At 39.7% G+C, this 144,179-nt stretch overlaps 1 protein-coding gene and 1 long non-coding RNA gene across 2 annotated transcripts; both read left to right on the top strand.

Moving 5' to 3' along the window:
- The first annotated feature begins 26,440 nt into the window (after positions 1-26,440).
- LOC118994634 (uncharacterized) lies at positions 26,441-45,072 on the top strand. The gene is made up of 3 exons (XR_005068110.1): positions 26,441-26,510; positions 39,653-39,656; positions 45,060-45,072. It is a non-coding gene; the product is annotated as an uncharacterized LOC118994634 (long non-coding RNA).
- A 17,386-nt stretch (positions 45,073-62,458) lies between these two features.
- Positions 62,459-132,229, top strand: CREG2 (cellular repressor of E1A stimulated genes 2). Its single transcript, XM_037057264.1, is given in 8 exon segments — positions 62,459-62,567; positions 62,570-62,752; positions 62,755-62,842; positions 62,844-62,862; positions 65,577-65,751; positions 126,545-126,633; positions 126,635-126,654; positions 132,082-132,229. Coding segments are annotated over 8 exon segments (831 nt in total).
- Positions 132,230-144,179: the final 11,950 nt, after the last annotated feature.

Here is a 144,179-nt window from a genome sequence, read left to right as displayed (position 1 = left end):
TAAGTCTGAGGAAGGAGATGAGGTATTAATCTGAGTGTGATGGGAGCCACTAGAGAGTCTCAGGCTAGGAAGTGAAGCAGTCTGCTTTGCATTTTAAAATGGAGATCCTCCATGCAACTTTGCTGAGACTAGGCTAAGAGAGGAGGCAGAGTGATCAACCTTGGAAGAGATGGCCCAATGAGATTTCTCACTGACATAAAGGTAATGCTTTCAAAAAAGCAGCATAAAGTATGCAATACCACAAGTCAATAAGAATACAAATGCTGGAACAAACTGCCTAGCTCTACTACTAGTGTTACAGAACAGAGGTCCAAAGGGCGGGGGGGGGGGCAATATTTGGCCCACCCAGGGATGCCAAAAACTGTTACAGAACAGCTACACCTGCACCCAGACTCCAGAGGATGGTACACTAATACCATCTGGACCACCTATTGGGACCGATCATCTGTCGCCAATTGGAAAGACATCTCTCAATGCCAGAGATTTGTGGAAAGGAAAGAAAATGTTTATTTAATGCTATACAGACCTAACGTAGTAACCTAACGTCTTCATTAAAATATCAAAGTCCTTTAGGATATCCACCTAGGCACACAGCACTCACCCCACTACCCTAATTTAGGGTACTGTAACTCAGGAAAAGAACACACATCTGTTTTTTCAGGCCACTGACACTGTCACCTGTGTTGCTGTCCAGGCAGGATCTCCAATTAATCCAAAGTCATGTGGCACCTTCTCACAGTCCACTGGCAAGGGTTCTTTGTACCCATTTTTCTCTCCTGCTTCCCAGGCCACGTGGCCAGAGGGAGCACCCCAAAGCCACGTGGGCCTCTTCTACCAAAGCTGCAGGGGTCTGCACTCCACCAAAAGCGTGTGGTTTTCTTTTTCACCTGGCCACAGGGATCCCCACTCTGGCAAAGCCACGTGGTTCTCCTTCACCTGGCCAAGAGGGGGTCCTCACTCTGCTAAAACTGCGTGGCTCTCCCTGCTAAAGCTACATGGTGGTTCTCTCACATGGCTGCGGGAGTCCCCATTCTGGCTGAAAGTGCATGGTTCTCTTCACCTGGGCAAGAGGGGGTCCTCACTCGGCCCAAAACTGCATGGCTTACCCTCAATGGCTGCCATGTCTGGGTTTAAATCCCCTTGCCAATCTTCCTCTGTACCCCCATTTCCAACTCCTCCCACAATCAGTTACATCTGCCAATATTTCTGTATTATTCCAAGTTTACTGGCCTCTGCCATCGTGAGTCTGGGCAGGTATGGCCCCATGTCCTGGAGCCAATCTTCTCCAAGCTCCCATGCAGGTGCTGTAACTCAGGGGACCTGCCCCACAGTTACATCTTGGGGAGAAGTGACTTCATCCCTCTGGCTCCAAGCCTGGCCACAGCTATTTAACATATCCAAGTGACCCGCCAAAGGTCATATGTTAAATGACCATGCCATGGATTAGCTGCAAGGCTGTGGCTGTACAAAACAGCCCTGCATGTTCCTGCTCCATGTATCCCTTCCCCCAACTTGCACCTGTCGGGGAAGGGCTGAGGACATCTTATATGTCTCTCCAATAATTCCTATACACCTTGAGTTCTGGACCCCATTTCAAATCCTTTTTGGGGCCCCCCCTCTTGGTTGCACCCTGTATTACTAGTAAGCTATATGACTTATTGTGTTGAGCATAATGCCCTCAAGGTACATCCATGCTGTTGCAAATCACAATATTTCATTCTTTTTATGGATAACTAATATTCTATTGTATATAAGTGACACATCTTTTTTATCCATTCATCTGCTGATGTACACTTAGTTTTTTTCCATATCATGGCTATTGTAAATAATGCTGCAGTGAATACGGGAGTGCATATATCTTTTTGGGTAAGTCTTTGAATTTCCTTTGTATAAATGCCTAGCAGTGGAATTGTTGGATTGTGTGGTAGCTCTATTTTTAATTTTTAAGAACTTCCAGGCTGTTTTCCATGGAAGCTGCACCAGTTTATATTCCCACCAACAATACACGAGGGTTCTGTTTTCTCCACACCTTTGCCAGCATTAGTTTATCTCTCTCTTTTTTAAATAGCCATTCTAACAGTTGTGAAATGATATCTCATTGTGGTTTTGATTTGTACTTTCTTGATGATTACAGATATTGAGCATCTTTTCGTGTGCTTGTTGGTCATCTGTATATCTTCTTGGGAAAAATGTCTATTCAGAATTCTGGCCAAGATGGAGGTATAGGTAGAAACCCTTCACTTCCTCGCACAACCAAAAGGATAACAACCAATCTAAAATCAATAAACAACCAGAAATGCCAGAAAATCAAAATGTAATAAAAAAACCCTGAAAATCAAAAAGAAACGGTCAACCAGAACAACCAGATTGGTAAGAACCCATGGAGCAGCTGTATACTGTGCAGCGGGGCTGGCTGAATGGGAAACAGAGAATTAGAACTGACTGTGGACTATGGAGGTTGCTGCAGAGGGAGAAACTCCCAATCTCATATGAGAGTTCATTGGAAATTGGGCTAGAGACAAGCAGGCAAGCTGATTTGTTGACTCTCCAGCCCCTCTTTGACAAACAGTACTGCAGTGCAGCAAGGAAGGTTGGCCCGCCCTGGTGAATACGTAAGGCCCCTCCCCTAATAACTTAACAGGTGTGTGGAGACAGAGAAATGTGGCCCAAATGAAAGAACAGAGCAAAGCTTCAGAAAGAGAGCCGAGCAATGGGGAGATAGCCAACCTATCTGATAGAGAGTTTAAAGCCCTGGTAATCAGAATGCTCATAGAACTGACTGAACCTGGTTGAAAAATGAAAAAACAAATGAAAAATACCCAAAATGAAATAAAGCAAAATATTCAGGGAACCATCAGTGACAGGAAGGAAGCCAGGACTCAAAGTAACGATTTTGAACAAAAGGAAGAAATAGACATTCAACTGGAACAGAATGAAGAAAGAATTCAAAAAAATGAAGAGGCTGAAGAATCTCTGGGGCAACCTGAAACATTCCAATATCCAAATTATAGGGGTGCCAGAAGGAAAGGAACAACAACAAGAAATTGAAAATGTATTTGAACAAATAATGAAAGAAAATTTCCCCAATCTGGCAAAGGAAATAGACTTTCAGGAACCCCAGGAAGCCCAGAGAGTCCCAAAGAAGTTGGACCCAAAGAGGAACACACCAAGGCACATCATCATTAAATTACCCAAGATTAAAGATAGAGAGAGAATCTTAAAAACAGCAAGAGAAAAGGAGACAGTTAGTTACAAAGAAGTGCCCATCAGGCTATATCAGCTGATTTCTCCAAAGAAACTTTGCAGGCAAGAAGGGGCTGGAAAGAAGTATTTGAAGTCATGAAAGGCAAGGGCCTACCTACATCCAAGATTACTGTATCCAGAAAAGCTTTCATTTAAAATAGAAGGGCAGATAAAGTGCTTCCCTGATAAGGTCAAGATAAAGGAGTTCATTATCACTAAGCCATTATTATATGAGATGTTAAAGGGACTTATTTAAGAAAAAGAAGATAAAAAATGTGAACAGTAAAATGACAATAAACTCACAACTATCAACAAATGAACCTAAAAGAAAATACAAACAATGAAAACAAAAACTAAGCAAACAACTAGGACAGGAACAGAATCAGAGAAATAGACATTACCTGGAGGATTTTCAGTGGGGAGGGGGAAGGGAGGAATAGGGGGAAAAGGTATAGGGAAGAAGAAGCATAATTGGTAGGCATAAAATAGATGGGGAGAGATCAAAAATGGTATAGGAAATAGAGAACTGTAAGACCTTATATATACAACCTATGGACATGAAATAGTGGGATGAATGCTAGAGGGTGGGGGAGTGCAGGAGGGATAAGGGGGAAGTTGGGAAAACTGTAATAGCATAATCAATAAAATGTACTTCAAAAATGTCTGTTTGGATCCTCTGCCCAATTTTATTTATTTTCGGCTATTTATTTGCATGAGCTCTTTATATATTTTAGACATTTACCTCGTGCATATGAATTATAACTATTTTCTCCCAATCAGTATGTTACTTTTTCATTTCGTTGATGGTTTTGTTTTGTGTGCAGAAACTCTTCCATTTGATGTCATCTTACTTATTTATTTTTTAATTTTGTTAACTATGCTTTTTGTGTCAAATCTAAAAAGATATTGCCAAGACCAATGTCAAGGAGCTTACTGCATATGTTCTCTTCTAGGACTTTTATGGTTTCAGATCTTACATTCAAGACTTAAAACATTTTGAATTAATTTCTTTGTATGGTGTAAAATAGTAGTCCAGTATCCTTCTTTTTTTTTTTTTTACATTTTTGTATTGTTGTTCAAGTACAGTTGTCCATTCTCCCTACCATTACCACTTCCCCCAATTCCAGCCACTCCCACCCTCAATCCTATCCCACTTTGGTGTTGTCCATGTGTCCTTTATACTTGTTTCTGAAAACACCTCCCCCTATCCCACTATCCTCTACCACCTCCCCTCTGGTTACTGATTGTTTGTTCTTCATTTCACTGTCACTGGTTATATTTTGCTTGTTTGTTTTGTTGATTAGGTGCCACTTACAGGTGAGATTATATGGTATTTGACTTTCATGGCCCGGCTTATTTCACTTTGCGTATTGCTCTCCAGTTCCATACATGCTGTAGCAAAAGGTAGGAGCCCCTTTCTTTCTGCTGTGTAGTATTACCTTGTGTAAATGTACCATGATTTTTTGATACAGTCATTTACTGATGGACACTTAGGTTGCTTCCAGCACTTAGCTATTATAAATTTTGCTGCTATGAACATTGGGGTGCATAGGTTCTTTTGGATTGATGTTTCAGGGTTCTTAGGGTATAATCCCAGCAGTGGAATAGTTGGGTCAAAAGGCAGTTCCAGTTTTATTTTTCTGAGGAAATTCCATATTGTTTTCTACAGTGGCTGCACCAGAAGGCATTCCCACCAAAAGTGTACTAGGATTCCCCTTTCTCCACAACCTCTCCAATACTTGATCTTTGTTGATTTGTTTATGATGGCCATTCTCACCAGTGTGAAGTAGTATCTCATTGTGGTTTGAATTTGCATCTCTCTGATGGCAAGTGATGTTGAGCATCTTTTCATGTCTCTGGACCCTCTGTATGTCCTCTTTGAAGAAGTGTCTGCTCAAGTCCTTTGCCCATTTTTTAATTGGTTTTTCTTCCTGGAGTGGAGTCATGTGAATTCTTCATATATATGTTGGAGATCAAACTCTTGTCCAAGGTATGATTGGCAAATATGTTTTCCTGTGTGGTTGGTTCTCTTTTCATTTTAATTATATTCTGTTTAGCTATGCAGACACTTTATTTTGATGAGATTCCATTTGTTTATTTTTTCCTTTGTGTGCCTTGCACTAGAGGACATATCAGTGAAAATATTGCTGCATGGATTATCTGAGATTTTCCTGCCTATGTTCTCCTATAGAACTTTTATGGTATCATGACTTATATTTAAGTCTTTTACCCAACTTGAATTTATTTTTGTGTATGGTGTAAGTTGGTGATTGAGTTTCATTTTTTCCCCATGTAGCTGGCCAGATCTCCCAGTACTAACTGTTGAGGAGGCTATTTTTAATCCATTTTATGTTTCTGCCTCCTTTCTCAAATATTAATTTGCCATAGAAATTTGGGTTTATTTCTGGGCTCTCTATTCTGTTCCACTGGGCTATGTCTGTTCTTATGCCAGTACCAGGTTGTTTTGATTACAGTGGCCTTGTAATACAGTTTGATATCAGGGATTGTGATCCCTCTTACTTGGTTCTTCTTTGTTAAAATTGCTGCAGTTATAGGAGTCATTTATGGTTTCGTATAAATTTTTGAAGTGTTTGTTCTATATCTGTGAAACATGCCATTGGTACTTAAATGTGGATTGCATTGAATCTATAAATTGCTTTTGGCAGTATGGAAATTTTGGTTATGTTAATTCTTCCAATCCATGAACATGGTACCTGCTTCCATTTGTTTATGTCTTCCTTAATTTCTTCCTTCAGTGCTGTGTATTTTTCCGAGTACAAGTATTTTGCATCCTTGGGTACATTTGTCCCTAGGTACTTTATTTTTCTTGTTGCTATATCAGATGGGATTTTTTAACCTGATTTCTTTTTCTGATATTTCATGGTTGGTGTACAAAAATGTCTTTGATTTCTGAATATTGACTTTAAATCCCACTGTTTTGCCAAATACACTTATTAGGTCAAGTGGTTTTTTGTGGAGTCTATAGGATTTTCTATGTACACTATCAGGTCACCTGCAAACAGTGACAGTTTTGCTTCCTCCTTTCCAATTGGAATGCCTTTTATTTCTTTTTCTTGTCTGACTGCTGTGGCTATGACTTCCAATAGTATGTTGAATATAAGTCATGAAAGCATACATTCTTGACTTGTTCCTGATCTTAGTGGGAAAGCTTTTAGTTTTCATTCATTGAGCATGATGTTGGTTGTAGGACTCTAGTATGGGGTCTTTATTATGGTGAGGAATACTCCCTCTATTATCACTTTGCTCAGTGTTTTTATTGTAAATGGGTTCTCTACCTTATCAAATGCTTGTTCCTTCTCTACCAATATGGCCATGTGATTTTTATCTTTTGTTTTATTTATGTGCTGTATTGCATTTATTGATTTGTGAATATTACACTATCCTTGCATCCCTGGGATGAATCCCACTTGATCATTGTATATGATATTTTTAACATATTGCTAGATGCAGTTTGTCAATATGTTTTGAAGATTTTTGTGTCTGTGTTTGTCAGCAATATTGGCCTGAAGTTGTCTTGCTTTGTTGTCTTTATCTGGTGTGGGGATTAGAGTGAAAGAATTTCAGAATCTTCCATCTTCTTGCATTTTTTGGAATAATCTGTGAAGGAGAGGGGTTAGCTTAGCCTTAAATGCTTTGTAGAATTCTCCTGTGAAACAGTCCGGTCCAGGGCTTTCGTGTGTCAGCAGTTTTTTGATTACTGCTTCAATTTTGTCAGGTGTTTTTGGTCTGTTCAGGCTTTCTTCTTTTTCACTCAGTTTTGGAAGACTATATTTTTCTAGAAATTTTTCCTTTTCCCCTAGGTTTTCGAATTTCTTGGCATATACTTCTTCATAGTAATTTCATACAATCCTTTGTATTTCTGTGGTATCAGTTGTAATCTCTCCTCTTTCATTTCTAATGGTGTTTATTTGGGTCTTCTTTTTTTAATATTTTATTTATTTATCTTTAGAGAGGAAGGGATGGAGAGAAATATAAATGTATGGTTGCAACCTATGGTTACCTCTCATAGGTCCCCTGCTGGGAACTGGCCTGCAACCCAGGCATATGCCCTGACTGGGAATCGAACCCCAATCATCTGGTTCTCAGGCCTGGACTCAATCCACTGAGCTACACCAGCCAGGGCGGCCTTCTTTTTTTCTTGATGAGTCTGCTTAAAGGCTTGGCAATTGTTTATCTTTTCAAAGAAGCAGCTCCTTGATTTATTGATCCTTAGAATTGTGCTTTTAGTCTCTATGTTGTTTAATTATGTTGTGATCTTGGTTATTTCCTTCCTTCTACTTGCTTTGGGCTGCCTTTGTTGTTCCTCCAGATCTTGTAGATGTAGAGTTAGGTTGTTTATTTGAAATGTTTCCATCTTTTTTAAGTAGGCCTGTATTGCTATGAACTTTCCTCTCAGGGCTGCCTTTGCTGTGTCCTATAAGTTTTGTACTATTGGGAGTTAATTTTCATTTATTTACACAAACTTTTTTTCTTTTTTATCTCTTTCTTGACCCATTATTGTTTAATAACTTGCTACTCAATCTCCATGAATTTGAATGTTTTTTAGTTTTTTTTCTCTATATTGGTTTCCAGTTGCAATTCCTTGTGGTTGGAAAAAATGCTTGGTATGATTTCAAGTTTTTGTTTAATTTGTTGAGGCTTGTTTTGTGTCCTGTCATGTGTTCTATCTTTAAAAATATTCCATCTGTATTTTAAAAGAATGTGTATTTTTCTTCTTTGGGATGAAAGGCTCTATGCATATCAGCTAAATCTATTGGATCTAGGATATTGTTCAATGCTACAAAGTTTGTTGCTATTTTGTTTCAAAGATTTATCCATTTTTGACAGTGGCATGTTAAAATCTCCTACTATAATTGTGTTGCTGTCTATATCTTTCTTTAATCCTCCAAGATTTTCCTTAGGTATTTGGGTGCTCCTATGGGTCATAAATGTTTACAGTTTTTATATCTTCTTGATGGATTCTTCCCTTGAATATTTTACAGTGTCCTCCTGGGCCTCTTTTTATGGCCCCTATTGTGAAATCTGTTTTGTATGATATGAGTATTGGTACCCTGGCTTTTTAAAACTGTTTTCTTGGTTTTCCAACCCTTCACTTTCAGTCTGTGCAGGTCTTTTTTTTCTCAGGTGGGTCTCTTGTAGGTCGCATATGTGTGTGTCATATTTTCTTGTCCATTTAGCTACTTTATGTCTTTTGACTGGAGCATTAATTCATTAACATTTAACTTTATTAAGGATGGATATTAATGCATTTCCCCCCTTACTTGTGTTCCTCTCCTACTCTTTTCTTTCCTCTGCTTATTGTAGTCCTTTTAGCATATGTTGTAGTGATAGTTTCATGGAGATGTATTCTTTCAGCCTCCTTTTGTCTGGGAAACTCCTTATTTCACTTTTCATTTTAATTGAGAACTTCGGTGGGTAGAGTATACTTCGTTGCAGGCCTTTGTTTTTTGTTACTTGAAATATTTCTTGCCATTCTCTCCTGGATTGTAGTGTTTCTGTTAAGAAGTCAGCTGCTAGCCTTATAGGAGCCCCTTGTATGTTACTCCTTGTTTTCCCCTTGCTGCTTTTAAGATTCTCTCTTTGTCTTTAAAATTTGGCATGTTAATTATGCTATGTCTTGCAGTAGGCCTCTTTGTGTTCATTTTGATTGGGACTCTCTCTGCCTCCTGCACTTGCATGGTTTCTTTCCCTCTCCAATTTTGTAAAGTTTTCTGTGATTACTTTTTCAAATAGGGTTTCTCTCCTTTGTTCCTTTTCTTCTCCTTCTGGTATTCCTATGATTTGAATGTTGTTGTGTTTCATGTTATGTTAGAGTTCCCTTAAGCTCTCTTAATTATCTTTCAGTCTTTTTTTTTGTTTAGCTGATATTTTTTGTCTACCTGGATATTTCTTTCTACCTTGTCTTCCAGCTCAGTAGTTCGGTCCTCTGCTTCATCCAGCCTGCTTGTAATCACTTCTAGTGTGTTTCTTATTTCAGAAATTGTATTTTTCATTTCTTTCTGGTTTTTGTTTATAGTTTATATTTCTTTTTTCATACTGTTGTAGCTCTGACTCAGTTTCTTGTAGTTGTCTGTGACTTCCTTGAGCATCCTTATAGCCATTCTTTTGAATTCTGTAGCTAATGGTTTGCTTGCCTCCTTTCTTTTAGCTCTTTTAGTGGGGAGTCTTCCATTCCTTTTGATTGCAGGTTGTTTTTTTGTCTCCCTATTTAGGTGACTCTTTTGGTTTGTTTCTGAACTTCCTGATGTTCTCTCCTCGCTGTCTTTGCAGTGTGAACTTCTATGTAGGAATTCTATGGAATTCAGTGTAGTGGTCTCTTTGATTTCCTTGTCTGGATGCTCTAGGACTGCCTTTTTTTCCTGTTTGTGTGGGCTCTTTTGTTTTACTTGAGTTTTTACCTCTTGGTGGTTCCTTTGTTAGTGGGCACTCTCTGACAGGAGGTATATTGGTGGTCTCAGCTCCCACCTACTCTTGTATGCGATCCATTGCCTGGGGAAGACAAAATGGATTAAGAAAGCAGGAGAGTATTTTCTGGGAGTTAAAATACCAGCAAGTAGAGAAGGGAAATACTTGGATAAGTATAGCGTTAACTGTGATGTATCACCCAACTAGCCCCTTTTTATAAAAGGTAGAAAAGAGATAAGATTCTTGTTAGAGAGGGGAAGGATTGTGAGCTGAATCCAGAAAACAGAGCCCTTGTGCGAAGTCAGATGATGAAATATAGTGAGAATAAAAGATAGAAAGTAGGGGTACTGTGCAAGAGTATAGAGTTACCACAACAGTAATAAAGCTCTGGAAGATAGTGAAATGGACTAAGATCTGGACGGGTGCTATGTAGTATTTACAATTACATGGAAAAACAATTATTTACAATACTAGAACAACAATAATATGACAAGAAATATATGACCTAAAAAACAAGAATAGGAAATACACAATCACGAATAGTGTGATATTGGAACATGAGTGAAGTGAAAGGACAGTTAAAATACAATGTGAAAGAGAAAACAAGGAAAACCAGTCAAACAATGAAATTAAAGAAGAAAATAAAACAAGGAAAACTAAACAGAGAAAAGAAATGAAAAAATACTAATAAAATAGAAAGTAAAAATAGTGAATAATAATAATAACAAAAATAAGTAATAAAACGCAAGTTCTATAGGATAGCAAAGTGTAATTTGTCTCCATTTCTAATTTGTTGGGGTTAGCCTTATGTTCCCTCTTTGGGTCTGTCTCTGGACCTTTCACATTTCCAGGTTCTTTTGGCTCACTTGGGGGAAAAATATATAAAAGGCCTCCTGTAGACTTTAACCCCACCAAGGGAGTTCTGCTGGTCTTCCTGGATGCAAAAGGCTGAGGTGGGCTGGGTGTTGCTTTTCTCTCTTCTTATGGTTTTTCAAGAATGGGGGCCAGGTCTGGGCCACAGTCTTCACAGTTGCCTAGTCTCCAGCCAGGGTCCTCTGTGTGCTGCCCAAACCCCACTGTCCATCTGCACCAGGCTGGCACTTTTAATCCACCAGTTGTTCTATCTGTGAGTTGCACTAATTAGGGGCAACTCACACTATCTCCTCCGTTTTTGCTGGCCTAGGTGCTGAGCACTCTCAGAGCCTCTTCAAGGTAGTTCAGCTCCCCCACTGAGTTAAGTCTCTCTGGGTACTGCTAACTCCCTGATCCCTGCTGCCCTCCTCTGAACAGTTTGTGCAGGATGCCTCCTCCTTTCTCTTTGTGAACCAGCCTCTGGGAGAGCCAGCCTTGGTGACAACAGGCAGCTGCTGTGCGAGACTTCCTTAATCACTGGGTGAGAGCCTTTTTTTGAGTAAAACCCTGTTGTTTAAGCCCACTGTTCTTTTTCTTAATTTTAAGTATATTTTATTGATTATGCTGTTAGAGTTGTTCCATTTTTCTCTCCCTCTTTCTTTTAACCATTTATTTAACTTTTCGGTTAGTTTACTTTCAGTATCATATTGTTTTTTTTTAACATTTTTATTGTTCAAGTACAGTTTTTGCCTTCCCCCCCACCCCTCCCCCCAACTCCAGCCCTCCCCACCTCCCTCCCCTGTTTCCACCCTGCACCCCCTTGTTATTGTCCATATGTCCTTTATAATTATTCGTGTAAACCCTTCACCCTTTTCCCCCATTATCCTCTCTTCTCTTCCCTCTAGTCACTGTCAGCCTGTTCTCAGTTTCAGTGTCTTTGGCTGTACTTTGCTTGCTTATTCTTAATAAGTGCCTGGTTTTTCACACAGCCCAGCTTTCTAACTAGACTGGAGTCTATCTGAGTCAGGGTCTGTCACGATCCAACTCTTCTCCCTTCTGCAGGTGTTACCCAGCTCCCCATTTTCTCTGGTAATGACCTAGCTGGCATCCACAGTCCCAGGGGGTGATCATTGCCTCTGTGTGTCTCCCAATTCATCTTTATTCCCCCCCTCCCCCACCAGCAACTTCAAACATCCAGGTTTATCCTGGTACTCCTTTGTCTTCCGTGTTTGTAGGGGAGGGGGCTGTTGATTTGGCTCTTCTCCAAGGTTCCCACTGCAGGGACCAGGCTGGGAGCTGGAGTAGCCTTGGCCTCCAAGTAGGTCCCAGGGACCTTAATGTCCCAATGCAATCTCCTTACCTTTTGTTTTTCAATGTCTTGTATAGTTCTGGCCTCCAAACTTCATATAAGCTGGGATTCCATAGATTGTTCACTCTGTCCCTGAGAAGATTGGCTAGGTATTCCACCTCTGTGCAGGGGAAATTGGGCTCTGTTCCCATCTACCTCACTGCCATCTTCCACACCCTCCAGTTTCCTTCTTTTGCATGTGGTTAGCCAGTTTTTCCAACACCATTTATTGATTAGACTGCCTTTTCCCAATTATATATTCTTACCTTTTTATTAAAAATTAATTGAACCTGTATGCATGGGCCTATTTCTAGGCTCTGTATTCTGTTCCATTGTATCCTAGGCATTTGAGTTATGATGTTAGGATACTTTGATCCTCTTTAAATCACTTTTAGCAGGCAGTCAGCTTGTTTAGATTTAGCATATTATTTCCGGCTTACTTTTGTGGGCTGTACTTCCAAAGAAAATTTTGTTTTCTGAACCCTTGGATGCTATTCTTGAATGCTATCTGCTTCATTCTTCTGGCACTATTGAGACTTCTGATCAATTCCTTACTGGTACTAAATGGGATTGAACCATTTCCTGGGGCCACCTTCTGCAGAGAGTGGAGAGCCAGAGTAGCTGTGCCTGGTACCCTTATGCCACTTAGTGTGGGGCAGGAAGATTCCAGGTTTTGCTGGTATGGGTAGAATGCCTGCCTTTCATTGCAAGTATAGATTGGGTTTTAAATTGGTCAGTGGCTTCAATACTGTCCATGAGGAGGGACCTAGCCCACCTGTTAATGTGCATTGGAATAGGGGGTTGATCAGCTCATCAGGACTTTGAAGTTGCCACTGTGGGCAGATTTGGTTGCCAGTCCATGGCCTGGTTGTGGAAAAGGATTGTAGCCCCTCTAGGTCTCCATTGGCCTTACCTTTTCTGGCCCTTTGCCCACAGAGTACAGATTTTTCTTGGGACCTATGTCTATGGCTGTTGACAGTGAAAGATTTCTCTCCAGTGCCCAGTGCAGACATATATGAGAGAGAAAAAAGAAACCCAGGGAACTCACCGCAATGTCACTTCTTTAGTCCTGTGTTCCCTGGTTGGTCTACCTTCTTGTTTCCAGCTTTCAGAGTGCTTTATCATGGCCTATTGAATAATTTTCAGGGTATTTATTGTATTAGGAGGCAGGAGCAAGGGAGAATGAACTTACACAATCTTGTTCCCTGTCTTAATTCAAGCTACCTCACAAACATTTAAAAAAGCAGATCATATATACATTATAAATCAATGTTTCCAGTAAGTGGCTCACTTAATTATATGTTGGTGCCTAATAAATTAAAATATGAATTAAAATATGGTAGCAAATTTGGATGCAACAAAGTGGTATAGAACCATTTCTTTCTGCTCCTCTTTGCTACGCACAGTTATAAACTGTAGGAATGATGCAAGAGGAAACCAAAGGAAAACTCCAAAAGGTGGTGAGAGGAAATTGAGCTGATTAGGGCTCCCAGAACAGCACAGCCAGCACAATGGCATCCTTCAGTTGCCCCATCCAGACCCAGTGTTTCCCATCCCTGACCCAGTAGGAGGAGACATATCAGGTAAACTCAGTATCAAGTGAGAGGATGCAGTAGGAAATTTGTCAAAAATAAACAGCCAGGGGAACCTGGGTTTGAAATACTCCTTTCCCCACAGAGATACTAAGTGTCAGCTAATCTGCCAAGGGGGACCCAACTACAGCAAGTAGCTTGGTCCAAGGAGTCTCGTCTTCCACACCAGCCAAAGGCTGCTGAGGGGGCACCAGCAGAAGGACCCTTCCCGAACAGAGGAAAAAGTCTTCCAGCCCACTAGGCAGTACCAGCAGACAGCACTAGAGGCACCAGATAAACCAGGCAGACCAAAATTATATATTCATACCCACAACTAAAACTTCCTACAGAGATGTAGTAAGCATACACAGTCTATCATAAGGAGAAATATGCAGAGTCTAGGGGAATCCACGTGCAGGCTTCCCACACCCCTCCCTCCCATGATGGTCACACAGCATATCCTCCTCCAGCAGTGAAAATGAAGCAACATGATTGTGATGTTTCTGCCCAGGGAAGCCTAGTAGAGACTCCACTTTCATAGTTTTTATTGAGAGGTGGCCACATAAGTCCCTTCTCCTTGGCATGTGCTAAAACTATGGATCACCATCCCCCAGGATATTCAGCATAAACTACTATATTGTTTGCACAAACATTTTAGGCACAGTGAACCTCCCTTATCAGGTAACTGTTAACTGGGGACATCTCGGGAACCAAGTTCCCAGAGTCCAGCCAAAGACCAGTCTTGCAAGCAGGACTGTCTAGATACAGCAATCTCAGTGCTGCTCTGTTATCTTTTTTCTGCACAGCTACATGACCCTGTGAAAATAAAAAATAAAAAACTGAAAAAATAAATTGCACTCTTTACGTGGGTACTAAAAAACACTGAATTGCAGTTTTTAAGTGGGTAAATTGTATAGTATGTTGTGGGAGCGACTTCTCTTGCGAGTCTCCCCGGGGGGCCACGGAAAGAGAGTGAATAATGGCCAAGTCATGATGTGATCTGCTTGGGGAGGAGGAGTGGGCAGTGGCCAGTTTCTCAGAGGAGAAAAAGGCCCCGAGCGCCTTTCTCCATAGCCTTTTTTGGGGTTGTAATATACAGGAATACAGGGTGGCAAGGATCAAACAGTAGATAACATTTCAAAGAAATCTGAGGGCTTCAGAGTCTGAGTCAGTGTCTGTCAGGAAGAGAGTTGCAGTAACTTTGGAAGACATACTCATTTCCTCTCAGACCCTTATATGAATGAAAGCACTCTTAGCAGAGCAGATTTCACAGGTTTATCAGGAAGTCTTTGTGGTGCCAGATTTTCCCCAGGACACGCTCTAGCAAGGCAAGGAGCTGCACCTCTCTCCCCAACAGGTATTCAGGCTTAAGGGGATTAGAGTCAGGAAGTGCTTCTCCCAGAGAACATGGGGACTTGGGCTTTGTCAAAGCTGGGGGCAAGTGTCCGTTGCTCTTTGTTGCAGCTCCCCCCCAGTCCTTCCATGAAGGCCTTCCAAGTGATCAAGTCGGGCTTAGGTTGTCCCCCACTGTGAGGGGTCTTACCCGTCATTGACTTCCAACCAAGTTTTGGGGGCAGGAAGAGGAACTGAGGCAGCATTTGCTACCAGAGACAGGCTCTGTCTCCTGCGGCTGGCACTCCAAAGTCGTCCCTTGCCCTTAGCCACAAGGGGTAGATACAATTCCTAAAACCAGGCAGAGCGGTCTACAACAGTATGTGATTTATCTTTCAATGAAGTTTTAAAAAATCCCAGCAATGTTTTTTTGTAGGTATAGACAAGCTTATTATAAAAGTTATATGGAAAGACAAGGCCCTAAATAGATCATATAACCTTGACAAAGAAAGGACCAAGCTGTGCACCAAGCCTGGCTTTCTCCAACACCAAGTCCAGGGGCAGTTCAGCAAAAGGCTCATGGCACCCTGAGATGTGTTTCTGCATGCCAGAACCTCTACTCAAGTGCATGATGTAAGTTCTCAGTGAATCACCAGGTAGGGGTGAGTGGTGTTCACCAGATTGATACTGGTTCAAACTCAGTGCTTTGTGTAAGGCCACCCAGAAAAAGTCTCAGGATATACAAGTTTAGCTGCCACTTGCCATGTGCCTACATACATTTGTGGTGGAGTGGGGTCTCAGGGAGTTGTCAGGGTGAGGCCCAAACAGACCAAGATTTGGCCACATGAAGGGAGGGTTCTGCACCAGTCAGGCATGCAAGGGAAAAACGGCCCCTTTCCTGGAGCTGCCCAATCGATCTGACCCAGATTCTATCAGACCTCTTGCAGATCCTGAGCTAGGCATAATGGAGCCACCAGGAGTCTGGAGGATGGGACAAGTGGATCTCTTATGGGGGAAGGCACCAGTATGCTGGAAGGTGAGAGAAATGGCAACTCAGTCAGTGACATCCCTGGGTCTTCCTGGACCTCTACACCTTGGGCACAGACAGGTGACTCTTCTACAAAGCATAAGCATTGAAGGGTGGGATACAGGGAGTCCAGAGGGTCTAACAATTGCTTTCCCCCAAGCTGATGCTGTATGGAGGAGGGTGCTCCCCCAAAGAGAGTTGGTATCTAATGTGTGGAAGAGTGTCTCATCACAGGGATCCTGGGGGTTTTCCCTTCAGCTCTCTACCCACAGTCACAAACCCTATTCTCTCTTCACACTACTCTAGTCAGCTCTGCTCTCCCTTCACCAGAGCCCTAGGTGAGTGGCTGCAGATAAGATCTTGTGCACTGGCTCTTTTAGAGGATGTCTGAGTCTCTTGCAGACTCTGTCTCTCCCTGGAAGACAGAAACCCCACTGATTTTCACAGTCAAATGTTATGTGGGCACCTCTTCCCAGCTCTGGTGCTCCAGGCTGGGGACTCTGATGTGTGGTTGAGACCCCACGTTTTTCAGGGGATCATCTCTGCAGCTGAGATATCCCTCCAGATTCTCCATTGCCACCCATGGGAATACGTTTACTTTTTTCTTATTTTTGCCCTTCCCACTGGTCTCAATGTGGCTTCTGTAAATCCTTGGTTATAAGACTTCTGTTCAGCTAGTCTTCAGTTGATTATTTAAGTTGATTGTTCTATATTTTTGTTGTAATTCTCTTAGGTGCTGTGAGATGAATGTAACTCCCAACTACTCTGTTGCCATGTTGTTGTCTTTTTTTCCCCTTCTGGTCTTTGTTTTAAGGTAAGAAATAGAAATTCCACTAACAGCATAGAGAGACCTGGCCTGGAAACAAGACTGGTAGCAAAATGGTGGACTTGAGGACTTGGCTTCTTCATGCTCACCATTATCAGGCACTGCAAATGAGTATACTTTCTAATTAAAATAAATTTAGTCTCAAGCTAAGCCCCTATCTCTTTCCTATTTTCCTCTTTCATATTTCCCCTCCTAAGCCCCATTAGTACAGAATTTCTGCACCCACATCTCAAACACTATCTATCCCACCATTTTCCCTCATGCTAGCAGAAGCAGCATGCTGATGATCCCCTTAAACTGTACATCTGAATAAGTGGCCATAGAACAGCTGAATCCTGCTGTCAACAGCTTTAATTTTCATTGGGGGGGTGGGGGTTGTGGTAAATCTCACTAAAAACTGCTGATATAGCATCTGTCCTGAACCAAGGAGAAACCAAGGCTTGATTTTTAAAACAAATGAAAAGCTTGAGGCTACTTTTTTAAAGGAAAATTACTATAAATATACAGTGTGCACCATATGAAAGGGACCCCTTCACAAAATCCAGAACATTTTGCCTCCGTACTTCCCTCTCCAGGGTAACATCATTTCACAGGTAGTAGATCACCCCAGATTCCAATCTTGTTTAGTCGGCAGCCAGACTGAGACTTGGACCCTTGTATAATTGCTGGCCTAGAAATTTACTGAAGAATTGAGGCCAACGTAGAAAGTGCCTTATTGTCCATGGAGGAGGGAGGGGTGTGTGTGTGTGTGTGTGTGTGTGTGTGTGTATTTTTCTCACAACTAGAGAAATAATTCTGCTTAACTCACTTTTATTCTCTACCTTTTAGGCTAAATCCCTGGTTAACATATTTCAAAAAAATGTCATTTTCCAAATAGATGAGTCTCTGTTTTATCCAATGTAAAGTCTGAATTCCATGGTACTGCCTTATACTTTTCTCAGGATATATGGAAACTAACCCTTACCTTCATTCCTACCCCCCTCAGTCCATATACATACATGCACACATACAGCTTTTCCAAGTTGACATATTAAAGGTTTTTAAAAAGCTTCTAAAATTGTGCCTTCAATATTCTGTGCCTTTGTTCTTCTATTCCTTTGTTCTTTTGCCAGCTCATGAGCTCAGGGGGCTGCCTGGGCCTCAGCAGGTCCTGGGGAATCCAGAGCTGTGGGTTCACAGCTGGCTAGCTATGCTGACAAAGCAGAAGGCACAGGGTTTATCTTTCAGGCCATACCACACTGGAGGAAGGTCAGGTCACAGGGGTGTTATCCTGGCACTTGTAGCCACCACAGACCTACAGATGTCAGAAGAGCACAAGCCGTTCCTGTAGAGGTGTTCTTTGGCCCCAACAAGGGCTTCTTTTCCTTCTATTCACACAGCCAGGGCACCTAAGCTTTCTTGGGTCTAGGGCCCCCTGCAAGGGCTCTAATGAGCCAAGGGGACCCAAATCTTGGGTACTAATCAGATGTCCAAGTTGCAAACCACTTTTTGGCCCTGACTACCCTATGGTTTTCAAGGGTGGTTAGCACTTGTTGACATTTAAAAGAATGCATTACCCGATTGTTTTCTAGCAACTCAAAAAAAAAAAACCCCATATGCGTGGGGAATTACACTCTAGGCTGCACTCTTGCTTGGGAAAGGTTTGAAAAGCTGGTAATGCTCCTGAGCTTCCTAACATGGAGAAGTGTCTCATTTGTTCGAAGCATCCCTCCCTTGCCCAGCCCCAGCTCAGAGATGCCCATGGCAATGTAACATGCTCTCTGCTGTCTACCAGTGAGGCCTGAATTCAAGCTGCTAAATTTTGCCTGAAGAAGGTGAATATGAATGAGTTTGACTTTCAACACTTCCAACTGGGTTGTCATTTTGTAGTTAAGTTTTTCATAAGATTGAATGGGTTACGATACAGTTAAAGAGTATGAAAGTACCTATCCCCAGTGCAGAAAATGACTAATGCTCAATTCTTAGCAAACCAGATTTTAAAATAAGATTGTTATTTTCTCTTTTAAGATTCAAAACTTTGACTTCCTTTGCCTTTCTTGTATACATTACTTTTTATGATGCACACATATTTATCAAGACAGATTAGAGTGCATAATTGAGGTGAGGCTATAAAGTCAGAGCTGGGTTTCTAGATCTACAAATTCTGTTTTGCTTTCCCTATATATAAAATTGGGATAATAATGAATTACTATCTAACTACATAATGAATCATTGTGAGAATTAGGGTGATACAAGAAAAGCACTTAGCAATGAGTTAATGCTCAGTATATTTTAGTGATTAGTATTAGTATAATCAAAATGATATTAAATACAGTGTTTTGCGATCATAATGGCACATGCCTTTATATGAATACATGTTTACTATTTTAACTTTGGATATAAAAATACTCGTTAAATTAAGTGTATCTTATAATCAAAACCAAAATAATTAATTTGTGTGCTTTGAGTAAGACTTGAAATAAGATCTTTTAATGAATGTAAGACAAAGCATCTTTGTTCTCCAATCTGACACTAAATAAGCATGGTACATGAATTAGGTTTTATTACATTTTTACCCTCTTACCTTTATAATTGCTTCAAGTTGTTTTCATTGCTGTTAGAATGATTTGAGAGGGTAAATTGCAAAGCCAAAATGATGTAAATGGGAATCTGAATTAATGACAAATGATGTCAAAACCTGAGAATGTGAATGTAAATTGTAGTTAGACTAAAAGAAAGTTAAATGCCAGAAAGCATATCAAGCTAACATTATATTTGAAAGATTTTGTGGGGGTTAGGAGGAGATGAGTTGTGTGTCATATAATCATGTCTCAATCCTCTTTACCCTGTACCTTAAGCCAAACTGATCATGAAAAGTAATTAAAGTAAAATGTGGTTCCTTTGCTGTACCTGCACTGCACTGAGTGAAGTGGACAACCTGTGGGCTCCAGAGAGACCTCCCTGCACTCCCTGTGCAAGGCCTAGAAAGAATCTTTTAACCATCACAGAAACCATGTAGCGCTGAGGCCCCCAGTTCATAAGGTTTTGGACTTTGGAAGCTAGAAAAGGTCTTGTGAGTCCTTAAATTCCATTCCCTCCCTTTCTAGGGATAGAAAATTGAGGTCCTCAAAGTACAAAAAATGTGTGTAAGGCCACATAGCAAGTTAGTGATAGAGCTGGACAAGGAAGCCTGTTCTTTTCCAGACCTTCCTTCTGTGTCTCTGGTCTTAGTCTATCTCTTCTCTCTCTTCCACCATACCCCTGATCCTTTCTGGAACCTTCTGAGCACTTTCCTTTCCTCCCAGTAGTTGAATCTTAACAACTGGTCCTGCCTGGCTTGAGCCCTGCAGATGCTGAGGAGAGTGCTCTCAAGGAACCGAGTGACTTCACTGGGCCTCACTCCTGTGTCATGGGTCTTTTCCTCTGTCATCATGATTTGGGACCATTACAGCATCTCAGACTGCAGAACAATGGAGAAAGACTTTCTTTCACAGCAAGGCCAGCCCTGGATGTTTGCTGTGGTTTTATTAGAGCCATATTTTAGTAATGACTGCTTTTGATCATAATCTAATAAATGTCCCAAAGGACTTAATCAGAATCACACATGGGAAATTATCCAGAGGCAATAACCCCAGAACACGAGTCCACTCCAGCTGCATCCTGAGAGTTGAAGTGGTCACCTCCAATGCTGCTTCGGCCTTGTCATCCTCATTGCCCCTCCCTTTTGTGGTTAGAACCCAGTGTAGGAAGGGAGGTGCCACTGGCAAAGTGCCTATCTTCACAGTTTCACTTTCTAGCCCAGCCCGGCCTCGCCTGCAAGATTAAAGTACAGCCATTGTTTGCACTGTTCATTACATGCCATTTTCCAGATCCTTTAAGAGCTAATGCCCTTAAATTGGTCCTTTACAGTTACCGTCTTGCCTGAGGCTGATCTCCTACACTGATTCTATTCTCTGATCACCTGCTCTGTAGTGCCTGGCTCTAAAGTTGCCTCCCATTTATGCTGTAACCATGCATATCTTCTTTTTGAAAAAAAGTTTAAGGTTTTATTTATTGAGAATTTGGAAGATGGCGGCAAGGTAGATGGGAATGGAGCCCAGTTCTCCCTGTGCACAGCTGGAATATGTAGCCAGTCTTCTGAAGAGCAGAGTGAACAGCCAACAGAATCCCAGCTTATATGAAGTTTGAAGGCCTAAAATTTCAGAGGACATTGAAAAACAGATGGTGAGGAGTTTGTATTGAGATGGTAAGGTCCCTAGGATCTGCTCAGGGACCAAGGCTGCTCGGTGCCTGCCACAGAATATGGAGAGGGGAGTTAGATCATCAGCTCCCTCCCCTACCACAGCAGGGAAGGCAGCCTGGCACCAGGAGGGACCAGGATGCTGGAAGTCACTGAGGGGAATAGAGACAAAGTGCAAGACACACAGAAGCAGTACACATCTGCTGGGACTGTGGACACTGGCACTAGAGAAATTGAGGTGCTGGGAAACCCCTGGAGAAGGGAAGTGTTGGGCCAAGTTGGACACTGACTGGGATAGTCTCAGGACTGGTTGAAAAGTTAGGTTGTGTGAAAAGCCATTTGTTTGTTAAGAATGGTGGGCAGCTGCTTTGTAAGGAACTCTCAAGCAGCAGCTGACTCTTCCTGAGAGTGATTTCAGCTGTGCTCACCCAGAGACGGAGTGGCTGAGGGGAACCACGTGCCCATGCTGACTTATCTAATTCTGCCTGCCCAGAGGTTGAGTGCCTGAGTGAAAGAGTGGCTGAGATTGACACATGCTGTGAGCAGCTGAGTGGCTGATTTGAGGCTAGCAGCTCAAGGTGGACTTGGGCTGGAGGCCAGGAAACTGTGAATATTGCAACCTCAACCTGGTCCCCATCCTCAAAAATCCATAGGAACAGAGAAAAGGTGAAGCCCAGCCCCCTTCTTCCTGTGGCATCTAGTACAACCAGCAGAACTTGATGAATAGGTTTAAAGTCAGCAGGAGGCTTAATTTTTTATTGTTGTTTTGTTCTTTGCTCTTTTTTTCCCTTTTTTTCTCCCCCCAAGTGAGACAATAAGATGTGGAGTTACAAAGGACCCAGAGACAGATTGAAAGGGGGAGCACAAGTCCAACCCCCAAACTGAGAAACAGAATAGCAAATGTCACTTTGCTATCCCATACAGCTGGCATTTTATTGCTTATGTGTATTGTTATTTTTTTCGTTATTTTTACCACTTTTATTTTATTAGTATTTTTTTATTTCTCTTTCTTATGTTTAGTTTTCCTAGTTTTATTTTTCTGTTTAATTGCATTGTTTGACTGGTTTTCCTTATTATCTCTGTCTTATATTTTAATTTTCCTTCTTTCACTTCACTTGTGTACAGATAACTCACCACTCTTGATTTGGTACTTTCTATTCTGGTTATCCAAATCATATACTTATTGTCATATCATTGTTGTTCTAGTACTATTGTAAATAATTGTTGTTCCATACAATTGTACATACTACACAGCAACCCTCCCTGATCTTAGCCCACTTCATTTTATCCCTGACCATTATTATTGTTGTGGTTAACTCTATTCTCTCTCACACTAAGCCTACTTTCTATACTTTACTCTCACTATCTCTCATAATCAAAACTTGCACAAGTGCTCTGTTTTTTTAGATTCAGCTCACAGTACTCCTCCTTTCTAATAAGAGTCTTATATCTCTTTTACCTTGTTTTAAAAGATTTTATTTATTTATTTATCTTTAGAGAGGAAGGAGAGAGGGAGAGAAACATCAATGTATGGTTGCCTTTTGTGTGTCCCCTGCTGGTAGTTAGCCTGCAAGGAACCGACCTGCAACCCAGGCATGTGCCCTGACTGGGTCTTTTACCTTTTATAAGAAGTGGCTAGTTGGGTGAAATATCACAGTCAATGCTATACTTATCCAAAGAAATTCCTCTCTCTTCTCTATTTGATGGTACTTTAAATCCCATAAAACACTCTCCTGTTGCCTTAACCCATTTTACCTACCCCCTGCTACTTATCACATACAAGAATAAGTGGAAGTTTCAAACATAAGTAAACCTGCTACAGGAGAAAAAACACCAACAAAGGAACCAACAACAGGTAAAAACACAAGTATAACAAGAGAATCCACACAAACAGAAGAAAAGGCAAACCCAGAGCATCCAGACAAGGAGATCAAAGAGACCACACCACAGAACTCCATAGAATTCCTACCATAGAAGTTTACCCTACAAAGACAGCTAGGAAAGGGAAACATTGGGAAGTGCAGAAACAAACAAAAAAAGTCACCTAAAGTGGGGAGACAAAAAAGAATATGCAATAAAAAAATGGAGGACTCCCCACTAAAAGAGCTAGACAAAATGGAAGTAACCAAACTGTCACCTATAGAATTAAAAATAACGGTTATAAAATGCTCAAGAAGCTCACAGACAACTATGAGGAACTGAATGAGAACAATAGCAGCATGAAAAAGGAAATAGAAACTATAGACAAAAACTAGGAAGAAATGAACAACAAAATTTTGGAAATAGAAAACACATTACAAGGAGTTACAAGCAGGCCGGATGAAGCAGAGGATCAAATCGGTGAGCTGGAGGATAAGGGAGAAAAAACACCCAGAAAAATCAAGAAAAAGAAGAAAGATTCAGAGAGAATGAACAGGTGGTAAGGGAGCTGCAAGACAACACAAAACATAATAATATTTATATAATAGGGATACCAGAGGAGAAGAAGAGGAGCGAAGGATAGAAAACCTGTTTGAAAAAGTGCTAATGGAAAACTTCCCTAATTTGATGAGACAAAAACTCATACAAATCCAGGAAACACAGGGAGTCCCAATCAAGAGGAACACAAAGAGGCCCATTTCAAGGCATATCATAATAAAAATGGCAAAATTCCAAGAGAAAGAGAGAATCTTAAAGGCAGTAAGGAAGAAACAGGAAGTAACATTCAAGGGAGCCCCAATAATGGAAATGTTCCAAGTCAAAAAAATGACAAGAAATATTCCAAGTAATAAAAACCAGAGGCCTGAAACTAAGGCTACTTTACCCAGCAAGGCTCTCAATCAAGATAGAAGGCCAAATAAGGAGCTTCCCAGACAAAAAGAATAAAAGAATACACCTCCGCCAAACCAGCTCTACAGGAGATATTAAAGGGAATGCTTAAAGAAAAGGAAAGAAAAGAGTAAAAGAGAGAGGAACACAAGTATGAAAAAATGACAATGAGTAAGTACCTATCAATAATAACCTTAAATGTAAATGGATTAAATGTTCTAATAAAAGCCCTGGCTGGTATAGCTCAGTGGATTGAGCACGGGCCTGCGAACCACATGATTGCGGTTCGATTCCCAGTCAGGGCACATACCTGGGTCGCAGGCCAGTTCCCAGCAGGGGACTCATGAGAGGCAACCATGTATTGATATTTCTCTCCTTCTCTGTCCTTCCCTTCCCCTCTAGAGATAAATAAATAAAATCTTTTTAAAAATGTTCTAATAAAAGACATAGAATAACTGAATGGAAAAGAAAGCATGACCCACACATATGCTGCCTACAAGAGACCCACTCAGAACAAAGGACTACACAGACTGAAAGTGAAGGACTGGGAACAAATATTCCAAGCAAATAGACAGGAAAAAAAAGCTGGGGTACCATACTCATATCAGAAAAAATAGACTTCAAAAAAAGGGCCATAGAAAGAGATTCAGAAGGTCATTTCATAATACTCAAAGGAAGAATTCATGAAGAACACAAATACATTGTAAATATATATGCACCCAACATAGGAGCACCCAGATACATGAAGAAAATTTTGAAGGACTTTAAGAAAGATACTGACAGCAACATGTTTATACTAGATGATTTCAACACCCAATTATCAAAAATTGATAAATCTTCCAAACAAAACAGCAACAAAGATATTGTGCCATGGAACAATGATCTACATGAAATGGACTTAACTGATATATATAGGGCCTTCATGCCAAAGAAGCAAAATACACATTTTTCTCAAATGCACATGGAACTGTTTCAAAGATAGACCACATGATTGGACACAAAACAAGCCTCAATAAATTCAAGAAAAATGGAATCATATGAAGCATTTTCTCTGACCACAAGGACTGAAACTAGAAACCAAGTTCCAGGAAAAAACTCAAAAACACTTAAACTCAGGGAGATAGAATAGCATGGTATTAAAAAATGAATGGGTCAAGAATGAGATCAAGGAAGAAATCAAAAAGTTTCTAAAAACAAATGAAAATTAACTCACAACAACCCAAAACTTATGGGACATAGCAAAGGCAGTCCTCAGAGGGAAATTCATAGTGATAAAGCCTACCTAAACAAGATGGAAACATTTCAAATAAACAACCTAACCCTACACCTACAAGAATTGGAGAAACAACAACAAAGACAGCCCACAGGAAATAGAAGGAAGGAAATAACCAAGATCACAGCATAATTAAACAACATAGAAACTACAAGCACGATTCTAAAGATCACTAAATCGAACAGCTGCTTCTTTGAAAACATAAACAAAAGTGACAAGCCTTTAAGCAGGCTCATAAAGAAAAAAAGAGAGAAGACCCAAATAAACACCACCAGAAATGAAAGAGAAGAAAAAAACAACTGATACTCTAGCAGGAAACCTGCCTAGACAAGCCCATACAAGTCAGGACACATTGCATTTGCTGAGCCACTAAGATAAGGAAGGATGAGCAACTAAGTAACTAGGAAGTAAGAACAAAATAACATAGTATGAGCCTGTCAGCAGCCCTGCTTTCTTGCTTCTGTAAAACTTCTTCTGCCACATAGGCTTACTAAAATCGCTTCTACATGCCACACTACATAAACAAGCCCCTGCCTGAGCTCAGGGCCCAGAATTTGGAGACTGCCTCCTCTGGGTCTGCACACGTAAATAAAGTTACATTCTGTACACCTGAAAGAGGCTGAGTTGTTTTCTGTAACATTTTGGTTCCCTGACAAGGAACCACTCATGGGAGCAGGCATTTTTTTTGCCTCCAGTGAAGGCAGTGGGGGAGTGACTGATAGGGGGCCCGAGGGCTGAAGTGAACCATGCACCCCAGTGATTTTGGGTCCCGGACACCCTGGGCTTGGTGGAAGTCATTCTCCAGGCCACTCTTCAACCCAGGCAGGTGGGGTGCGGACTGGAACTATCCGGACCTGAGAAGGCACCAATTGGTAAGTGCACTGGGGACCAGAGCCCAAGACCAGGCCCACCTTTTGCGGTGGAAGGAGAGACTGATCACCTCTCAGGCAGGCAATTAGCCGTAAGTCCTCTGGAGGCCAATTGGCCACCTGGAAGGGGAAATGTATTCCCACTTGGTTAGGCAGTCCTACTCAGGCGGGACTGTATAAACTCTTGGATGTTTGTCTGTGTGTTTGTGTGTGAGTGACTGTGTTTGTGGCTCCACGGGTGAAAAACCTACGGAGCAAGAGTGGGCCCCAACCTGCTGTTCCTCGGTCTGTCATATGACATAACAGCTGGGAGTTTAACCCGGATTCTACGTGGGCAGCCTTAGCTACCACAGAAGCAAGTACCTCATGAGAGGAGAGGCCAGGCGGGCAAAACTGGAAACCCCATCCCTTTGTTTAGCCCTGGCTGGTGTAGCTCAGTGGATTGAGGGCAGGCCTGCGAACCAGACGATCGCGGTTTGATTCCCAGTCAGGGCACATGCCTGGGTTGCAGGCCAGTTCCCTGGAGGCCAACTCCCAGCAGGGGTCACAGGAAAGGCAACCATACATTGATGTTTCTCTCCCTCTCTCCTTCCCCTCTAAAGATAAATAAATAAATAAAATCCTAAAAATATATATATAGGCCTCATTTGAGGAGCCCATCTTCATCATCACCCCTCTGAGACTCAACGGTTTGATTGAACTAAGTAGTTGGGTTAGTGAAGGGCTGAGGCAGTCTGTGGGCTTCACTTTAGGACTGATTTTTTTCTTTTCTGTCTTGATAGCTTGGACAGAAAGGGCTCAGAAATCTAAAAGGAGGGAAATCCTAATGTATGCCCCTCAGCCCGAGTGAAGTATAGTGGGCCACAAGAGTCTTGGATAGATGTAGCATGCCCTGTACACCTCCTCCCAGATAAGCCATTCTTTACTGTAGACCCTGCCTTTGTCATTTAATAGTTATGATTTAACCGTGTTTCCAATTTCTTGCCTAATCTGTCACCTCCAGAATATGACCTGACCAGGAGGCCAATGGTCCAGTAATGCCAGCCTTTGCACACCACGCCTGCTTCTTCCTGGTGACAGCCAACTGACCAGGACCCTGTAAGGTCCTTCCCCTTGGAGGAAGGACTCCCTCCATGCTGCACTCCGCCTCCTCTTTCAGGGTACCCCTGACCCAAGGGTAGGTAGGACAACATCCATGTCCAGCTGGAAGTAGTGACAAGAAGATGAGACCTTTGTCCATTGTCCTTTATATGATTCCAGAAGGAGAAAGGAGTCTCAGAACCCCTCCCTAATAGTAAATCACAGGAGGAGAAAAATGATGAGGAAAGAAACCTCATTAATGCTCTGAATCCAGGGAAAAGAGGGACATGTATGTTCCTAGAAGAGGAATATTGCTACTATGTAAATCAGTCAGGGATCATAACAAAGAAAGTTAAAGAAATCAGAGAGAATGTAAACCACTGCACCAAAGAAACAGAAAGTTAGAATTAGAGAAATTAGGGACTAAATCCCCAGGCCTGGCTCCAGTAGATACTACCCTTCCTTGGGCCGCTAATCATACTTTTCTTAGGTTTAAGCTTTGGCCCCTGTATACTACGGACTATATATAGTCCAGAATCTAGAAGCTACAGTAACTCCCAGGACAACCACCAAGATCCTGTCCCTCCAGTGGCATCATTATCAGAAGATACCCCAAGATATATAGGCCAGCCCACTCACTTCCTGGTCAGGTCATTACCCTGACTTCTAAAAGGAAAGATTGTTTTATTTTTCAGAAATTTGAAAAAAACTTTATTCTGATCCTAAACAAAAAGAAATGGAAATGACAGTAAACTGTACAAGGTTTCACCCCTGAATATTGTGATGTGACTGTAGCAGTTTTGTATTTGAAACTCTGAGAAGCGTAGGATTAAGATAGCAGCAGAGTAACACAGAGGGAACCCAGGTGCCATGCACCTGGTAGAAAATCCAGGCAGATCTAGTGAAGAACAGCATAATCAACCAACAATTCCCCAACATTTATGAAAATAAGAGATTAGAGAGTGTGACAGAGGAATCAGACAGCTGCAGGTCGGTGAGGACTGCACAAGGCGAGTGAGAACAAAAGCAGCTGTGCCCGGGGGCCCCTCAGCAGTGGGCTGCACCCAGGGCGGGCATGCTCTGGCCGGTGTGGGAGTTCGGACGAGAAGCAGCGGGCGATCTGGGCCAACAGCATCAGTGGAAAATAGAGGCCACATCTGGGTCCAGTGCAGGGGAGCCTGTGGTGGAGGGAACTCTAGAAGCTGGGCACCTGGTGGGTCTGCAACAGACTCTGGGGGAGCCGTGGGCCTGCTACAGGGTCTGTGGGCCTGCTACAGGAACTGACTACCCACCTCCCCATCTAGGCAAGGCTGGGTAATACCGGGCAGAGACCTGTGGGCTTAAGTTTACGTAAAGGGTGGCAGGGGTGGAGGGCCCTGTTCAACTGCGGACTCTGTGGTTGCCAGACCACCAGCCCACCAGCCCGGGGTATTTGGAAAGGACACTCACTGCTGGTCTTTTTGGATTGGGCTGGGCTGAGAGGCAAGCTTTGTGGAGAAGTCTCTATTGGAAAGTGAACTGAGGTGTTTTGCGACAGCAACTTGCCTCAGGACCCAACCACCCAGCAGCCATCCAGGGGAGGGGCGGGAACACCTGAGTCCCAACACAGGACTGAGAAGGACAGTGCCAGATACTGCGGGACCCAGGCAGCCTGCCAGGGGTGCAGGTGCCCACATCCCAATCAAATAGCCTGGCTCGCGCACACCTGTGCGTCAGCACGCAACGGTGCACGCGGGAGGGTGCGGGCCTGCATACCAGCCCACAGAGAGGTCCTGTCACAACCAGAAAACCCAGTTTGGACAGTTTGAACCGACAAAAGAAGGTTTTTTTGTTCTGTTTTTTTTTTCTCTTTTTTTCCTCCACTTCTTTTCTAAGTAATCTTATATTTTTAAAACTGTATTGTTTCTCTATCTTTCAATACTTTGTTGCTCATTTTTTTTCTTTTTCTCCGGTTTTAGTTCTTCCTTTCTTCCCAAACTTTTCACTCACTTATTCCTCCTTTCCCCTGACATTTGTGTGTGTGTGGGGGGTGGGGGGTGGGGTGGGTGGGGGGGTGTTGGATTGTTTGTTTCTTTGTTAGTTAGTTTTCTTTTAGGTGCATTATTATTTTTTTGCATTATTCTTACTTCTATTTTTATTTTAATAATATCTTTGTATTCCTCCTCTTTCTGTACAGGTTTCTTAGTCCTGGCTGGTTATATTGTACAACCTGACAGGTTCCCACTGCTCTTTCCTCCACAGTGTATTGCTAATTTTCTATACTTCACGTGCTTTCCTTTGCTCTACTACCCAAGCTCTATAACCCCCATTTAGACAGATCACATAGAATCTATCACGTGAGTGTTGCTCTAATATTATTGTAAATAAGAGCTGTTCTATACAACGGGAAATACTTCATAACACATCTCTTGGACCATAGACCACCTTACAGGTTCCCGAATTCTATTACTCTATTTACTAACACGCTACACCCAGTTACTAACCTGTACTCTCACCTTACCTCAAAATCTGACCACCCGCAACCACACTGCTTTCTAGATACAACTCACAAGCACCCCCTTCCCAACAAGAGACTTAACTTATGTCCATCCTTTCCTAAAAGAGGCAAGCTGTGTCAAAGAGCATGGTTAACTCTATACATAGCCTAAAGATTGTCTATTTCTTCTCTGCCAACTGTGTCTGTAAATAACATAAAATAATCTTCTGCTATCATAAAACATTTTGCCCTCCCCCTCCAACTGATCGCACACGGACATTAAAGAAAGGAGTAGGTGGAAGGGGAGAACACCAAGATACCAACAGGAGACTGCACCACGGAATTTCACAGGTATCCTATGACATAAGATCACACCATAAACCCAGGGAACCAGAATAGATCAATTTAAGAAGCAGAGGACAACAAGAAGAGTATCACAAACAATGGGAAGACAAAGAAACAATCCCCAAATGAAAGAAAAGGAGGAGGCCTCAGAAAGAATATTAGATGAAATAGAGACAAGTCAACTATCAGATATTGAATTCAAAGCACGGGTTATCAGGAAATTCAAAGAGCTTACAACAAGCTACCAGAAATAACAGGGGAGCTACAAAGAACTGTCCACAAACTATATCAACATGAAAAAGGAAATAGAAACTATCAGCAAAGGCCAAGAGGAAATGAAGAATACAATTTCTGAACTGAAGAACACAGTAGAAGGTATGAAGAGTAGGATTGATGAGGCAGAAGACCACATACGGGAGCTAGAGGACAGGGTAGAAAGAATCTCCCATACGAAGCAAGTAATGGAAAAGAGAATCAGAAAGAATGAGAAGGGATTAAGGGAAATGCAAGACAATATGAAATGTAATCATACCCAAGTAATAGGAATACCAGAAGGAGAAGAAGAACAAGGGATAGAAAATCTACATGAAAGAGTAATAACAGAAAATTTCCTTATATGATGAGAGATAAAGTCACATGAATCCAGGAATCGCAGAGAGTCCCAATAAGGTGGAACCCAAAGAGGCCTACTGAAACACACATCATCATTAAAATGGCAAAACTCCAAGACAAAGAGAGAATCCTAAAGGCAGCAAGGGAGAGAAAGGGAGTAACATACAAGGGAGTCCCAATGAGGTTGGCTACTGACTTCTCAATGGAAACATTCCAAGCAAGGAAGGAATGGCAAGAAATATTCCAAATAATGAGAACCACAGGCCTACAACCAAAGCTACTTTACTCAGCAAGGCTCTCAATCAACATAGAAGGCCAAATAAAGAGCTTCCAAGACAAAAGAAGTCTAAAAGAATACGCCTCCACCAAACCAGCTCTACAAGAATTACTAAAAGGGCTGCCTTAAGGAAAGGAAGGAAAAGAGAGAGATGGAGAGGAACACAGGTACATAAATGGCAATGAATAAGTACCTTTCAATGGTAACCTTAAACGTAAATGGATTAAATGCACCAATTAAAAGACATAGAACACCTGACTGAATAAGAAAGCATGACTCACACATATGCTGCCTATGAGAGACCCAGGTCAGGTCAAAAGACCACCACAGACTTAAAGTGAAAGGATGGAAACAAATTTTCCAAGCAAATGGATAGCAAAAAAAGCCGGGGTAGCAATTCTCATATCAGACAAAATAGGCTTCAGAAAAAGGGCCATAAAGAGAGACCCAGAAGGTCACTTCATATTACTCAAGGGAAGAATCCACCAAGAAGACATTAACATCCTAAATATATATGCACCCAACATAGGAGAACACAAATATATAAAGAAAATCCCAGAGGACCTCAAGAAAGATATTGACAGTAACACAATTATAGTAGGGGATTTTAACACCCCACTATCGAAAATGGACAGATCATCCAAACAAAATATCAAGAAAGATATAGCAGCATTAAACGACACTCTAGATGAAATGGACCTAATTGATATATATAGAGCCCTTCATCCCAAAGGAGCTAAATACACATTCTTTTCAAATGCACATGGAACATTTTCCAAGATAGACCACACGATAGGACACAAAACGAGACTCAACAAATTTAGGAAAATAGAAATCATACCAAGCATTTTCTCTGATCACAAGGGACTGAAATTGGAAACTAATCCTACAGGAAAAAACCCAAAACACACAAAATCATGCAGACTGAATGGTATGCTATTAAACAATGAATGGGTCAAGACTGAAATTAGGGAAGAAATCAAAAAGTTTCTGGAAACAAATGAAAATGAACTCATAACAACCCAAAACTTATGGAACACAGTGAAGGCACTCCTGAGAGGGAAGTTCATAGCAATGCAAGCTTACCTAAAAGGATAGAAACATTTCAAACAAACAACCTAACCTGACACCTGTAAGAACTCAAGGAACAAAAACAAAGAAAGCCCAGAGTAAGTAGAAAGAAGGAAATAACCAAGATCAGAGCAGAATTAAATGACATAGAGACTAAAAGCACAATTCTAAGGATCAATGAATCCAAGAGTTGGTTTTTTGAAAAGATAGAATAGACAAGCCTTTAAGTAGGCTCATTAAGAAAAGAAGAGAGAGGAAAAAAATAAATACAATAAAAAAATGAAAGAGGAGAAATTACAACTGATACCACAGAAATAGAAGGGATTGTAAGGAATTACTATGCAGAACTGTATGCCAATAAATTTGAAAACCTAGGTGAAATGGACAAATTTCTAGAAAAATATAATCTTCCAAAACTCAATGAAAAAGAAGCAGAAAACCTGAACAGGCCAATAACAGCAGATGAAATTGAAGCAGTAATCAAAAAACTCCCATCACACAAAAGCTCTGGACCAGATGGTTTCACAGGAGAATTCTACAAAGCTTTTGAGGAAGAACTAACCCTGATTCTTCACAGACTATTCCAACAAATCCAAAAGCAGGGAATCCTCCCCAACTCTTTTTATGAAGCCAGCATCATCCTAATTCCAAAGCCAGATAGAGACACAACAAGGAAAGAAAACTACAGGCCAATATCGCTGATGAACATATACACTAAAATCTTCAATAAAATATTGGCAAGTTGCATCCAACAGTACATCAAAAAGATCATACACCACAACCAAGTTGGATTCAACCCAGTGGTGCAACGATGTTTCAATATTCTAAATCAGTAAATGTAATACATCACATAAACAAAAGCAAAGATAAAAACCATGTGATCATATCAATAGACACGGAAAAGCTTTTGATAAGGTACAATACCCATTTATGATAAAGGTACCCAGAAAAATGGGAATAAAGGGAGCATTCCTCAATACAATAATGGCCATATATGAAAGACCTAGCACCAACATCATACTCAATGGGCAAAAACTAAAAGCTTTTCCACTAAGATCAGGAACAAGACAAGGTTGCCCACTTTCACCACTTCTATTCAATATAGTATTGGAAGTTCTAGCCACAGTGATCAGACAAGAAAAGGAAATAAAAGGCATCCAAATCAGAAAGGAGGAAACAAAACTGTCATCTTTGCAGATGACATGAAAGTGTACATGGAAAATCCTATAGCCTCTACCAAAAAATGGCTTGAACTAATAAATGAATTTGGCAGAACAGCGGAATACAAAGTCAATATTCAGAATTCAAAGGCATTTTTATATATCAACAATGAAATAGCAGGAGCAGAAATCAAGAAAAAAAATCCCATTCGATATAGCAAAAACAAAAATAAAATATCTGGGAATAAACCTAATGAAGTAGGTAAAAGACCTGTATGCAGAAAACTACACAACACTGAAGAAAGAAATCAAGGAAGACACAAACAAATGGAAACATATACCATGTTCATGGATTGGAAGAATTAACATCATCAAAATGTCCATACTACCCAAAGCAATTAACAGATTCAATGCAATACCTATTAAAGTACCAATGGCATATTTCACAGACATAGAACAAACACTTCAAAACTTTATATGGAACCATAAAAGACCCCGAATAGCAGCTGCAATTTTGGAAAGAGGAAGAAAGTAGGATGGATCACAATACCTGATATCAAACTGTATTACAAGGCCATTGTAATCAAAACAACCTGGTACTGGCATAAAAACAGGCACATAGACCAATGGAAAAGAACAAAGATCCCAGAAATAAACCCAAATCTCTACCATCAATTAATATTCAACAAAGGGGCAGTAACATAAAATGGAGTAAAGATAGCTTCTTCAACAAATGGTGTTGGGAGAACTGGACAGCTATGTGCAAAAAAATGAAACCCTAGCACCAACTTACACCATACACCAAAATAAATTTGAGGTGGATAAAAGATTAAATAGAAGCTGTGACACCATTAAAGCCCTAGAGGAGAACATTGGCAGGAAAATCTCAGATATTCCACGCAGCAAGATTTTTACTGATATGTCCCCTAGAGCAAGGAACATAAAGGAAAGAATAAACAAATGGGATCTCATCAAAATTAAAAGCTTCTGCATGGCTAAAGAAAACAGTATCAAGATAAAAAGAGAAACAACAGCTTGGGAAAACATATTTGCCAGTGATACCTCAGACAAAGCTTTAATGTCCAAAATATACAAAGAACTCACTCGACTCCACTCAAAGAAGACGAGCAACCCAATTAAAAAAATGGGCAAAGGATTTGAACAGACATTTCTCCAAGGAGGACATACAGAGGATCTAGAGACACATGAAGAGATGCTCAATATCACTAGCTATCCCTGAGATGCAAATTAAAACCACAATGAGATACCACTTACACCAGTCAGAATGGCTATCATAAACAAAGAAACAAAGAACAAGTGCTGGAGAGGTTGTGGGGAAAAGGGGACCCTAGTTCACTGTTGGTGGGACTGTAGACTGGTACAACCACTATGGAAAGCAGTATGGAATTTTCTAAGAAAACTAAAAATGAATGTGCCTTTTCACCCAGCAATTCCACTGTTAGGGGTATATCCTAAGAACCCTGAAGCACCAATCTCAAAGAACCTATGCACCCCGATGTTCATAACAGGACAATTTATGATAGCCAAGAGTTGGAAGCAATCCAAATGCCCATCGGTAAATGACTGGATCAAAAAACTATGGTACATCTACCCAATAGAATTCTATGCTGCAGAAAGAAAGAAGGAGCTTGTACCTTTTGCAACATCATGGATGGAATTGGAAAGCATTATGCTGAGCGAAATAAGCCAGGCGGTGAAAGACAAATACCATATGATATCACTGTTAACAAGAATCTAAACAACAAACAAAACAAGCAAGGAAAATGTGTCCAAGGACACTGAAATACAGAATGGGCTGATAGGGTCCAGAGGGGAGGGGGGAGATAATCACAGGGAAAAAGGGAAGCACTCACATGAACAAGTATAAAGGACACATGGACAATAACTAAGGTGGGGGCAGAAATGGGAGGGAGGTGGGGAGTATGGGGAGGGGCAGGGATGGTAATATAAGACAGAAAACTGTACTTGAACAAGAATTAAATTAAAAAAAAAGATATATAGGCCAGCCTTGTACTGGTGCTACACCAGTTAACTGTACTGTCAAGCAACAAAAGGGGGGAGATGTAGCAGGAAACCCTCCTAGACAAGCCCAGACAAGTCAGAAGGACACGGTCCATTTGCTGAGCCACTAAAATAAGGAAGGGTGAACAACTAAGTAACTAGGAAGTAAGAAGAAGAGAACATTGTATGAGTCCATCAGCAGCCCTGCTTTCTTGCTTCTGTAAACCTGCTTCCTCCACATAGCCTTAGTAAAATTGCTTCCACATGCCACACTATATAAATAAGCCCCTTCCCAAGCTCGGAGCCCAGAATTTGGAGATTGCCTCCTCTGGGTCTGATTGCATAAATAAATTTTCACTCCATACACCCAGAGAGCGGCTGAGTTGTTTTCTGTAACAATCCCACAGAAATACAAAGGATTGTAAGAGATAACTATGAAGACATATATGCCAAGAAATTTGAAAACCTAGGTGAAATGGACAAATTTCTAGAAAAGTATAATCTTCAAAAACTGAGTTAAGAAGAAGCAGAAAGACTGAAAAGACCAATAATATCTGACAAAATCGAAGCAGTAATAAAAAACTCCTGATACACAAAAGCCCTAGACTGCAGTTTCACAGGAGTATTCTACAAAGCATTTAAGGAATAGATAACTCCCATCCTTCACAGATTATTCCAAAAAAATGCAAGAAGATGGAAGACTCACAAACTCTTTTTATGAAGCCAGTATCATCGTAATTTCAAAACCAGATAAAGACATAACAAAGAAAGAAAACTTCAGGCCAATGTCACTGATGAACATAGACAGTAAAATCCTCAACAAAATTTTGGCAAACTACATCCAGCAATACGTTCAAAAGATCATGTACCATGATCAAGTGGAATTCATCCCAGGGATGCATGGATAGTATAATATTCACAAATCAATAAATGTAATATGTCACATAAATAAAACAAAAGACAAAAGTCACCAGATCATATCAGTAGATGAGGAAAAAGCATTTGATAAGGTAGAGAACCCATTTATGATAAAAACGCTGAGCAAAGTGGTAATAGAGGGAGTATTCCTCAGCATAATAAAGGCCGCATACTAGAGTCCTACAACCAACATCATACTCAATGGATAAAAACTAAAAATTTTTCTACTAAGACCAGAAACAAGACAAGGTTGTCCACTTTCACCACTTCTATTCAACATAGTATTGGAAGTTTTAGCCACAGCAATCAGATAATAAAAGGAAATAAAAAGCATCCAAATTGGAAAGGAGAAAGCAAAACTGTCATTGTTTGCGGGTGACCTGATAGTGTACATAAGAAATCCTATACACTCCACCCAAGGTCTGCTCAACCTAATAAATGAATTTGGCAAAACAGTGAGATACAAAGTCAGAAATAAAAGGCATTTTTGTATACCAACAATGAAATATAAGAAGCAGAAATCAGGTAAAAAGATCTTATTTGATATAGCAACAAGAAAAATGAAATACTTGAAATAAACTTAACCAAGAGATAAAAGACCTTTACTCAGAAAACTATACAACACTGAAGAAAGAATTTATGGATGATACAAACAATGGAAATGCATACTGCATTCATGGGTCATACGAATTAACATCATCAAAACTTTTATACTACCCCAAGCACTTTATAGATCTAATGCCATACCTGTTATGGTACAATAGCATATTTCACAGATATAGAACAAACACTTTAAAAATTTATATGGAAACATAAACAACTGCAAATAGCTGCAGCAATTTTGAGAAAGAAGAGCAAAGTTGGAGTGATCACAATAGCTGGTATCGAACTGTTTTACAAGGCCACTGTAATCAAAACAGCCTGGTACTGGCATAAGAACAGACACATAGACCAATGAAACAGAACAGAGAACCCAGAAATAAACTCAGTTCTGTACAACAATTAATTTCTGCAAAGGGGGCAGCAGCATAAAATTTAGCAAAGGTAACCTCTTCAATAGATGGTGTTGGGAGATCTGGTGAGCTACACGCAAAAAAAAAAAAAAATGAAACCCAAGCACCATCTTACTCCATATACAAAAATAAATTCAAGGTGGATAAAGACTTAAATATAAGCCGGGACACCATTAAAGTCCTAGAGGAGAACACAGGCAGGAAAATCTCTGATATTTTATGCAGCAACATTTTTACTGACATGTCCCCTAGAGCAAGGGACATAAAGGAAAGAATAAACAAATGGGATCTCATCAAAATAAAAACGTTCTACACAGCTAAAGAAAACAGTATTAAAATAAAAAGAGAACCAACCATATGGAAAAACATATTTGCCAATGAAACTCAGACAAGGATTTAATCTCTAAAATATATAAAGAACTTACACAACTCCATGCTAAGAAAACAAGCAACCCAATTAAAAAATGGGCAAAGGACTTGAACAGACACTTCTCCAAGGAGGACATACAGTGGATCCAGAGACACAGGAAAAGACACTCAGTATCGCTGGCTATCGGGGAGATGAAAGTTAAAACCAAAATGATATACCACTTCACATCAGCTGGAATGGCCATCATAAACAAAGGAACAAACAAGTGTTGGAGAGTTTGTGGAGAAAAGGGGACCCTACTTCACTGTTGGTGTGATTTCAGACTGGTACAACATAATGGAAAACAGTATGGAATTTTCTAGGAAAACTAGAAATGGAACTGCTTTTTGACCCAGCAATTCCACTTTTAGGATTATATCCTAAGAACCCTGAAATACCAATCCAAAAGAACCTATGCACCCCAATGTTCATAGCAGCACAATTTACAATAGCCAAGTGCTGGAAGAAACCTAGGTGCCCATCAGTAAATGAATGGATCAAAAAACTATGGTACATTTACCCAACGGAATTCTATGCAGCAGAAAGAAAGAGGGAGCTCCTACCCTTTGCCACAGCATGTATGGAATTGGAAAGCATTATGCTGAGTGAAATAAGCCAGGCGGTGAAAGACAAATACCATATGATCTCACCTTTAATAGGAACCTAAACAACAAAACAAACAAACAAACAAGTGAAATATAACCAAAGACACTGAAATAAAGAATAGGCTGACAATGACTAGGAGGGAATTTCAGGGGAAAAGGGTAAGGGTTTACAGGAACAAATATAAAAGACACATGGACAAAAACTAGAGGGGGGCATGGAAATGGGAAGGAGGTGGAGAGGGCTGAGGGGGTGGGCTGGGATAGGAGTAAAAATAGAAAACTACTTGAACAACAATTTAAAAAGTAGGTGTCTTACTAAAATTATTACTCTGCTGTCTGTTCTGTCACAGTGGAGATATCATTGTCTTTGAAAATCTACTAATTATGACAGCAAGTCCAACAAATTTGAACAGTGAGTGCCGAATAAAATAGATTTACTACAACATACTCTGAAATATTCAGTAACTACTTAATTAGATGCAAGTATTTTTCTGTGTGTAATATTATTTGTGTGGCCTTAAACACTCACCCATTTCACCATTGTTGATTTTTGAATGTTCCCAGTGTGCCACACATTATGCTGGGAGAGACAAGGTCCCTGTGTTCAAGGAGTATACTGTGTGGCTGCCCTTCAGCTCTTTTATATGTTTTTTTTTGCTATAATTTAAAAGGATGCATAGGTTTTGAACAATAAATCTGTGTGAATGTTTCTTTATAGTACAGTTATAGCTCTTTGAATTAAGACACCAGAACTGTTAATAGCTATGACATCATGAGTTGAATTTTATTTTAGTTGGCCAAGACAGTATGCTAGCACTTTGATGCTGTCTTGTTGACAAGTGAACAGACATGTTTTAAAAGCCTGTTGTGTGCCTGTAATGGTGTAGCTCAGTGGATTGAGTGTGGGCCATGGTCCAAAGGGTCACCAGTTCAATTCCCAGTCAGGATACATGTCTGGGTTGCAGGCCAGTTCCTAGCAGAGAATGCACGAGAGGCAACCATACATTGATATTTCTCCCCCCGTCTCCTTCTCTTTCCCTCTAGAGATAAATAAACAAAATCTTTTTTAAAAAGTGTCAGGTTAAGAAACATCAACCCTGTTTTGTGACCAGCACTCTTGAAGGCTGAATAAGGTATGAAAAAGTACTAAAAACATAAAGAACAACAAAAAAACTATGGTCCCTTTACTTGAGTAGAGTACCATTTTATAGCTGGAGAACTCAGGTAGACATGAAAAAAATTGTTCTCTTCAATGCACATTGCAGGCTATCAGAAACTCTACCCAAGTTTTGTGGGTTTCCCCAGAAAACATTGCCTGTGTCCATTTCCTATTGCTGCTATAATAAATTAACACAAATGTAATGGCTTAAAGCAGCACAAACTTATTATCTTCCAGTTCTACATGTCACAAGTCCAAAAGATTTCTCACCAGGCTAAGAGCAAAGTGTTGGCAGAGCTGTGTTCTTTCTGGGAGACTTGAGAGAGAATCCACTCCTTGTCTTTCCTGTTTCTAGAGGCTGCCTTATTCTTTGTGGCTCTTGTTAGTTTTCAAAGATGTCAAAGGCTGGCTGAATCCTTTTCCATGCTACCTTCTCTGATTCCCTGCACCTGGGAAAGGTCCTTTGATTTTTAAGGACCTTTTTTATTATATTGGGGGTCAACTGGATGATTCAGCATCATCTCCCCATCTCAAGGTCCTTGTCCTTAATCACATCTGCAAAGTCCCTTTTGCCAGGAATTAGGATGTGGAAGTTTTGCAGCCATTATACTGCCTGCCACATTGTCCTTGAGCTAGCTCTGGAAGGGTCAAAAGGGTCCTTCTGCAGAAGACATTCATCTTTAGGATATTAGCTTGCGTTTGTGCTGAAAGGTATGTGGGCAGTGAGGAGTCAGAGGTGAGAATGTTGTGGAGCAAGAGACTCTGTCTGAGTGAGGCCCAGATAATAGACAACTTGTCAATACCAGGCTGAGGAATTTGGATTTCACCTAGAATATTGTAATAACCACTGAAGCATCTTTAGAGGAAAATTGACAGGATACATTTGCCTTGGGGTGGTAATTCTGGGAGTATTCTCTTTAAGTATACAGGAAAGACAAAAAGTATTGAGGAGAACTGGTGTAGTAACTCAGGGGAGGCAGATGGTACCAAAAGGGTTTGGCATGACAGGATCCCCCACTGTATCTCTAGGAGTTGCCACATGATATGTGCTCACTAAAGGTTGGTGGAATAAATGAATGACAATAATTCTGATGACATTTCTGGATCTGTTAAAAATCCCAAATGCATTTAATATACCTGGAAAAGCTAAATAGAATTTCTCGCCTTTTTCTTTGTTATTTTGATGAATGACTTTTCTAGTGTGGGAATCCCTCTAATTCATTACTGAGTGTGTTCTCCTGCAGAGATTCAAAATTGAGTGGAGTTCTTTCCCACACTTTTTTGTTTCTGATTGTTTATATCTTGAAGAGAATATTTCAGTTTATGATTTAATGTTTTTGTTTACTGAAAGACCAGTTCTGTTCCCAAGAAGAGGCCTGAAGGAATTAATTTCAGAGACACATGAATTTACTTTTTATTGTTTTAATATAAGCTTACTTATATTCCCCTTCTAATAATTTTTTAATTACTATGATAATGTATTTTCAGATGACTTCTTCTGAGCAGACGAAACTATGTTGCATTTGCTCTGTGGCAATATACAGATTCATGAAGAGTGGGACGAAGAAAAGTCTACCTAGAGCTGATGTTCTCAATTTGAGTGTACATATGGCTCATTTGAGAAGCTAGTTAAAATTAGATCTCTGGCCTCATCTGATTTATTAGAACTCTAAGGAGATGAACCCCAAGTATCCCCCTGGATTCTAATATTGATGATTTTAGGACCACACTCGAAAAATACTGGCTTTGATCATTAAGGGTTACCTTATTTCCTCCTTAATAGAAATGGTTTACCTTCTCATAAATTGTTTTGTAAAGGAAAGTCTGTACCTCTCATTTTCCTTGTTAGTTTGAACCTAAGATTTCTGATACAATTAGCCATTTACAGATGTAGCAACTCAAGGAGGGACAGACAATTAGGTGGACAGGAGTTGTGAAAATATATTTGTGGTATTAAATTATAGATAATATTTTCATTGCATATAACTATACAGCACTTGTAATACATGACCACAAGAGTGATACATATGGTTAACATATTAAGTCCTAACTCTTTCTTGCTTACCATAATTAATATAATTATACAGGAAGGTTAGTATCATTTGAAATTAAATAAGGGAGAAATTTGCTGGGATCAATAAAATGTGCAGAGGTCTAGATAAAATATTATATAGAACATTAACCTGTAGCAGTGATATGATTATTGCATGGTTTATATGTGAGAAAACACATTTTATTTAAAAAATAACCCATTGTGTAAGTTGTTTCTAGTGTGAAAATTATTTACTGATAACAGAGTCAGTAAGATTGCATTTGAATTCAGATGTCTGTTGTAGGAGCAAGAACTGGCAAAGAAGTACTCCTATAAAATAGCAGGCTTACACCATGGGAAGACTATCTTTTTATGTCTTTGATACCTCAGGCAGTCAGCATCTTTTTACTCACCTATTACAATTGCTGTACCAGATGAGTAATATGTGCCTTGACCCAGACCCGTGAAAACCAACCTTTTCCTGGGCTTGGTGGTGGTCAGGAAATTCAGGTTTCCTCTCTTGTTCTATAGAAAGGCTCCACCTGGGACCACTCTGTCATATTCTAGAGTGAGAGCATTCTGTAACAGAGAGGGGAACAGAATGTGGATTTTCTAGAAACTGGGACTTGGGTTATGAAGGAGGAAAATCGGGGTTTAAGGAGAAAGATGTCAATGATCGATGACCTTTACAAAGAGTGGTACAGACCCTGGAGTTATGATATTTAAATTGAAGGTACGTCATTTTTAGGCCAATACATTATTCATTACTTTACAGATACTCAACTACTGTCATATCAGGAGTGCAACAGCCTCCAAGGACTTCAGAATGGCCTTTGAGGAGCAAGTTCATTCGTGAAGTAGCCTGCAAACTGAAATCATTTTTCACCTCCTTCTTAAACACCTCTTCTTGCTGATGAATACTGCAACTCTTCTCAAGACATTTTACAGAATGTGAAGAACCAAGAACTTGAAAGGGTAGAATTTTATCTATAAAATACAAATGTTTATGACTCATTATTAACCTTTTTACTGAAAAAACCCTCAAGAGATGCCTAGAGGTAATTTGATGCACTGAATGGCTTAAAATTCAGCTATTGTATAGTTAATGAATTCTTGAGGGTGATATTTTTATTCAGTTTATCATTTGGCAATTTCAACAGGTGCTAATATATCTAATTTTAGTTTGAAATATAACTCAGCTATTTTTTAGATCCTAGTTATAGCTGATTTTGAAAGTATTGGTAATATTATTCACTCTGGGATTTTCAGTAATGCTAAAGAGTTATTTTATTGATGCATTATGGTTAACACTATATATAGCCTAAAATCTTCTATCTCTTCTCTACCAGCTGTGACTGTAAGTAAAATAAAATACTCTCCTGCTGTCATAAACCATTTTGCCTCCCTCTCCAACTGATCACAACTTTTTTTTAAAGTTGGTGGAAGCAGAGAACATCAAGACACCTGAAGGAGACTGCACCACTGAAGTTCACAGGTATTCTACCACAGAAGTTCACACCATAAAGCAAGGAAGTCAGAACAAATCAATTTAAGAAGCTGAGGCAAACAAGAAGAGTCTCACAAACAATGGGAAGTCAAAGAAACAATCCCCAAATAAAAGGAAAGGAGAAAGCCTCAAAAAGAATGTTAGATGACAGAGAGGCAAGTCAACTATCAGATATTGAATTCAAAGCACTGGTTATCAGGAAATTCAAAGAGCTCACAATGAGCTACCAGAAACTAGAGGAGAGCTACAATAAACTCACCGCAAACTATATCAACATGAAAAAAGAAATAGAAACTATCAGCAAAGGCCAAGAGGAAATGAAGAATACAATTTCTGAACTGAAGAACACAGTAGAAGGCATCAAAAGCAGAATCAATAAAGCAGAAGATCGGATCAACGAGTTGGAGGACAAAGTAGAAAAAATTCCCAGAAGAAGAAAGAAAAGGAAAAGAGGCTCAGAAAGAATGAAGAGGGATTAAGAGAAATGCAAGACAATATGAAAAGTAATAATATCTGAATAATAGGAATACCAGAAGGAGAAGAAGAAGAACAAAGGATAGAAAACCTATTTGAGAAAATAATGGCGGAAAACTTCTGAAATTTGATGAAATAAAAAAATCACCAAATCCAGGAACCACAGAGAGCCCCAATCAAGAGGAACATAAAGAGGCCCACTTCAAGACACATCATCATTAAAATGGCAAAATTCCAAGACAAAGACAGAATCTTCAAGGCAGAAAGAAAGAAAAAGGAAGTAACATACAAGGAAGCCCCAATAAGGTTAGCTACTGATTTTTCAATGGAAACACTCCAGGCAAAAAGAGAATGGCAAGAATATACTCCAAGTAACGAGAACCAAAGACCTACAACCAAGGCTACTTTACCCAGCAAGGTTCTCTATCAAAAGAGAAGGGCAAATAAAGAACTTCCAAGACAAAAGAAGTCTAAAAGAATATGCCTCCACCAAACCTTCTCTATAAGAAATACTAAAAGGGCTGCTTTAAGAAAGGAAAGAAAAGAGAGAGACGGAGAGGTACACAGGTACATATATGGCACAATGAATAAGTACCTTTCAATAATAACCTTATGCATAAATGGATTAAATACTCCAATCAAAAGACATAGAATAGCTGAATGGATAAGAAAGCATGACCCACACATATGCTGCCTACAGGAGACCTACCTCAGGACAAAAGACCATCACAGAATAAAAGTGAAGGGCTGGAAACAAATTTTCCAAGCAAACGGACAAGAAAAAAAGCCAGAGTAGCAATTCTCATATCAGACAAAATAGACTTCAAAAAAAAAAAAGCCATAAAGAGAGACCCAGAAGGTCACTGCATAATACTCAAGGAAAGAATCCACCAAGAAGACATTAACATCATAAATATATATGCACCCAACATAGGAGAACACAAATATATAAAGAAAATCTCAGAGAACTTCAAGAAAGATATTGACAGCAACACAATTATAGTAGGAGATTTTAACACCCCACTGTCAAAAAATAGACATATCTTCCAAACAAAATATCAACAAAGATATTGCGGCTTTGAACAACACCCTAGATGAAATGGACATAACTGATATATATAGAGCCCTTCATCCCAAAGAAGCTAAATACACATTTCTTTCAAATGCACATGGAACATTTTCAAAGATAGACCTCATGATAGGACACAAAACGAGCCTCAACAAGTTCAAGAACAATTGAAATCATACCAAACATTTTATGTGACCACAAGGGACTGAAACTGGAAACCAACCCCAAAGGAAAAAACCCCAAAAACCCAAAATCATGGAGATTGAATGGCATGCTATTAAACAATGAATGGGTCAAGAATGAAATTAGGGAAGAAATCAAAAAGTTTTTGGAAACAAATGAAAATGAACTCACAACAACCCAAAACTTGTGGGACACAGCAAAGGCAGTCCTGAAAGGGAAGTTCATAGAAATAAAAGCCTATCTAAAAAAGATAAAAACATTCCAAACAAACAGCCTAACCCTACGCCTTCAAGAACTCGAGAGACAACAACAAAGATAGCCCAGAGCAAGTAGAAGGAAGAAAATAACCAAGATCAGAGCAGAATTAAATGGCATAGAGACAAAAAGCACAATTTTGTTTACCTTTTCAAAAAACTAGCTCCTGGATTCATTGATCCAAAACCATGTGGCACCTTCTCATGGCTCACCAGCAAGAGTCTTTTCACCCCCTTTTTCCCCAGAAAGATCTCTCCTGCTTCCTAAGCCACGTGGCAAAAGGGAACACCCCAAAGCGGCATGATCCTGGCTCTCAGCAAAGCCACGTGGTGCCCTCCTGCATAGCTGCCACACCTAGGTTCAAATCCCAGGGCCAATCTTCCTCTGCAGCCCTATCTGACTCCTCCCATAATCAGCTACACCTGCCAGCATTTCCACATTTTCCCAGATTTTCTGGGCTGCCATAGTAAGTCCAGGCAGGCGTGGCCCTATGACATGGATCTGATCATCTCTTCACAAGGCCTTGCATGCCCTGTGAAGAATCATGAGTTATTGAGAAGAGAGTGTGGGAGCAGTGACACAGATTTCCATATTGGAGAAGAGAGGGTGGTCAGGAGGTTTTGTCATAGGCAGGGTAAGAAAAAGTGAAGTCTTTTAGAACAGGAGCAGTGACAATGAAATTAGAGAAAAATATTTCTGAAGTAGACGCAACGGGATTTGATCACCTGGACACAGGGAGTGAGGGAATCAGCAGAGATGAGCCCATGACTAATGTCTCATTCAAACCCATCAACCCCAAAATGTCATGCCCCAAACTTACCAACCTGAGAAGGAAAGGGTTAATACATTCCACTTGTCTCACTACTGCATTTTTTGTTGAATAACTATGAGTCTCTGTGGAGATGGCTTCTCTGAAATTCACACACCTAATAACAAGGTTTTAGATCAGGTAACCAAAGAGTTGGCCCCAACTTCCTCGAAAGCCTACACGAGGGGAGTGGTGCCTTGCCTGAAGTCCCTTGCCTGAGTCCTTGTGTCAGGGGTGCCATGCCATAGAGTACTAGAGCCTGCAGAAATCCCCAATAGTCAAGAGTCTTTATTAACTGGCAACTCAGTTTGGCCACCTGGTTCAATAATGGAATCTGGAAAGTCAACATGGGAGAAAATAAAGAAAAGGAAGCTGCTATTTGGTCTGTTAATGTAACAGACATTCGAACCTATCGAGAATTTTTGGTGAGTTTATTTGGACCAAACTGACAATTGTCAGGAAGCAAAATCTCAGTGAATTGAGAAATGCTCCTGAGAATGGCAGTTTAGCACCTTATTTTATATATTACAATCAAAGGAGGAGACATAAAGGGATTACCCGAAATCAATTTGTGATAGATTAGGGAGGTGGAAGAAAGCAAAGCAATTGGGGGATGGGGAACTCTGGGATTGGATAAGAAGTAAAATAAAATGCATATTTCTTCTTTTAGAATTAAAATAGAGCTTTTTTTAAATTAGAAAGATAATAGTACATATTAGCCCTTGCTAAAGGTATTCAATAAAGAAGTAGAGATATTTTTATTCCCAGGTAATTGTCACATGCAGTCTTTTTTTACTCTCTAAAATGCATATTTCTTTTATACAGGCGAGTACAGGATAGTTAACAGTCAACAATTAACATGATAGTAATAACAATGAGGGGATTCGTAGTCTCAGCTTGTGCCCAAGGGGTTTGGAAAAAGAAAAGTGACCTTGGCATTCCAAAGGTATGTTCATAGATGCAAAAAAAATAACAGACACAATGAGATACCACCTCACACTGGTCAGAATGGCCATCATAAGCAAATCAACAAACTAATGTAGGAGACGATGTGGAGAAAAGAGAACCCTAGTACACTGTTGGTAAGAATGCAGACTGGTGCAGCCATTGTGGAAAACAGTATGGAATTTCCTCAGAAAACTAAAAATGGAACTGCCTTTTGACCCAGCAATTCCACTGTTGGGATTATACCCTAAGGGCCCTAAAACACCAATCCAAAAGAACCCATGCACCTCAATGTTTACAGCAGCACAATTTACAACAGCCAAATGCTGGAAGCAACCTAAGTGCTCATCAGTAAATGAGTGGATCAAAAAACTGTGGCCCATTTACACAATGGAATTCTACACAGCAGAGAGAAAGAAGGAGCTCCTACACTTTGCTACAGCATGGATGGAACTGAAGAGCATTATGCTAAGTGAAATAAGACAGGCAGTAAGGGACAAATACCATATGATCTTACCTTTAATGGGAACATAATCAACAAAAGAAAAAAGCAAACAAAATATAACCAGAGTCATTGAAAATAAGAAAAATCTAACAATAGCTAGAGGAGAGTGGGAAGGGGACAGAGTCAAGAAGCGTTCTCAGGAACTACTATGAAGGACACATGGACAACACCAAGGGGGAGGGTGGAAGCAAGGGAGGGTGCTGGGTTTGGAGGGAGTGGCGGGGGCAGGGATGGGGAGAAAATACAGACAACTGTAACTGAATAACAATAAAATAATTTTAAAAACAGACAGGCTCAAGTAAGGTAAAGATTGACCTTTGTTAGGAAAAAATACCAGCCTAGGATACAAACTACTTTTAGTTAATGAGTTTTAGTTTCAGACCACCCTTTGTGGTTACTTTAGGTTTGTGAGTTTGTAAGGCTCCCTCAAAGGCCTTCCCTGAGCTTGTCAGGTTAATATGTGACCCCTTTTTGTCCACATGCTCCTAAATAAAAGTCATCCACAACAGTCTTTAAAGAAGGCCACTGTAAAGAATGACTCCAGGCTGCTTTTTCTTGTCTAATCCTTAAGCGAGTTCTAACTCAAGATCAAGGAGGAAGTCTCTTTGATTAAGTACTGTTACTCTCTTTCAGACCTGAAAAGTAATTGAGTGAAGATTCATTCTATACTCTGCTCTGGCCATTTCCTCATCTTATTATAATCAACAGAGGCCCCCTTGTGGTTAAAACTATTTCCCTTCCAGAAAATTCATGTAAATATGTTCCTCATTATCTCACCCAAATGGAAAAGCTGATAGGTTAAGTTTTACATTAATTAGAATGAAATTTATTCCATTATCAGTTGGGGGTGATTAAGTACATAAGGATGATCAGTCTCATCAAAATAAGTTTTTTAAAAATACATTTTATTTATTTATTTTTAGAGAGAGGGGAAGGGAAGGAGAAAGAGTGGAAGAGAAACATAAATGTGTGGTTGCCTCTCATGTGTCCCCTACTGGGGACTTGGCCTGCAACCCAGGCATGTGCCCTGACTGGGAATCAAATCAGCCACCCTTTGCTTTGCAGGCCCATGCTCAATCCACTGAGTGACACCAGCCAGGGCCCAAAATAAGTTTTTTGAGATAGCTTCCATTCCTTACTTCAGGTGGAAGACTTACTTCCTTCTGACTTACTGCTTCTAACTTTTTGAGAAGTTGTTGAAGTTGTCTTCAACAAATGTTGAAGACCAGGGTCTGGGTTCAACCGTTAAATTTTTTGGTTTGACCCACCTGTTTTAAAATTTTAAATTAGCCCTGGGTGTGTGACTCAGTTGGTTGGAGCATTATCCCATAACCACCAAAATGTTGTGGTTTCAATTCCTGGTCAGGGCACATACCTAGGCTTTGGGTTTGATCCCCAGTCGGGGCACTTGTGAGAGGCCACCAATCTCTTGATCTCTCTCTGATGGCCCCCCACTGGCTGTCTCTCTCTCTCTCTCTCTACTCCCCCTTCCTCAGTTGAAGAATTAAAATATATTTTTGAATCAATTATCAATATTTTAAGACCTTTGAAAAAGTTCAAATTCTGTTCCTACACAGTGAGCTGTGGCAATGGCTGCATGGTGTCTGCCCCCTCGGACTAGGTGGGGCCTTCCCTCTGAATTTGGCATATGTTACCTTTGGGCACTTGTAGTTAGAGGATACCTGCACTGGCTAGCAGTCATGATATCTCTTCACTTTCATTGTAGGGAATTGAAGATGTCCTCCTTAATGATTTTCTGTAATATGTTTCTATTCAGTACCTGAAATCTGTCTGGTTATTTAGTGAGAAACTTAAGCGATGGCTAGTTAATGCTTTGGATGGTTTTCCAACCCTCTTACAGATCTCCAAACTCAAAGGTAGGTTTCAATGAGAAAAGTAAATACTGTGAGAGTAGATTCAGAATTTGACTTTCAGACTGGGCAGGACTCTCAGCTGTATAATCCTTTCTCCCCCTCATGCACAAATACAATTCTGCTTCAGACCATGTGGCTTGTGTTTTAGTGCCAATGGTGTATTCCTGTACTGATCCATCCATATCCTTTTACTGATTCCCTCTTTTGAATAATGACATGGAATTTCAGTAGGTCCAAGGGGTTAGAGGTGTAGAAAAAGAGCCTGACTGTTATAAAGTCAGGGAGAATGTGGCTGGTGCTCCAGGCAATCCACTGCACAACTTTATTCTTCAACATGCTCCTTGGGGCAGTCCACAATCCTCATTACCCCTCCAGCAGGGCTGAGCAGGCTCTGCCACCAATATCCTTCCACCTCTCTGTGCTCTATGAAACCTCCAAGAGAGGCTTCAAAAATATAGATTTCTCCTTAGAAATTCATTTCATATCTTTACGTTTCTCACAGCCTATGGGGGCATCAGCATATCTGCTTCTCTGTAATCTTGTCTCCTCGCTGATTTTCCAGAACACTTTTTCTTTCCATCAGCTGCCAGATTATGGTCTCTGACACGACTTTCATCAGGCTGTCCATTCAAGGTAAACCATGGCTCTCATTAAATATTAGTACACTCTTGCTGTATGAGTACCATCTTCATGGGCCTGGAAAAAGCCTTTTTCTCCCTCCTGCCAGTGTAAAGTTTTTCCATCACTGTCTAGAGCTCTCTCCAATGTACCCTACCCATCAAGTCCCACTTTTCTTGGGTCAGCTTAGAGCCACTGTCATCACCAAACTTGCCACAGTTATCTCTCTACTCTTCTGTTAGTCTTTGCACATTTTTTGCTGGCTTCTCAGAGTGCCCACATAACAGGATCATACCTAATTTTTACCCGCCACCCCTGCACCCTGTTCAATACTCACATTGGGAAACTTGATCCCAGTTTGACCCATTCGGAAATTTTTACCTTGCCAGTGTAGGCTCATGGGCCATGTGGTTGCCAGCCAGGGAGGCAGTAAGGTGGGGACACTGCAGAGAGAAAATGAGATCTGAGACTTTCTGTGAAGGGGGAAAAGAAGCCTGCTGCAGTTTTCCTGGGATCACATTACCATCTGCCCTAACTCAAGCCCTCAGTTTCTCTCTGTCACTCCTATAGCTTACTTCAGTAGCTTCCTAGTTAGTTGAATGTCTTGCTTCCAACCTCAGTCATACTCCCTTCTAGACCCAGTGATTATTATATTTTATTTTTATTAATCTTTATTGTATTTTTCCATCACCATTTAGTTCCTTTATGCCCCCTCACTCCAGCAATCACCACACTTGAGTCCATGTCCTTGAGTCCTTTTTTTTTGCTCAATACCTCTCTCCCTTCACCTACCCTGTCCCCACTAGCTGTCATCCTGCTCTCCATCTACAAGTCTGTCCCCATTTTCCTTGTTAGTTTACTTTGTGCATTAGGTTAGTTTAGTGTGTTCATTAGTTTGTTCATATGTGAGTGAAATCATATGGTAGTTGACTTTCTCTGACTGACTTACTTCACTCAGCATAATGGTCTCAAGGTATATCATGCTGTTACAAAGGGTAAAATTTTTTTCTTTTTTATGGCTGAGTAGAACTACATTGTGAAAATGTCCCATACTTGTTTTATCCACTCATCTACTGATGGAGATTTAGGCTGCTTCCATATCTTGGCAATTGTAAATAACACTGCAATGAACATAGAGTTGTTTATGCTCTTTAGAATTAGTGTTTTGGGTTCCTTCAGATGTATTCCCAGAAGTGAGCTCGCTGGATCAAAAGAAAGATCCATTTTTTACTTTTTCGTGTATCTCCATACTGCTTTCCACAGTGGCTCCACTACCAACAGTGCAAAGGGGTTCCCCTTTCTTCACATTCTCCAGCACTTCTTGTTTGTTGATTTACTGATGATAGCCATTATGACAGGTGTAAGATGACATCTCATTTTGGTTTTAATTTGCATTTCTGTGATAATTAGTGATGTTAAGCATCTTTTCATATGTTTATTGGCCATATGTATGTCCTTCTCAAAGAAGTGTCTATTCAGGTCTTTTGCCCATTTTTTAACTGGATTGTTTGTTTGTTTGGTGTTGCATTTGATAAATTCTTTATAAATATTGGATGTTAACCCTTAACAGTTATATCATTGAACATGTTCTCCCATTCTGTGGGTTTTTAATTTTGTTGCTGCTTCCTTTGTGATGCAAAACTTTTTTAGTTTGAGGGAGTTCCATTTGCTTATTTTTTCTCTTTTATTTCTCTTGCTTGGGGAGAAATATCCAATAAAATATTGCTACAAGCAATGTCCAAGATTTTCCTGCTTATGTTTTCTTCTAGGGTTTATATGGTTTAGTCTAACATGTAAGTCTTTGATGAATTTTGAATTTATTGTTTTTTAATTATTTTATTGTTCTTCAATTACACTTGTCTGTATTTTTCCCCAACCATTCCCCTCCACTCCAGACAAACCCACTTCACTCCCTTGCTTCCATTCTACTCATTGTTTTTTGTCCATGTGTCCTCCATAGTAGGTAGTTCCTGAAAACCCTTCTCCCCACTGTTTCCTCTCCCTTCCTCTCTGGCTATTCTTAGGTTATTTTTTAAAGTAGCCAGACATTGAGAAGGTATAGGAGATCCTTTGGATAAGTATAGCATTAACTCTGATATTTCACCCAACTAGACACTTTTTATAAAAGGTGGAAAAGAGATAAGACTCTTGTTAAAGGGGGAAAGGATTTTGAGCTAAATTCAGAAAACAGAGTGCTTATTGGAGGTCAGATTCTGAGATATAGTGAGAATAAAGGACAGGAAATAGGCATAGTGTGCAAGACAATAGAGTTAACCACAATAGTAGTAAAGTTCCAGAAGATAGTGAAATGGACTAAGATCCAAGATGGGTGCTGTGTAGTATTTGCAATTATGTGGAAAAACAATTATTTACAATAATACTGGAACAACAATAATATGGCAAGGACTATGTGATCTGAATAACAAGAATAGGGAGTTCATGACCTAGAGTAGTGTGCTATTGAAATACAAGTGAAGTGAAATAAGGAAAATTAAAATACACTGTGAAAGAGAGAAGAAACCCAGTCAATGCAATTAAACAAATAAAATGAAGAAAACTAAACTGAAAGAAGAGAAATAAAAACTACTATAAAATAAAATAAGTAAAAATAATAAAATAATAATAATAACACAAATAAACAATAACATGCAAGTTCTCTGGAATAGCAAAGTAAAATTTGTCTTAGTTTCTCAATTGTTTGGGTTAGCCTTGTGTTCCCTTTTTAGATCTGTCTGTGGACCTTTCGCAGCTCCAGGTCTTATTGTCTCATTTGGGCAGGGGTGGGGTGGGGAAAGCTTCCTGCTGACTTGAAACCTGCCAAGCAAGTTCCTCTGGTCTTCCTGAATGGCACAGGCTAAGGGAGGTAGGACTTCGCTTTTCTCCCTTCCTTTAGTTTTGTGAGGATGGGGGCTAAGACCGGTCCACAACCTTCACAGTTGCCCAGCCTCTAGCACAGGCCCTCTGTGCACTGCCAGACCCCTACTGTCCATCTGTGCCAGGTTGGTGCCATAAATCCACCAGTTTTGCCCTTTGTAAAGTGCACTAATTAGTGGCAACTCACGCACCACCTTCTGCCTCTTGGCTCTCATAGGTGCTGGGCACCCTCAAAGTTTCTTCAGGGTAGTTCAGCTTTCCCACTGAGTTAAGTCTTTCTGGGGATTTCTAACTCTCAGCTCTGCTGCTCTCCTTTGTGGGGTGCCTCTTCCTTCCTGTTAACAAGCTAGCTGTGCTGTGGTGGTGAGGGGGGGGGGGTGGCGGAATCAGGTTTGCGGGTAGGGCCACTGTGCAGGATTTCTTTAAACAGCATCTGAGCCTTTAAAAAAAATCCTCCTGTTTAAGCCCACTGCTTTCAATAAGCTCACGGCTTCTCACACAGCCCAACTTTTTAACCTGACTGGAGACTATCGATGTCAGGATCTGTCATGGCACAACTCTTCACCCCTCTCTAGGCATCACCTGGCTCTCCATTTCCTGTGGTAATGGCCCAACCAGCATCCCCAGTCCCAGCAGGTGAACACTTCCCCTGTGTGTCTCCCACTTTCTTTTTATTCAACCCAGCGGCCTCAAGCATCCAGGTCCATTCGGGGCCGATCTGTCCTCCTAGTTTATCAGGGGATGGAGCTGTTGATTTGGCTCTTGTCCAGGGATCCTGTGGCAGTCATCAGGCTGGGAGCCTTAGCAGCTCTGGTCTATGCTGGTCCCAGGACCCATACTGTTCCAATGCAGTCATCCCTTACCATATATTTTTCAATGTCCTCTACCATTTTGGCCTCCAAGCTTCATACAAACTGGGATTCCATTGGCTGTTCAGTCTCTTCTTTGGAAGATTGGCTAGGTGTTCCACCTGTATGCAGGGGGAAGTGGGCTATGCTCCAACCTACCTCACTGCCTGTGGGGGAAACTTTGCACGCAAGTCCCTCCATCCACCATGGATGAAAATAATACTACCAAGACATGATCTGCTTGGGGAGGAAAGGTGCTCAATCTCTCAGAGGAGAAGGACCAAGAACCCCTTCCTCAACAGCTTTTATTAGCTTCATAATACACAGGAATACAGGTAAAGCTCATCAATCAATGTCAGGCATCAAGGGTCAAACAATAGATAACATTTCAAAGAAATCTGAGGGCTTAGTCTGAGTCAGTGTCTGTGAGGTAAGGGGGTTGCAGGAACTTTGGGAGACATACTCATTTTCTGCTTGGACCCTTATCATATGAATGAAAGCACTCTTAGCAAAGCAGGCTTCATAGGACTTTATGAATTCTTTCTTATGCCCAATCACTCCAGAACCTGCTCTAGCCAGCAGAGGACTGCACCACCCTCCCCATCATAGGTTTTTAGGGTCAAGTGGATTAGAGCCAGGAAGCGCTTGTCCCAGAATAGCTGGGGGGGGGGGGAGTGTGAGGGTCCACCACCCACTCTTTGCTGCAGCCCCCCAAGTCCTTTCTTGAGGGCCTCCCAAGTGAGTGTGTCCCCCTCTGAGGGATCTTACCTGTCATTGACTAACCGACCAAGCATTGGGAGCCAGAGATGGATGAAGCAGAAGCAGTGCTTCTGCCAGGGGCATAAGCTTTGTCTCCTTAATGGCTCACAGTCCAAAGGTTGCTCACTCTGCCTTACCCATGGAGGGCAGTTATAACTCCTGAAACCAGGCAGAGCAGTTCCCAACAGCTGCCATCTTCTCAGAGCCTTTAAACATTAATAAACTTTGGGGAAATGTAAATATTCAATTATGCCAGCTCCACAAATAACAAAAGAAGGATGAATTTCTTTTTTGTTTGTTTGTTGTTTTTAATTATATTTTATTGGTTTTTCTATTATAGTTTTCCCAATTTTTTGCCCCCTCCATCTGGCATCCCCACTCCCTCAGGCAATCCTTACACTCATGGGTCACGCATCTATGTTCTTCATCTACTCTATTCCCTATGCTGTATTTTATATCCCTGTGACTATTCTGTAAAAATCAATTTGTACTTCTTAGTCAGTTTACCTTTTTACCTATCTCCTTCACACCCCTCCCATATGGCAACCATCAAAACATCCTCTGTATCTATGAGTCTGTTTCTGTTCTGCTTGTTTTGTGTGTTTTTTTAGGTTCAATTGTTGATAGATATGTATTTATTGCCATTTTATTGTTCATACATTTTATCTTCTCCTTTGGTACTTAGAGAAGACCCTTTAACATTTCACATACCAGTTTGTTGGTGGGGAACTTCTTTAGTTTTTTCTTGTCTTGGATGTCTTTTATATGTCCTCCAATTCTAAATGATGTCATTAATCTTCTATACACTAATCTTGGTGGTAGGTCCTTGGTTTTCATCATTTAGAATATTTCTTACCAATCCCTTCTAAGCTTTAAAATTTCATTTTAGAAATCAGATGACAGTTCTATGAGGGCCCCCTCATAGGAAACTAACTGTTTTTCTTTTGCTGCTTTCAAGATTTTCTCATTGTCTTTAGCCTTTGATATTTTAATTATGATGTGTCTTTATATGAGCCTCTGGGTTCATCTCATTTGGACTCTCTGTGCTTCCTGGACTTGTATGTCTATTTTATTTACCAAGTTAGGGAAGTTTTCTGTCATTATTTTTTCAAACAGGTTTCCAATTTCTTTCTCTCTTACTTCACTTTCCAGGATCCCCTTGATGCAAATGTTGGTAGGCTTTAAGTTGTCCTAGAGGATCTTTACACTGTCTTCATTTTATGAATTCTTTTTTTTCATGTTGTTCTAATTGGTTGTTTTTTGAGTTCTTATATTCCAATTCACTGATTTGATTCTTAGTATTATCCACTCTACTGTTGATTCCCTGTTGAGTGTTCTTTATTTCAATTACTGTATCCTTTTTTTCTGACTAGATCTTTTTTTATGCTTTTGAGGTTCTGACTAAGTTCTTCAAGCATCCTTATAACCATTATTTTGAATTCTGCACCTAGTAGCTTACTTGTCTCCATTTTGTTTAGTTCTTTTCCTGGAGTTTTTTTCTGTTCTTTCATTTGGGCCATGTTTCTTTGTCCCATCATTTTGGCAGTCTCCCTGTGTTTTTCTGCATATTATGTAGAGCTTTTATGTCTCCCAGTTTTTGTAGAATGGCCTAATGTAGTAAGTGTCCAGTAGAGTCCAGTAGTTCAGCCTCCCCTATTACCCACTTTGGGTACTCAATGTGTGCCCTCCATGTGGGCTGTGTACAACCTCCTGTTGTAGTTGAACCTTTATTCTTGTTGGCACATGCAAGGTCACCCAACACCTGTGTTCTGTCTTGGGTCACCCAGCATAAGCTACAAAGTGATCAGCAGATGGCTGGTACTTGTGCTGAACTTGGAGTTGCCTTGCAAGGATGGCTGCTGCTAGTGTTGGCCCTGGGGCAACTTAATTAGAGGTATGGGACTCGTTGAAGCCAGATGTTGATTGTTTGAGGTAATTTAGGAAAATCTGAAGCATGGGTCTAAACAACCCATTCTTATGGAAAAACTACTGGAAACAGCTTGGGTAGGCAGAAAATTGGGTAGGGTAGGGTAATGCAGACTCCAGCCAGCAGTGTTGCAGTGTCGTGAATGTAATTAACAAAATCACATGGATTGTAGAAGTCCTATGGAGAAAGGGACAGCATGGCCATTCTCTGAGTGAGAGAGTGCCTGGACAGGCTTTTATTGCTTTCTGGGAGCATTATATCAAAGAAGGTCCTCATTCATTATGCTCAGGTTTGCTTTAAGTGATTGCTTCTTACAGATAACAAAGAAAATAATGTTACAAATGCAAGGAATGATAAAAGTGATCGATCTGGATACATTCTGTCCTTGGAACTGCTTAGCACAGACTTTAGGGAGTTACTTCAAAAATATACATTAAACATCTGCTGTCTTAACTCAGGGTGAGGGATTCTTAACAAAAGCAAGCCTCAAAGCAGCCTAGATATAATGCAGGCCTGGTCCCCCATGGAAAGCCAATGTGTGGTTCTTGCTCCTTGTGCCTGTTGGTTTTCTGAACCAGGGCTGAACCAACAGACATTGGTTTTCACCATTTTCAGGTGTTATATTCACTGTTGCCCTGAGGACTTATTCCCTATAGTAGGGCCTTGGAGAATCACCAGTTTGGGCAAACAGGTTGATGGAGTCTCAGATATGGTGCTCACCTGCTGGCTTTGTGTATTGTGGAGAGGAAGGCTCAGAAAAGGAACAATAACCTCTGCCAGCACTTCTCTCTGTGATAAACCTGTGCCGCATCTCTTGCTCCAATGCCAGACAATTCACTTCCTCTTCATATGTCCCTGATGACTTTCAATATGCTCTCCTTGTGCTGAAGTTAGAGGGCATGAGTCCAAGTAAGCCTGTGTGTGGGCCCTTTAAAAGGAACAGCCTGGGACTCCAGAAGTCTCTACCTTCCACAGTCTCAATCTCCACTCCTTTTCATAACCAGAAATTATAGAGACTTATCTTCCAGGCACTGGGACCTTGGACATGGGGGTGTGGTGTGGGGCTGGGACCCTTTACTTCTGAGATATTCCTCCCAACTTTTATATACCATGTGTTGAGGTAGGCCAGCCCACTTCATGTCTCTGCTCCTCCTATCTAGCTTGATGTTGTTTCTTCTTTAATTGCATAGGGGTAGGACTTCCACTCAGCTTGATTTTTGCAGTTCTGAATGATGGTTGTTTTATAGTTTAGATGTAACTTTGATGTAGTTGTGCAATGAGACAAGTTGTGTTTACATGAGCCAGCATTGTGACTAGATGTCTGGATGATTTTTATGAAAATAATTTTGACTGTCAAAAGTACAAAGACACAAAACATACATAAATGATTTTGTTTATATAAAGTTCAAAACAGATAAAACTAATATATACACAGGGGACAAGATAAGTTTAAAAAGCAGGGAACAGATTACAAAGGACCTATATGTTATTTAATGAGCTTGGACTTTATCCTTCTGGAAATTAGAAGACATTGAAAGATTTATAGCATTGCAATGGTGAGAAATCCAATGACAAAATATAAGGATTGGACCAAGTTTGTGAGAGAAAGCATAGAAAAAAGAGAATAGATATTGAGACATTTAAAATATTGAAGACATAAAATACCCAGGTCATGGTGGATGATTGGGTGAGTGAGGTTATGTCTATTTCAAACATGAGGTGACAACTAGGTTTCTTTGAGTGACGAGATCCTTAATGAATGCTGATGACACACACTAAGGTGATTGCTGTAGGAAGAGCAGTGACTCTGGAAAGAGGATATATATCTTGACGGATGTCCAAAGCTGAAAGGGCTGAGATTTACTCTATATACAAAGTAACCATTAGCCTCCCACATTTGTGTGTGTATGCATGTGTGTGTTTATAGAACTCAAGCCTCCTGAGTCAGAGAAATGGTCCATTTATTACTCAAAGAAAACAACAGAGCACTAGCATGAATCAGTTCCCCACATTCCTATTTTCATAGGATGTTGCAATGAAGGCTAACTGTTACCTATATGTCTACCTGTATGTGGAGAGGAACTCTGAAATTATGAGGTGCTGAGTTCTTCTCAGGGCAGCTGGTGATGACCTGCAATGTAAGCAAATCTCCAGGTGTCTCTAGGTTTACTGCCTTGAAATGTAGGCAAATGTGTCTGGGGAGAGGAAGGGAAGGGCTTTATCTTACTACCTGGAATGTCTTGGGGGAAATAGGTCTCTAAGTGTTTCCTAAAGCATACACTATCTTTAGCTTTTCAAGAGTATTAAAACAGGTTCAGATTCTGTAGGAATGCAAGAAATCCACAAAGAAGTGCCTCAAGTTGAGTATCAAGTTGAGAAATATCTCAAAGACCTGTTAGCTATTCAGGGTGAGGGGTGCAGTGGCAGAAGGCTAAATTACAATGACTATGGTTTATCGAGCATTTGCTATCTTTTAGTGTTATGTGATGGGATTTGAATGGATTACTCTTCACCTTCTTAAACAACCCCTGACTATGGATCTAATTGTGAAATACAGCACAAGAATCAAAGAGCTCAACATATTTGGGACATCCTGACTAACTAGGACTCCTATCTGGTTCTGCCATCAAACTTACTTTCTCAGTCACAGACAGAACAGAGCAGCCACAGCCCTCCTCCAAGGCAGGCATCCCAGGCCTCACAAAAGAGAGGGTAGACAGACTATTTGGGAAAGAAAAAAATATCCCTGCAGAGGCTGAGACAGCAGAGTGAGTTTCTTTTCCCAAACTCTGCCATCAGATGAGTTATTCCTCCTCTAGGATGGCCGTAATAAGAGGACAGCCAAAAACCTGCAGTCATCCTTCATATATGCTCTTCCCAAGGATTGAAATGGAATGTTCCATCTCCTTTGTGGAAGCATAAAGACAAGATGATCCCTGCCCACCATCAATAAGTATGTACTTCACATCTGATATCCCATTCTGTGATCATTTTCCCCAGTAGAGAAGTTTTATTGAAAAAAATTGTACAAATACATTCTTGCTTTGATAGTAACAAATGCTCATTTTTCCCTCCCTCCCTGTCTTTGAAAATCTATAAAAGAAAAAAATGTTCATGCCATAATGCCTGATGCAACAATCTACTAGACTTTGCCCAGTGCCCACCTGCAAAGTTTTTTCTTGTTGGTCATTCTTGTTTTGTTTTGCTTGTTTTTAATGGAACAAGATAATGAAGGAATACACACTTTATTTTAAACTTAGCACTTATAAAATATCTTTCACTGTAGCTGTGATTCCACATCAAACCTGAATGCTAAGAACTGGACATTTATTGTTCACATTATATACCAGGCTTGGCAGAGAGGACATCTACTGCCACCAAGGCCTCCAAGGAACAAATGGTTCCTAATGGCCAAGGTTCAAGAATGAGAGTCCTGGGGGGAAGCAGTCAGCCACAGGCTCCCCCTGTGCCTGCAGAGCACATGAAGGGATAGGGGCTGTCAGGAGCATTTCTGTTCCTCCTACGTCACTAGGGTACATGTGGCTGTCCTCTTTTACAGACATGGATCATAGGTGATAGAATAGGATTTAGACTCATTTGACTCAAGAGCCCATGTTTTTAATGACTTGCTACACTGCCTTTCCCAGACTGTAGGATGCTTTATTCTGGGGTATATGAGAAAGGAAGTGAAAGAGGGCACTAGGGAGAAAATGTAGTGGGCAAGTCAGAAGCATAAAAGGATGACAGAGCCATGGGGTAGATGAGAGAAGATAGAGAGGAGAAGGCAAGAGACAGAACACCCCTGTAGCCAGCCAGGGAAGAAAATACCTGAAGGGGTAGCAAAGTTAGCTTTGAGAAGCTATGAAAGCTATAGGGTGCTCCATTAAGAAAAGACTAGAAATAAGTCATCCTGACAAGGGCAATTGAGTGGAACAAAAGACCAGCTGGTAGTACATTGAGGAGTTTAAATAGACTTTCTTAAACAAAATGATTTTGAATAAAAGGGGACAGGAAGAGGTAGATGGATTGGAAGATAAGGCAGACAGTGGATCCTTTACTTACAGCAGAATGTAACATTTGCCAAAAGACCTTTTAAAAATTCTTCTGCAAGTTCAAGTTATTTTCATTCATAACAAATTAGAAGCAGCACTATTAGATTTTATGCTGGAAATTTAGAACAGAAAATGTCTTCTTATGGGCCCAATTTTAGATACCATAAGCAGAAGTTAAAAAGCATAAATAAATGGCCCAATGTTGGGAACTGCCCTACCTGATTTCAGAAGCTGTAACCCTCTCACGGCTAAGGCTGAGTGAGAGACCTTGGGACCCTAAACCACTAAGGAGACAAAGCTTTTCTCCCTGGCAGGGGCACCACCTTTCCCCCCTTTACTCACCCTGCCTGGCCCCAATGGATGACCCATTAGCCAATGACAGGTTAGATTCCTCAAAGGAGGGAAGACCTAAGACATACAGTCATGAAGGAGCCCTTAGAGAAGGATTTGGAGGGCTATAGAAAAAGGGTGTGGTGGACCCTTGCCCCTGGGCTCTGACATAGCCTGAGTCATCATTCTGTCTGCAAGAAGCTTTCTAATCTCTTGGCTGCCTTACTTCCCCTGCCTAAGTTAAGCCTGAAACAATGCCAGAGGTGGGTGTGGCCCATTGCTGGAAAGGGCGGGTTCCCCTGGGTGATCAGGGCTAAGAAAGCATGCATAAAATCCCGTGAAACCTGCTTTGCTAATACCCTCAATTTAAATTATAAGGGTTCAAGCATGAAATGAGTTTGTTTCCCCAAAGTTTTATGGCCCTTTAGCTATCTGACCCTGGCTCAAAATAAGCCCTCATAGTTCCTTGAATATTATCTATTGTTTGACCATTACTGCCTGACAATGATTAATGAGCTTTACATATATGCCCTGTATTCCTATGCAAATGAATCCAATAAAAGCCCATTGAGGAAAAGGCTCCTGGCCCTTCTTCTTTGAGAGATCGGCCACCTTTCCTCCCCAAGCAGATCAGGTGTTGGTAGACTTATTTTTATATGTGGGGATGGGGTCCTTTGTGGGTAGAATGCCCCCCCCCACAGCACAACTATTCCACTTTTGAGAATTTATTCAAAGAAATCCAAAACATTTAGTTGAAAATACATATGCATCTTTATGTTCATTACAGCATTATTTACAATAGCCAATTTGGAAGCAGCCCAAGTGTCCATCAGTTGGTAAGTGGATAAAAAAGCTGGGGTACATTTACACAATGGAATACTACTCAGCCATAACAAAGAAGAAGGAAATCTTACCCTTTGCTACAGCATGGATGGACCTGAAAAGCATTATGTTAAGTATAAAACAGTCATAGAAAGACAAATGCACCATATGATTTCACCTATATGTGGAATCTAATGAGCAAAATGAACTAACAAGCAAAATACAGACAGACTCATAGATAGAGAGCAGGGTGACAGCTTGGAGGGGTGCAGCTGAGGGGAGATCAAGGGATTGAGCAAATAAGAAAAGAAGCTCATGGACACCAGCGACAGAGTGGTGATTACAGAGGGAAGAGGGGTGGGGGAGGTAGGGGACAATGTAGTGGAGATGAATGGTGATGAAGGAGACTAGACTTGAGGTGGTGAGCACAGGACAGTGTGCAGATGATGTGTTGTTGAATTGTGCCCCCGAAACCTGTAGAATCTTCTTAATCAACAAATTCAATAAAAATGGAAAAAGCATACATAATTGAAAATTATTTTGATATCTATAATGCTTTACTATTGGAAACAGTCCAAATTTTTATTAACAAGAGAACGTTTTAAAATTGTGGTGCATTCATGCAATTCTGTTCCCACTCCATCCAGCCACATTCTCTCTGGGTGCTGGATTGGCTTTATTTCATATTATATGTAAAAAACTTGGTTCTACCATTATTTTTTCTTTATTTTATTTTGACGCTATTATAAATGTCCCAATCCCCTCCCCACTTTGTCCACCTCCATCCAGCCCCACCCTTTATTCCCTCTGGGCCATCACCACACTGTAGTCTGTGTCTATGGGTTATGCGTGTATGTTCTTTGGCTAATCCCTCCCCCTTCTTTCATTCACTCCCCTCTGGTACTTCCCCTCTGACAGCTGTCAGTCTCTTCCATGTATCCATGCACTTGGTTCTGCTTTTAGATGAACTGGCAGAAATGCCCTCCTATCCTAGCAAAGTGTAATATGGTCATTCTCCTTACAAAGCAACAAAGTAGGCTATCATAACAGAAGGTCTCAGTGCTAATTTTACACACCATTTACTCAATTTCCTCTTCTATAAAGCATGATAACAATCTCTACCTGTGTTTGTTATCAAAATATAATGCTTGTTCCATGCTATGTACTGTTCTAAGCCTCTCCAAATATTAACTCATTTAATCCTCCCATCCATCACCCTTATGAGTTAAATACTGTTTTTCTTCGTTTTCTAATGAGTAACTGGGGCACAGACAAATTAAGTAACTTGGCAGGGTCACAGTAGGAAAGCGAAGGATTGTATTAAGGGGGGATTTGAATGTCCATCATCTGCTGCAAAACATGAGCCATGCAGTGGGAACTGAGAGCATCCCAGACCTGGTACTCAATTGGGGACTCTGTGTGCTGCACCTGTTGACTGTTGTGCGCACAGCTTTGAAGCTCAATCTGGTTTTGCAAGAGCCTCAACTTCTATAGGTGATGAGCAGCCTCCAGGGCATCTCCCTGGTTGGTGGCTCCTGCTACAGGGGGGAAGGGAGTGCCAGCTCCCTGATTCAGCCACTGGGGAGCGCTGCTGACATCTCCAGCCATTTGAGATGGCCGAGCACTGCCTGCAAAATGTCAGTGTGCCTCCGACCACGGCAGGCGCTGCCCGGGACAAGCCTCTCCTGGTTTTTGTGCTGCAGCGCCCTGCTGTCCCCCGCCACAGGCTACATGATCGTGAGCTCAGTGTCACCATCCAGGTGGACGAGGAACTGGACAGCCGTTCCACAGAGGAGGCAATATTCACGCTGCTGGAGGACTCAGGCAGTATCTGGCAGTGGGGTTTCCCGACCTCAGTGCACAGGAAGGACCCACACCTGCCATCTCCCGCGAGCACCACCCCTGCTAGGCTGCCACCTGTGAGCCCTGGATGTTCTCCTACCCATGGGCGAGCAGCTCTATGCTGCACCAGGGCACCGCCTGTTTCCTGGTCCATGCCAGTGCCTGGGGCTGTCTGGCTGCTATCCACACATGAGAAGGTAAGCCACCCTGCAGGAAGCCAGTGGCAGATGAATGCCTTGCAGTGTCCTGGCACCCATGCGACACACCCAGGGATCAGGGAGATGCTAGCAACCACTTATGTACTTGGATCCAAGTCTAACAGATGTACCCAGTTATAGGAGACTATTCTGCGTGGCCTGGGCCCACACAGGACCCACTCCCCCTAAGTTCTCCCCTGGGGAATCAGGCCTGCATTGTACCTAGGCCACTTTGAGACTTGCTTTTGCTAAAACTCCCTCACCCTGAATTGAGGCAGTCACATTTACTGCATATCTTTAAAGTAACTTCCTAAAATCCATGTTAAACCTTCCAAGGACAAGTGTAACCAGTTCAAACCATTTTCCCTTTGCATTTGCAAATATCCTGCTTCTGTGATGTGATTAGCAGCATACTCTCCTTTGTTTTTTGTAAAAGGTAACTGCCTAAAGCAAACCTGTACATAGTAAATGAAGACCATCAAGTAGTGAGCCCAGAAAAGCAATAAAAGCTTGTCAAGGCAAGGGTCGGGGCACTCCTCTTGAGAGAGTGGCTAAGGTGCTACAAGGCTTTTTCTCCTCTTGAGAGAGAAGCCCTGCTGCCCCCAGTCCTCCACAGGACTCAGTAGTCTGTGTGAATTTGTCTCCTATCTCATCTATAATGTCGTGAACTCTGTAAGCCTGGATCCGCATCACCCAGTGGGCTGAGTTGGTCTGTAGACACTGTGTAAATAATGGAAGCAGATTTTGCTTCAATTGGCTTGGCAAAGTATGGGGGCAGGAGTGGGGAGGTGGGGGGCTGACAACCAAACTTCCTGCCAGATGAATGGGGACTGAAGCACAATCTTGAGATGCTCAATCATAGAGACATGTAAATAACCAGCTCATTACCAGCGACCTGAACAAAAGGAACCACTGGATGTCCTTTGGCATCACAAATTAGGTGTGATCAGCCCCTCCCAGCTCACAGCCCCCACTGATAGAGCTGAACTTCCCTGTCACTTACCAACAGAGAACCAAATTGGGGACTGAGAGAAAGACATCACGAGGGCCTTGATGAAAATTTATATTTTAAAAAATAGAGAAACAAAAAATGGAACTCAATAATTTTTCTGGAAAGGAGTCTTATTGTGCAAAGTGTGTAAATGCTGGAATGAGCTATTATCTCTGTTAGACTTGATTCCACCTGAACCTGAAATGACATTCATGAATAAATTATGAGGAGTAACATCCAAAATATACATCCTCCAGAAAGTGTTTACAGCTGTTAAGATAGATGTAAGGGGTTATCTACAGGGTAGTAATGCAAACTATTAACTGCATGCCAAAAAAGTTATTTTATGGAAGGTCTAGGTCATTGGTCATAGGTCAGGTTCTTTCCCCAACCAAGGGTCTCATCATCTCTGAGACTGGCCAGATCACTGGGTGCTCTGGCACCCAGAGGTTGACTAGGTTAGTCAAATGGTTGACTAGGTTAGCTTAAAAACATTATCTAGATGCAACCTTATTCTGATTAAGGCAACCATCTTACCCTCTTTCAAAGCATCCAAATGGTTTTTCACATTATATGTTATGCTTCTAAGACACACCTTTAAAGGGTATGAGGCTTAAATATGAAGCTGACCTTGGTTTAAAACACAGGTTGCTTTAAACAATTCAGTCTAATGTCATTGTTTTAAAGATATTTTGTACTTTTGATATCCCTTTTCTTAGCTTCATTGGCACTTCATCTTCCCAATATTGATATTTAATCCAAACTTAATGAATTCAGAAAACGTTTACTGAGTGCCTGCCATGTGTGCAAAACACGGCTCTAGGCAATTGGTAACTAACAGAAAAGCGGAGTCTGTGAATGAACTGATATTATGATTTTGAAGGACTCGTTAACATTGTTTTCTTAAAAGATTCAAGCTATCCTTATTACTATTCCACACATTGTTGTCACGTAGCACTTCAAAGACAAAGACAGCCCTGATTTCTGAGCTCATTGACAATGAGGAACACTGTAAAGGAAAAAGCTCATGGCGATGTTGCACCCAGCAGGGCTTGGGAAGACCCAAGAAATACTTTTTTATATGTCTGAGAATTTCACAAGCAAAAATTGGCATAACATAATTCTGTTACTTCATTTAAGCTAAAAGGATGTGAGATCAATTCCCCATACATTGCTGAATTATATAATGAAATATTATTGATTAAAATAAAATCATGACTAATATGTGACAAAGTAGTGCATCCCTAAAAGAAACAATAACAAAAAGTTCCTAGAGTCCACAGCCAAGGTAAAATGTCTAAATTAAGACTTAAATCCTATGCCCCAAAACTTGGAGGAGGCAGTGAAGCCAGTGGGGTTTCCAGGGACAAGTTGTGAAAAAGGTTTTAGTAGCCCTCCATAAATTTCACATCCCCTCCCCAAAATGACTTCAGATTCAATAAAGTGAGTATGTTTAATATGGATTGTACTTACAGCTTCAAGAACAACCTTCCTCTCAATCAGAATGTCATTACTAAGCTCCTCTATAGAAATTCTAGAGGCATCACTGTGTGTAAACTGGGCAGAATGAGAACCACTGTGCCTTAATTATTCCCTATCAGAACCATGGTAATACCATGCTCCTTTCACAGCCCTGGCACTATAATTCCTGGTCAGGGACACAAATTAAGCTTAGGTCAATCCACAACTCTGCATTGAAAAAGACTTTTTTGGTGTTTGTTAGATTCCAGGACTGCCATTTGGAAACTGTTTGTGCACCACTGATGGCCCTTTGAACAACAGCACTGGGATTCCTTTCTTCTATGTGACACCCAAGGACTTCATTGTGGCTGATCTGATGAAAAACCCAGTGGCCTCACTCCTGATGCCAGAATTGGAAGAAGAGTTCCGCAGATAGACGGGGGTTTGCCTCCACAACACAAATCTTCTGCATCAAGCAGGGAGGCTGTGGGGTGGGCCCTCTCTGGGTCGAATGACTTGAAAAGGTCCCTAAGATGCAAAGTGATTTCTTCACCAACTTAATATGGATAGTATAGGAATCAGAATCTGCCTTGGAATCAGATCAGCAGAATTCCATCAGTCACCAAACTGGGTGATTTGGGATCTTCTATTTCCTTATTGGTAAAATAATAATAATAATAATTTCTACCTTGTAGGGTTATTGGAAGTATTGACCTAAAAATAAAAGGGACTTTCAAAGTGAGAGGCAAGAAGCACTAATTGAGACCAGCACTGATTCAGCTCAAATAGTGTTCTGATTAGGAGACAAGGCAATGGGTATTTAACAAGAAAAAAAAGGGGTGGCAATTATATCAATTAGAAAGAAGACACCAACATTTCTATTGGTGCAAATAACATAACATAGTGATGTTAGTTCTAAGCAATGTCTTTAATTTTCAGTCCAATATTCATTAGTCCAGTAGTCATAACAAGTGCTTTCTTGTAACATTTATAGTGTTGATGGACACAAGGTTGCTGAGGTCTAGTCCAAGGGTGATTTTGCTCTGTTTTAACCTTTTAAGGTTTGAGACATAGGATGTGCAAGGCAGCTCCTCTGGCATGGCAACTCTGGCTCCATTTTAAAGTGGTTCCATCTATTATCATTTTTTTGACAAGAGGGTCAGAAATATTTACAAAGTGACCTGGATAATACCAGGTAGATAAATGGTAGCTCTTGTTATAAAAGGGTCGGGACAGAGGTGGGGAGGAGGTTTTGGAAGGAAGAGCCATAGTAGTTTTCTTCAAGAAACATTCAGCATAGAATTTATTTATTGTTTTTCAAATTAATTTATATCTCCCCAGAGAGACAAGTGCAATAAAGACTTGGACTCCTTTAATACACTTTCTCAAAAACTGTCTAAAAGAAAACACACTTAAGCTCAAATGGAACATTAATCCAACACCTTTTCCTGGATTTAAAATGTAGAGCTTGAAATCAAATCCTGCTAGGGAGATGTCTATACTGAGCTGGCATGGGGGCTGCAAATGTGCCCACCCTCAAAAGCAGCAAATGCAGCAAGTGCCCTCAGAAGAATCCCTTAATCCCCAGGGCCTCAGTTGCTCACTTGTACAATATAGTAACACTTTAGAAACTTGCATAAGATTCATCCCAGCTCCAAAATTCTATTTTTAAAAGCAAAACATGAAAAACATTAAGCAAAGAAATCTATTAGTTCTTTGGTAACAGAAGTGGTAATTAATAAAGGAACAACGCACTATAAAATGCAGTCTGGATAAGACACTGTCACTAACCCTTGGGATGCTGACAATGAGAGACTCCATTGGGCTGGAGATCGTTCAAATGACTGGGCATCCTATTAGAATGGCAAGTAGTCAGGAAAAGGAATGTTTCCTTTTTCATGGAATATTTTCTCTGTTCTTGACCACTCAAACTTGCTGTTATTAGAAGTATATTCCCAGGATAACTTTCTAAATATCTGATGTATTCCTAATTCAGGCATCCTAAAAGCAGTCATGCTGAAACTGGTTGATCCCAAATCCCATAGCACACCTGCTCCTGGAAATAGTCTATAGAACAGAGCAGTGAGCTAATCCACTGTAGCACTCATATCATGAAAGGAATTGTCTACTGAAAAGTCCAGTAGACAGCTGAAAGATATGGAAGCTAGGAATGGTGACAAATCCAGCTCATTGAGGTCCTCACCAGAGGGTTCCAGGTCCATAAGAACTTTGTATACTCATTTGCGTATCCTGAAGCTATGTGTGTAGACTGTGCTCGTGCCACACACAGAAAGTACGGACATCTGTGAAGCATGCTGGGGTAACCAGATGAGGCAGCTCATGGTCTGAAGTGACCACCAAGGGCTGAGGTCATTAATGTCTCAGCACACTTGTCACTCTGGCCTGGAAAAGAAGGGATGAGCCACAACCAATTGGAACCCTGATATCTAGGTCTTCCTGTGAAACTTTACTTCCCACAACTGCCACACCCTTGTACTGGTTAAGCTTCTAAAGCATTAAAATATGATGTAAATATCTACACAATTAAGTTTATCCTCAGTAAGCAACAAAGCAAAGGTTTCAAGACCATGGGGCTTGTGATCACCCCAGAGTCCACCAGTTCCCATGAGCTGCTTAAGCCCAGGTGGATTTACCTGTGTGAGGTTCATGTTCCAAATTTGCCATTACATGTTGGATTTCACCTTCATAATCTTGATAATGTTAAGCACAGAGACTTAACCAGTTAAAGATGGGCAGACACCATTGCCCTGAACAAGCCAAGTAGGAGGTGCTCTGGCCCAGAGCACGATGGCATCAGTTAGAAATGTCTATGTCTAAGAACTGCCCTGACAAGCACTTGCATGAAGACACAGCCTTTGAAAAGGAAGGCCCTCAATAAATGGGGCCAAACACAATTCAAGCCCAAGTGGGAGAGGAATACAAGTCTGGGATTACTGCAAGAGCAGACTGCACTGATCCTCTGCATTTTTAAAGCTTCATTTGTCATTTTAAAATTATGTATGTGTGTATATGTATCTATATATGTATATATATATATACACACATACACTATATATATATATATATATATATATATATATATATATATATATATATATAGTGTATGTGTTTAATAAGCAGATAAGTAGATGACAGAAAGACAGACAAATAGATATATTTGTGTATGTGTGTGTGTATTTTCACATATTCAACAATTACGTATCTGAGAATGTATACTTATAGTTGCCTTCAACTGATATTCCTACTCTTCATCACCTTGAATTTATCCTCAGTCCACTGACTAAAGTGATCTTTCAAAACACAAATCAGATTTTGAGATTCTCCAACTTAAACTCTTTCATTAGGGAAAATGACAAAACTATTTTTTAAGTTTTTAATTGTATTTTTCCATTACCATTTATCCCCCTTATACCCTCTTCCACCTCACCTACCCACCATCCTCTGCAGTCCCCACACAGTTGTCCATGTCCATGAGTTTTTTCTTTTTTCTTTTTCTTTTTTGCTTGACATCTCCACCCCAACAACCCCCACCCAAGAGCTACAGTTTGCTCTCTATCTATGAGTCTCTCCCTGTTTTGCTTGTTAGTTCACTTTGATCATTAGATTCCACATATAAGTGAAATTGTGTGGTAATTGCCTTTCTCTGACTGGATTATTTCTCTTACCATAATGGTCTCCAGGTCCATTTGTGCTGTTGCAAAGGGTAAAAATTTCTTACTTTTTAATGACTGAGTAGTATTCCATTGAGTAAATGTACCATAGCTGTTTTTATTCACTTGGACACTTGGGCTGCTTCCAAATCTTGGCTATTGTAAATAGTGGCAAATGATCATGAGGGAGCAGGTGTTCTTTCAAATTAGTGTTCTGGGTTTCTTTGGATAAATTCTCATGAGTGGAATTATTGGGCTATAAGAGAGTTTCATGTTTATTATTTTGAGGTAACTCCATACTACTTTCCACGATGGGTATGCCAAATATGCATTCCCACCAACAGTTCAAAGGATTCCTTTGTCTCAACATCCTTACCAAAACTTTTTTTGTTGACTCACTAATGACAACCATTCTGACAGATGTGAGCTTATGTCTCTGTGGTTTTAATTTGCACTGACAATTTGTGATGTTGAGCATCCTTTCATATATATATTGGCCACCTGTATGTCCTCTTTGGAGAAGTGTCTATTCAAAACCTTTGCTCATTTTTAATTGAATTTTGGGGGAGTTTTGGTATTGAGATTTATAACATTATTGGATATTAACATCTTATCAGATTTATTTTGGATATTAACACCTTATCAGATATATTGGGGAATATGTTCTCCCATTCAATTAGTTATCTTTTAATTTGTTGATAGTTTCCTCTGTCATGCAAAACTTTTTATTTTGTTTCTGTTGCCTAAGGAGGTATATTAAAAAAACATTGCTACAAGAAGTCTTCAAGATTTTACTGCCTATAAACGTAGGATATTTATAGTTTCAAGTCTAACATATAAGTTTCAGTTTATTCTCATGAGTATTATAAAAATGTGGTTTAGTTTTATCTTCCATGTATCTGTTTAATTTTCCCAATACCATTTACTGAATAAACTATCTTTAGTCAATTGCATGTTTCTGTCTCCTCTGTCAAATATTAATGGACTATAGAGGCATAGGTTTATTTCTGGGTTCTTTATTCTGTTCCATTGATCTATTGAATATGTCTGTTTTTATTCCAGGACCATGATGATTTGATTAGCCTTATAGTATACTTTGATTCTAGGTAGCATTGATTCCTACAAGTTTGTTCTTATTTCTCAAGATTGTTCTTGCTCTTTTGGGGCCCTTTGTTTCTGTGTGGGGCCAAATAAATGTTCTGTGAAATATATCATTGGCATCTTGATAGGAATTGTATCGAATCTATAAATTGCTTTGGGTAACATGGACATTTTAATGTTGTTAATCCTTCCTATCCATGAACATGGTACATGCTCCCACTTATTCTATATTCTTCAATTTCTTTCTTCGGTGTCTTATTATTTTCTAAGTACAGGTCTTTTACATTCTTGCTTAAATTTATTCCTAGGTATTTTTTTTTTGCAGAAATTGTAAATGGGATTGTTTTCTTAATTTCTCTTTCTGATAGTTCATTATTGGCATATAAGATGCAACTGATTTCTGGATATTAATTTGGTATCCTGTTACTTTACTGAATTTATTTATCAGTTCTAGTAGTTTTTTGATGCAGTCTTTAGGTTTCTCTGTATACAGTATGATGTCATCTGCAGGTAACAAGTTTTACCTCTTCCATTTCAAGTTGGATATCTTTTATTTCGTCTTTTTTAATCCGATTTCTATGACTAGGACTTCTAGAGTACGAAAAGCGGACGTCCCTGTCTTGTTCTAGATTTTAAGGGGAACACTTGTAGTTTTTGCCAATCGACTATGATGTTGGCTAAAGGTTTGTCAAAGGACCTTTATTATGTTGAGGTATGATTCCTCAATTCCCACTTTGCTGTGAAAAGCAAAGTGGGAATTTTTATCACACATGTGTGCTAAATTTTATCAAATGCTTTTTCAGCATCTATTGATAGGAGGTTTTTATCTTTAGTTTTATTTATGTAGTACATCACATTTGTTTATTTGTGGGTATTGTACCAGCCTTACATTGCTAGAATAAATCCCACTTGATCATGGTGTATGATTTTTCTGATATGTTGCTCTATTCAGTTTGCTAATATTTTTTCCTTTTTTAATTTAATTATTTTTCAAGTACAGTTTTCTGTCTATTACTCCCATCCCATCCGGCCCCCGTGCTCCCCCCTCCCTCCCATTTCCACCCTTCTCAGTTGTTGTCCATGTATCCTTTAGATATGTTCCTCTAAATCCCTCCATTATTTCCCCTGACATTCCCTCCCCTCTTCCCTCTGGACACTGTCAGATTGTTCTCTATTTCAGTGTCTTTGGTTATATTTTGCTTGCTTGTTTGTTTTGTTATTTAGCTTCCTGTTAAAGGTGAGATCATATGGTATTTCTCCTTCAACACCTGGCTTATTTCACTCAGCATAATGCTTTACAGTTCCATCCATGCTGTTGCAAAAGGTACGAGCTCCTTCTTTCTTTCTGCAGCATAGAATTCCATTGTGTATATGTACCATAGTTTTTTGATCCATTTATTTACTGACGGGCATCTAGATTGCTTCCAACTCTTGGCTATTGTAAATTGTGCTACTATGAACATTGGGATGCATATGTTCTTTGGGATTGGTGTTTTAGGGTTCTTAGCATAAAATCCTAGCAGTGGAATTACTAGTCAAAAGGCAGGTCCAATTTCAGTTTTCTGAGAAAATTCCATACTGTTTTCCATAATGGTTGTATGAGTCTACAATCCCACCAACAGTGGACCAGAGTCCCCCTTTCCCCACACCCTCTCCAACATTTGTTGTTTATTGCTTTGTTTATGATAGCCATTCTCACCGTTGTAAAGTGGTATCACATTGTGGTTTTAATTTGCATCTCTCTGATAGCTAGCAATAGTGAGCATCTTTTCATGTGTCTCTGGATCCTCTGTATGTCCTCCTTGGGGAAGTGTCTGTTCAAGTCCTTTCCCGATTTTTTAATTGGGTTAGTTGTCTTCTTAGAGTGAAGTCGTGTAAGTTCTTTGTATATTTTGGAGATTAAACCTTTGTCTGAGGTATCACTGGCAAATATGTTTTCCCATACAGTTGGTTGTCTTTTTATTTTAATGCTGTTTTCATTAGCCACACAGAAGCTTTTTATTTTGATGAGATCCCATTTGTTTATTCTTTCCTTTATATTTCTTGCTCTAGGGGACATATCAGTAAAAATGTTGCTGCGTGAAATATCTGAGATTTTCCTGCCAATGTTCTCCTCTAGGACTTTAATGGTTTCCTGACTTATATTTAAGTCTTTTATCCACCTTGAATTTATTTTGGTGTATGGTGTAAGCTGGTGCTTGAGTTTCATTTTTTGCATGTAGCTGACCAGTTCTCCCTACACCATTTGTTGAAAAGGCTGTCTTTACTCCATTTTATGTTATTGCCCCCTTTGTTGAATATTAATTGACTGTAGAGAGTTGGGTTTATTTCTGGGCTCTCTGTTCTATTCCATTGGTCTATGTGCCTGTTTTTATGCCAGTACCAGGCTGTTTTGACTACAGTGGCCTTGTAATACAGTTTGATATCAGGTATTGTGATCCCTCCTACTTTGTTCTTCTTTCTCAAAATTGCGGGTGCTATTCAGGGTCTTTTATGGTCCCATATAAAGTTTTGAAGTGTTTGTTCTATGTCTGTGAAATATGTCATTGGTACTTTAATAGGTATTGCATTGAATCTGCAAATTGCTTTGGGTAGTATGGACATTTTGATGATGTTAATTCTTTCAATCCATGAACACGGTATATCTTTCTATTTGTTTGTGTCTTCCTTGATTTCTTTCTTCAGTGTTGTGTAGTTTTCTACATACAGGTCTTTTACCTCCTTGGTTAGGTTTATTCCTAGGTATTTTATTTTTGTTTTTGCTATATCAAATGGGATTTTTTTCTTGATTTCTGCTTCTGCTGATTCATTGTTAGTATACTAAAATGCCCTTGATTTCTGGATATTGACTTTGTAACCCGCTGCTTTGCCAAATTCATTTATTAGTTCGAGCAATTTTTTAGTAGAGTCTATTGGTTACTCCATGTACACTATCATGTCATCTGCAAACAATGACAGTTTTGTTTGCTCCTTTCCAATTTGAATGCCTTTTATTTACTTTTCTTGCCTGATCGCTGAGGCTAAAACTTCCAATAATATATTAAATAGAAGTGGTGAAAGTGAGCAACCTTGTCTTGTTCCTGATCTTAGTGGAAAATATTTTAGTTTTTGCCCATTGAGTATGATGTTGGCTGTAGGCCTCTCATATACAGCCTTTATTATATTGAGGAATGATCCCTCAATTCCCACTTTGCTGAGTACCTTTATCATAAAGGGATGTTGTACCTTATCAAAAGCTTTTTCTGCATCTATTGATATGACTACCTGGTTTTTGTCTTTGCTTTTGTTTATGTAATGTATTACATTTACTGATTTGCGGATATTGAACCATCCTTTCATCCCTGGGATGAATGCCACTTGGTCATGGTGTATGATCTTTTTGATATATTGTTGGATGTGATTTGCCAATATTTTATTGAGGATTTTAGGATTTATGTTCAACAGCAATATTGGCCTATAATTTCCTTTCTTTGTTGTGTCTCTATCTGGTTTTGGAATTAGGATGATGCTGGCTTCATAAAAAGAGTTTGGGAGCTTCCCATCATTTTGGATTTTTTGGAATACTCTGCTAAGAATAGGGGTTAGTTCTTCCTTAAAAGTTTGTAGAATTCTCCTGTGAAACCATCTGGTCCAGGGCTTTTGTGTGATGGAAGTTTTTTGATTACTGCTTCAATTTCATCTGCTGTTATTAGTCTGTTCAGGCTTTCTACTTCTTTTTCATTGAGTTTTGGAAGACTATATTTTTCTAGAAATTTGTCCCTTTCACCTAGGTTTTTCAATTTTTTGGCATACAGTTTTTCATAGTAATTTCTTACAATCCCTTCTGATTCTCTGGTATCAGTTGTAATTTCCCCTCTTTCATTTCTGATTGTGTTTATTTGTGTCCTCTCTCTTCTTTTCTTAATGAGCCTACTTAAAGGCTTGTCTATTTTGTTTATCTTTTCAAAAAACCAACTCTTGGATTCATTGATCCTTAGAATTATGCTTTTAGTCTCTATGTCATTTAATTCTGCTCTGATCTTGGTTATTTCCTTCCTTGTACTTGCTCTGGGCTGTCTTTGTTGTTGTTCTTCGAGTTCTTGCAGGCATAGGGTTAGGTTGTTTGTTTGAAATGTTTCCATCTTCTGTAGGTAAGCCTGTATTGCTATGAACTTCCCTGTCAGGACTGCCTTGGCCATGTCCGATAAATTTGGGGTTGTTGTGAGTTCATCTTCATTTGTTGCCAGAAACTTTTTGATTTCTTCCCTAATTTCAATCTTGACCCATTCATTGTTTAATAGCATACCATTCAGTCTCCATGATTTTGGGTGTTTTGGGTTTTTTTCATGTGGGGTTGGTTTCTAATTTCTGTCCCTTGTGGTCAAAGAAATGCTTGATATGATTTCAATTTTCTTGAATTTGTTGATGCTCATTTTGTGTCCTATCATGTGGTCTATCTTTGAAAATGTTCCATGTGCATTTGAAAAGAATGTGTATTTAGCTTCTTTGGGATGAAGAGCTCTATATATATCAGTCAAGTCCATTTCATCTAGGGTGTTGTTTAGTGCAGCTATATCTTTGTTGACATTTGTTTTGAAGATCTGTCCTTTTTTGACAGTGGGGTGTTAAAGTCCCCTACTATAGTTGTGTTGCTGTCAATATTTTTCCCAAAGTCCTTTAGGATTTATCTTATATATTTGGGTGCTCCTATGTTGAGTGCATATACATTTACGATGTTAATGTCTTCTTGGTGGATTCTTCCCTTGAGTATTATGAAGTGACCTTCTGGGTCTCTCTTTGTGGCCCTGTTTTTGAAATCTATTTCATCTGATATTAGAATTGCTACCCTGGCTTTTTTTTCTTGACCATTTGCTTGGAAAATTTGTTTCCACCCTTTCACTTTTAGTCTGTGATGGTCTTTTGACCTGAGGTGGGTCTCTTGTGGGCAGCATATGTGTGGGTCATGCTTTCTTATCCATTCAGCTATTCTATGTATTTTGATGGAGCATTTAATCCATTTACATTTAAGGTTATTATTGATAGGTACTTATTCATTGCCATTTTTGTACCAGAGTTCCTCTCTGTCTCTCTTGTTTCCTTCCTTTCCTTAAAGCAGTCCTTTTAGTATTTCTTGTAGAGCTGGATTGGTGGAGGCATATTCTTTTAGACTTCTTTTGTCTTGGAAGCTCTTTATTTGGCCTTCTATCATAATTGAGAGCTTTGCTGGGTAAAATAGCCTTGGTTGTAGGCCTCTGGTTCTCATTACTTGGAATATTTCTTGCCATTCTCTTCTTGCTTGGAGTGCTTCCATTGAGAAGTCAGTAGCTAACCTTATTGGGGCTCCCTTGTATGTTACTTCCTTTTACTCCCTTGATGCCTTTAAGATTCTCTCCTTGTCTTGGAATTTTGCCTTTTAATGATGATATGTCTTGAAGTGGGCCTCTTTGGCTTCCTCTTGAATGGGACTCTCTGTGATTCCTGGATTCGCATAACTTTTTCTCTCCTCAAATTAGGAAAATTTTCCATCATTACTCTTTCAAATAGGTTTTCTATCCCTTTTTCTTCTTCTCCTTCTGGTATTCATATTATTTGGATATTACTACGTTTCATATTGTCTTCCATTTCTCTTAATCCCTCTTCATTCTTTTTGAGCCTCTTTTTCATTTCTTGCTTTCTGGGACATTCTCTCTACTGTGTCCTCCATCTCCCTGATCTGATCTTCTGCCTCATCAGTACTGGTTTTCATTCCTTCTACTATGTTCTTCAGTTTAGAAATTGTATTCTTCATTACGTCTTGTCCTTTGCTGATAGTTTCTATTTCCTTTTTCATGTTGACATAGTTTGCGGAGAGCTCATTGTAGCTCCCCTCTAGTTTCTGGTAGCTCATTTTCAGCTCTTTGAATTTCATGATAACTGGTGCTTTGAATTCAATATCTGATAGTTGACTTGCCTCTCTTTCATCTAATATTATTTTTCAGGTTTCCACCTTTTCTTTCATTTGGGCATTGTTTCTTTGTCTTCCCATTGATCATGAGACTCTTTTTCCTAGCCTCGGCTTCTTAAATTGATCTGTTCTGACTCCCTGGGTTCATAGTGTGAACTTCTGTGGTAGAATACCTGTGAAATTCAGTGGTGCAGTCTCCTGCAGGTATCTTGGTGTTCTCCACTTCCACCTACTCCTTACTTCATGTGTGTGTGATCAGCTGAGGGGGGAGGCAAAATGGTTTATGACAGCAGGAGAGTACTTTATTATATTTACAGTCACAGCCGAAAGAGAAGAGATAGAAGATCTTTAGGCTATATATAGTGTTAACTGTAATCTTCAACCCACTTTAAGAAAGGATAGACCAAAGATAAGTCTCTTGTTGGGGAGGGAAGACTTGTGAGTTGTATCCTGAAAGCAGTGAGGTTTCAGGTGGTCAGATTTTGAGGTAAGATGAGAGTAAAGGAGAGTAAATAGGAATAGCGTGTGAGCAAGTAGTGTTAATCACTACAGTAATAGAATTCAGGAACCTGTAAAGTGGGCTAAGACCCAAGAGACGTGTTGTGAAGTATTTACAGTGGTATAGAAAGCAATAAACAAACACACAAAAAAGGGCAGGAGAAGGGAGGAAAAAGTTTGGGGTGACAGGAAGAAGGACTAAAGTAGGAAAAAAGAAAGGAGAGGAACAAATTACTGAAAGATACAGCAACAATAAAATTTAAAAATATATGATTACTGAAAAAAAAGTTTTAAAAAAAGTACAAAAAATAGTTTAAAAAAAAAAACCACCTCTCTTGTTGGTTTCAAACTGTCCAATCCAGTTTTTCTGGTTTCGGGGGGACTTCTCTGTGGACTGGGTTGTAGGCCAGGCACACTCCCACGTGCCAGCCAGGCTACCAGACTGGGGTGTAGGCGCCCACCCACCCGACAGGCTGGCCTGGGTCCCACGGGATCTGGTATTGGTCCTTCCCAGTCCTGTGGCTGGGTGAGGAGCAAGTGAAGCTGCCTTCACAGAACACCTCAGTCTACTTTCCAATAAAAACTTCTCCAGAAAGCCTGCATCTCAGCCCAGCCCAATCCCAAACCCGACAGGTTAGGAGAATGCTCCTCTGAAATTTCCTGGGCTGGCGGGCTGGTGGGCTAGCGACCACAGAGATCGCAACTGAACAAGGCCCCCTGTCCTTGCCATCCTCCCTGCACACCTAGGCAGACAGGTCTCTGCCACTCAGCCCTGCCTAGATAGGGAGGGATGGAGCCAGCTCTCTTGCAAGGACCCCCCAGCCGGCCCAAGGCCTCATTGGGTGCTGGGCTCCCTATGAGTCCTCTGTGGCACTGGCCGCAAACGGAAGCCTCTACACCCCTAACACTGCGGCTCCGAGGTGTTAAGGGGTGGCTGAGGGCAGCCGGCCCTGCCGCTGCTGCTTTTGTCTTTATTCACAGGTGCTGGTCTCCCAATGAGTCCTCTGTGGCAGATGTCCCGATGCTGGCTGTAGATGGAAGCCTCTGGGCCCTGAAAGCTGTGGCAGCAGCAGCTCCAAGGCCGTTAGGTGCAGGCCGAGGGCTGCCGCAGGCCCGGCTGCCTCTGTCCTTACTCACGTCCCTGAGACTCCACCGACCTGTAGCTGTCTGGTCCATCACTATCTCTGGTCTCATTTTCATAAATGCTGGGGAATTGTTGGTTGGGGAATTGATTGAGCTGTTCCTCAGTAGATCTGCCAGGATTTTCTCCCAGGGGTACGAGAACTGGAGTCGCTCCATCCTACTCCACCACCATTTCCCCCTTTTTTCAGTTTGTTGATATTTTGTTGAGGATTTTAGCATCAGTGTTTATTAAAGATATTGACCTATAATTTTCTTTCTTTAGGTGTCTTTATCTGGTTTTAGAATTAGGCTAATGTTGGCCTGATAAAATAAGCTTGGGGGCATCTTCCCTTCTCTTGGATTTTTTGGAATAGTTTGAGATGAGGTATTAGTTCTTCTTTGAATGTTTGGTAAAATTTACCTGTGAAGCCATTCAGTCCAGGGCTTTTGTTTGTTGGGAGGTTTTTTCTTTTATTTCTGCTTCAATTTCACTAGATATAATCTATCTATTCAGATTTTCTGATTCTTCCTGGCATGGTTTTGGAAGATTTTATGTTTCTAGGAATTTGTCCATTTCATCCAGATTGTCCAATTTTTTTGTCATATAGTTGTTTATAATATTGTCTCACAGGTTTTTGTATTTCTTTGGTGTCAGTTGTTATTTCTCCTCTTTCATTTCTGATTGTATTTATTTGGGTCATCTTTCCATTTTCCTTGATGAGTCTGGTTAAAGGTTTGTCAACCTTATTTATCCATTTTAAGAATAGCTTTTGGATTCATTAATCTTTGTATTGTTTTTCAGACTCTATTTTATTTATTTTTGCTCTGATTTTTATTATTTTCTCCCTTCTACTCACTTTATGCTCTGTTAATACTTTTCCAAAATCCTTCAAGTGTAATTATGGATTGTATATATGAGCTTATTCTTGTTCCTTGAGACAGGCATGTAATGTTATGAATTTCCCTGTTAGTACCGCTTTTGCTATGTCCCATAAATTTTGGGTTGTTTGTTCTCATATTTATTTTTTCAAGTTATCTTTGTATTTCTTCCTTTATCTCATTGTCGAGCCATTCATTGTTTAGTAATATGTTATTTAGCTTCCATGTCTTTGTGTATTTTTCAGTTTTCTTCTTGTGAATGATTGCTAATTTCATAGCACTAAAGTCAGAGAAGTTGCTTGGTATGATTTCAGTTTTCTTAAATTTATTGATACATGTTTTGTGTCCTAACGTGATCTATTCTAGACAATGTTCTGTGTGCACTTGAAAAAATGTATATTCTGATGCTTTGTAGTGAAATGCTCTAAAGATAATAATTAAATCCTTTTGATCTAGTGTATCATTTAAGTCCATTATCTCCTTGTTGGTTTTCTGTCTAGGAGATATATACATCGCATCAATGGGGGGTGTGAAAAATTCCCTACTATGACTGTTTTTATCTCAGTTTGTCTCTTTATGTCTAGTACTATTTGCTTTACATATTTAGGTGTACCTATGTTGGGCGCATAAATGTTTACAGGTTGATAGCCTTGTGTTGGAGTGTTCCTTTTATCATTATGCACTGTTCTTTGTCTCTTACTATAGCATTTGTTTTTAAGTCTGTTTTGTCAGGTATAAGTATTGCTACCCCAGGACTTTTTTCTTTCCACTCAGATGGAACATATTTTTCCATCCCTCTGTTTTTAGCCTGTGTGTATCTTTCATTCTGAGGTGCTTCTCTTGAAGACAGCATATGTTTTTTATCCATTCAGCTACCCTATGTCTTTTGATTGGAGCATTTAAGCCATTTGCATTACAGTAAATATCGATACATATGTGTTTATTGCCATTTTATTCCTTTAACTATGTTTCCTTCTTCTTCTTCTCTTCCTCCTCCTTGTTTTCTTCTTCTTTCTTCTTCTTCTTTAAGCTAGCCCTTTAACATTTGTTGTAGGACTGGTTTGGTGGTAACAAACTCCTTTAGCTTTTTCTTGTCTGGGAAGCATTTTATTTCTCCTTCAATTTTAAATGATAACCTTGCTGAGTAAAGTAGTCTTGGATTTAGGTCCTTGCACTTCATTACTTTGAATATTTCATGTCAGTCCCTGTGGCCTGAAATGTTTCTGTTAAAACACATCATATGACAGTCTTATGGAAGCTCACTTGTAGGTAAATAACTGCCTTCTGTGTGTGACCTTTAAGAGTCTTTCTTTGTCTTTAGCTTTGCCTTTTAATTATGATTAATATTGGTCTGGGCCCTTTTGGGTTCATCTTGTTTGGGACTCTCCTCACTTCCTGAACTGGTGTTTCTTTTTCCTTCAACAGATTGGGGAAGTTTTCCATTATTATTTGTTCTAATGGGTTCTCAATCCCTTGCTCTTTCTTTTCTCCTTTTAGTATTCCTGTGATGTGGATGTTGTTATGCTTAGTGTCCCAAAGGTCTCTTAAACTATCCTAATTTTTAAAAATTTCTTTTTCTGGTCGATGCTCTGCTTGAGTGTTTTTTTTTCCTACCTTACCTTCCAAACTGCTGATTTGATCTGCTTCATCTAAACTACTGTGTGTACCTTACAGTATATTATTTATTTCAGACACTGCATTCTTGACTTCTGACTTTTCCTTTTTTATGGTTTCTATGTCCTTTTTTATGCTGTTGAACATATTTATAATCATTACTTTGAACTCTATATCCAGTAAATTTTTTACCTACATCCCATTAATTTCTTCTGGAGAATTCTCTTGCTCTTTTATTTGGGGTCTATTTCTTTAACTCCCCATGGTGGCAGCCTCTTTGTGATTGTTTCTAGGTATTAGGGAGATCTGCAAAGACTCTGGTGTAGATCTTTGCCAGACACTCCCTGTGACTGGCCTGGGCAACAAGCTAGATCAAAAGCCCACAGCTTGTGGTTCCCTGTGCTGGGCCTGGGTGCATGTGGAAAGGACCAAGCTGCACACCAAGTCTGGCTTTTACCAGCACTTGTACCAGTGTTAGTCAGCAAAAGTCTCAGAACACCCAGATATCTTCTTCTACCTGCAGGTTGCCTGTTAGGCTAAGTCATTGAAAGACACTCCAGCTGTACTTTTCAGCAGATCTTAAGCTCCACAGGGTGGGGCAAGAGGAGATTCTTGCAGGTGGAGTTTCCCTCCAGGCTAATGCTGCATGGAGGAAGTGCTCTGCCTGAAAAAGGTGGTTTCTGCAGTATGGAGGGATCACTGGGCACAGGGATCCTAGCAGCTGACCCTTTAGCTCTTTCCCTACAGCCACAAACCTCAGACTTTCCTCACACAGCTCTGGTCCACTCTACCCTACCACTGCTAGATCCCAGGGTAAGTGGCTGCAAATAAAATTTTGTGTGTTGTCCCATGAAGAGGGTGGTTGCATTCCTAGCAATCTCTCCCTAGCAGACATAAGTGCTGCTTCTTTTCACAGCTGGATGTTATGTAAGCACCTTTCCCTTTTCTGGTGCTCTAGGCTGGTAGCCTAGCTTGGAGTCTAGACTCCCTACTTCTCAATCAGAACCCCACCCTCCAGAGTTGAGATATCCCTCCAAAACGTCAGCTGTTGCCCTTTATGCCCTTACTACCAGTCTCAATGTGACTTCTTCTGCAAGTCCTTGGTTATAAGGCTACTCTCCAGTTAGTCTTCAGTTGGTTATTCAGGAAGATTTTTCCAACATTTAGTTGTAATTCCAGTTTGGTCCTGGGAGGAAGTTTGTGTAACTCCCATCCAATCTGCTGCCATCTTGGATCTAACAAAATTCTTAATATGGCCTTGGGGGCCTGCACTACAGGGTGCCTGTCTCTCTCTCAAAATAGATAATAGCGCTTGATCCTTTGTTAATGAACTTAATATTTGATTTATATCCCAGTTTTATTAAGTTGAGAGCTTAAACCAGAAAGCATGTTATAATCAAAGCTGATATATATCCTTGGCGTATAGCTAAGAAATGCTTTTGCTTTTACTGTGGATATAATTATTTACCTTATGTATGTTTTGCTTACCTTATGTATGTATGTATTGCTTTTACTGTGGATATAATTATTTACCTTATGTATGTTTATGTATGTATAAACTTTATGTATGTTTAAAGTATTGATTTAATACATTTGTAATTGCAATATGATCATCATGGTAGCATTAGCAAATACCTCTATTATATTACATAATTATATTTTTTCTGTGTGTGTGGCAAGAGCATTTCAAACCAAGTCTCTTAGCAACTTTGAAGTTTATAATATGGTCCCATTGGCTATGATCACTATGCTGTGCATTACATCTCTAGAACTTATTCAACTTCCAACTGCCAAGTTTGTACCCTTTGACCAGCATCATCTCATTTCCCCAAGTCCCAGCCCCTGGTAACTGCCATTCTACTCTCTGTTTGTGCAACTTCAGGCTTTTTTGAATTTCACATATAAATGGGATCATACTATACTTGTCTTTTTCTGACTAATTTCACCTAGCATAATGCACTTGCAGTCTATCCATATTGTCACAAATTACAGAATTTCTTTGCTTCTCATGGCAGAATAATATTCCATTGTATATAAAAGAAATGCTAACACATATGTATGTTGACACATATCATGTCTCCCCCAAATGATATTTAGGCTCATTAACCTGCCTGTGTACTAAAAGGAAAGTTATATCTAAACTGATATGGGTGAAAAACATGAGTATCCAAAAATCTCAGGTATTTAATGATGAAGAAAATACACAACGGATGTTGTTTTCTTAACTGATACTGGGAGAAGCCAATATCTTCAAAATAATGAAAGGAAGAAACATTTCTGCATATTTTATAGGTTTATAGTGACCTAAAAGAATTTTTAAATGAATCTTTAAAATTCAACCTGGGATAGTCTATTCCATCTAGTTATAGATTTTTCCAAAAAAATTTCATTACCTTGATCCTCTAGCTCCTGAACTCCCCCTAAAAATGTCATGATAGAGTAACTAGATTTAATTGAACACAGTTTTCCTGACTCCCAACCCCAGGGAGCATTGAATTGACTGCTATTATTCTTCCCCTCTTCCTGGAGGAGATAATTTAGAAAATGAATCTGGCTGGATAATAAGAAGAAGGTGCCTTTCAGTTCATTAAAGGACTAGTTTGGTGGTTTCCATGAGATAAAGTAACCATGAGAAGTTTCTGGAGTACAATGAACTGTCTCACCCATTCAGTACCTCCCTTTTGCCATTGGTGTACTGAAGAGGGAAAGGGATGCTACCTGAGGACCTTATGGCTCCATGGTTTATTGGAGACAGGATGTCCCAAGAATAAGACAGAGTAGGTGAAACAGCACATCTAGACTGCTACAGTGCTACAGGAATGCTATTAAATGGGACTTTTACAAATTTAGAGTGGTAGGGAGACTCCCAACTGCATGGAGACAGAATGAGAAGGCCAAATTATAATACCTGGACAATCTTGACCCTCCCCCAGCCCAAGGATCAGGACCTCCTAGGGGACCAGAATTCATAGTTTAAGGAGATCCTGGGGGACTCTGACACTGCTTTAAGATAATGAGGACATTGAGTCTGTTTCCAGTAAAGGCTTAATGAGAATTGGGATTTGGTTCACAGGAATGCTCATGTTATTTGTAAAATGAAGTCAATATTACAGTATGAGAAACATATGGAAATGGCTTTCCCATTTCCTCTGGCATTATACCATCCAAACAAGAACCTACAGGCATATCTTGCCTACTTTTTGTTACTTTATTTAAGGTCTGTTTAATTCCATTGTTCAGTTTACTCCTTGGTGCTTTTGTTTAAAGCACCAAGCTTGGTACTTTCATTTAAAGTAATTAAATTTCATTTAGTTACTTACATGAATTAAGGATGGGAATCTACTTCCTAGCTCAGGTTAGGAAACCAACTGAGAATAAGATTTCAGTTTAAAAGAGCAACCCCTCCTTTCTTCTTCTTCCTTCAACACACAGTAGCATGTACAAAATTCTTCTGTGACTAAATGAATTTATGTTCAGACCAAAGACCCAGTTGTATGGACATTCAATAAATATTAATTGACAAAAAACATAAGGTAGCAAAATGAATAACAAAACATGACAAAACATGGCCCATACATACATATACTTCCCCCAAGACACCAACCTCAGAACAAAAGACCTGTACAGACTGAAAGTGAAGGATTGGAAAAAATACTTCAAGAAAATGGACAGGAAAAAAACATGGGGTAGAAATACTGCTATCAGACAAAATAGACTTCAAAACAAAGGTGGTAAAAAGAGATACAAAAGGACACTTCATAATACTCAAGGGAAGAATCCATTATGAAGGCATAAACATTGTAAAGATGTGTGCACCCAATGTAGAAATACTCCAACATATAAGGAAAATCTTGAAGGACTTCAAGAAAGACATAGACAGCAATACACTTATAGTAGGGGGGTTTAACATCACACTGTCAACAATGGATAAATCTTCCAAACAAAATATCAGCAAGAATATTGTGGGACTGAAAACCACCCTAGATTAAATGGACTTAACTGATTTTATATATATATATATATATATATATATATATATATATATATATATATACACACACATATATATAAACTTTTATCCCAAAGAAGAAATATACACATTCTTTTCAAATGCACAAGAAACATTTTCAAAGATAGACCACATCATAGAACATAAAGCCAGCCTCAATAAATTCAAGAATATTGAAATCATATCAAGCATCTTCTTGGACCACAAGGGACTGAAACTGGAAACCAACCCAAAGAGAAAAGACCCAAAACATCCAAAATCATGGAGATTGCATAGCATGCTATTAAATGATGAATGGGTCAAGAATGAAATTAGGGAAGAAATAAAAAAGTTTCTGGAAACAAATGAAAATGAACTCACAACAGTCCAAAACTTATAGGACACAGCAAAGGCAGTCCTGAGAGGGAAGTTCATAGCAACAACAGGCCTACCTAAAAAAGATAGGAACATTTAAAATAAACAACCTAACTCTACATCTGAAAGAACTTCAGGAACAACAACAGATGAAGTCCAGAGTAAGTAGAAGGAAGGAAATAACCAAGATCAAAGCAGAATTAAAAGACATAGAGAGTAAAAGGATCAATAAATCCAGGAGCTGGTTCTTTGAAAAGATAAACAAAATCGACAAGCCTTTTAGCTAACTCATAAAAAAAAAAACAGAAAAAGGACCCAAATAAACAAAATCAGAAATGAAAGAGGAGAAATTGTAAGTGACACAGCAGAAGCACAAAGGATCGTAACAAATTACTATGAATAACATATGCCCAGATATTTGAAAACCATGTTGAAATGGGGAAATTTAACCTTCCAAAACTGAATGAAGAAGAAGCAGAAAGCCTGAACAGACCAATAACAGCTAGTGAAATTGAAGCAGTGATCAAAAAAATTCCAGCACACAAAAGCCCTGGATTGGACAGTTTCACAGAATTTGACAAAACAGTTAAAAAAGAGCAAACCCTTAACCTTCTCCAACTATTCCAAAAAAATCCAGGAAGAGGGAAGGCTCTCAAAGTCTTTTCATGAAGCTAGCATCATTCTAATCCCCAAAACAGATAAAGACACAATATAGGAAGAATACTACACAGCAACATTGCTGATGAACATAGACGCTAAAATCCTAAAAAAAATATTGGCAAACTGCATCACGATCAAGTGGGATTCATCCCATAGATGCAAAGATGGTACAATATTCACAAATCAACAAATGTAATACGTCACTTAAACAAAAGGAAAGACAAAAATCACATGATCATATCAATAGATGTGAAAAAAGCATTCAATAAGGTACTGCACCCATTTATGATAAAAACACTCAGTAAAGTGGGATACAGGAAGCATTCCTCAACATAATAAAGGCCATATACAGAAACCTACAGCCAACATCATGCTCAATGGGCAAAAACTAAAAGCTTTCCCACTAAAATCAGCAATAAGACAAGCATGTCCACTTTCACCACTTCTGTTCAATGTAGTATTGGGAGTCATAGCCACAGCGATCAGACAAGAAGTAAAAGCCATCCAAATTGGAAAGGAGGAAGCAAAACTATCACTGTTTGCTGATCACATGATAATATATATAGAAAATCCTATATATTCTATCAAAAACTATTTGACATAATAAGTGCATTTGGCAAAACATCAGGATACAAAGTCAATATTGAGAAATTGAAGGCATTTTTGTATACCAACAATGAAATATCAGAAACATAAATCAGAAAAAAATTCCATTTCATACATCAACAAAAAAAATAAAGTACCTAGGAAGAAACCTAACCAAGGAGTTGAAGACCTGTACTCAGAAAACTACACAATACTGAAGAAAGGAATGAAGGAACATACAAACAAATGAAAGCACATACCATGTTTATGGACTGGAAGAATTAACCTCATTAAAATGTCCATACTACCCACAGCAATTTATAGATTCAACACAATCACTGTAGAAATACTAATGACATTTCACAGATATAGAACAAATGTTTCAAAAATTTATATGAACCATAAATAACCCTAAATAGCCCCATAAATGAGCCCATGGCAATTTTGAGAAAGAAGAACAAAGTAGGGGGGACCACAATACCTCATATCAAACTATATTACAAGGCAACACTAATCAAAGCAGTTTGGTACTGGCATAAGAACAGACACATAGATTAATTGAACAGAATAGAAAACTGTGAAATATATCAAAGTCTCTATGGTCAATTAATCTTTGACCAAGGGGCATAAGTTGGAGTAAAAGTAGCCTCTTCAGCAAATAGTGTTGGGAGATTTGGACAGCTACATACAAAAAAATGAAACTCGATCACCAGCCTTCACCATACACAAAAATAAATTCAAGGTGGATAAAAAACTTAAATATAGGTCATGAAACCATAAAAGTCCTAGAGGGGAACATAGGCAGAAAAATCTCAGACATTTCAGGTAGCAATATTTTCACCAATATGTCCCTAGAGCAAGGACAAAAAGGAAAGAATAAACAAATGAGACTTCATCAAAATAAAAAGCTTTTGCATGGCTGAAGAATATACAAGTAAAATAAAAAGGGAACAAATCTTATTGGAAATATATATTTGCAAACGTACATTGGACAAGTGTTTGATCTACAAAATATACAAATAACTCACAGGACTCCAATGCAAGAAGAAAAACAACCTAATTTAAAATGTCTATTTTAAACACATTCTTATTTTAAACACACATTCTCCAAAAACAGACAGAAGGCTGGAGATATATGAAAGGATGCTCAGAATCACTAGCCATCAGACACATGCAAGTAAAACCACAATGAGATACCACTTCACACTGGTCACAATGACCATCATTAATAATTCAACAAACAACAAGTGTGAGCATTGTTGTGTAGGATAGGGACTCCTAGTGCACTATTGGTGGGAATGCATTGTGGTGCAGCCACTGTGGAAAACGGTATGGAATTTCCTCAAAATTCTAAAAATGGAACTGCTTTTTTGACCCAGCAATTCCATGGCTGCGATTATGCCCTAAGAATCCTGAAACACCAGTTCAAATGAACCTATGCACCACAGTGTTCATAGCAGGGTAATTTACAATATCCAAGTGCTAGAAACAACCTAAGTGCCCATGAGTAAATGAGTTGATCAAAAAACTATGGTATACTTACACACCGGAATATTATGCAGCACAAAGAAAGAAGGAGCTCCTACCCTTCTTGACAGCGTGGGTGGATCTGGACAGCATTATGGTAAGTGAAATAAGTCAGGCAGTGAAAGAAAAATACCATATGATCTCACTTATAAGTGGAACCTAATTAACCAAATAAAGAAGCAAGAGAAATATAACCAGAGACATTTAAATAAATAACAAACTCACAGCAACAACAGAGGTGGGGGTGGGGGGTTATGGGGGAGGAAGGGGAAGAGTCATCAAGGAACATGTATAAAAGATCCATGGACAAAGATGACAGGGGCAGATAGGACTGAGTGGGATTCAGGGAGGGCCTGGGGCTGGGGAGAGTGGTGGAGAGAAAATGGGGCCAATTGTAGTTGAACAATAAAAAAGACTTAAAGTCTCCTCCCTGCTTATTTGTTACCAGTAATTTCAAGTGAAACAACAAGATCTAAAACACTACCATGTAGGAAAAGGGTCCCTAATGGTTAAGATGATACATCTCCACAAGAAGAAAATGAGTAGAATTCCACACTGCAGCTATGATGACCACCACCTTAGCATCTTCACTTCTCAACTGTCTGCCCATCCACTTGTCCATCATTTCCATACCATCCCACTCAACCTGACTTGTCCTTCAAAATTAAGGCACTGACCTCCTAGAAGTTTCTCCTTTTTTTTTAAGGGTATGTTCAATTTTCTAGTCCTAGTAAATACCAATTTGTCCCCCAGGATGCATTTCCTTTTCTGCTTGACTTTCTTCTCACCCATGAGGAGTGTGGTGAACTCAGCCCCTAAGACCTCTCCATCCTAGGTCCCTCACTCCCAGAACAGGAGTGTTATAAAGTTAAATGAAGTCATTCAGGCTCTCTTACCTGAATATCTGAGCAACTAAGAGGAGCACTATTCCCACAACCTTGAGTCAGCCTGCATGCACAAAATCACTCTTTGTTATACAATATTTTGGCACCCTGCTGGCTTTGTGGCATTTAGTATACCAGGCAGTTGGGACTCCCTGACAGCATGACACACAGTGCAACACATGGCTTACAGTGTGTTTGGAACTCCCTGCCCTTGAATAAAGCCATGTCAGACATCCCAATAATTCCATGAATTTTCTTCTGTCTGCCTGAATCTCAAGTGAACCTGCCCAACCTTGATAGGTAGCAAGAAAGGGTGTTTGCATGCTTTCCCCTTGCTGATCCTGGTACTCTCACTACTTCTTTTCTGCCCTTTACTTCTGAGCTTTCCACAGATCAGGCACAGCTGAGGCCAACCAGGCTGCAGGCAGTTTGATTCACAAAGCAACAAAGCTTTCCCTGCGAAATGAGACGAGACTCTGTGTTTGGCAGTATATATTTACAGCCTGGAATAGCCCTGGCACCCACTCCCATCTTCCATTTTACAGGTTAGAAAACAGAAGGGCTGAGAACTGGAAGACAAAAAAATAGATAGTCCATTTGTTTAGTTGTCCAGTGTTTAGTTTCTATAACCATCCACTTTGTCCAGTGCATGGTCTCTGCAGACAGCTCTAACCCTGACTCAGCCCCCACTCCCTCTGTCTACTACTTTCATTTATCTCTCAAATGAATGAAGCATTTGTGTCTCAGGCAGGTTTCCTTTATTAGTACATGGTTTGTGGTATATATTTAAGTAATAAAACAGTAGGATTTTGGAAAGGACAATTGAATATGCCATACAAGATGTTATTTGGTAATGTATATATCATACTTTACACTAGAGAGATAGCTCCTGGATTCATATAGTGGAGGATAAGGGAGAAAGCAGAGCACATCTGAGGGTTCCTTCAGCCTATGCAGGCCTCTATAGGGAGCTATGTCCTATTTGTGACATACGCCATCAGGCTTGGACAGGGGAAGCCAGAGCTGAGCAGCAGAGTCCCAGCACTGGCTCTCAGCCATGTCGGTGGGAAGGAGCCTGGATGGAATTTGGAAGTGGCTTCAGGATATCACCTACTCAGAGACCAGCACTTCAGTGAGAGCCTGAGGCAGGTGAGGAGCTGCCAGGGCACCCCTTCCTCAGCCCAGAAGATCGCAAGGTCATGGGGATGAGCCAGAAGGACCCCCAGAGTGACCCTGTGGTCCCACAACTCCAACTTGGCTGCTAGCTCTGGACCTGGGCACATGACTGAGGTTTGGTTTTGGAACCCTCTTGTGGGCCACAGTGTAACTATGTCATGCTCAGGGAGCATCCTAAGACCAGGAGGGCTACCAGGTTTGTTTGTAAAACGCAGATTCCTTGGATCCAGCAGTCTCTGAAAATGGGGCACTTGAAATCTGCCATTTCAAGGAACAACCCAGGAATTCTCAAAGCATACCTAAGTGTGGTAACTACTACCTTAGAGGGAAGAGTTCTAAAGAGTGTGTAGGATTTGAATCCTAAGCCCACCAATAAATCTCATGAGGGTCAGGACTACATCCTCATTGCTTTCTCCCAGCCCCAGCAATTAGTACAAAGCCTTGAACATAATGAGGCTAAATATTTATTGGTTGAATATATGGGACATTTGAGCTGGACCTTGAGGGATGGTGTATTCATTTTCTACTGCTCCTGTGACGAATTGCCACAGACTTTGTAGCTCAGAATGGCATAGATTTATTTCCATATAGTTATGGAAATCAGAAGTCTGAAATGAGACTTATAAGGCTACAGTCAAGATGTTGGCAGGGCTCATTCCTTCTGGAGATTCTGAGAGGAACATCCATTTTCTTGCTTTTTTCAGCTTCTTGAGACTACTTGCATCCTTGCAATCCTTGACACATAACCTCTTCCTTGCGTCACTCTAACCTGTTTCTTCCATTGTCCTTTACTCTACTACTCTGGTCTTCTGGGTCTCCCTCTATAAGGACCATTGTACTTACATTGGGCCCACTGGATAAACCACAATAATCTTCCCATCTCAAGATCTTTAATTTGATCACATCTTCTAAGTCCCTTTTGCAACATTAGGTAATGTCACACATTCTATACATGTCCTAATTATGGGGATTAGGGTATGTACATCTTTGGAGGAAGAGGGGCATTATTCAACCAACCACAGATACATGTACCAGTTTAAATGCATTTGTAAGTATAGAAAGAAACAGGGTAATTTGTTCTAAAATATGCTAAGGCTCTTTGGCATTTTGGGATAGTCATGATTGTGTTGACTTCAAACATAGACACTTTAGACATTGAGATATATTTATAAGTAGTAGAGGACAGTGGACATGACAGTCCCCCTCCACTTTGCATACTTTGTAATAGAGTGTCAAGATCAATTCTGTATACCGCAATTTAACATAGATATTGGCAAACTAGGAAGTCTAAAGGCAGCCAGACTGGAGGGCTGGGGGCAGGGAAGAAGACTTAGGAACATGAGTCCTTTTTTGCAGATATCTGAAATGCTAGCCCAAAGAAGGGAAACTATTTGTTTTGGGTTATCCTGGAGGGCAGAAGTAAAACTGGTGGGTGAGAGCTACAGAGGTGTCACATTTTCCTCTCTGCTGCTACCCTCTTTTTCTCACCTTTGGCAGCATGTGGATGGTCCATTCTACAACTTAGCTTCTCCAGCCAAGTGTTCACCACCCACTCCCATGACCACACCCCAGATTCAGTAGCAAATGCACCACATCCAAATCTCCATTCTGAGCATCCTACACCACACTCTTCTTGCCTGAGTAGTCATTCTGCAACATGCTTGGACCACATGAGGTGGCCAATCCTTTGCCCCCATCACCATCTCACCCATCAGTGTCTCCTGGTTCCCCTTTCTTTTTTCCCAGGTTAAACTCCAGGGTCTATATTTATAATAAACTCCAAGGCCATCTGCACTTCTTCTGCCCCTCTCCTCTCTCTGGAGCTCCTGCCTAACTTCATAAATCCCACTGAACCCTGTTTACTCCCTTTCTGTTCTTGCACACAGAAGGCTCAGCATTGCAATGACAGCCCATGTAGACAGGTGGACACTTCTATTTGAAATTCATGACAATATCCATCCATGCATTGCCAGTGCTGCTATAAAGTCCATTATTTTCCCTGTAAGGTCTCTTTCTGGGCCTCAGTTTCATGCTTATTCCCGCTTATTTCACATCAGACTTACTTATCTCCCATTCTCTCAATAGCATATGATATCCACATTTTTTCAACAAAGTGTGAAACCATATGGAGGGAACTTTCTCCTCTCCCTCCACTAAATCTGCAAATGTACCCACCAGTGGGTCTCAAGTGGGTGAGGTCTGGGACCCCTCCCTCTGGGGATATTATACAATGTCTGGAGACACCTTTGGTTGTTAAAATTTGAGGTCAGGGCATACTACTGCAAGCTCATGGGTAAAGCCTAGGGAAGCTGCTAAATATTCTACAATGTACAGGGCAGCCCCCACCACAGTCATAGGTTTCTAAAGTGCCAAGGGCCCTGACTGGTGTAGCTCAGTGGATTGAGCGTGGGCCTGCAAACCACATGATTGCGGTTCAATTCCCAGTCAGGGCACATGCCTGTGTTGCAGGCCAGTTTCCAGCAGGGGATTCATGAGAGGCAACCATACATTGATATTCCTCTCTTTCTCTCCTTCCTTTCCCCTCCAAAGATAAATTTAAAAATCTTAAAAAAAATAAAGTGCCAGGTTAGGTAGGAAACACTGATATATACAGATTGCCCTTAATTTTCTACCTCTCTGGATACATTCAAGAGACTGACAAAGATCAGCAGCATGTTTCAGGAGGTTCTATTACATTTGGTGGACGTGTGGGTGGGGGTAGGGGTAGTTGACTGTGAAAGATAGTCCCATGCATTGCAGGACATTTAGAATTCCTGGCTTGTGCCCACTAAATCCAAGTCGAACCCCAACCCAGTTGCTATAACACTAAAAATACTCCACAGATTTCCAATTGCCTTTTAAAGGCAAGAAGTCTCTCCCAGTTGACAAGAATCTTGGCACTGGGGAGAAGGACTTGGCCTTGCCTTGATAATCAGGCTCATTAAAGTGCTTTCCTAAACAAAAGAGCAGCTCTTCCTGAGATGAATTTGCTACCCTCCACTACCACCACCCCCCCTTGACCCCAATCACACCCAGGTGCCCAAAGTCAAACCCAGATGCCTATTGTTTCTTTCATAGTGCATGTTTTTCTTGCTTCATCAGGAGTCAAGTTATGGATTTAAGCTAGAGTCAGAGATCAGGGAATGGCAGATCGTGTTTCAGACTGGCAGGGTTGTGCAAAATGCTGTTCAAAAGGAATACAGAAAGACTTGGGGGAGGTTCAGGTAGGTGGAGAAGGAGTCACCTTTGTTCCAGTGCTGTTCACATCCCCAGCCTGGGGATGGACCTATAGACCCTGGACTAATCCAGAAAGAGCAAGACCACCAATGAATTTCAAACTTTGCACCAGTAAGTTATTTTTCATTATATTGCTCTATAATCCATGCAATATGAAACATTTTTGTCTTGAGAATAGATAACATTTTTAAATAATTTATTATCCCTATTTTATTACTTCAAATTAATAGATGATGATAGATAGACAGATGATAGGTAGATGATAGATAGATAGATGATAGATATATACAAATCAGAGCTTCTGATCAGCATGATAGCATTGATATATTCTTACCTCACTAATTCCAAAATAATTCAGTTCCAACCAAAAGTAAAGAAACTTAATGTTTTTACATGATATCAAGAACTGTAAAGGATCTAATATTTTATTCTATTTGCAAACACATTAGCCTGGTTAGTTTTAACCAACAATTTAGCCTGCCACACTTCATGGATGCTAGCAGAAGACACAAGACTCCTGGGTCAAAGACAGAGGATTTTACTATTCACTGCAATAGCAGTAGCCAGAGCAACCAGCATTTGATGGCTGGGGGGTCCCCTGAGTAACAATTCCCATAGGTTTATTCAAAGACAGCCAAGTGACATCTCTACACATAGTGGACTGCATTACAGGAGAAGAGCCCTGAGCCTACAGAACCAAAAGCTTATATAATGGAAGGCAAGTTCGCCTGCCCTTTACTCTAGATGGAGACAGTATCTTCAGCCTACTGGATGGTGTACAAGCCTGGTCTCTGCTCCACAGGGGGCACTTTATCTTCCAAGACAATTTGCTCTATAAATATCTATGTGAAAAGATGGTCCAGAACAAATCAACCTACTCATAAGATGTTCAGAAACATGAGAAACCCATAAAGAATTGTTCCCAGTAGATGGTGCATATAGTCTTATGTTAATAAAATGTATAAATGAGTGAATATTTTTAAAATACAGGCTGCTTTTCCTTTGTGTGATACTGCATTAAACCTATGCATATGGGAACTGTGTCCTTGATTTACAGAGTTCCATTGTGACTTCACTAGCTGTACAGAGGATAGTTTGTGATTGCTATTAATACATCCAGGACTTCTGGCCAAGATGGAAGCATAGGTAGATAGATACACTGTGTCTCCTCACACAAACAAAGGAAAAACAATGACAAATTTAAAAACAAAAAACAACCAGAACTGACAGAAAATTGAACTGTATGGAAGTCCAACAACAAGGAGTAAGAGAAAAAAAAACATCCATCCAGACTGGTAGGGTGAGTGGATACGGGAAGCCAGGCAGAGACTACTCAGGGAGAGGCAGCAGCTGGCAGAGCCAGTGGTTCCACATTCACATGTAGATAAATGAGGAGGAACAACTGGGGATCAAAAGAGACCATACAACTCAGGGTTCCAGCATAAGGAAATAAGGCTTCAAAACTTCTGAGTGAAAAAACCTGTAGAGGTTATGGCAGTGGGAGAAACTCCAAGCCTCACAAGAGAGTTCATTGGAGAGACCCTCATGGTCCTAAAACATACACAAGCCCACCCACCTGGGAGTAAGCACCAGATGGGGACAATTTGCTTGTGTGTAGTGGAGGAAGTGACTGAAAGCCTCTGAAATCTGAACAGGCAGCATTATCCCCTCTCCGACCCATCCCCAACATAGGCACCAAAATACAGCATGGATTGCCCAGCCCTGGAGAATACCTAAGGCTCCATACTGTACTATATAATAGGCATGCCAGGACAAAAAAGAAAACATGGCCCAAATGAAAACAGATCAAAGCTCCAGAAAAAATACATCTAAGCAATAAAGAGATAGCCAACCTATCAGATTCAGAGTACAAAGTATGGGTAATCAAGATGCTCACAGAAATGGATGAGTATGGTCCCAAAATAGAGGGAACAATGAAGGCTATGAAAAGTGAAATCAAGGAAAATGTGCAGGGAACCAAAAGTGATGAGAAGGAAACCAGGACTCAAATCAACAGTTCAGAACAGAAGGAAGAAATAAACATTCAACCAGAACAGAATGAAATAAGAATTCAAAAAAGAAAAATGAGGAGAGGCTTAGAAACCTCCAGGACAACTTTAAACATTCTAAAATCCAAATCATAGGGGTGTCAGAAGAAGAAGAGAAAGAGCAAAAATTTTAAAACTGATTTGAAAAAATAATGAAGGAAAACTTCTCACTACTCTTGCCCTCCCCCTAGCTAGCCATAGGGCAAAAAAATGTACTAAGATACACTATAGTATCCAAACAGTAGTGGCTACACTACTCTTGCCCTCCCCCTATTTTCTCCCCACCATCTATGCTACTTATTTTCTGTACCTTCTCCCCTCCTCTCCTCCTCCCACTCCCCTGTTTCTAACCTTCTATGTAATCTCCATTTCTGTGTCTACGGCCAAACCACCCTGAATGCACCCCATCTCATCTGATCTCGGAAGCTAAGCAGGGTCGGGCCTGGTTAGCACTTGGGAGATTTCCCCGGCTCTCTTCACTTCTTTCTTCAGTGTCTGCTTCATATTAAGGTCAGCCAACTTGTGATCCAATGTGATGCCAGCAACTTCCAGGTACATATGTTCCCTGTTTATGTCCAGCAAAAGTCTACCTCTCAGGTAGACACCAAAGAAGAGTAAGAGGGTTGCTATTTCAGTAGTCCTCATCATGTAGCTTCTTGAGCCTTCTTGAGACTAGGTTTGCTCTCATGCCAATCCCTGAATCTATCACTATGGCCAAAGAATGGAAAATACTGTATGGTTTAGGTAACTCCAGCACTCAGCCTGTGGCAATAGACTAGGGTTCCCTGAACCTGTGTGATGGAGAAGTGGATAACTGAATAAAGTTCAAAGTGCATTGCCAAGAGGAGAGGGAATGTCTTCAACAGCCTCTTTTCATCCACGGAGGTTCTCATAAGTTGAAAGCCATTGATCAGCGTCCCTAGAGCACACAGTGTCCTATTTCCTGGTTGCCATTGAATTTATTGACCATTTTCAGAACAGCCCCTGCAGTAACCTCAGATGTGTCACACTCTCATAACTAAGGGTGGGATTGAAGTCCAACTCCCTTGCGATGGCTTGGGACTGGTGGGCAAATTTGAGAGCCAGTCAAAGTAGACAGGGATGTCACTCACATCCTCCTACAACGTAGTAGCTTAAAACAACACAAATTAATTATGTGGCAGTTCTGGAGGTCAGAAGTGTAAAACAGGTATCACTAGGTTAAAACTATGGTACAGGCAGGACTGCATTCCTTTTTAGGGGAAATTTATTTTCTTGTCTTTTCCAGCTTCTAAAAACTGCCTCTCCTAAGCTGTGCTTCTTCTATCCTCAAAGCCAGCTATGACAAGTTGAGTCTTTCTCACATCACATCCCACCAACACACTCCTTTTGCCTCCCTCTTCCACTTTTAAGGACCCTTGTAATTGCTTTGGGCCCAGCCTGATGACCCAGAACAATCTCCCCATCCCAAATCATCTGATTATCAACCTCAGTTTCCCTCTGCTACGTAAGGTAACACAATCACATGTTCCAGAGTTTACATTGTAGACATCTTGGGGCAGGCATTATCCTGCCTATACAAGTAGGAAGGAAGCTATACTGAGTTTAGCTGGGTTTCCCACTGTATAAATGATAAGTATTTGATTTATTTATTTAAATATAGAATCTCTTTTCTAGTCTACATAACCACCACCAGTGAGAAATAACTCTATTTAAATGTAATAGTTATTCTATAATGTCTTCCTTATGAGTGCTAATTTCATTGCTTTCACTGCAGAGCAATTCTGTTAGGAAATTAGCTTTAATAGTGAATAAACTAGGTACAATTGATGACACTCTATTTTAGTATATGTAAGTTTAGTTCCTGTTTATCATTGTTGCTTATTTTCTCCTATCTCAGATTTTGTAAAAGTTCAAATAGATCCAATATTTATAGTTATTCTATAGACTGCATCCCATCATTCTTTCATCTTAACTCACAAGAAATGTCAAAAACACAGCGGATTACATTTTCAAAGAACACAATATTCCCACATGAAACAATTTACTAAAAAATGTGATAATGGCCTCTAGTTTTCTTTCTACAACCTAATAGGATGTGTAATAAAGAAAAACTTCTAGGCAGATAAAAAATAAGTTCCTTAAGTAGAAGCAATACATGCACAGCTTAACATGTGTACCTTTCTTAATACTTATTTTTTATTGTTGTTCAATTACAGTTGTCCCCACTTTCACTGCTTTACTCTTCCCCACACTACCTGATATATTCAATCCAGAAAAAAAAAACAGAAAAAATACAACTCCCATCACCATTGTCTTTGCCCGTGGGTCCTTTATATATGTTCCTTGATGACCCATCCCATTCTTTGCCCTATTATTCCTCTCTGCCTTCCCCTCGGGTTACTGTCAGTTTGTTTTTTTTTTTTTATTTGCAGGTCTCTGGTTCCATTTGCTCACTTTATTTTTATTTTATTGTTTAGGTTTCACTTATAGGTCAGATTATGTTATTTCTCATTCATAGTCTGGCTTATTTCACTTAGCATAATGCTCTCCAGTTCCATCCATACTGTTGTGAAGAGAAGGAGTTCCATCTTTCTTTCTGATGTATATGATTTCATTGTGTAAATGTACCACAGTTTTTTGATCCATTCATTTTACTGATGGGCACTTAGGCTATTTCCAGCATTTGGTTATTGTAATGTTGCTATGAACACTGGGGTTCATAGGTTCCTTTGAATTGGTATTTCAGGGTTCTTAGGGTATGATCCCAGCACTGGAATTTCTGGTTCAAAAGGCAGTTCCATCTTCAGATTTTTAGGAAATTCCATACTGTTTTCAACAGTGTCTGCATCTATCTGCATTTCCACCAACAATGTACTAGGGTTCCCTCCTCTCCAAAACCTCCCCAGAACTTTATTGATTTGTTAATGATGGCCATTCTCATTGCTGTAAAGTGGTATCTCATTGTGCTTTTAATTTACAACTCTGGTGGCTAGTGATGTTGAGCATTTTTTCATGGATCTCTGGGCTCTCTGTATGTCCTCCTTGGAGAAGTGTCTGTTAGGGTCCTTTGCCCATTTTTAAAGTGCATTACTTGTCTTGCTGGTGTGGAGCTGTATGCGTTCTTTATATATTTTGGACATAAAACCCTTTTTTATGGTATCTTTGGCAAATATATTTTCCCAAAGTTTGGTTGCCTTTCCATTTTGTTGATTTTTTTAAAAAACCATGCAGAAGTTTTTTAGTTTGATGTGCTCTGATTTATTTATTCTTTCTTTTATATTCCTTGCCATAAGGGACATATCAGTGAAAACACTGCTGTGTGGCATATCTGAAAATTTTTCTGCTTAAGAACTTATCTAGGACTTTTATTTTGTCATAACTTATATTTAAGTCTTTTATCCATCCTGAATTTATTTTTGTGTATGGTGTAAGTTGGTAGTATAGATTTTTTTTCACAGGTACCTGTCCAGATGTCCCAACACCATTTATTGACAAGGCTATTTTTACTTCATTTTATGTTCCTGCCCCCTTTGTCAAATTTTAACAGAATGTGGTGACATGAGTTTCTGGGCTCTCTATTCTGTTCTGTTGGTCTGTGTGTCTATTTTTACACCAATACCAGAGTGTTTTGATTACGGTCACTCTGTAATGCAGTTTGATATCAGATATTGTGATCCCTTGTATTTTTTCTACATTCTCAAAATTGCTGAGGCTATTTGGGATCATATATGGTTTCCTGTAGTTTTTGAAATATGTGTTATATATCTGTGAAATACGTCCATGTATATTTTGATAGGGATTGCATTGAATCTATATATTCTTTAGGACAGTATGGACATTTCGATGATGTTAGTTCTTCTAATCCATGAACATGGTATATGCTCACATTTATTTTTGTCTTCCTTAATTTCTTTCTTCAATGTTGTGTAGTTTTCTGAGTATAGGTCTTTTACCTCCTTGGTTAGGTTTCTTCCTAGGTACTTTATTTTTCTTGTTGCTATATCAAACGGGATTTTTCCCCTGATTTCTCCTTCTGATATTTCATTGTTGGTGTACAAAAATGCCTTCAATTCTTACTGTTGACTTTGTATCTTGCCATTTTGCCAAAATGATTTGTTAAGTACATTTTTGGTGGATTCAATAAGATTTTCTATGTATACTGGCATGTCATCTGCAGTGACAGTTTCACTTCCTTCTTTCCAATTTGGATGCCTTTTATTTCTTTTTCTTGTTCATTTGAAGCTAGAACTTCAAATACTATATTGAATAGAAGTAGGGAAAGCAGACACACTTGTCTTGTATCTGACCTTAGAGGGAAAGTTTTAGTTGTTTCCTATTGAGTATGATGTTGACTATAGGTTTCTCCTACATGGCCTTTATCATGTTGTTGTATGCTCCCTGAATTCCCACTTTGCTGAGTCCCTTTATAATAAATGGGTACTGTACCTTATCAAATGCTTTTTCAGCATGTATTGATATGAACATGTGGGTTTTTTCTTTCATTTTGTTTATGTGATGTATTACATTTATTGATTCGTGTGTATTTACCATGCTTGCATCCCTGGGATGAATCACACTTGATCCTGGTGTAGGAACTCTTTAATGTATTGTGGGATCCAATTTGTCAATATTTTGTTAAGGATTTTAGCATCTGGGTTAAATGGGCAATATTGGCCTGTAGCTTTCTTTCTTTGTTGTGTCTTTATCTGGTTTTGGAATTATGATAATACTGGTCTCACAAAAAGAGTTTAGGAGTCTTTGCTCTTCTTGGATATTTTAGAATAGTTTGAAAAGAATTAGGGTTAATTCTTCCTGATTTTTTTTCTAAAATTCTCCTGAGAAGCCATCCAGCCCAGAGCTTTTCTGTGTCATGAGTTTATTATTGCTTAAATTTCACTAGCTGTTATCTATCTATTCAGGCTTTCTGCTTATCCTTGGCTTAGTTTTTTAAAAAATATATTTATGGACTATGCTATCACAGTTGTCCCATTTCCCCCCTTTATTTCCCTCCACCCTGCACAGCTCGTCCCACCCACATCCTCCCCACTTTACTTCATGTCCATGGGTTGTAAGTTAGTTCTTTGGCTTCTACATTTCCTATACTATTCTTAACCTCCCCAAGTCTATTTTCTACCTATCATTTATGCTAGTTATTCTCTGTACCTTTTCCTCTTCTCTCTCCTTCTCATTCCCTTGCTGTGATCTCATAACCCTCATAACCCTCATAACCCTCCATGTGATCTCCATTTCTGTGATTCTGTTCCTGTTCTAGTGTTTGCTTAGTTTGTTTTTGTTTTCGTTTTGGGTTTGGTTGTTAATAGTTGTGAGTTTGTTGTCATTTTACTATTCATACGTTTGATCTTCTTTTTCTTAGATAAGTCCCTTCAACATTTCATATAACAAGGGCTGGGTGATGATGAACTACTTTAACTTGGCCTTATCTGGGGTGCACTTTATCTGCCCTTCCATTTTAAGTGATAGCTTTGCTGGATAGAGCAATCTTGAGTGTAGGTCCTTGCCTTTCATGAGTTTGAATACTTCTTTCTAGCTCCTTGTTGCCTGCAACGTTTTTTGTTTTTTGTTTTTTTGAGAAATCAGCTGATAGTCTAATGGGAACTTTTTTGTAGGTAATTGTCTCCTTTCCTCTTGCTGCTCTTTTTTAAAAAAATATTTTATTTCTTTATTTTTAGAGAGGGGGGAAGGGAGAGAGAAGGAGTGGGAGAGAAACACCAATGTGTGGTTGCCTCTCATGTGTCCTCTCCTGGGGACCTGGCCTGCAACCCAGGCATGTGCCCTGACTGGGAATTGAACCAGTGACCCTTTGCTTCATAGTCCCGTGCTCAATCCACTGAACTACACCAGCCAGGGACCTCTTGCTGCTCTTAAGATTCTCTCTTTATCTTTAATCTTGGGTAATGTAATAATGATGTGTCTTGGTATGTTCCTCCTTGGGTCCAATTTCTTTGGTACTCTCTGAGCTTCCTGGACTTCCTGGAAGTCTATTTCCTCCTCCAGATTGGGTAAGATCTCCATTATTTTTTCAAATAAGTTTTCATTTTCTTGCTCTTCCTCTTCTCCTTCTGACACCCCTTTGATTTGGATGTGAGAACATTTAGAGTTGTCCCAGAGGTTTCTAAGCCTCTCCTCATTTTTCTGAATTCTTATTTCTTCATTATGTTCTGGTTGAATGTTTATTTCTTCCTTCTGTTCCAAACTGTTGATTTGTGTCCTGGTTTCCTTCTCATCACTTTTGGTTCTCTGTACATTTTCCTTGACTTTACTTTTCATAGACTTTATTTTATTTTCCGATTTGTTACCATAGTCACAACCAATTCTGTGAGCATCCTGTTTACCAGTGTTTTAAATTGTGCATCTGATAGGTTGGCTATCTCTTCATTGCTTAGTTGTAATTTTTCTGGACTTTTGATCTGCTCTTTCATGTGGCACATTTTTTTATTCTCAGGGCACCTGTTAAGTGGTAAGTAGCAGAGCCTTAGGTGTTCACTAGGGTGGGGCAACCCATGTCACTAGTTGTGGCACTGTTTGTGTGGGAGGGATGTGAGAGGAAAAAGTGCTTGGCTCAGTTTTAAAGGATTATATGTTCTAGAAATTTATCCTTTTCACTGAAGTTTTCAAATTTCTTGGCATGTAGTTTTTTATAGTAATTTCTTACTATCCTTTATATTTCTATGATATAAGTTGTAATTTCACCCTTTTCATTTCTGAGTTTATCTATTTTGATCATCTCTGATTTTTTTTAATGAGTCTACTTAAAGGCTTGCCAATTTTGTTTATCTTTTCAAAGAACAGGTTCCTGGATTTATTGATCCTTTTAATTCTTCTTTTAGTTTTCATGTCATTGAATTCTGCTCTGATCTTTTTGGGAGCAACTTTGCCCACAAAGTCCCCCCATCCACCACGGATGAAAGTGAAACTACCAAGACATGATCTGGTTGGGGAGGAAAGGTGGCCAATCCCTCAAAGAGAAGGGCCAAGAACATTTTCCTCAATGGGCTTTTATTGGGTTCATTTGCACAAGAATACAAGTAAGGATTAAACAATAGGTAGCATTCAAAGAACTATGAGGGCTTATTCTCAGTCAGGATCACATAGCTAAAGAGCCATAAATCTTTGAGGAACAAACTTCTTGCTTGGACCCTTATTATTTAAATGAGAGCATTCTAAACAAAGCAGGTTTCACAGGATTTTATATATTCTTTCTTAGTCCTGATCACCCCAGATCCCACTCTAGCCAGCAAAGGGCTGCACTGCCTTCCCCATCATAGGTTTTTAGGCTTAAGTGGATTAGAGCCAGGAAGTGCTTCTCCCAGACAGAAATGGGGACTCAAGCTATGTCAGAATAGCGGGGGTTGGGGTGAGGGTCCATCATTCCCTCTTTGTTGCAGCCCCCCCAAGTCCTTCCATGGTGACCATCCAAGTGATTGTGTCTGGCTTAGGTTGCCCACCCTCTGAGGGGTTGTACCCATCATAGACTAACCAACCAAGTATTGGGGGCAGGGGACAAGGTTTGTCTCCTTAGTGGCTCACAGACCAGAGGTCACTCACTCAGCCTTAGCCATGGGAGGCAGTTGCAACTCCTGAAACCAGGTAGAGCAGTTCCCAACAGATCTTGATTATTTTCTTCCTTTTACACTTTATGGGCTTTATTTGTTGTTGTTCCTCTAGTTCTTGAAGATGTAGAGTTAGGTCACTTATCGGAAAATTTTCCATCTTCTTAATGTAGATCTGTATTGCTATGAACTGCTCCCTCAGGACTGTGTTCACTGTGACTCATAGGTATTGGACTGTTTGTGTTCATTTTCATTTTTTTTCAGAAAATTTTGATTTCTTCCTTGATCTCATTGTTCACCCATTCTTTGTTAATATTATGTTATTCAATCTCCATGGATTTAATTATCTTTGAATTTTTTGTGGTCGGTTTCTACTTTCAAATCATTATAATCAGAGGAGATGCTTGATATGATTTTGATTATCCTGAATTTGTTAAGGATTGTTTTGCATCCTATCATGTGCTCTATATTTGAAAATATTCCATGTGCATTTGAAAAAAAATGTATATTTTCTTTCTTGTTATGAAACCATATGTATATATCAATTAAGCCCTTAAGATCTAGTATGTTGTTCATTGGCATAATGTCCCTGTTGATTCTTTAGGGGAAGATTTGTCTTTGTTGACAGTGGGATGTTAACACCCCTACTATAAGTATGTTGCCCTCTATATCTTTCTTGAAGTTCTCCAAGATTTAACTGATATGGGTGCTCTTATGTTGGGTGCATATATATTCACTATGGTTATAGCTTGCTGATGGATTCTTCCCTTGAGTTTTATGAAACGTCCTCTGTGTCTCTTTTTATGGTCTGTGTTTTGAAATCTATTTTATCTGACATAAGTACAGCTTCCCTGGCTTTTTTTAAATCTCCCCTGTCCATTTTCTTGGAATATTTTTTCCAACCCTTCACTTTAAGTCTGTGTAGATTTCTTGTTCTGAGGTGGAGTTCTTGTAGGTATCATATGGGTGGGTCATGTTTTCTTATCCAACTGGCTACTCTGTGTTTTTTGATTGAGTCCTTAACCTATTTACATTTAAGGTTATTATTGATAGGTACTTATTCATTGACATTTTTCCCTTTGTACTTGCATTCCTCTCTCTCACTCTTTTCCTTCTTAAAGCAGTCCTTTAGCATGTCTTGCAGTCTGGTTTGGTGGATGTGTACTTTTAGCCTTATTTTTGTCTGGGAAACTCCTCATTTTTCCTTTCATTTTAATTGAGAGCCTTGCTAGATAGAGTGGTCTTGGTTGCAGGCCTTCGCTTTTCATTACTTGGAATATTTCTTGTCATTCCCTTCTGTCTTGTAGAGTGTCTGTTGAGAAATCGGCTGTTAGCCTTATTAGAGGTCCTTTGTCTGTTACCATCTGTTTCTCCCTTGATGCTTTTAAGATTCTCTCTCTGTCTTCAAAATTTGGCATTTTAATCATGATGTATCTTGCAGTAGGCATATTTGGGTCTATCTTGATTGGGACTCTCTCTTCAGTACTTCCTGAACTTGAATGGCTTGCCTTTTCAAGTTAGGGAAGTTTTCTATCCTAATTTTTTCAATCATGTTTTCTATCTCTTGCTTCATTTCTTCCTCTTCTTGTGTTCTTATCATGTGAATGTTACATTTCATGTTGTCCTGAACTTCCTTTAAATTATCCACATACTTTTTAGTGTTTTTTCATTTTGTTGTTCTACGTGGATATTTCTTTCTACCTTCCAGCTCACTGATTCAGTCCTCTGCTTAATCCAGCCTGCTTGTAATTCCTACTAGTGTATTCTTTTATTTAAGATATTGTATTCTCCATTTCTTCCTGGTTTTTGTTTCCTTTTTTATTCTTTGTAGTTTCCAGTCAGTTCCTTGCAGTTGTCACTGAGTTCCTTGAGCATCCTTATAACCATTTTGTTGAATTCTATGTATGATAGATTGCTTGCCTCAATTTCACTTAGCTCTTTTACTGGAGATTCTTCCATTTGTTTTGCTTGGGTGTTCTTTCTTAATTTCCCCATTTTAGGTGCCTCTTTTTATTTCTTTCTACATTTCAGGATTCTCTCCTTGGCCTGTTTGTCTTTGTGTGGTATACTTCTTTGGCAGGAGTTCTGAGGGACACAGTGGTACAGTCTCTTTGATCTTGTCTGGATGTTCTAGGGTCACTCTTTCTTCTGTCTGTGTGGGCTCTCCTGTTGTACTTGGGCTTCACCTATTGGTCATTTCTTTTTTGGTGGCTTCTCTCCTTCTCTGCACATACTGGTAGTCACTACTTCCACCTCATCTTTTATGCTTTTATAAGGGTGTTGGTTAACAAAGTAGTATTACCAGACAGGCAAACCTATGCCAGCAATAAGAACCCCTCTATCCCATCAGCAATCTCAACTATAATTGAGCAAGATTAATATAGGTAAAGAGAGACTACAGATTCTATAATATAGAACTAAGGGAATATGAGATAATTAAATGGGAAAAATATTTCTGAGTGGGAAGAAAGAAGACAATTGATAAGAGTAGGAGTAAAACCAAGGCAAAGAAAGAGAGAGAACAAAATGTGAAATGTAAGTAAAACATGGAAGGGCAATGGGAACAACAGTGCAAGCTAAAGGAAGAGTATGCTATCAGGTCTGAAGTAACATTAAAAAGGCATTTCACCAACAGAAGCAAAATTGCAGAAAAACCACAGCAGGGTCTATATCAAGGACAGCTTAATGAAGTTTAATAAAGGTGTAACAGGAACAATAGGGGAAGGTCCACCAAGAAACATATATAAAGGACACATGGGGAAGATTGTAGCAAGGTTGGTGGTAGCAGAGTCCACTTCCCCTGCACAAGGGTAGAACACCTAGCCGCTCTTCTGAGGAACAGAGTGAACAGCCAACAGAATCTTAGAATTTATGAAGGTTGGAGGCCAAAATTGTAGAGGACATTGAAAAACAGATGGTAAGAAGATTTCTTTGGGACAGTAACATTCCTGGGACCAGCATGGGGACCAAGGCTGCTGCCACCCCAGGCATGGTGTCTGCTGGGCCTGCTGCAGGATTCTTAGAAGGGATCCATGTCAATGACTCCCTCCCCTGCTAAGCAGGGAAGACAGAGTGGCAACAGGGTGGACTTAGATGCTTTAAGTTGCTGGGGGGAATAAAGACAAAGTGGCAGATACGCAGGGGTGATGTTCACCACTGAGACTGTGGACACCAGTTGGGTCATTACCAGAGAAATTGGGGAGCTGGGTGACACTTGGAGAAGGAAGAAAAGTTGGTTTGTGACAGACCCTGAACCAAATACTATCAAGTCTGGTGAGAAAGTTGGCCTTTGTGAGAAACAGAGAGCTGGTTAGGAGTGGCAGTTTTGATCAGGAGGATTTTGTTTTTTTAAAAAAGGCTCTTGATGGTTGTTTAGGGAATTCTGCTGTGGCAGTACCCCCACTTCCCTGGCAGGGCCCTTGCAGCCACTGCAGCTGCAATCTCATCCAAACCCCTGCAACCACAGCCACAGTGGCTGTGCTCCCTCCTCCACAGCCTCAGCTGTGCTCTTGCTCCTGCCACCATTACCACAGCCACACCTCTATCCCCCCCTTAGTGGCCAAGGCCACCAGCCTGTGCCCAATGCTACAGCAGCACACACCCACCCCAGCCATTGCCTGCAGCTTTGCCCCTGCTGTGGTAGCCACAGCAGTGCCCCTGGCCTTGTGCTGTCAGACTGGCTAGCTAGGAGAAAGGAGAAGGCACCCACCCACAGAGGAGAGCAGCAGGGCTCACTGAGTTAGCAGTCCTCAGAAGGACTTAAGTCAGTGAGGGAGGTGAACTACCATAAAGAGACTTTGAGAGTGCATAGCACCTGGGACATCAAAGAGCAAGAAGGTGGTGTGCAAATTGCCTCTAACTGGTGCACCTCAAGGATAACACAACTGGGGGATTGGAGGTACAAGCCTAGCACTAAAGGGAAGTAGGGGCCTGGCAGTGAACTGAGGAACTGGGCTGGAGGCTGGGCAACTGTGAAGAATGTGGCCCACACCTTGACCCAAGCCTTACAAAGCCATAGAAAGGGAGAAAATCAATACTCAACTTCCCTCAGCATGCTGAAGCCAGGAAGACCAGGATAATTCCCTTGGCAGGTTTAAAGTAAGCAGAAGGATTTGCTTTCTCTATATTTTTATTTCATTAAATTTTCCCCCAAGTGAGACAGCTGTGGAAGGACCAGAGTCACACCCAAAGAGGCCCAACAACTGAGAAACTGAGATAAATTTCACTTTGCTGTTACAGAAACTTGAATGTTATTGTTTATTTGTATTATTATTATTATTTCATTATTTTTCACTTATTTTGTTTTATTGGTATTTTTTATTTCTAGTCTTTTTGTTTAGTTTTCTTCATTTTGCATAATTGCATTGTTTGGTTTTTGTTGTTCTATCTTTCATAGTGTATATTTAACTTTTCTTATTTCACCTCACATTTGTTCCAATAGCAAACTGCTCTAGGTTGTGTACTTCCTGTTCTTGTTATTCAGATCATATAGATTCTGTCATGTGACTGTTGTTCCGCTATTATTGTAAATAATTGTTGTTCCATACAGTTGTGAATATCACACACCACCACTCCCGGATCTTAGCCCATTTCAGTTTCTGGAACTTTATTACGGTTGTGGTTAACTCTATTCTCTCGCACACCACACCTATTTTCTACACTTTACTCTCACTATATCCCCAAATCTGACAACAGATAAGCTCACTGTTTTCAGGATTCAACTCACAATACTTCCCACCTCTAACAAGAGGTTATCTTTTTAAAATCTACACTTTCTAAAATGTAGCTGGTTGGGTGAAATACCATGGTCAACAGTATACATATCCAAAGGACCTCCTATGTCTTCTCTACTGGTTGGCACTTTAAATCCCATAGAATACGCTCCTGTTATCGTAATCCATTTTTCCTTCCCTTTCTAACTGATCACACTAGAGAGTAGATGGGAACTGTTAACACCAGTACACCTACTGTAAGAGGGAACTCACCAACAAAGGAACCAGCAACAGAAAACAATGGAAGAAGGTGAAGGGATAACCTCCACACAGGACCAATCTGGAATTACAACTAAACAGTAGAGAAATTACCCAGAACAAACAACTGAATGATAGTGAGAGAATCCTCAAAACCTTGAACAGACAGAATAACCAGCTTCAACACAACCTGCTCACACCTGCACAACACAATACAAGATGTGGTGGAAGAAGTGACCTTCAGTTAGCCAGCTGGAGAGAAGGACCTGCCAACAAAAGACCCCAAAACAATGAGAACCCAAATGCATACAGAAAGAAAACATAAAAAACAGCTCAAGAGCAGCAAATTCAGGAGATCAAGGAGACTACACTACTGAATCTCACAGGTCTCATATCATAGTAGTTCATAACATAAACCCAGGGTGTCAGAACAGATAAATAAAAAAAGCAGAGGCTAACAACAAGAGCCTTGTGAACAATGAGAAGACAAAGAAACACTTCCCAAATGAAAGGAAAGGAGGAAACCTCAGAAGGAATGCTAAATGTAATAGAGGCAACTAAACTATCAGATACTGAGTGCAAAGCAATGGTTATCAGGAAGCTCAATGAGTTCACAGAGAATTACCAAAAACTACATGGAAATTACAATAAACTCACTGCAAACAATATCAACATGAAAAAGGAAATAAAAACTATCAACAAGGGCCAAGAGGAAATGAAGAATACAATTTCTTAACTGAAGAACACAGTAGAAGGAATCAAAAGCAGACTAGAGGAAGCAGAGGATCAGATCAGCGAGCTGGAGGACAAGGGAGAAAAAAACCCAGAAAGAGCAAGCAAAGGAAAATAGGATCAGAAAGAATGAAGAGAGGTTAAGGGAAATTCAGGGCAACATGAAATGTAATAATATCGATATAATAGACATATTAGAAGGAGAAGAAGACCAAGGGAGAGAAAACCTGTTTGAAAAGTAATGATGGGAAACTTCCCTAATTTGATCACAGAAAAAGTCACACAAATCCAGGGACCACAGAGCAATCAAGAGGAACACAAAAAGGCCCACTTGAAGACACACCACAAAAAAAGGGCAAAATTCCAAGACAAAGAGAGAAGCTTAAAGGCAGCAAAATAGAAACAGGAAGTGATGTACAAAGGAGCCCAAATAAAACTAGAAACTGACTTCTCAGTGGAAATGCTCCAAGCCAGAAGAAAATGGCAACAAATATTCCAAGTAATGAAAACCAAGGGATTGCAACTGAGACTACTCTATCCAGGAAGGCTCTCAGTTAAAATAGAAAGCCAAATAAGGAGCTTCACAAAAAAAGAAGACTCAAAGAATACACCTCCACTGAACCAGATCTACAAGAGATGCTAAAGGGTCTGTTTTAAGAACAAGAAAAAAAAAACAGTGAGAGAGAGACAAAAACAAGTATGACAAATCAAAATATCAATAAATATGTACCTACCAATAATAACCTTAAATGGATTAAATATCCCAATCAAAAAGCATAGAATAGCTCAATGGATAAGAAAACATGACCTACACATATTCTGCCTACAAGAGACCCATCTCAGAAAAAAATACCTACACAGACTGAAAGTGACAGGCTAGAAAAATATTCTAAGCAAATGGACAGAAAAAAAAAGCTGGAGTAGAAATACTCATATCAGATAAAATACACTTCAAAGAAGGAGACATAAAAACAGTGACCGAGAAGGTCACTTCATAATACTTAATGGAAGAATCCATTAAAAAGACATAAACATTGTAAATATACATGCGCCAAACATAGGAGCACCCAAATACACAAAGAAAAACTTGGAGAACTTCAAGAAAGGTATTGACAGCAACACAAATATAGTACAGGATTTCAACACACCACTGTCAAAAATGGACAGATCTTCCAAACAAAGTAGCAACAGAATGTTATGACCTTGAACAATGCCCTAGATCAAATGGACTTAAAAAATATATAAACAGCCTTTCATCTTAAACAAGCAAAATGCACATTCTTTTCAAAAGCACATGGAACATTTTCAAAGACAGACCACATAATAGGACACAAAACAAGCCTCAAAAAATTCAAGAAAATTGAAATCACATCAAACATTTTCTCTGACCACAAGGGACTGAAACTAGAAACCAACCTTAACGATAAAAACCCAAAACACTCAAACTCAGGGAGATTGAATAGCATGCCATTAAACAATGAATGGGTCAAGAATGAGATTAGAAAAGAAATCAAAAAGTTTCTGAAAACAAAGGAAAATGAACTCACAACAATCCAAAACTAATGGGATGCAGTGAAGGCAGTCCTGAGAGAGAAGTTCATAGTGATACAGGCCTACCAAAAAAACATAGAAACATTTCAAATAAATAACCTAATGTTAAGCCTACAAGAACTTAAGGAACAACAAAAAAGACAGCCCAGAGGAAGTAGAAGGAAGAAAATAACCAAGATTAGAGTAGAATTAAATGACATAAAGACTAAAAGCACAATTCAAAAGATCAATAAAACCAGGAGCTGGCACATTGAAAAGAAACAAAATCAACAAGCATTTAAGCAGACTCATCAAGAAAAAAAAGAGAGAGGACCCAAAGAAACACAATCAGAAATGAAAGAGGAGAAATTACAACTGGTACTGCAGAAATAAGGACTGTAAGAAATTACTGTGAAGAGCTATATGCCAAGAAATTTGAAAACCTAGGGGAAGTGGACAAATTTCTAGAAAAACATAATTTTCCTAAACTGAGTGAAGAAGAAGCAGAAAGCCTGAACAGACCAATAACAGCTGATGAATTGAAGCAGCAATCAACAATTTTCCAGCACATAAAAGCCCTGGACTAGACAGTTTAATGGGAGAATTTTACAAAGCATTTAAGGAAGAGCAATCTTTCACAGATTGTATCAAAAAATTAAGAAGATGGAGGACTTCCAAACTCTTTTTATGAAGCTAGCATCATCGTAATCCCAAAACCAGATAAAGGCACAACAGAGAAAGAAAACTTCAGGCCAATATTGCTGATGAACATAGATGCTAAAATCCTCAGCAAAATATTGGCAAACCACATCCAACAGTATGTTAAAAAGATCATATAACATGACCAAGTGGGATTCACCCCAGAGATGCAGGGATGGCTCCATATTCACAAATCAATAAAAATAATACATCACATGAACAAAACAAAAGACAAAAATCACATGATCATGTCAGTAGGTGAGGAAAAAGCATTTGATGAGCTACAGCACCCATTTGTGATAAAATCATGTAACCAAGGGAGAATAGAGGGAGCATTCCTCAACATGATAAAGGCCATATATGAGAAACCTACAGTCAATATCATAATCAATGGGCAAAAACTTAGAGCTTTCCTGCTAAATTGAGGAACAAGACAAGAATGATCATTTTCACCACTCCTATTCAACATAGTGCTGGAATTCTTAGCCACAGCAATCATACAAGAAGAGAAAATAAGCCATCCTAATTGAAAGTAAAACTGTCATTGTTTCCAGCTGACATGATAATGGACACACAAAATCCTATAGACTCCACCAAAAAAAAAAAAAACTATTTGATCTAACAAGTGAATTTGGCAAAACATGAGGATGCAAACTCGATATTCAGAAATCAAAGGCATTTTTGTACACCACCAATAAAATATCAGAAACAGAAACCAGCTGAAAATTTTTCATTTGGTATAGCAACAAGAAAAATAAAATACCTAGGAATAAACCTAACCAAAGAGGTAAAAGATCTGTATTGAGGACACTATGCAACACTGAAGAAAGAAATCAAGGAAGAGACAAACAAATGGAAATATATACTGTGTTCATAGTTCAGAAGAATTAACATCATCAGAATGTTCATACTACCCAAAGCAATTCATAGATTCAATGCAATACCTATTAAAATACCAATGGCATATTTTACAGATATAGAACAAGCATTTCAAAAATGTATGTGGAACCAAAAATAACCCAGAATAGCTGTAGCACTTTTGAAAAAAAAAGAACAAATTAGTTGAGATCATATTTATATCAAATTGTATTACAAGGCCAGTGTAGTCAATACAGCCTTGTACTTGCATATGAATAGACACATGGACTAATGGAACAGAATAGAGAGCCCAGAAATAAACCAAATTCTCTATGGTTAATTAATATTTAACAAAGAGGGAAAAAGCATAAAATAGAGTAAAAATAGCCTCATCAACAAATGGTGTTGGGAGATTTGGACAGCTACATAAAAAAAATGAAACTTGATCACCAACTACATCACAGACAAAAATAAATTCAAGGTGGATAAAAGACTTAAATATAAGTCATGATACCATAAAAGTCCCTCAGGAGAACTTAGGCAGCGAAATCTCAGATATTCTATGCAGCAGTATTTTCACTGATATGTCCCCAAGAGCAAGGGACATAATGGAAAGAATAAACAAATGGGATCTTGTCAAAGTAAAAAGGTTCTGCATGGCTAAAGAAGGCAGCATTAAAAGGAAAAGTGAACCCACTGTATGAAAAAACATATTTGCCAATGGTACCTTCAACAAGGGTTTGATCTACATATATATAAAGAACTCACATGAGTCCTCTATAGGAAGACTAAAAAAAAAAACTAAAAATGGGTAAAAGACTTAAACAGACACTTCTCCAAGGTGGACACACAGAGGGCTCAGAGACATATGAAAAGATGCTCAATATTGCTAGCCATCAAGAAGATGCAAATTAAAACCTCAATGAAAATGCAGATAACTGTATTTGAACAACAATAAAATATATTTTTTAGAAAACCACAATGAGATGCCACTTCACACCGCTGCAAATGGTCATCATAAAGCAACAAACAAGTGTTGGAGAGGTTGTGGAGAAAAGGGAACCTTAATGCACTATTGGTGGAATTGCAGACTGGTGCAGCCACTGTGGAAAACAGTATGGAATTTTCTCAGAAAACTAAAAATGAAACTGCCTTTTAACCCAGCAATTCCACTGCTGGGGTTATACCCTAAGAACCCTGAAACACCAATTCATAAGAACATATGCACCCCAATGTTCATAGTGGCACAATTTACAAAAGCCTAGTGCTAGAAGCAATAAGTGCCTACCAATAAATTAACAGATAAAAAAACTGTTATATATTTACACAATGGAATACTATGCAGAAGAGAGAAAGAATACCCTTCTACCCTTCACAACAGTGAAGAATGGAACTGGAGAGCATTATGCTAGGTGAATAAGCCAGGTGGTGAAAGAATACCTGGTGATCTCACCTACATATGTAACCTGATCAACAAAACAAGCAAGCAAAATATAACCAGAGACATTGAAATTAAGAACAGTCTGACAGTAACAAGAGGGGAGCTGGGAGGGGATAATGCGGGGAAAGGGAGGAATGGTTTTCAAGAACAACTATGAAGGACTCACGGACAAAGCCATGAGGAGGTGGAATCAGGGGAGGGAGGTGGGGATGGCTGGGGTGTGTGGGAGAGTGGTGGTGGGTAAATGCAGACAACTGTACTTGAATGACAATAAAACTACTTTTTTAAAAAAAGACACATGGACAAAGCCCAAGGGGGTAGGTTTGAGAGTGGGAGGTAGGGATTGGTGGGGAGCCATGGTGAGGTGAAAATGGAGACAACTGTACTTGAACAACAATAAAAAGTAAATATATAAATAAAAGATACAAATTTTAAAAGGAAAATAAATTTCAAACTGATAGCTAAAAAAATAGAATATTGTACAAAAGAGAAAAGTGAGTATGAGAGGTCTACAGTGAAGAAAAATGATTTTAAGAGGATCAGGGAAGCAAACTAGTAAGAGTGAGGTATAAAGCCCAGGTTATGTGAGGGTAAAAAAAAATGAAATAAATTTCTTCACTCAGCTGATCAGGGGTAGGGGGAAGGCAAAATGGTGTAAGACAGTGTGAGAGTATCCTATTGGATTTAAAGTACAAACACATAGTGAACAAATAAGAGTTGTGTTGTAGAACTACAGAAATAACTATGGTATTTCACCCAACTAGTTACTGTTTGTAAAATTGAAGAAGATGTCTATAGCCATACTATGCTGAATGTGCCCATTCTTGTCTAATCTCAGGAGCTAAGCAGGGTTGGGCCTGGTTAGTACTTGGATAGGAGAAATAAGACTTGTAAGATGAGAAAAAGAATGTGAGCTGACTTAAGAAAGAAGAGCACTTATGCAAGGTTAGATGGAGGAGAAATAGTGAGAGTAAGAAATAGGAAGATGGCATAGTGTAAGAGAAAGTTTATAATAACAGTAACAAAGATCAGGAAGATGGAAAAATGGATTAAGACAAGGGAAGAGTGCTGTGCTGGATTTAGAATAACAATAATACGAAGAAAATATATAATCTGAATTAAAAGAATGAAAGTAAAATACTAAGAATGGTGAGTTATTTAGAATATGAGTGAAGTGTAAGAAGAAAAATTAAAATGCAAAATGAAAGGGAGAAAAAATGAAAACAAAATAAAAACCAAAGAAAACTAAAAAAGAAAAGAAGTAATAAGTACAAAAACATGCTAATTCTGAAGAAAAGCAAGGTGAAATTTGTCTCAGCTCTTGGTGATCATCTTCTGACTTCTTTCTGGATTCGTCTCTTTTTTTCTCAGCTCCAGGTACTGGGTGGGTCGTCCAATTTCTGGCAACACCACCTGTATTTCCTTCCCCTGCCTCTAGAGGGAGCGTCTGTTTTGATTGAGAGGATGAAATCTGTATCTCACCTGGGAAGCAAAGTTTAGTTTTCTGGGAAAATTGTGGGTGTGTTACCCCTGCCCCTGTACCTTCCTTCCTAGCTTACCCCAGTTTATTGTCAATAATGTATAGTTTCTGCTTAAATAGCTGTCTATTTCATGGAGTGCAGGGGGCAATCCACGTTAGAGTGTCAGCGCTCTCCTGTGTAGTGTATTCTGCAGTTCTGTGTGTGAGCCAAGTACTGGCAATGCCCTGAATTTCCCTTATTATACCTTTTCTTAACTTCCTGTTGCAATGGCCTCAGTGAAATGGGGCCCTAGAACCCGCTGTACTTTCCCTGTAGAGAATTCAAAATGGGTCTTTTTAGGTGTTACCCTTGCTATCTTACTATAGGGAGGAAAAAAAATGCTGCTGGTTGTTAAGGCTGCCCAGCAGATTTTGCTCCTGCAGAATCTTCCCAGCTCCTGCAGGTGGTGAGTCATTGGGCTCAATTTTCCCTTTTTGGTAGTTCAGCCAAAGAAGGGGGCTCAGTCTGTCCCTAAATAACAAAAGTTGCATAGTTTCTAGCCCACTGCCCTCAGAGCACTCTGGGGCCTGCGCTCTACACTCTGTGCCATCACCCCATGGTGGCACTGATAAACCACCTTGCTTTGGACCCCTTTGATCAATCCACCAGGTGCACTGAGTGGGATCAAATCGCACTCATGATCCTTCCTCCTTGTTGCCAGGCAGCTGCACGTGCAAGGTCCCTGACCAACTTGCCTCAGATCCCCTTTTGAAAAAAGTCTCTGTGGGCACAACTGCCACTCCAGGCTACTCTCTGGCTTTCCACAAACTCCAACTCTTGCCCATTTTGAAGTAACCTTTGTATACTTTGGCTTCTGAACTCGATATCAGCTATAATTCTGTTGACTGCTTATTTTGTTTTTTTTGAAGATCAGCTAACTGTCCCAGCTAGGTGCATGAGCAAGTGGGCACAGTTCCCACCTACTTTGCTACCATCTTTCATGGCCTAATTTTTTTACTTAAAAAATGATACACATTTTCCATTCTTATCTGTAATATACCCCTGTTACTTTTATTGAAATAAAAATTATTTAAATACAGTAACCTCCCCATATCCAATAGGAACACGTTCCAAGACACCCAGTGGATGCCTGAAGCTTCAGCAGAGCCTGAACCACAGAAAATGACATTATATATATATACATATATATATAAATATATATATATAATGACATTATATATATATATAATATATATATATAGTTTCCTATAAGTACATATCTACAATATACTTAATTTATAAATTAGATAGTAAGACATTAACAATAACAATAAAATGTAACAATATTTTTTCTTCTTTATGAAAAAATTTTAAATTTTATTGTGGTTCAAATACAGTTTTCTGCCTCCTCTCCACCCCACCCCCACTCCAGCCATCCTCACCTCCCTCCCCTGATTCCACCCACCCTTGGTTCTGTCCATGTGTGCTTTATAGTTGTTCCTGCAAACCCTTCACACTTCTCCCCCCACTATCCCTTCCCCTTTTGTTACTCTGTTTACTCCTAATTTCAATGTCTCTAACCACACTTTGCTTGCTTGTTTGATTTCTTAATTAGGTTCCAGATAAAGGTGAGATCATATAATATTGTTTGTCTTTCACCTCCTGGATAATTTCACTTAGCATAATGCTCTCCAGTTCCATCTATGCTGTAACAAAGTGTAGGAGCTCCTTCTTTCTTTCTCCTGTGTAGTATTCCATTTTGTAAATGTATCATAGTTTTTTGATCCATCCATTCATTGATGGGCACTTAGGTTCCTTCCAGAACTTGGCTATTGCAAATTGTGCTGCTATGAACATTGGAGTGCATAGGTTCTTTTAGATTGGTGTTTCAGGGTTCTTAGCATATAATCTTAGCAGTGGAATTGCCAGGTCAAAAGGCAGTTCCATTTTTAGTCTTCTGAGGAAATTCCGTACTGTTTTCCATAGTGGTTGTACCATTCTGCAATCCCACCAACACTGCACCAGGGATCCCTTTTCTCCACAACCTCTCCAACACTTGTTTGTTGCTTTGTTTATGATGGCCATTCTCAGCAGTGTGAAGTGGTATTACATTGTGGTTTTAATTTGCATCTCTCCGATGGCTAGAGATGTTAAGCATCTTTTTATATGCTTCTGGAGACTTTCTATGTCCTCCTTGGAGAAGTGTCTGTTCAACTTTTTTGACTATTTTTTATTGGGTTGTTTGTCTTCGTGGAGTGGAGTCCTGTGAGTTCTTTATATATTTTGGAGATCAAACACTTGTCTGAAGTAACATTGGCAAATATGTTTTTCCATATATTTTTTCCATTTTAATGCTGTTTTTTCAGCCATGTAGAAGCTTTTTATTTTCATGAGACCCCATTCATCTATTCTTTCCTTTATGTTCTTTGCCATTGGGAACATATCAGTGAAAATATTGCTGCATGGAATATCTGACATTTTTTTGCCTGTGCTCCTCTTAAGGACCTTTACAGTGTCATGACTCATATTTAAGTCTTTTATCCATCTTAAATTTTTTTGTGTGTGTGGAGTAAGTTGGTGGTCAACTTTCTTTTTTTTTTTTTCCATTTCGCTGTCCAGATCTCCCAATTCCATTTGTTGAAGAGGCTACTTTTACTACATTTTGTGCTTCTGCCCCCTTTGTCAAATATTAATTGACCATAGAGACTTGGATTTATTTCTGAGCTCTGTATTCTGTTCCATTGGTCTATGTGTCTGTTCTTTTGCCAGTACAAGGCTGTTTTGATTACAGAGGACTTGTAATACAGTTTGATATCAGGTATTGTGATCCTTACTGCTTTGTTCTTCTTTCTCAAAATTGCTGCAGCTATCTGGGGTCATTTTGGGTTCCATATAAATTTTTGAGATGTTTGTTCTATATTTGTGAAATATGCCATTGGTACTCTAATAGGTATTGCATTGAATCTATAAATTATTTGGGTAGTGTGGACATTTTGATGAAGTTAATTCTTCATATCCATGAACATGATATATGTTTTCATTTGTTGTCTCTTCTTTGATTTCTTTCTTCAGTGTTGTGTAGTTTCCTCAGTACAGATCTTTTACCTCCTTGGTTAGGTTTACTGCTAGATATTTTATTTTTCTTCTTGCCACATTGCATGTGATTTTTTCTAATTTGTTTCTGATATTTTATTGATGGTATACAAAAATGCCTTTGAGCCCTGGCTGGTGTAGCTCAGTGGACTGAGCACAGGCCTGTGAACCAAAGCATTGTGGTTCAATTCCCAGTCAGGGCACATGCCTGGGTTGCAGGCCAGTGCCCAGGGGGAGATGCACAAGAGGCAACGATACATTGATATTTCTCTCCCTCTCTTCTTTCCATTCCCTCTAAAGATAAATAAATAAAATCTTTTAAAAAATGCCTTTGCAGGGGAGGGCTGGGATAGGAGTAAAAGACAGAAAACTGTACTTGAACAACAATTAAAACTATTAAATAAATTTTTAAAAATGCCTTTGATTTCTGAATATTGACTTTGAATCCTGCTGTTTTGCCAAATTCATTTATTAGGTTGAGAAGGTTGTTTGCCAAAGTATATAGGATTTTTCTATGTACATTATCATGTCATCTGCAAACAATGACAGTTTTGTTTCCTGTTTTCCTCAATTTGGATGTCTTTTATTTCCTTTTTTCTCTGATGCTGTGAATAGGACTTCCAATGCTATGTTGAACAGAAGCTGTGAAAATGGACAACCTTGTCTTATTCCTGATCACAGTGGAGAAGTTTTTAGTTTTTGCCCATTGAGTATGATGTTGGCAATATGTATCTCATATATGGCCTTTATTATGTTGAGGAATGCTCCCTCTATACCCACTTTACTGTTTTTATCATAAATGGGTGCTGTACTTTACCAAATGCTTTTTCTGCATTTATGGATATGATCATGTGATTTTTGTTTGCTTTTGTTTATGTGATGTATTACATTTACTGATTTGTGAATATTGAACCACCCTTGCATCCCTGGGATGAATCCCACTTGATCATGGTGTATGATCTTTTTAATGTATTGCTGGATGTGGTTTGCCAATATTTTGTTGAGTATTTTAGCATCTATGTTCATCAGCAATATTGGCCTGAAGTTTTCTTTCTTTGCTGTGTCTTTGTCTGGTTTTGAGATTAGAATAATGCTGGCTTCATAAAAAGAGTTTGGGAGTCCTCCATCTTCTTAATTTTTTGAAATGATCTACGAAGGATTAATTGGCTCTTCCTTAAGTGCTTTGTAAAATTCTCCTGTGAAACTGTCTAGTCCAGGGTTTTTGTGTGCTGGAAAAATTTTGATTGCTGCTTCAATTCATCAGCTGTTATTGGTCTGTTCAGGCTTTCTGCTTCTTCTTCACTTAGTTTAGGAAGATTATATTTTTCTAAAAATTTGTTCACTTCCCCTAGGTTTTCAAATTTCTTGGCATATAGTTATTTGTAGTGATTTCTTAAAATCATTTGTATTTCTGTTGTATCAGTTGTAATTTCTCCTCTTTCATTTCTGATTGTCCTTACTTCGTTCCTCTCTCTTTTTTCTTGATGAATCTCCTTAAGTACTTGTCAATTTTGTTTATCTTTTCAATGTACCAGCTCCTGGTTTTATTGATTGTGAGGGCAACTTTTCCTGGAAGTCCCCCTTTCACCACGGATGAAAGAAACACTACCAAGACATGATCTGCTTGGGGAGGAGAGGTGGACAGTTTCTCAGAGGAAAAAGCCCAGGAGAGCCCTTTCTTTGGGGGCTTTCATTAGGTTGTAATACACAGGAATACAGGGTGGCAAGGATCAAACAGAAGATAACATTTCAAAGAAATTTGAGGGCCTAGTTTGAGTCAGTGTCTGTCAGAAAAGGGGGTTGCAGAAACTGTGGGAGACATACTCATTTCCTGCTCGGACCCTTAACATATGGATGAAAACACTCTTAGCAATGCAGGTTTCACAGGATTTTTAGGAATTCTTTCTTATGACTGATTAGCCCGGATACCGCTCTAGCAAGGAAAGGAGCTGCACTGCCTCCCCCATCACAGGTTTTCAGGCTCAAGTGTATTAGAGCCAGGAAGCTCTTCTTCCAGAGGATGTGGAGACTCAGGCTATGTCACAATAGCCAGAAGGGAAGGGTATATTGCTCCCTCTTTGTTGCACCCCCTCTGAGTCCTTCTATGATGGCCTCCCAAGTTGCCCCTTGCTGGCTTAGGTTGCCCCTTGCTGTGAGGAGTCATACCCGTCACCAACATCAACCATACTTTGGGGGCAGGAGAGTAAGCTGAGGCAGCATTTGCTACCAGAGACAAGCTTTTGTCTCCTGTGGCTCCCATTCTGGAGGTCACTCACTCATCCTTAGCTATGGGGGGTAGTTACAATTCCTGAAACCAGGCAGAGAAGTTCCCAACAATTGATCCTTCAAATTGTTCTTTTAGTCTCCATGTCATTTAATTTTGTTCTGATATTGGTTATTTCCTTCCTTCTACTTGCTCTGGGCTATCTTTATTGTTACTCCTCCAGTTCTTATAGCTGTAGGGTTAGGTTGTTTATTGGAATTATTTCTATATTTTTTAGGTAGGCCTGTATCACTATGAACTTCCCACTCAGGACTTCCTTCAGTGTGTCTCATAAGTTTTGGATTGTTGTGAGTTCATTTTCATTTTTTTTCCAGAAACTTCCTTATTTCTTCCTTAAACTCATTCTTGACCCATTCATTTTTTAATAACATGGTATTTAATCCATGAGTTTGGGTTTTTATGGGTTTTTTCTTTGAGGTTGGTTTCTAGTTCCAGTCCTTTGTGGTCAGAGAAAAATACTTGATATGATTTTCATTTTTTTAAATTTGTTGAGGCTTGTTTTGTGTCCTATCATGTGGTCTATCTTTGATAATGTTCCACGTGCATTTAAACAGATTGCGTATTTTGCTTGTTTGGGATGAAAGGCTTTATATATATCAGGTAAGTCCATTTGATCTAGGGCATTGTTCAATTCCACAATTTCTTTGTTGCTATTTTGTTTGGAAGATTTATCCATTTCTGACAATGTGGTTTTGAAATCCTCTATTATAATTGTGTTGCTGTCAATATCTTTCTTGAAGTACTCCAAGATTTTCTTTGTGTATTTGGGTGCTCCTATATTTGGTGCATGTATATTTACAATGTTTATGTCTTTTTGATGGATTCTTTCCCTGAGTATTATGAAGTGACCTTCCTGGTATCTTTTTATGGCTCTTTTTCTGAAGTCTATTTTTTCTGAGTATTGCTCCCATTGCTTTTTTTCCCTGTCCATTTTCTTCAAATATTTGTTTTCAGTCCCTCACTTTCAGTCTGTGTAGGTTTTTTGATCTGAGGTGGGTCTCTTGAAGGCAGCCTATGTGTGGGCCAAGCTTTCTTATCTATTCACCTATTCTATGTCTTTTCATGGGAATACTTAGTTCATTTACATTTAAGGTTATTATGGATAAGTGATCACACATTGCCATTTTTTCATATCTGTGTTCCTCTTTCTCTCTCACTCTTTTTTACCCTTTTCTTAAAGCAGACCCTTTAGCATCTCTTGCAGTGATAGTTTGGAGGAGGTGTATTCTTTGAGGCTTTTTTTTTTTCTGGGAAAGTCCTCATTTGTCCTTCCATTTTAATTGAGAGCCTTGCCAAGTAGAGTAGTCATGAGTGCAGGCCTGTGGTTTTCATTACTTGGAATATTTCTTGCCATTCTCTTCTTGCTTGGAGTGTTTCCATTGAGAAGTCAGTAGCTAACCTTATTGGGGCTCCCTTGTATGTTATTTCCTTTTACTCTCTTGCTACCTTTAAGATTCTCTCTTTGTCTTGGAGTTTTGCCATTTTAATGATGATGTGTCTTGAAGTGAGCCTCTTTGAGTTCCTCTTGATTGGAACTCTCTGTGTTTTTTCTCTCATTAAATTAGGAACGCTTTCCATCATTACTTTTCCAAACAAGTTTTCTATCCCTTGGTCTTCTTCTCCTTCTGGTATCCCTATTATACCAATATTATTACATTTCATGTTGTCATGCAGTTCCCTTACCACTTCTTCCTTCTTTCTGATTCTCTTTTCCTTTTCTCACTCTTTCTGGGTGTTTTTTTCTACCTTGTCCTCCAGTTCGCTAATTCAATCCTCTTCTTCATCCACTTTGATTGTGATTCCTTCTAGTGTGTTTTCTAATTCTGAGATTTTGTTGTTTATTTCTTCCTGTTTTTTTTGTATAGTTTCTGTTTCCTTCTTCCTACTGTTGTAGTTCTCACTTAGTTCTTTGTAGTTGTCTGTGAGTTCCCTGAACAACTTTATAACCATTATTTTGAATTCTATATTTTATAGTTTGGATACCCCCATTTCATGTAGCTGTTTTAGTGAGGAGAATTCCATGCCTTTTGATTGCATGTTCTTTTTTTTGTCTCCCCATTTTAGGTGATTCTTTTTGTTTGTTTCTGTGCTTCCTGATATTTTGCTTTGCTAGCTGTCTTTGTAGAGTGAACTTCTATGATTGGAATTCTATGCGGTTCAGTGGTGTGGTCTCTTTATTCTCCTTGTCTGGACACTCTATGTTTGCCATTTCTTCTGTTTGTGTGGGCTTTCTTGTTGTACTTGGGTTGTGACCTTTTGGTGGTTCCTTTGTTGGTGGATTTTCTCTTCCAGCAGGTATACTCATGTTCTCAGGTCCCACCTATTCTTGTATGTGATAAGTGGCAGGGGGTAGGCAAAATAGATTAAAACAGTGTGGGAGTATTTAATGGGTTTAAAGTACCAGTAAGTAGAGAAGAGATAGGAGATTCTTTAGATAAGTATAATGTTAACTGTGATATTTCACCTCTCTAGCCACTTTTTATAAAAAGGTGAAAAAGAGATAAGACTCTTGTTAGAGGGGAGGATTGTGAGCCTAATCCAGAAAACAGAGTGCTTGTGCGAAGTCAGATGATGAGATATAGTGAGACTAAAGGATAAAAGGTAGGCATAGTGTGAGAGAGAATAGAGTTAACCACAACAAAAATAATGCTCAGGGATAAAGTGAAGTGGGCTAAAATCAGGGAGGGTTACTGTGTAGTATGTACAATTGTATGGAATGACAATTATTTATAATTGTACTGGAACAACAATAATATGAGAATAAGAATATGATTAGGGTAGCCACAATAGAAAGTACAAGATCAAGAGTTGTGTTATTGAAACACAAGTGAAGTGAAAGAAGGAAATTAAAATATAATGAAAAAAGAATAAGAAAAAAACAATCAAACCATGCAATTAAACAGAGCAATAAAACAAAGAAAATTAAGCATGACAAAGAGAGATAAAAAAGAATAATAAAACAAACGTAGTGAAAATAATGAAAAAATAATAATACAGATAAACAATAAAATGCCAGTTCATGTAATAACAAAGTGACATTTGTCTCAGTTTCTCAATTTTGGGGATTAGCCTTGTGCTCCCCCTTTGAATTTGTCTCTAGACCTTTCATAACTCCAGGTCTTATTGTCTCACTTGGAGGAAGAAAACAAGGGAGAAAAAAAGAGAGGAAAGAAAAAAATAAGCCTCCTGCTTACTCTAAACCTGTTGAGCACGTTCTGCTGGTCTTTCTGGATGCCACAGGAAGAGGGGGGCTGGGCTTCATCTTTCTCCCTTTCTATAATTTTGCAAGTATAGGGACCAGCTCTGAGCCACAATATTCACAGTTCTCCAGCTTCTAGCCCAGGTTCTCTCTGATCTACCAGGCTCAAAGCAGCCATTCTGTCTCTGGGTGTGCAGTGAAAGTCAAGCCCAGGTGCATGGCTCAGGTCATCCACTCACTCTCTGGGCATGCAGATGGGTCAAGTCTTGGCACACAGCTCAAGTCACCCTTGGTGCAATTTAGCCATTGCTTGTGAGTTCCTTACAAAGCAGCTGCCCACTGTACTTCATAAGCGCAAGGCTTTTCACACAGCTGAACTTTCTAACCAGTCTGGAGAGTATCCGGGTCAGAGTTGGACATGGCCCAACTCTTTTCCATTCTCTAGGTGTCGCTTGGCACCCCAGCTTCTCTGGTAATGACCTACCCAGCATCCATAGTCCCAGTATGCATAGTCTCATGTATACTGCCTCTGTGCATCTCTCATTTTGTCTCTATTCCCCTCAGTGACTTCCAGTATCGGGGTCCCTCCTGGTGCTGGGCTCCCCTCTCTGCTCTGGTAGGGGAGAAAGCTGATGATCTAACCCTCCTCCCAGTATCCTGCTGCAGGTGCTGGGCCAGGGTCCACAGCAGCCTAGGTCCTTGTGCAGATCTCAGGGAATTTACCATCCCAGTGCAATCTCCTAACCATCTGTTTTTCAATCCCTTCTACACTTTTTGGCCCACAATCTTCATATAAGCTTGGATTCCACTGGCTGTTTACTCTGTTCCTTAGAAGATTGACTAGGTGCTCCAGCTGGGCACAGGGAGAACTGGGCTCTGCTCCTACCTACCTCTCTACCATCTTGCTCCTCTCTTATATTTTTTGTTTTTAAGTGTAATTTATTAATTATGCTATTACATCTGTCCCATTTTTTTCTCTCCTTTATCCCCCTCCACCCTGCACCCACCTTCATTCAGCACTTCCCCCACCCTTAGTTCATGTCCATGGGTCACACCTATAAATTCTTTGGCTTCTCCATTTCCTATATGGTTCTTAATCTCTCTGTGTCTATTTTGTACCTATCAATTATGTTTCTTATTCCCTGTATCTTATCCCCCATTTCCTCCACACACACTGATAACCCTCTATATGATCTCCATTTCTATGGTCTGTTCCTGTTCTAGTTGTTTGCTTAGTTCATTTTTGTTTTGTTTTGTTTTTTAGATTCAGTTGTTGATAGGTGTGAGTTTGTTGTCATTTCACTGTTCATAGTCTTGAACTTCTTTTTCTTAAATAAGTCTCTTTAATATTTCATATAATAAGGACTTGGTGATGATAAACTCCTTTAACTTGACCTTATCTGAGAAGCACTTTATCTGCACTTCCATTCTAAATGATCATTTTACTGGATAGAGTAATCTTGGATGTAGGTCCTTGGCTTTCATGATGTTGAATACTTTTTTCCAGCCCCATCTTGCCTGCAAGTTTTCTTTTGAGAAATTAGCTGATAGTCTTATGGGAACTACTTTGTAGGTAACTGTCCCCTTTTCTCTTGCTGCTTTTAAGATTCCCTCCTTATCTTTAAACTTGGGTGATTTAATTATGATGTATCTTGGTGTGTTCCTCCTTGAGCCCAACTTCTTTGGACTCTCTGAGTTTCCTAGACTAGCATGTCTAGTTCCTTTGGTACATTAGGGAACTTTTCCTTCATTCTTTTTTTCAAATAAGTTTTCGATTTCCTTCTCTTCCTCTTCTCCTTCTGGTACCTCTATGATGCAGATGTAGAAATATTTAAAGTTTTTCCAGAGGTTCCTAAACCTCTCCTCATTTTTTTAAATTCTTGTTTCATCATTCTGTTACAGTTAAATGTTTATTTCTCCCATCTGTTCCAAATTGTTCTGAATCCCAGTTTCCTTTCCTTCACTGTTAGTTCCCTATATACTTTTCTTTATTTCCCTTTGTATAGCCTTCACTTCTTCCTTTATTTTCTTGTCATACTCAATCATTTCTGTGAACATTGTGATTACCAGTGTTTTGAACTCTGCATCTTATAGGCTGGCTTTCTCTTTGTTGCTTAATTCTTTTTCTGGAGTTTTGATCTGTTCTTTCATTTGGGCGATATTTCTGTGTCTCTTCAATTGTTGTCACACCTGTTACATTGTAAGGGGTGGAGGCTTATGTATTCTCCAGCGTGGGGCAACCCACTTTACCACACCATGGTGCTGTATGTGGGGGAGTGGTTAGACAGGGAACAATGCCATTTGCTCAACTCTCACCCCACTCTCAGTCACTCCCCCTTTTCCTGCAAGCAAATGGCATGCTTCCAGGTGCTTCTGTGGTGCTGAGTCTTGAGTGGGTGTGTGTGTGTATATTTCTAGGTCTCCATGTGTTCCTCAAATGACTCTCCTGAGAAATTGGCAGTTTCTTCCACTGCCACAACTGCTGCATGTTTTTACAGCTGGAGTTTATGAGGAATGGTCAGAGAGGGATTCATGCCACTTGCTCAGCTCTTGCTCTGCTTTCAGTCACTTCCCCTTCTTCATTCAAGCATATGGCACCCTTCCTGGTGCTGCTCTGGTGCTGCCCTGGTACTCCCCTGGTACTGGTTTCTGAGTGGGTGGGTTTGTGTATATTCTAGGATTCCATGAGCCCCTGAAATGGACTCTTCTGAGAGACTGGCAGTTTCTTCCACCACCACAACCCCCACAGATTTTTATACCCAGAGATTATGAGGCTTTATTTTTCTGGTACTGGAACCCTGGGTTGCATGGTCTGTCCTGAGCTGGGATTGCTTACTCCTGTTGTTCCTCCCAGTTTTTATCCATACACAAATGTGGGACCACCCAGTCTATGCGGTATTTTTTCTGCCCTGGTGGCCCTCCTGCCAGTCTGGATGAAAGTTTCTTCTCTAACTCCTTGGTTGTCAGACTTCCACACTGTTTCATTTTCTGGCAGTTCTTGTCGTTTTTTGTTTTTGATTGGTTGTTATATTTCTTTTGGTTGTGTGAGGAGGCCAAGAGTATCTACTACACTTTCATCTTGGCTGGAGGTCTTAAAATGGAACAATTATAACAATATACTGTAATAAAAGCTATGTGAATGAAGGGTCTCTCTGCCTCTCTCTCTCTTTGTGTGTGTCTCTCTGTCTCTCTTACTTAAGAGAGCTAACTAGCAGGAAGTATATACAGCATGGAGACATGTAAAAAAGAATGATTCACTTCCTGAGCTGGAAAGAGCAGGAAGGCATTAGATTTCATTATGATACAATGCTTGCAATGAAAACTTATGATTTACTTATTTCTAGAATTTTTCCATTTTGTATTTTCAGACCATAATCACAGAAAGTAAAACCTTGTATAAGGCAGGGTTTATTTTTGAGAAAAATTAATACTCTAAAAATTATGCATGCAGTTGGAGGTGGTGCCAAAACCAGGGTGCTTTTACCTGGGGTTTAGAGATCACAAGGCTGGAAGGCCCCTGAAGGCTGAATTTTTGTGGATTATGTGAGTAAATCTCACATGGGTTGAGGAGATGGTAGATCAGCACACATGCAGTGTGTGAAGCCTCATGAAGCTGGGACAGGATCCTCCTCACCATTGGTGTCATGGTGTGATGATGGGCAGGTCACTTAAACCATCTAAAGCACAATTTCTTCAGCTGTAAAATGGAGACACGTATGGCACCTACACTTGGCCATGTCCTCCACCCTCTTGCTCCCCCAAGGAGGCCCCATCCCAGCGCACAATAGCCAACTCTAACCACTCCAGCTTCCCAAGAGATATGGGGGCCTTTGTTCAAGCAACCTCCATTCCAGGGAAGTAATTGGGTTGCCCTTTACCTCTACACAGTGAGAAGCTCCATGTTACCAATTCTTCTCAGAACAAGGAGAACTGCTGTAGATGACCTGCTGGGTACATTTACGTCCAAAAACAATGGACAACTTTTAAAGTCAGCATCTCTGTTTTTATTTTATTTTTCTTTTATTTCATTTTCAAATTCTAATAAAATTTTTAGAATTTTCTGGCTGATGTTCTATAATCATTTTAATATTTGAAAATGTTCTTTGACTGCACAAAATATATTGTATTGTTGATCCAGAAGAACCCCAATGTGCTCAGTTAACACTCACTGGCCTGATGATTGCAATGTCTTCAGAGGAAATTGAATTTGCTTAAACACACCATGTTTTCAAGGTTTGTACGTGCTTTATAGTTAGTTTGCCAAAAATATACAGTGATTAAAAAGCAGAGGTCGGGTCTGTACCATTTGATGCTTCTGAGTTAATGACAACAATGGTCTGTTCTGCCCTTTGGTGGGAGAACTGCACAACCTCACACTGTCTATTGTAGGTATTTTCTCCAGCTTGCACTTGGACTTTGACTTTTGTTTATAACATTTTTATATATAAATAAAATTTTTATTTTATGAATATTTTATTTTTTTCTTTACAGTACTTTTGTAAAATTTATTATTGTTTTTCAATTACAGTTGCTCTCATTTTCCCCCCTACCTCTCTGGTGCCCTCCCCACCACCCATCTCCCACATTCAATGCTCCCCCTTTCAATGTCCTTGTCCATGGAATCTTTATACATGTTCCTTCCCTTGATCCTTTCCCTTCTTTCCCCCATTAACCCATCCCCCCTTCCCTCAGGCCACTGTAAGTTTGTTCTTTATTTCCAAGTGTCTGTTTCTATTTTGCTCATTTGATTGTTTTGTTGAGTAGGTTCCATTTATAGGTGAGATTATATGGTATTTGTCTTTCACTGCCTGGCTTATTTCACTTACCAAAATACTCTCTAGTTTCATCCATGCTGTCACAAAGAGTAGGAGTTCTTTCTTCCTTTCTGCTGTATAGTATTGCATTCTGTAAATGTGCCATAGCTTTTTGATCCATTCATTTACTGATGGGCTTTCTCCAGCACTTGGCTATTGTAAATAACACTGCTATGAACATTGGGGTGCATAAGTTCTTTTGAATTGGTGATTTGGAATTCTTACAGTACAATCCTAGCATTGGAATCACTGGATCAAAGGGCATTTTCATTTCTTGTTTCTTGAGGAAATTCCATATGGTTTTCCACATTGGATGCACCAGTCTGCATTCCCTCTAACAGTGCACTAGGGCTCCCTTTTCTCCACAACATCGCCAGCACCTGTTGTGTGTTAATTTGTTTATGGTGGTCATTCTCACTGGTGTCAAGTGGTATTTTACTGTGGTTTTAATTTGCATCTCTCTAATGGCTAGTGATGTTGAGCATTCTTTCATACATCTGTGGGCGCTCTGTATGTCCTCCTCGGAGAAATGTCTGTTAAGGTCCTTTGCCCATTTTTTAATCAGGATTTTTGTCTTCCTGGTGTGGATTCATGTGAATTCTTTACATATGTTAGAGATCAAACCTTTATCTGAGTTATCTTTGGCAAATACGTTTTCCCATATAGTTGGTTCCCTTTTAATTTTGCTGATGTTTTCTTTAGCCATGCAGAAGCTTTTTATTTTGTCCCATTTGTTTATTCCTACCTTTATCTCCCCTGACCTAGAGGACATAACAGATATATGAAGTTTTTCTGCCTATCTTCTTCTCTAGGACTTTTATGGTGTCATGACCTATATCTAAGGGTTTTATCCATTTTCAGTTTTTTGTGTGTGTGGTGTAAATTGGTGGTCTTGTTTTATTTCTTGTGTGTATCTGTGCAGGTCTCCTAACACCATTTATCAAAGAGGCTATTTTTATTCCACTTTATGCTCCTGCCCCCTTTGTCAAATATTAACTGACCATGTAGATATGGGTTTATTTCTGGCCCCTGTATTTTTTAATTATTTTGTTGTTGTTCAATTACAATTGTTTAAATTTACCCCTCACCACCCCTCCCCTACCCCAGCCAAACCCACCTCCCTCCCTTGCTTGCAATGTTCTGTATTCTTTATTGTTTCTGGGTATTCCTCCTTTCCATTTGATTGGGAATTGCTTCTTTGTTTCTCTATCTTAGGAGAGTCTGTTCTTGCTAATTTCTTCTTCTTAGACTGATCTGCTTTGACTCCCTGTCTTTGTGGTGTGAAATTCTATGGTAGAAGTGTGTGATTCAGTGGTGCAGAATGTGATACCTTCTTGACTGTGATACTCTTTCATTATGTTATTCTTTGGATGTCCTTTATGCCATGTATGTTGGCTTTCCTGAGGTAATTTGATTTTGATTGCTTTTGGGTTATTCTTTGGTGGATACCTCCCTCCAGCTGGTTGATTGAGGGTCACTCCACCCACCATGTCTTGTATGCTGTTGTGCAGGTGCTGACATAGCAAAATCACTCAGCTCAGGAAACAAACCCATGTCCACAAAAATAACTCCCACCCACAACCCCACTATCAACAGCAAATGAAACAATATTAATGAGTATAAAGAGATTAAAACTATTATAAGAAAGGAGAGTGAATATGAGATGACTAACTGGAAGAAAAATGATTTTGAGACAGTAGAGGAAGGTGCACTGATAATAGTAGGGAATCAGAGCAATGGGAAGAGAGGAAGTAAAATTTACATCTTAAATAACAAAAGGAATAAATAAGGTGGAATGGAGTAAGAGAAGAAATATATAGTATTAGGTTTAAATAGATATTAAAAAATAAAGTGAAAGAAGGCCCTGGCTGGTGTAGCTCAGTAGATTGAGCATGGGCCTGTGAACCAGAGAATCATGGTTCGATTCCCAGTGAGGGCACATACCTGGGTGGCAGGGCAGTTCCCAGCATGGGGAGCATGACAGGCAACAATACATTGATGTTTCTCTCCTTCTCTCTTTCCCTTCCCCTTTAAAGATAAATAAATAAAATCTTTAAAAAAATAAAAAAGAAAGAAAGAGAAAAAGAAAAAACAAATAATTTATAAATAAGAATCAAATTGGATGAAAAGATCCACCACAGCACTATCAACAACAAATGAACTAAGATTAATACAGGTGGGATGGAAATAAGAGGGGGAGAAAGGAAAGAAAGAAAAGCTTAAAAGATGTCTAGAGGAAAGGGAAGTGAATTCAACTTGATAGAGGGAGAGGGAATAGTAAGAGTGAGGAATGAAAGCCAGACTAAGACATGGAAAAATTAAAATTTGAGATAAAAAAATAACAAGTGGGATGAAGGCTGAATGGAGTAGGAGTGGGGAATGGTAAAATTTTACATTTGCAATACAAAAGTAGTGAAGAACTAGAGATAAAATTGAACAATTGAACAACTACTCTATCCACAACGAACAAGCAAAGATCACTAAAGACAGAGAGAGAGCATGGGTATCTTAAGAGTAGGAAAAAGAATGTGAGATGTTGAAAAGAAAATTGGTTTTGAGAGACTGGATGGGGGAGAAATAGTAAAGGTGCAGAATGGAAACAAGTTGTTGCAAGAGAGAAAACAAAATTTAAAACAAAAATAATGATAGGAATCAAGAAGGTAAAGTGGGGTAAGATAAGGGAGGAGCAAAATATGGGAATTAAAATAAGATATAATATAAAATCTAGTGACATAATATGCACAAACTTTTTTTTCGTATAATGGAACGGCATTTTATTTTATTTATTTTTTGTTTGCAAAAGTAGTTGTAGGAGTTTTGTTTTTTATTTATTTTTATTTAATTCTCATTCAAGAATTAATATGCACAATCAATATGCACAAACTTGAAGGACAAGAAATGAATGTTTAAAAACTATGCAAGAGATAAAATGTCACAAATCACAGAGAAGAGAGAGCATGGTGGATTTCATCTTGGTAGCATGTAGTATTTACCACTCATTTTTCTTTCTGGGTCCACCTCTGGTGATTTCAAGTGGTGTCCCAGTCTGGCCTTAGGCAGCCGGTTCGAGACTCCAGAGATCTACCATCTGTGCCTGATGCCTTCTGTGCCATGAGTCTCTGGTTGGCAATTTAGTCCTTCTGTAATCATCAGTCAGGCTTAAACACCACAGCGTGGGACAGAGTAACTTCTGGGGGTGGAGTTATCACTTTCCCTCTGGTGGGTATATTTATATGCTCCTGGGAGGGGAGTGGTCTACCTGAGCAAGATGGCTCCTACATTATGGGGGATGACTCAGCACTGGAATCCTGGCAGCTACTCTCTCAGTTCTTTCCCCAAAGCCACCACTACCAGTCCCTTCTCAAGCATATTTGGTCCATTCTGCAGTCCCCTTTGCTGGAGCCCAGGGTAAGTGGTTGCAAAAAAAAATTTATGTGTTGGCCCTTTAAACAGCTCTCTGCATCTCTAGCCACCCTCTCTGGCAGAGAAAAACCCTGCTGCTTTTCACAGATGGATATTATCGGTGTACTTCTTGTGTTTTGGTGCTGTAGGCTGGGGAGCCCAGCATGGGGTTCACACCCTATACTTCTCAGGGGGGTCCCCTCAGCCACTGAAATATCCCCCTGGCACATCAGCTTCTATTAAAGGGAGCCCAGTCAGCCCTCTCATGTCTCCTCTGCATTTCCTACCACATTGTGGCAAACCTGTTTCTTCTGTCTGTCCATGGTTATAAGGCTTCTCTCCCGCTATTGTTCAGTTGTCTGTTCTGGATGATTTCTCCAAAATTTAGCTGTAATTCCAGACTGATCCCAGGGGGGAGGTTTGTTTAACACCCACTCACTCCTCCACTACCTCAGATCTCTTTTTTAAAGGAAGTTCTGAATAACTGAGACACAGCCCCTGCCCTTAAGGATAATACCTTATATGTGTTCATATGAGTTTACATATTTACATGTGTATTTAAATATGGTATATGCATTTAGGGCTAAGTATAGGGTATAAGTCAAGTCAATAAGGCATGATGTGAGTGACATCCCTGCCCACTTTGGATGGCTCTCAAATTGACCCACCAGTCTGAAGGCTTCTGCAAGAGCAGAAACCTTCCCATGAACAGATTTATTTCATGGCCTCTTATTTCTTTTCAATATTTCAAATTTCATACAAAGACATATAAAGCCTTTCTTTCTGCCATCTGACACAATAGCTGACCACTTTATTCAGTTGCTTTATGTGTGCCTAATTGTTTGCTCCCCATGGAACCCTGTGATCTGAACACCATCACCGTCATCCCACATGACAGGTGAGGAGACCTTCCAGGGCAAACTGATCAAAGTCCTCACAGTCCCTAAGCAGTCAAACTGGGATTCAAATCAAGGAGCATGGCTCCAGAGTCAAGCTTTTTGCCACCCTGTGAAATGTTTCCTGCCTTCCTGAGGCTGCCGCAGGCCTCATCTCTGACCTCCTGGCTTCTGCCCTTGGCTATTTTGAGCAGGTCTCAGCCCAATGAGGTGCAAAGTCTGTAGGGCTTTGTAATCTAGCCAAGGACACCAGACTATCAACTTGTGCTCTCTGAGGGTTGCAGTCTCTGGTAAGAACAGCTTTGTCATGCCCTGGCTGGTGTAGCTCAGTGGATTGAGCGCGGGACTGCAAACCACATGATCATGGTTCGATTCCCAATCTGGGCACATGCCTGGGTTGCAGGCCAGTTCCCAGCAGGGGACTCACAAGAGGCAATCGTACACTGATATTTCTCTCCTCTCTCCTTCCCTTCTCCTCTAAAGATAAATAAATAAAATCTTTATTAAAAAAAAAGAACAGCTTCGTCACACCCTCTGCTTATTTTCAGACACCTGGTTATGAGGAGGTGGCCTCGTCAGTATGAATGGTTCTTTATGAAGATGAGGATAGAACACATCTGGCTTCATAAATGGTATGGAGGAGTAACAGGCATTCCAAGGGAGGAATATTTCAAAGCATGTCCAAGAAAGGCCTGATGGCATGAGAAGCAAGTTCTTGGTGTTTGCGTAAAATGAAATCTTGTAAGTTATGCTGCTAGACAGCTAATATCTCTTTAGGTAAGATTCATAGTAGCCCCATCATCCTCCCAGCAGAAAGAGAGAGAGCGACCAAGGAATCCTGTGCTAAGACTGAAGAGTAAAGTGGTCATTTGAAAATTCCTAATTCACATAGGTACTCTACATGCATTGTCTTTGTTTATGTTGTAGTCAATCCAACCCACCTATTTGAGAATCACTGTTGGCTGTCAAAGTGGCATGTTGAGACAGTTGTTGTTCCATTCTTTTTTTTACCTTTTTTAAAAAATATTTAATTATTTTTGAAGTACAGTTTTCTGTCTATTACTCTAATCCCATCCCACACCTCGTGCTCCCCCTCCTTCCAATTTCGACCCTTCTCAGTTGTTGTCCATGTATTCTTTATATATGTTCCTCTAAATCCCTCCCCTACTTCCCATGAAATTCCCTCCCCTCTTCCCTCTGGTCACTGTGAGCCTGTTCTCCATTTGAGTGTCATTGGTCATCTTTTGCTTGCTTGTTTCTTTTGTTGTTTAGGTTCCTGTTAAAGGTGAGATCATATACTATTTGTCTTTCACTGCCTGGCTTATTTCGCTCAGCATAATGCTTTCCAGTTACATCCATGATGTTACAAAGGGTATGACCTCCTTCTTTCTTTCTGCTACATAGACTTCCATTGTGTAAATGTACCATAGATTTTGATCCAGTCATTTACTAATGGGCACCTAGGTTGCTTCCAACTCTTGGCTATTGTAAATTGTGCTGTTTGAACATTGGGGAGCATAGGTTCTTTGGGATTGGTGTTTTAGGGTTCTTAGGATACAATCCTAGCAGTGGAATTGCAGGGGCAAAGGCATGATCATTTTTAGTTTTCTTAAAAAATTCCATACTGTTTTCCATAATGGTTGTACCAGTCTGCAATCACACCAACAGTGAACTAGGGTCCCCTTTTCCTCACAACCTCTCCAACATTTGAAGTTTGTTGCTTTGTTTATGATGGCCATTCTGACCGGTGTAGAGTGGTATGTCATTTTGCATTTAATTTGCATCTCTCTGATAGCTAGCAATATTGAGCATCTCTTCAGGTGTCTCTGGATCCTCTGTATGTCCTCCTTGGAAAAGTGTCTGTTCAAGTCCTTTACCCATTATTTAATTGGGTTAGTTGTCTTCTTAGAGTGAAGTTGTGTAAGTTCTTTGTATATTTTGGAGATTAAACCTTTGTCTGAGGTATCATTGGCAAATATGTTTTCCCATACAGTTGGTTGTCTTTTTATTTTATTGCTGCTTTCTTTAGCCATGCAGAAGCATTTAATTTTGATGAGATCCCATTTGTTTATTCTTTCCTTTATATTTCTTGCTCTAGGGGACATATCAGTAAAATGTTGCTGCGTGAAATATCTGAAAATTTCCTGCCAATGTTCTCCTCTAGGACTTTAATGGTTTCCCGACTTATATTTAAGTCTTTTATCCACCTTGAATTTATTTTGGTGTATGGTGTAACCTGGTGCTCGAGTTTCATTTGTTTGCATGTAGCTGACCAGTTCTCCCAACACCATTTGTTGAAGAGGCTATCTTTACCCCATTTTATGTTACTGCCCCCTTTGTTGAATATTAATTGACTATAGAGATTTGGGTTTATTTCTGGGCTCTCTGTTCTATTCCATTGGTCTATGTGCCTGTTTTTATTCCAGTACCAGGCCATTTTGATCACAGTGGCCTTGAAATACAGTTTGATATCAGGTATTGTGATTCCTCCTACTTGTTCTTCTTTCTCACAATTGCAGCTGCTATTCAGGGTCTTTTATGGTTCCATATAAAGTTTTGAAGTGTTTGTTCTATGCCTGTGAAATATGCCATTGGTACTTTAATAGGTATTGCATTGAATCTGTAAATTGCTTTGAGTAGTATGCCCATTTTGATGATGTTGATTCTTCCAATCCATGAACACGGTATCTGTTTCCATTTGTTTGTGTCTTCCTTGATTTCTTTCTTCTTCAGTGTTGTGTAGTTTTCTGAGTACAGGTCTTTTACCTCCTTGGCTAGATTTATTCCCAGATATTTTATTTTTGTTTTTGTTATATCGAATAGGATTCTTTTCTTGATTTCTGCTTCTGCTGTTTCACTGTTAGTATACAAAAATGCCTTTGATTTCTGGATATTGACTTTGTAACCCGCTGTTTTGCCAAATTCATTTATTAGTTCGAGCAGTTTATTGGTAGAGTCTATAGGATTTTCCATGTACACTATCATGTCATCTGCAAACAATGACAGTTTTGTTTCCTCCTTTCCAATTTGAATGCCTTTTATTTCCTTTTCTTGCCTAATCGCTGAGGCTAAAACTTCCATTAGTATATTAAATAGAAGTGGTGAAAGTGAGCAACCTTGTCTTGTTCCTGATTTTATTGGAAAAGATTTTAGTTTTTACCCATTGAGTATGATGTTGGCTGTAGGTCTTTCATATATGAATTTTATTATATTGAGGAATGCTCCCTCAATTCCCATTTTTCTGAGTACCTTTATCATAAATGGATGTTGTACCTTATCAAAAGCTTTTTCCACATCTATTGACATGACCATGTGGTTTTTGTCTTTGCTTTTGTTTCTGTGGTGTATTACATTTAGTGATTTACGAATATTGAACCATCCTTGCATCCCTGGGATGAATCCCACTTGGTTGTGCTCTATGATCTTTTTGATGTATTTTTGGATGCGACTTGCCAATATTTTGTTGAAGATTTTTGGGTCTGTGTTCATCAGTGATATTGGCCTGAAGTTTTCTTTCTTTGTTGTGTCTCTATCTGGCTTTGGAATTAGCATGGTGCTGGCTTCATAAAAAGAGTTTCGGAGTTTCCCATCATTTTGGATTTTTTGGAATAGTCTGCTAAGTAAAGGGGATAGCTCTTCCTTGAAAGCTTTGTAGAATTCTCATGTGAAACCATCTGGTCCAGGGCTTTTGTGTGATGGGAGTTTTTCTATTACTGCTTCAATTTCATTTGCTATTATTGGTCTGTTCAGGCTTTCTACTTCTTTTTCATTGAGTTTTGGAAGACTATATTTTTCTCGAAATTTGTCCATTTCACCTAGGTTTTCCAATTTAATGGCATACAGTTCTTCATAGTAATTTCTTACAATCCCTTCTGTTTCTCTGGTATCAGTTGTAATTTCTCCTCTTTCATTTCTGATTGTGTTTATTTGTGTCCTCTTTCTTCTTTTCTTAATGAGCCTACTTAAAGGCTTGTCTATTTTGTTTATCTTTTCAAAAAACCAACTCTTGGATTCATTGATCCTTAGAATTGTGCTTTTAGTCTCTATGTCATTTAATTCTGCTCTGATCTTGGTTATTTCCTTCCTTCTACTTGTTCTGGGCTGTCTTTGTTGTTGTTCTTCGAGTTCTTGCAGGCATAGGGTTAGGTTGTTTGTTTGAAATGTTTCTATCTTCTGTAGGTAAGCCTGTATTGCTATGAACTTCCCTGTCAGGACTGCCTTGGCCATGTCCGATAAATTTGGGGTTGTTGTGAGTTCATCTTCATTTGTTTCCAGAAACTTTTTGATTTCTGCCCTAATTTCAGTCTTGACCCATTCATTGTTTAATAGCATACCATTCAGTCTCCATGATTTGGAGTGTTTGGGGTTTTTTTCTTTGGGGTTGGTTTCTAATTTCACTCTCTTGTGATCAGAGAAAATGCTTGATATGATTTCAATTTTCTTGAATTTGTTGATGCTCGTTTTGTGTCCTATCATGTGGTCTATCTTTGAAAATGTTCCATGTGCATTTTAAAAGAATGTGTATTTAGCTTCTTTCGGGTGAAGGGCTCCATGTATATCAATTAGGTTCATTTCACCTGGGGTGTCGTTTAATGCTACAATATCTTTGTTGATATTTTGTTTTGGAGATCTGTCCTTTTTTGACAGTGGGGTGTTAAAGTCCCCTACTATAACTGTGTTGCTGTCAATATCTTTCCCGAAGTCTTCTAGGATTTTTCTTATATATTTGGGTGCTCCTATGTTGAGTGCATATACATTTACAATCTTTTTTTTTTTAATATTTTATTCATTTATCTTTAGAGGGGAAGGGAAGGAGAGAGGAAGAGAAACATCAATGTATGGTTGCTTCTTGTGCATCCCCTGATGGGAACTGGCCCCTGCCGGGAACTGGCCTGCAACCCAGGAATGTGCCCTGACTGGGAATCGAACTGTGATTGTCTGGTTCACAGGCCCGTGCTCAATCCACTGAGCTACACTAGCCAGGTACATTTACAATCTTAATGTCTTCTTGGTGGATTCTTCCCTTGAGTATTATGAAGTGACCTTCTTGGTCTCTCTTTGTGGCCCTTTTTTTGAAATATATTTCGTCTGATATTAGAATTGCTACTCTGGCTTTTTTCTCTTGACCATTTGCTTGGAAAATTTGTTTCCACCCTTTCACTTTTAGTCTGTGATGGTCTTTTGTCCTGAGGTGCATCTCCAGTAGGCAGCATATGTGTGGGTCATGCTTTCTTATCCATTCAGCTATTCTATGTCTTTTCATTGGAGCATTTAATCCATTTACATTTAAGGTTATTATTGATAGGTACTTATTCATTACCATTTTTGTACCAGAGTTCCTCTCTGTCTCTCTCGTTTCCTTCCTTTCCTTAAAGTAGTCCTTTTAGTATTTCTTGTAGAGCTGGTTTGGTGGAGGCATGTGCTTTTAGACTTCTTTTGTCTTGGAAGCTCTTTATTTGGCCTTCTATCTTGATTGAGAGCCTTGCTGGGTAAAATAGCCTTGGTTGTAGGCCTCTGGTTCTCATTACTTGAAATATTTCTTGCCATTCTCTTCTTGCTTGGAGTGTTTCCATTGAGAAGTCAGTAGCTAACCTTATTGGGGCTCCCTTGTATATTATTTCCTTTTACTCCCTTGATGCCTTGAAGATTCTCTCTTTGTCTTGGAATTTTCCCATTTTAATGATGGTGTGTCTTGAAGTAGGCCTCTTTGTGTTCCTCTTGAATGGGACTCTCTGTGATTCCTGGATTCGCATAACTTTTTCTTTCATCAAATTAGGAAAATTTTCCATCATTACTCTTTCAAGTAGGTTTTCTATCCCTTGTTCTTCTCCTTCTCCTTCTGGTATTCCTATTATTAGGATATTATTACGTTTCATATTCTCTTGCATTTCTCTTAATCCCTCTTCATTCTACTTGAGCCTCTTTTCCATTTCTTGCTCTTTCTGGGAGATTCTTTCTACTGTGTCCTCCATCTCGCTGATCCAGTCTTTTGCCTGATCAATCCTGGTTTTCATTCCTTCTACTGTGTTCTTCAGTTCAGAAATTGTACTCTTCATTTCCTCTTGCCTTTACTGATAGTTTCTATTTCATTTTTCATGTTAATATAGTTTGCGGAGAGCTCATTGTAGCTCCCCTCTAGTTTCTGGTAGCTCATTTTCAGCTCTTTGAATTTCCTGATAACTAGTCCTTTGAATTCAATATCTGATAGCTGACTTGCCTCTCTTTCATCTAATATTATTTTGAGGCTTCCACCTTTCTCATCTGGGCATTGTTTCTTTGTCTTCCCATTGCTTATGAGACTCTTTTTCTTAGCCTCAGCTTCTTAAATTGATCTGTTCTGACTCCCTGGGTTCATAGTGTGAACTTCTGTGGTAGAATACCTGTGAAATTCAGTGGTGCAGTCTCCTGCAGGTATCTTGATGTTCTCCACTTCCACCTACTCCTTACTTTGTGTATGTGTGATTAGTTGGAGGGGGAGGCAAAATGGTTTATGATAGCAGGAGAGTACTTTATATTTACAGTCACAGCCGAAAGAGAAGAGATAGAAGATCTTTAGGCTATATATAGTGTTAACTGTAATCTTCAACCCACTTTAAGAAAGGATAGACCAAAGATAAGTCTCTTGTTGGGGAGGGAAGACTTGTGAGTTGTATCCTGAAAGCAGTGAGGTTTCAGGTGGTCAGATTTTGAAGTAAGGTGAGAGTAAAGAATAGTAAATAGGAGTAGCATGTGAGCAAGTAGAGTGAATCACTACAGTAATAGAATTGAGGAACCTGTAAAGTGGGCTAAGACCGGAGAGATGTGTTGTGAAGTATTTACAGTGTGTAGAAAGCAATAAACAAACACACAAAAAAAGGGCAGGAGAAGGGAGGAAAAAGCAGTAAGTTTGGAATGAAAGTAAGAAGGACTAAAACAGGAAAAAAGAAAGGAGAGGAACAAAGTACTGAAAGATACAGCAACAATAAAATTTTAAAAATATATGATTACTGAAAAAAAAAGTTTAAAAGGTACAAAAATAAGTTAAAAAAACAAAAAACAAAAAAAACCCTCTCTCGTTGGTTTCAAACTGTCCAATCCAGTTTTTCTGGGTTTGGGAGGACTTCTCTGTGGGCTGGGTTGTAGGCCCAGGCGCATGCCCGCCCGCCAGCCAGGCTACCAGACTTGGGTGCGGGGCGGGGGGGGGGGGCTGCCCACCTGACAGGCTGTCTGGGTCCCATGGGATCTGGTACTGGTCCTTCCAAGTCCTGTGGCTGGGTGAGAAGCAAGTGAAGCTGCCTTCACAGGAGAACACCTCAGTCCACTTTCCAATAAAATCTTCTCCAAAAAGCCTGCATCTCAGCCCAGCCCAATCCCGAACCCGACAGGTTAGGAGAATGCTCCTCTCAAATTTCCTGGGCTGGCGGGCTGGTGGGCTGGTGACCACAGAGATCGCAACTGAACACGCCCCCCACCCCCCCACCCCCGTCCTTACCACCCTTCCCGCACACCTAGGCAGACAGGTCTCTGCCACTCAGCCCCGCCTAGATAGGAGGGATGGAGCCAGCTCTCTTCCAAAGACCCCCCAGCCGGCCCAAGGCTTCACTGGATGCTGGGATCCTATGAGTCCTCCGTGGCACTGGCCGCAGACGGAAGCCTCTACACCTCTAATGCAGGGGCAGTGGCGACTCAGAGGCGTTACAGGCTGGCGGAGGGCAACCAGCCCTGCAGCTGCTGCTTTTGTTTTTACTCACAGGTGTCAGGCTCCCGATGAGTCCTCTGCGGCAGATGCCCCAACAGTGGCCCTAGATGGAAGCCTCTGGGCCCTGAAAGCTGTGGCAGCAGCAGCTCCAAGGCCATTAGGCGCAGGCCGCGGTCTGCTGGTCCCGCCACTGCTGCTCCCGCCACTGCTGCTTTTGACTTTACTCTGGGGTGCCTGGCTCCCAATGAGTCCTCTGTGGCAGACACCCCTGTTGCTGGGCGCAGACGGAAACCTTTGGGCCCTCACTGCTGCCGCAGCCACTGCTCAGGGCCGTTATGCGCCGGCCTTCCTCCAGCCGTCCTTTCTCATGTCCCTGAGACCCCACCTACCTGTAGTTGTCTGATCTGTCACTATCTCTGGTCTCTTATTTTCATAAATGCTGGGGAATTGTTGGTTGGGGAATTGATTGAGCTGTTCCTCAGTAGATCTGCCAGGATTTTCTCCCAGGGGTACAAGAACTGGAGTCGCTCCATCCTACTCCGCCACCATTTTCTTCCCATAAGTTTTCCCTGGTCTCCATTATGCCATTTGGTCAAATAGTTAATTATTTTCTTGTCTTACATTCTCTTTATTCACACCTTTATTTTGAACCTCCCTGGCCACTGCTGCCGCCGCTGCTGCTGCTGCTGCTGCCATCGCCGCCGTTGCCTTGTTACATTCTTTAAGACAAAAAAAGCCTGTGTGTGCAATACAATTGCTTTGTATTGTGAAAATGTTTTTGTTACTTTCTATGCCCAAAACAGTATGTTGTTTCTAAGCTTATAGCAACCACAAAGAAACTAAATATGCATCTCATAACCACAATCTCATGTTTAGGGTAAGCATGCAGGACTGTTCTTCTATGAATTACTCATTCTTCTACTAGATTGCAAATGCATTATTAAGTCACATTTGAGCTAGAACATATTGGTCACTTAGAAACAGGAACTTCTTCCCAGTAGCATGATGAACTGTTTAGGGATACATAGAGTTCCACACACAGCCCTGTTCTATGCAAACAGGCCATGAAGGTACATTAACAAGGAAAGATAGCTTCAGCACCAAGCTCCTTGTATCCTCACTGCTAGTGCTTCTGACAGAGGGGTCCCTTCTATTAAGTGTGAAGAGTGAAATCCAAAACAAAAAAGGACCTCAGTCTGTGGTGTATAGGAAGAAAAGGAGAGGGTGAATCTGGGACAAAATCAAAGGCAACATGTCAGAGAAAGAAGAAAAGAAGTCAGTAACTGAAGGCATGATCCCTGCCCAGCCTTGGGGTAAGCTCTGGCAGGATCATCTCTCTTAAGCCGTATAAACAATGAGATGCATATTATCATTTCCTCTTACAGAAAAGAAAACTAAGGCTCAGAAAAAGGTAAGTCAACATCCCAAGGCCTGAATCCAGCCTGTACACATGAACTGAGTGGTACCCAGAAGATCTCCAGTTTTAAGAACAAAACAAAAGAGTTATTAAAGTGCATAGATAGCTGCTGAAAGAGGAAAATCAGTAAAATGATGACTAATCTGCCTGTAGATGATTTGATACTGCTTTCTGCAGAGAAGATACAAGGTTACGGGAGGACTCTGAATTTTGAATCTTGCTACAAACTATAAATTTTGTGCACATTATATGCAGGAGCTCTTGGTGTTTGCAAGAAACTACATCGTACATATGTACACATCTAAGGCCTAAGTGGACCTATGTGTATACATCTAAGATCTCTTATATTGACATCAACAAAGCATATAGCATTTCCCAGTCTTTTATCTTTTTATAAAGCTATAAATCCTCTTTGGTGGCTTAGGTATGTTTTATAACATAAAAACACATCACATCATGTAGAAAGATAAAATACATTTTTAAAGGAAATAAAAATGTTACTAATGGTTATACTTTACAAAATTGAGACCTGAAGACTTTGAGTTCTCCAAATATTTTTAGGTGCTAATTACTAAAAGCATAGTAAAATACACAGAATTATTTATCAAAAGTCAGTTCTCAAGAGTTCCTAACAATAGCAATTTTAATATATAAGAATAAGATAACAATATTTCATATTTTCAGAGTCTAAAATTATTGCTAACCCCATTTTAGGATTAAGAAGAAAAAACTGACCCTGACTGAGTAGCTAGATTGTTAGAGTATCATTCCAGTGTGTCAAGGTTGCGGGTTCAATACCAGTCAGGGCACATACAAGAGTCAACAAATGAATGTATAAATAAGTGAAATAACAAATCAGTCTCTCTCTCTCTCTCTCTCCCCCCTTCCCTCTCCCTCCCTCTGTGTGTATGTATGTGTGTCTCTAAAAAATTAATAAAAAGAAATGGAAAACTGAAAGAACAAACCACATACTCTATAACTCAACCTCAGATCTTAATTCTTTGAAGATCATTACCTCCTGATCCTATCTTATAGATAATTTTCCTGTGCTGAGGTTGAATTTATAATAAGGATCCACTCAACTCATTAAAAGTCACTCTGCTGCTTCAAGGGGCTTTTCCATGTAGGTGTCCTCTATAATCACTGAGGAATGTTAACAGTTATTTATCCAAATTACAGGAAATTGAATCTGAACAGGTTGAAAGATTAGGAAGTGTTGAAAACGCATCTGTTTGAGGTTAATGGGCCACATTCAGAACAGTAAGTTTCAGTAAATCTCTAGAAATTGACATTGATGAAAATCTTAAAAGTTATACTGACAGTTCTATGCATGGCAATAAGTCAAGAAAACTAAATCAAAATCTATATGATTGGAAATAAATAAATAAAAGTGTACTTATTTACAGGTGACATAATTGTCTACATAGAAAGCTGCAAAGAATCTATTTTTAAGAAAAAACCTCCTAGGCTGGTGAGTTCAGCAAAGTGTTAGGATACAAGATCAGCACCCAAAATATGCTTGCATTTCTATATATGGACAATGAACAAAGAAGAAAACAAAATTAACAACATAATACCATTTACAATCACTCCAAAAATGCTTAAGTATAAATTTAACAAAACATATACAGAATCTATATGCTGAAAATTAAAAGATGCAAATGAAATCAAAGACCTAAATAAATGAAAAGACACACAATGATCATGGTTTGGAAGACACAAAATAGTAAAGATATCAATTGTCCCCAGATTCATCTATCAGTTTAATGCAATGTCTGTCAAAATTCCAGCAAGATTATTATATATACAATCAAATTTATTCTAAAAGGTCCACACGGAGACTATGAAACAGGTAAAAGAATCTTGTAAAAGAAGAATGAGTAGGAGAAGTCACTCTTCTCAATATAAATATTTATTATGTAGCTACAGTAATAAAGACAGTGTGGTATTGATTGAGGCACAGACACATGACAAACAGAAGAGAAAGATAATCTAGGAACAGACTCATACAAATATGCTCAATTAATTTTTATAAAGGTACTAAAGTAATTCAGTGGAGGAATGATAGTTTTTTAATAGATGAGCTGAAGCAATCAGATACCCATAGGCAAATAAAAAGAACCTAAACCTCATACCTTATATAAAAATTAACTCAAAATAGATCAGAACCTTAAATATTAAATGTAAAATGATAAGTTTTTTTTTTTAAATTGAAAATTCAGGGGACCTAGTCATAAGGAAAGACATAGGCATATGCCTTTGAAGCCAAAGACATAGGCAGATTGTCTACTGAAGGCTCACTACTATTTTCCATCTTCCTAGGATACTCATTGTCCACCTCCAGAGGCCTGCAGTCCACATATCCACATGCTGCAACAACAGTTCCTCCACCTTTTCCCCTTGGTGTAAAATAATGAGTGGTCTTCCTATAGCACAGGAAGGGCCAGAGTCTCAGACATAAGTAAGAAGAGGAAAGGAGGGTGACTACCCTTCTGACATTTATAGGTTAAGAGGCAGAAACCACTGTGTAGGCACCAAAGCTGGTTGCCCCAGTACAGTTCCCCCAATACAGAACTGCTACAGTAGACTTCTCCAATAGTGATGGCCAAACAAGGAACTGATTAACAACTCCAACCTATCTGAATGAATTCTGAATTCACTTCTGGAGTTTAAGTTAGAGATTCACTGGAAATTCTATCTGCCATTATTTGAAGAAAAAAAGTTTTCAGAATCACATTTACCTTAACCTTTTTTAGTGAACAGAGTTTATGTAAAGTAAGTGTATATAATACACCCTAGTTCAATTAGGCAGAGAGTACTCAGAATGAGAAAGTAGCTGGCAACCTCCAGGGAACTTAAATTACAGCAACTAAGAACCCAACACATAATATACCAGTTATTATGGAGTTAACTTCTGCTTTAATATTTCTTAAGTTATACTGAATCATTACATAAGTAATATAGTGAAAAGAACTCTTTAGAGTCAAATGATATTCCAGTGAAAAATATTTTAGGACTTCTGTCAATGAAGAAGGTAACTGTTTCCATTTATATCCTATATATAAAATGTCTTCATGAATGTGTTTTGCTTTTGGGTCATCCAAGTTGTAACCAGAAGGCAAAGAAATCACACTTTCCCCCACTAAGAGAACTTAGAGCTATGGGGAACAGGATCTAGGGGGATGGCCCATTGTGCTCACGTACAGCAGGAACTTATGCCACATGAAAATCTATAGCCCTTAGTGATACTTTTATATTTTTAAAAACCACTACCAACACCAAAAGCATAATACAAAAATAGAAGAGTTTTATAAATTAATCTTCATGAAAAAAAACCTGGGCACAATAGACAAATTTTTAGAAACTTACAAACACATGAATATATAAACATAACATTTCTTCTCTATTTATAGAAGCAGAAATATTTCTGCTTTTTCTTGACTCCAAAACTGAGCCAAGGAGAAGCCGAGTCTCAATAGACCACTAGTAAAATTGAAGCACTAATAAAAAATTTTCAACACAAAAGCCCAAGACTACACAGTTTCACAGGA

The sequence above is a fragment of the Sturnira hondurensis genome, unplaced genomic scaffold (assembly GCF_014824575.4).
Source record: "Sturnira hondurensis isolate 20B ecotype Veracruz unplaced genomic scaffold, ASM1482457v3 Scaffold0009664, whole genome shotgun sequence".
NCBI classification, from domain to species: domain Eukaryota; kingdom Metazoa; phylum Chordata; class Mammalia; order Chiroptera; family Phyllostomidae; genus Sturnira; species Sturnira hondurensis.
Note: the sequence above shows the minus strand (reverse complement) of the source record. Positions and strands in the feature narration are given on the sequence as shown.